At 44.5% G+C, this 131,702-nt stretch overlaps 3 protein-coding genes across 30 annotated transcripts; 2 read left to right on the forward strand and 1 right to left on the reverse strand.

Moving 5' to 3' along the window:
- Positions 1–1,732: 1,732 nt before the first annotated feature.
- Positions 1,733–72,302, forward strand: LOC106145940 (high mobility group protein HMGI-C-like). Of its 3 annotated transcripts, XM_065075261.1 has the most exons (8): positions 1,733–1,867; positions 2,617–2,720; positions 7,725–7,864; positions 60,581–60,792; positions 61,353–61,439; positions 61,900–61,947; positions 66,441–66,531; positions 69,576–72,302. In XM_065075261.1, exons 4-8 carry the CDS (start codon positions 60,703–60,705, stop codon positions 69,659–69,661), a joined length of 402 nt encoding a protein of 133 aa, XP_064931333.1. In that variant the 5' UTR covers positions 1,733–1,867; positions 2,617–2,720; positions 7,725–7,864; positions 60,581–60,702; the 3' UTR covers positions 69,662–72,302. The 3 variants fall into 3 exon arrangements, with proteins under 3 accessions (XP_064931333.1, XP_021156684.1, XP_064931332.1); XM_021301009.2 differs by lacking the exons at positions 1,733–1,867; positions 2,617–2,720; positions 7,725–7,864 and adding an exon at positions 54,878–55,021; XM_065075260.1 differs by lacking the exons at positions 1,733–1,867; positions 2,617–2,720; positions 7,725–7,864; positions 60,581–60,792 and adding an exon at positions 61,067–61,234.
- C10H3orf18 (chromosome 10 C3orf18 homolog) lies at positions 70,520–84,151 on the reverse strand. Of its 10 annotated transcripts, none has more exons than XM_065075257.1 (6): positions 84,011–84,151; positions 80,009–80,403; positions 78,631–78,656; positions 76,879–77,008; positions 75,899–75,938; positions 73,235–74,919 (listed from the first exon to the last, which is right to left on the reverse strand). In XM_065075257.1, exons 2-5 carry the CDS (start codon positions 80,291–80,293, stop codon positions 75,930–75,932), a joined length of 450 nt encoding a protein of 149 aa, XP_064931329.1. In that variant the 5' UTR covers positions 80,294–80,403; positions 84,011–84,151; the 3' UTR covers positions 73,235–74,919; positions 75,899–75,929. The 10 variants fall into 10 exon arrangements, with proteins under 10 accessions (XP_064931325.1, XP_064931329.1, XP_064931328.1 ...); XM_065075256.1 differs by having other exon boundaries at positions 73,235–74,974; XM_065075255.1 differs by having other exon boundaries at positions 73,235–75,798.
- HEMK1 (HemK methyltransferase family member 1) lies at positions 84,021–113,349 on the forward strand. Of its 17 annotated transcripts, none has more exons than XM_065075230.1 (13): positions 84,162–84,300; positions 85,005–85,075; positions 87,073–87,519; positions 88,004–88,095; positions 90,496–90,589; positions 102,098–102,250; positions 104,255–104,319; positions 104,591–104,659; positions 107,788–107,837; positions 109,184–109,289; positions 110,273–110,368; positions 112,098–112,211; positions 112,570–113,349. In XM_065075230.1, exons 3-13 carry the CDS (start codon positions 87,259–87,261, stop codon positions 112,604–112,606), a joined length of 1,137 nt encoding a protein of 378 aa, XP_064931302.1. In that variant the 5' UTR covers positions 84,162–84,300; positions 85,005–85,075; positions 87,073–87,258; the 3' UTR covers positions 112,607–113,349. The 17 variants fall into 17 exon arrangements, with proteins under 17 accessions (XP_064931297.1, XP_064931298.1, XP_064931299.1 ...); XM_065075231.1 differs by having other exon boundaries at positions 84,169–84,293; XM_065075229.1 differs by having other exon boundaries at positions 84,244–84,418.
- Positions 113,350–131,702: the final 18,353 nt, after the last annotated feature.

Consider the following 131,702-nt stretch of genomic DNA (forward strand, 5'->3'; position numbering starts at 1 on the left):
TATATTGCCAGTTGCCTCATTCCAGAGCATGCAGTTGTCTTTTCTGTCCAGGTCTCTTTTGCAAACTCTCACTAATCAAGATTCAGCAACGTAACATACCAAGCCCTGGTAGACTTGGTCAAGGGCTTGCTGCTTCAGAATTGGTCAGAAAGGTGAGAAAGGAGGGAAATTTCCATTGGGAAATTATAATAGGAATTTTCAGCAAGAAAAATAACAACAAAAAATAAATATTTTGCTTGAAAACTGAGAAAGGACCAGGTAAGCACTTTGCACGTAGGAATGGGTATATTGCAATTTGGACTGTTCCTGGGTCCTGTGCACTCCTCAGCTCTGTCCATAAGACAGTGACAGACTTGTAAATGGTAGATCTGGGCTCGGTGGAAGCCCAGAAGAACCCTAATCCAGCATGATGGTCCACATGCAGCAGTAGGTCACAACATCCTTCTCCCCAGCACCTGTAGATCAGCAAGTCACAGCAACTAGGACAGTGACATATTGGTACCATGACTGAGGGCAGTGATCATATGAAAGGTGGTAACATGGCAACTGAATTGGGCTCAAGAGGGTGGCATGTCTGGAAATTATGGTGCAGAGAGAATATGCTTTGGCAGGGCACAAAGTCTTTTCACAGAAACATTTCATCCCTCGGGGTAAAAGATTTGATCACATCTCAGTTGGTGCCAACCTGACATAGAAGAAAAATTATACATTACAAAATGCTAAAAGACAGCTAAAGGGAAAGAGTCAGAAGAGGGGATACACAAACAAAAATAAATCAGAATCACCGTAGACAAAAGAGACTGAAAGGAGAGTGAAAATACAGAAGAACTTCTGGAAAGTAAAGATTTTAGAAAGAAACAAATACTGTAGAAAAAAGGTGAGGAAATAAAAAGCCAAGACATAAAGCCAGGCAGCGTGGTCAGTGTCCTCTATATCAATTTTTAGTGCTCCTTTTCAGCTGCCCTAGGAACAGTTCATAAACCACAGCATTTATTATAGGGGTGGTGTCACACACTGCAAACCTATTTTGCGAATGTTACCACTGGGGGATCGCATGTTGAACTGGCCTCCATTGCAGCTGACAGGCTCAATAAATTCAAAAAGATCAAGAAGAACGCAGGTGACAGAATGTATTTGGAATGTGTGTGTTCTTCTCTCTTTTTGTTCCACAAAGAAAGGAATGTGAATCCCCCATGCTACCAATCACTACATTTTTATTGTAAGCCTTGTAAAATCCAATGTTAAAGCCTAAACTCTCAGGTCATGCAATCATGTGAGTCTCTGCTTTCATTTTTTAAAATGTCAGTTTCTAACCTGTCTACCTGTGGAGAAAAACTTGGAAGCACAAACATGTACAAACTCAAAGACAACTAATTATTGATTTATTTTTTTTTAATGTCTTGTTGCTGGGATTCATGATTTTGAATTTCCAGAATACAGACAGTGGGCACAATGGCTTTCTTGTAGTCAGCACCAAGGCAGATGTGAAGTTTTTGCCATATTCCTTCAATTTAGATATCTGGTAACCCAGTGAACTGCCTTCTGAAAAACCTGTAGGTCTTGATGCGAGCTATACAGCCTTGATCAAGCTTTAATCTGTAGTGAGTGCCTCATAGAGTTGAGCAAGTACAACTGAAGTCTACAAAGCTTAGCCAGCTTTTATTACATGCAGATACATTTCTCCTATTTAATATTTATCACATTTATCTGTTCCTTTTATTTAATGTGGCAGATTTCTTGGAGTGAGCATCCATTACATGCCATCAAAACTGGATACAGCTCCACGGTGCTAAGAAGAACCACGATGTCAAGGATTCTGGACTGAAAAAGCCGTATTGGGATTCCATTCAAGAATTCATTTCATGATGTAAGAGAGAAGGAGCAGCAATTCTGTACATCAGAAAAAGGGAATGCAGGCAGCTGGATCATAGATTTCACGAAAAAGAGTAGCGAGAGAGAATTTCTGGTGTGTTCCCAGGTGCTGCAGCCACCCTTGATGACAGTGTAGACATAGTAAAATGCATTATTTGAAAAAAAGAGGAGAACTCATATCAGAAAGAGCTGGTTGCTTTGAACAAGGCCACTAAAGCATAGTTAAGGTTCTCTGTTAGCCATCCTCTCCGCAGATACCAGGTAGCCCTGTTGGCTCATGACAAAGAGCAGTGGAAATGGGAATTCACTGAGAGTTCTGAGGCCTCAGTCTCCCCTTTGGAGTTACCTCCAGCTCCTGTATTTCTGCCTTGCTGCAGGAATTTGCTGGTTGGTTCTCCAGTACTGTGCTACAGCTTGTCTCCAGCTGTGCACTAGGAATACAAATCACGCCAGTGCTGCAGCAGGGCAGGATAGATGGGAGTACTCGGTTTCCTAAGGCTCCTCTGGGCACTTGTGCTGATCCTCTGCTCCAGCCTTAGGAGAAGCTTCCCTCTGCAGCGCAGCTGCTGAAGCCCTAGTGCTGCTGCCTTCGGGGCTGTGACGCAGAGCTATAGGCAGCAAAACCCGTACACAACCTAGTCTGTGTGGAGCATGCAGCATGTAAGCCATACATGGTTTCTGTTCGTGGAGAAGGAGGAAACTGAGGTTGCATTTCTTCTGTCAATGTGCCTTTCCCATTTACAGTGGAAGTACCATGGAAAATGTAGAAGGACAGACAAGCGGAGGCTGAAAGGTTGAGTTGTTTACAGTCAAACCTTGGGAAGAAGCAGTTTCAAATACTTATTCAGGTATGTGTCATCCACATAAGGACCCAATTTGTTTGCAGGCTCTGGTAGCCAAAGAACTTATATTGAAGAGGGCTGCAGAGTTAGCCATCTGAGCTGACAGAAGTCCAGATGCCCAGATTTAGCAGACAGGAGGAGTGTGTGTACGTCCCCACATCTGCTTGTGTGTTCGTGCTTGCCAGTTCAGACAGCAAGCCAGCTGACCAGATGTTCCATCTTATAACACCCTCCTCGTTCTTGTTAAATTGGTTTAAATTTTTCTGCTTTCTTCTCTTTTCACCCTCCTGGTTGTGTGATCACCTCCTTCCTGGCTGTAGTGCAGGCTGATGCCATTCAGTGCTTGGGCAATGGAGATCACTGGCTTGAGGTTGGAGAGGGGGCAGTGGCTGCTGGCTGGCAATCTCAGCCTCAGCCCCCCTGTGACAGCTCTTTGTGGGCCCTGACAGTGCCAGTGTGGGCCTCATGGCCTGGGGAACAACATCTGTCAGGAATATTTTGGACTAGAAGAATTTGTTATCAGTGAAGGGACAGTGCCAGTTGTGGAGGTGGGCTGTAATGGGGAGAGGGAACAAGGTTTATAAATGAGAAAAAGACCTAAATCAACAGGTTTGAATGGTCAGATTCTGCCTTGTAGGATGAACTGATGCTAGACATTCCTAGACTCAGCAACTTAATTATTTTTCTGGCAAGGGAGAAGTCAGAGGCGGTAAAAAAAACCTAAAAGCAAACAAAGAACCAAACAAACAAATGTAGAAAACAAAAAACCAACATACATTTCTAATGTGCTGGCCTTGACATGTGAAGCAGTCAGATTTAGGATTTCCCAGCTGGTTACCTATTGCCTGGTCATCCCTAGTGCTGGATTTAGTGTTCTTGTCTCCTCTGCATAAGCAGAAACTGAAACATAAACTCTCCATAGATTTATTCTTCAAAATCTGTCACAGGACAGTTGAAGGGAGTGAAAGAAAAGCAGTGTTGTCAACCTAGTAAGAAGAACTAGGCAGCAAGGAGTCTGGGTTTATTAGCATTTCTGCCACTGACTCACTGCATGGTTTGGTATGGTTTTGTCTTTTGCTTCTTCACAGCACTCTTGTAAATATGGTGGGTGTATGTAAATAACCCTGATTTGCTTGGATGGAAGCCATGCAAGAAAGCAACTTAAAAGAGCATAACATGATACTGCAGAGCCTTAGCTGAAGAGCTGGGAAGACATGGCTTCCCTAGAGCCGCTATTAGATATTTTTGTTTGTCTTTGGCACGGCAGCTTCAAGCCCTGACATACTGCTGTCCCTCCTGTGGCTGGCTCCCGCTGTGCTGCAAAGGGAATGGGAGAAGCGCACCCCCTGAATGGGGCAGAGTCCTGCAGAGCAAGCAGCCGTTCCCAACTGAGGGGCAGTGCAAAGAGAGACACACTGCTAGAGGCCACTTCTCTTGAAAGGGAATCTGACAGGATGAAGGTGATACAGTAAAAGGTCCCTTTGTGTTGCTGACTCTCAAACTTTTTCTGGATCCCCTAATTATAGAGTTCTCCCTCTCCCAAAGTGAGGTTGCGATTGTGAAATTCATCTTTATTTTAAAAATATAATTACATTTCTAGTACCTCTATTGCAGAAAAAAAATGGAAATGTAAATCCCAGGTTTTTGGTTTTGTTTTGGTTTTAAAGAAGGAGAAAAGAAGAATCACAACTTTTAAAAAGAAAATACTTTCTGATTTTTGGTACCTTACTCATGACTCTGGAAGGCCTGAGACTGGCATTACTAAGTGGGTTAGTACTACCAGCATCCCAGATTATTAAAGATAGAAACAGAAAACTAATTAGGAGTTCATTTTGTTTTTTTCTCTAATGTTCCACTCAGCTGGTCGGAGTGATACCAGCCTGTTTAATTTCCTTTCCTCCTGCTTGTCAGTTCCACTGTCTGTTTTTCATATTGGTAGCAGAAAGCTCCTGGGTTCATGACATATTTCAGGGAGGGAAGTCCTCTGTCAATATCCAGTGATTCTCCACCTTAGTTTAAGTAAAGTGAATAGGATATACAGGTATATTTCTTGCTGATGGTTCCAAATTTATAAAGCTTACATTTTTGCAGGTGTGTAAACATTTATAGGGGACTGATTGTCCTTGAGATGCAGGTAGCCAGTTGGGGCTGTTCTCTACAGCTGCTATATTAATTATTAATTATCCCGGTCTCTTTGTTACTCTATCTTGCTCTTACCTTTCCTTAGACATGCTTTCTCTTTCTTGTGTCTTCCCTGCAATGTTGTCTAGCCCTGCCCTTTTTCCCCTGGATGCCTCCTCCCCTGCAGTTGTGGCTTTACACTGAATTGCGCGTACCCCTTTCTGCTTGCTGTGTTTCCATCTTTGCTCTTCTGCTCTACTCCTCTGCTGTACCTCTCAAATTTTCTCTCTTTCTTTGTCTCCTGCTGCCTCATTCTTCTATCTCCCGAGGTCTGCTTTCCCAAGAGAAGCTAAGTCGAATTGATCTGCCATTTAATTACCTGATGTGTTCATTGCCTGTGCCTGCTGTTTGCAAATAGGCCTGCCTGCAAAGTCCCTGGGGAAGGTGAGGTTGTGTGGCGATGGGGGAGGCGGATAGATGGGCTGGCAGCAGCTCAACCAGAAGGCAGCTTCCTCAGAAACAAAACACCTGCCAGTAGCACCTGTGCTCGTAAATGTTTGCTGCCATCCTTGGTTGGGTCCCAACACTCGGAGAATGAACATGTCTATTCCATGGCATCAAACCAAGGCAGCTTTCTGGCATGTGTGAAAGCTTTTAACCAGCACTTATACTGAGCACGCTATGCTCAGGTGAAGAAATGCAAGCCAAGAGGCACACACCTCTGCGATTAAGGATACAGGTGTACTGTCAGTCCTTCTTTCAGCCCAGTAGTTTCTGCTCTGATGGGCCATGTCACTGCTCCTCCCCATGGGATGGATGGGTCACACAGAGGTGTGGATGAGGGAGGGCCGTGACTTTATCTTGTTCTGAAACCTTTGCAGAATTTCAAAGGACTTGGTCAGAATACCTAGCTCCAACCCTTATGGCTCCATCTTCCCTAACAGGCACCAGAAAGTTATTGACTTGTCCAAGGTCATTGCAATGATTTCTAGTTCCAGTTAATATGAAATCCATGTCTTCTGTTTCTAGACTGCAGATTCAGTCTTCTTTTCCCAAAGGGATTTAAAGAGGGACTATGGTATGAATAGTAGCAGAGCTATTTAAGGGATGTCTTTGCAGAAACTCTGCCTGTGAATTGAGCTGGTTTGGATTTAACATCACTGAGTTGATTAGAGAATATTAAAAGATTAAACACCAAGACAATTGGTTTTTCCAGATAGGCATAACTAAGGATTTTTGCGCTGAGCATGGCAGAGATGTCATTCCCTTTCCCCATATTTGTGCATATTTACCTAACTTGTTTGTTACAGAAGGAAGATTGTGAGCTCCATCCCTCTGCGAACAACCCAGGGGCTTCGCTTCACCTCCGTGTAACAGCTGGATGAAAGCCCTAGGCTCTGAAAGCCATGCCAATTAATAGGCATTTTCTCCTCTCTTTAAACACCCCATGTGACATAAGCTTTCAGCAGCAAAGCATTCCTGGCAAGAGCAGGCCATTCGCTAACATCAGTCAGACCGAGTTTTGCTGCTTTCCCAACCACTGTCCACGCTGACCCTTGCTGCTAGCAGAACAACACAAATTGCTGTTAAGGGAATAGAAACGGATTACAGCATGTGTATGGGAGAGAGTATTACGTCTGCTTCGTCTGATCAGACATAAGGAATATAGGAACAAGTTAAAACTGAATACTAATACCTAAGAAACACAGAGCAAAGCTGAATTAGCCATAGCGAGAGCTGGCCAGTTGTCTTCATTGCTTTTGTGAAGCAATTTCATTATTTTCTCTGCAGCATCTAGCTAATGGCATTGCAGACGTACTCAATTAATATGGGTAAGGACTCTTCTGGTGGGCAGGGCTGCACACACAAATTCATATCCTTGCATTGTTTCTGCTGGATTTTAGGTGCATGTATTCAACAGAAGAAATACTATCTGTCTGTTTTTTACTATCTCCCTTTCTCAGGCTCCCTTTCTGTCCTTAAAGGCCTTGAGCTTTCTCTGTTTTATTCCTCTGTTCTCTTTCTCTCAGCATTCATTAAGTCAGCAAGCTCTTTGAGAAAGAAGCTGTTTTTTTCATTCTGCATGTGAAGTGTGGCCGTGGTCCTGTCTGGATCCTGGAACTGCTGCTGATCATCTGTAACTGTGCGTGTTCTGTGCAACAGGGAGCACGAGGTGGCTGTGTGGGGATGGTCTTGTGAGCTGTGCCCATGCGGGACACCAGTCAGGTTGTATGCTTGGTGCTGGGCAAAGGCTGAGGATCCTTTTCATTTTTCTCCTTATACTGAGGATTACATTAGAAACAAAGTGTGTGGCGTAGACAAAGGCTTACTTAGGAGATGCAACTTGGGGAAGATTCTTAGGCTGCAGGTGGAACAGAGCTATGACTGCTTCTTCCTAATAGCTGGGGCAGCAGAATGGCTACGGATGTCCATCAGTACAGAGCTGGCCAGCTCTGTCCTCCTAGCCCTTCTTGCTTCTGACTTTGAGCTTTATGCACAGAATATTTGTCAGTTCAGTAAAGCACCTTGATTCAAAAGAGCATTTAAGCTTGTACCTCGGTCTTGCTGAAATCAATGGAATTTAAACACATGCTTAACCTTAATCATACTCTTGAGTATTTTTTCTGAACTGGGCCTTTTATGAGGGTATGAGTCCCTGGGAACTTGTATGAGTTTTGCCTTCTTGCATGCTGCTCTTCATATACTATTGATGGAACAATCTGTTACTCATTAATGCTGCAGATTAAGCCATTTTGCCCGAATCTGTTTTTTCAGCAGATATTTTAACTGCTCGTCTTCTATGATATATTTATTTGATTTCCTGTGCCTAGTTAAAATACAATAGCAAATCTAGATTAGGTTTAATAACTATTTATTCTGTCTCCTCAGGCACACATTGACTGCAGGAGGTGGCATGAACTCAGTGTTGGCATTAAGCTACAGCAGCGATGGCGATCCTACAAAATGGAAAACAGAGGCAGAGAATGAGAAGTCTCCAGTTGCAAATTGTCGTCACGTAGATGTGAAAGGTATGAATCACTTTCACTGGAGTTTCAAGGAGAGATTCCACAGAAATGTGTCAGGAAAGTTCAGGGCCCTTTCAGCTGGTAAATGGACTATTCTTTGTGTCTTTCTGGAGGAGAAGGAGTACAGTCTCATGATTGAGGGAATTAGTTTATCACTGAGAACGCTGAATGGGAGCTCCTGCCACTTTGCTCTGTGTCTTAAGATATTCAAAATTCCGGTGTTTTGAGCTATGATTTGGATTTCTGGCAGCACAACACATGAATTAGATAACTTATTCTTCCCAATAAAATTAGATAATTTTGTGCTGTTTCACCAACCTGTTCTTGTGTGACTTAGGTGATGAGTCTGTGTGTCTGGGACAGGTTTAATGCCTACCCACCCACAGGTTCCTCTTAAGCTGTCATTCTACACTGTCATTTTATCAGAGTTCCCACCTGAGATTGTGACTGCAGTGGTGTGCACTTAGCCTGACTTTCAGCTTGAACTGCTTCCAGCATTGCTGCTTTCCTGGACTTTTAATGATAATTTACAGGTGATCTCACAAATGTTAGAGGACACTAAAACGGGACTGTATGAGCTGCTTGCCCTGGTTGATTATGTTTAACCTTAAGGGAACCTGTCTGTGACAAACTTGCTTTTGCAGTGGGGGAGGGATGCTTTACCAAAGACGAGAGCTTTTCCCATGCTGTCAGCTCCCAAACAACTGAAGATCTATACTTAACACTGCAGAGAGAAGAGGGAGGGTATTTCCTTTGGCCTGGTTATGTTGCCAGTTGAACAAACCCAAAAATCATGTCTTTGGGTGGCCCACCAAATCCTCAGTATGTAAAATCTAGAAGCAATAATTTGCTAAGATGTTTTCCTGAAGGTCATATAGTTATCAAAGTGGAAGTATCACTGGGAGAGACAGTTGTAATTGTACATGAAGGTGGTCTGATTAATTAAATCTAAAAGAGTCTTCCAATCTAAAAAGCAATAGTAGTCCTTCTTAGATGGACTGCATGATTTTGTATGCCCTGTAATGATTCTGCTGGATAATTTACACATTCTCTGAGGATTGGCCTATCTGATTTGGAGGACTTTACACTGGGGGCAGGAGGGGAATTACCTCAGCTGCAGAATGGAGCTGTGCTCTAGTGCTCTGCTGCTGTACTGGGTTGTTCTGTGAGCAGCCAGCTCTGCTTGCCCCGCAGGAGCTCTGGGGTGCCAGTGGGCTGAAGCTCAGAGACGAGACAGCTAACACTGGTTTCTTTGAGAAGTATCTGGAACATGTGGCGTTGTTTCCGTTTCTGAGTTGCTTATTAACAAGGATAAAAATCTACTATTTCTTTTTGATCTTTTCCTTCACAGATAGCTTGAAACACCCTTTTCCAAGTACTTTCCAAGGAACTTGCCCTTTTTCTCTCTGAAGAAGCTCTTACTCTGATTACCTGTTGTAATGGAGGCTCTGTATGGGACTGCCTTAAAAAACCACTCAACAGTTTCAGAAATCACAGCTCTCTGGAGATAGTACTAGCTGCTGGTTTCTGTTAGAGTGTAGTTCAAAGCAACTGATTTGGTGTGTACAGTGGCACCTGAGTGGAGCCCAAGTTTTGTCGGAGGCTCTTTCATGTGGTACATTTCCCTGCTGCTTAGAACTCATGGAGAAACTTTGCTTCAGGCCGTTACCAAAGCATCTTACTACAGCCCTCATGATTCTGCTCCTCACTTTTACCATAAAATATTGAGTTTTAAGCAATGCAACATTTACTCAGCTGTAGGCTTTGTCTTAGATGTGAACCTGAATGAAATTAGGTACAGTGGGATCAGCTACTGGGGGTTTGGGCTATAAAGAAGCTGAATGTAGTTATATATATGGTTTATAACCTCTAAAGCAATCCTTACCTTTTCACTGTAACCAGGAAATCTGTGATCTGACAAAAGAGACTGATTTCTGACTCAGTTTCCAGATCTAAGAGGTTCTGGACGAGTAACCAGACCTTTTATAGGTATTCATGCAAGTAGTTCACATGAGACTAATTACAATTGGTTGTTTTGTTCCAAAGTGGGAAGGATTGAATCTGCTTGATGTCACTGGAAACTTTCTGTATTGCAGTATTAACTTAATTCTATTTGACTTTACATTGAATACAACTATTTGGTGACTTCTTTCATTTCTAACACCCATTTCAATGGGAAGATGTGGCCCTACACAACCGCTTAAGTAGCAGTCACAGATATATAATGTTGTCCCAAGTTACAACTCCTACAAAGCTAATTTTGTGCTAGTACAACCAGTAAATCCACCTGACTTCCCATTGTTGCTGAAGATCTTATTTAGGCTCAAACTTAATGTTTCTGCTCCCCCAGTGACCTTTTGCTAACCGGTGTCTTTAGCTATTTAAAGAAAATATTCCAGAGTTCTCATTTTTACAGAATTTTAGTGCCTGGGAAGTATGCCAGATGGACAGACATAGAAATGAGAGTCCTCTTGGGCTTTTTTGAACAGGTACAGCATAAGCAAACTACCATACAGTCCTGTGCTCCACACTTTACCAGTTTGCCTCAGTCCTGAACCAGATGGATCCCTACTGAGAGGAGAAGACACTGTAGCCCTCCTGGTCAATCTGAAATGCTAGCCTGACTGCCCAAAAATTTGGAAATATGAGCTGATTGCCTGTTTCTTTAGTGGTGCAGGTGGCTATCCAGCAGAAGGTGGACTAACACCATCAACCAATTTCAGATAATAAAAGTCCATCACACCTTTAGTCCAACACTGATCTCTGTCAGCTTAATATCAGGCACATAAATGCAAAGACTTTATATCACAGTCCTCTGAGATTTGCCTCATAGGCTTTTACAGACCTCCCTAATTGTCTTTTGCTATCTTGGAAATCTGTATTTCTACTAATTAGCTGACTATTGGAAAACATGGCTGGACACTGCTATTGGCAGAATTAGGCTGGCTCTCACCAATTTGTCATTGTCCTGCATGGCCCTAGAGATGGCAATTTGCTCTTGCCTGCTTATATGGTAGCAAGACGCTGAGGAACTTACAGCTCATCTTTGATATACTTAGAAAGGAGTGTGAAGATGATGCAGTGTTGTCTCTCACTCCCCCTTATTTTATGTAGAATTAGAGCCCACGAATGTGAGGAAAAATAGCCATGACTGCAGTTAAGGCATTGTGCAAGTTTTCCTCCCACAGCTACGCTGCTGCAACTCAGTCTAGTTATTTTTTTTTTCCAAACGTGGGTTCCCACAGTTTGTGCTAAAGCCCCTTTTCCAAACTGGTTTTCGAACATCTTCCAGATTCTGACATGTAGCAGCACCTGAGGTGTGCTCTCACAGGAGCTCAGTCCAGCTCAGTCCAGGTCAGTACTCATCTTTGTTAATGTACCTCTGCACCTCCTCATTCCTAGACCTGGATCTTTGCTGAAAGATAGTTATAATCCTAGCAGAGCGTGTAACAACAACTCTGTTTTCTTGAGCCAGGGTGGTAGATTGAACTAATCAGCCCGGTTTATACTTGTTATGAAGGCAGGAGGGAAATAGAACAGGCAGCCTTTGCTCTCAGAGTCTTACTAATGACTGACCTGTTACTGTCCTTTGGTCCTTTCTCTCTGCCTGCTTGGGAAGCCATCCTGCAGACACTTTACCTGCAGGAGGAGACCACAGAGAGGTAATCTGACTAGAGTCACCTTGTGTGCTTCTGAAAGTGAGTCTGAAAGCAATCGCAAGGATTTCAAAGCTCCTTACTGAAGCGACCTTGTTGCACATTAAGATGTACCAAAAGAGACAGGCTAAAGCAATAATGTGGTTACAGGTATCACATTGCTCTTTGTCTAGCCAGGCCTTGTACTTCTTCTTTGTTAACTACTATAACCAGATAAAACACAAGGACCTCTGTAAAAGGAAGTCACTGTAGCAGACAAGATGACTTATGAGGGACGGACAGTTTCAGTGGTGTTATAAAAGATACACTTTTTTGCATTGTTCTGAAGTGAAAACATGAAAGCTGCAACATAATTCTTCTGGTTTGATAAAACTGCAGGCATGGTGACAGCTGCATGTAATAATGATTATTTAACACCTTGTTAGTCCTCAGAGACCCATGCAGAATTAAAGTTGTGTTTTACCAAGTGATGCACACACAGGCCGTGACGTGAACAACTTACAAGACAATAGTTGTAGCACTAGTAATGGCTTTAAATGTTAAGGGAATTGTGTATCTCTGTTTAGGTATATATTAAGTATCTATCACTGTGGCATTTCTGGAATTGCAGTCTGTGTTAATCAGGAGGCCATTGTTATGCAGCTACAAATCACAGGCACAAGTAAGCAACCTTTCACTCAGCTTTGCTTCCAGCTTAGTTTCCTGTATTTACCAAGGTTTACGCTCTGCCTGAAACCACACAGACATACAGAGGTATCTAGCACAGAATCACAAGCAGAAACCAAATGTGTCATTTCAATATCTAAGGACTACCTTTTCCTAAGCAGCAAGCAGAGAGATTGAGAGAGCAAGCAGCAGAAGGGAGAGAGAGATGAAAGGATGGTAAAGGGAAAAAACTAAGGAGGGGTACCAGTTGAAAGAGAATAGATAATCACATAGAGGAAGAAGCCAAACAGAAACATGAATGTTTAAGTGAGGCAGGGAGAGAAGGATGGATGAAGAAAGATTAGAAGGTTAAAAATGGGAATGAAAAATTTCTAAAGGTAAAATTGAAATAGAAAAGCATACAACAAAAGGAGAGTTTCATTAAAAAGAAAGAATGGAATTATTGCAAGGCAGGCACAGGAATGAGCATCTGCTCTAAAGAAAGCCCGTGACTGGAACATTGCGAAGAGAACAATGAGATGACCCATGGCCAACAATTTGCACTGGTTCTCATTAATGCTGGGATGTTAATGGCTACCTTTCCCAAATCTCCTCTTTCCTGGAGTACCTTTTCTTTTTGAAATGCTCAACATCAAATACAAAATTGAGGCAGTTTCACCAAGAGGGACTACATCCCTGCTGTGTTGAGCTTTCAGGTTGAGCTGGCTGTTCCAGTCAAGTCCAAGTCTTTATCAGTCAACACCAGGATCTTCCTTTAATGTATGTTACCTGCTCTCTTATTATTGTTGTTATTATTACTACCACCACTTTATTCTAGAGTTTATTCAGATGTTGATCATGGTCAAATTCAACCGTAATAATCATTGTCAAAAAATCTTCAAGTAGTAATAAGCAAAGGAAATAATGTTACTCCTCAGTCCAACCAAAAAAATATTTGAAAAATGTACGTTTCATCAGGGAACTTCAATTTAATGAAGCTGTACCTACAAGCTTTTGAATCAGCCGAGGAGGCAAGATGGACATGAAGCATTTCGCTAAAGCTGAGCTTTATCTGGAAGAGTTTGTTGTTGACATCATCGCACTGTGAGACAGCCATGCAGTCTGATGGATACAGGCAAAAAGTAATTTGGGGCTGTATCCCTGGAGAATGATCACCTCTAACATCACAGTGCTCTCCAGTAGATTGTTGAGGCATTAGGGGAAGAGTGCCTCCCGCACACTTACGCCTCTACAGCTGTGGGTTTGTTTTTCTGGCAAGAGCTGATCTTCTCTACACCCACGACTTGGTAAGATCAGTCAGTGTTGTACGGCTGCAGTCCATGAACAGAAGGATCAGCTGTTTACAGTGTCAGCAGATGTAGAGCCCTGAACGTACAAAAATATGTCCGTGCATGTATTTTAGAAGAAATGTGCTCTCTTGGAGTATGTGTTGTCTGTGTCTCTTGAACTTTAATTTTTTTGCCGCTGTATTTTCTAGCTAAGTCTTCATGGTTGTTAGGCCTCTGCACTTTTCAGTTCTTGTTGTTCCCCCCAACACAGCTAAACAAGGCCTCAGGTTCAGTTTTCCAAATCAGGCTCCACAGACTTGACTAGACAGATCTCCACAGGGAACAAAGTCACATAGAGTTCTGTGACAAAACCCATTGATCTGACAGGGACTGAGATAAATCTGCCTCAAAACGTTAAAGCAATAGAAATGCGGATCCGCAATGCAAGATTTCAGCGACAAAAACAGGGAGCTGACAGGGACTCAGACAAATCCATCCATGCTGAGTGACTATGCATCCGTTCCACACACAGCTGCCTGCTTAAAGAGATAGTGATGAGAGATCCCCACACAGCATCTAACACGGCATCGGCATTTGTTAGGAGATTAGTGTCGGCAGGGAGAAATACCCAATTAAAGAGGTATTACGCTGCCATTGGCGGATTGGGAGCAAGTAGCAATAATCATGCCAGCCACTGCCACAATAACGGTGCTGTGATGGAAAAAAATGGAAAGCAAAAGAATTCAAAGAAGAAAGAGAAAGCAGAGCACATTCATGGGTTTGGACCTGTGGCAATGGAATAGCTCAAAAGAAGATAACCAGCTCAGACTCCAATTTAAAAATGTATGGGGCCAGGACAAAAAGCAGTCTACAGAGCAAAATGGCAACTGCGTCATTCACGGTCCACAGGGTCCAGCTAGAAGAGGTGCAGCAGAAGCAGCGACTGCGGAGCGGTAGGAGCTGGTGCTCAGTGTGGGCTACCGGTGCATTTACACTGCACTTTGCACAGGCTGCCTAGGACCCAATAGCATCAAAGCATGAGAAATGCCTTCCTGGAGCAAACTGATGGTCCAGCTGGTCAAATGTTCTGTCTCCCACACGTGGAAATGATGTGCTCTTCTGGGGGAGCCTGTAAGCCTTGGCATGTTCAGCTGTTTTCCCACAGTGTTCCAAAGTGTTGGATCAGGGGTGCCAGAGGATACATCCCTGCCTGGTTTTCAATATCTGCTTGTGGATCTGTTTTTGAAACTGCGTAGTAACTTTTGAACCTGATGGTAGCACATACCTCCTTTGAAGGCTGGCTGGTGACTTACATTTAAAAAATAAAAAGAAGGGCGAATTAAGAAGGGGACCTGCGACTAGAGTAGTGGCCTCATGCTTGCAAAACTCCAGCTCCATTCCCTGCTGTGTTGTAGACAAGGTGCTGGGGGTGAGGCTTTTAGATGCTTAAAGATGACAATTTTCAGAAACAAACAGTATCTAATTCCCATTGAAATCAATCAAAATGAAATGGACTCCTCAGGGCTTTTCAGTTCAGTGATTTGAATTGTGGTTGTGCCTTTCATGTGTTTGAAAAGTGTATCAGTCAACTCTGCATCCATAGGTTTCTTAAGGACCTTTAAAACTTGCCTTTAGTCTCTGTGTCCTATCTTCCAAGAGGATTAGAGCTGTCCCTCTCAGGGAGGTGTGATAAGGAGAAACATGTTAGAGACCATGAAGGGTTCATCTGCTAAGGGGAAGGAAGGACATGTGAGGTCCTGAACCATCTAACGAAGACAGAGGACAGTCAGAGGTTCACATTTGCCAGAGGCACTCAGCTGAAGATGAGCTGGTGAAATGGGCAACTGACCTTTCCACACATTCCCAGAAAAGCCTTGATCACACAACAGCATAATCGTGGTTGGAAGGGAAAGGAGGTGTGGAGGTGACCATTGAAATGTAGCCCCAAGGATGCTGCTGACAACTCTCTTTCTCTCTCTGTTTCTGTCTGTGTTTGAGTTTGAAATGTGCCAGCTATGTTGAATCCATCAAATGGCCACTGTCTGATGTGGGGTCAGCTGTTTCAACATGCTTCCCAGCTAAATGGAATGCATGAGTGCTGTGTGGTCTTGACAAACTTCGGCATGGCCTGCATCAGCTTCTGTGCTAGTGGTGGCTTTTCTCAGGCTTCTGAGGTGGAGTGGAAGCTGATGGCAGAAGGCTGCCTTGTTAGTCAAGGTGCTGACTCCACATCCTCCAATGATAAAGCAACAGATGTTGCAAAAATTGTCACTAACTAGAAAATACTTGTTGGCATGTGCTTGCTGTGGAACCTGTCAGGGAAATGCTGCCTGTGTGGTGCTAGCAGAAGCTGCTCTTGGATTTCCCTCTGACTGCCCTTACCAGAGGCACAGGGATTTATCTTGCTTGCTTTCTCACTTCTGTTCTATCTGCTAACCATTCTAACTGCCCGTCTGGTTTCAGGTTGTTCATCAGTTTTCTTGCTTGGGAATGTGAAACAACAAAAGCACTTCATGTGCTGAAGTAGTTTTTCTGGAAGGGATAAAACACGGCTGCAGCCAGGTATGCTTTTTACAGCTTGGAGCTCAGCACCCTGATGTTGTTACTGTAAGCACCAGCCTTTCAGATGTGGTGCACACGATGGCAACATGAGAATGGCTTTGATGTAGTGATTTGCCTTTTAGGGAGCGTACAGTATCACATAACTCACAGACCAGAACACTCTTACAGGATGAGTGTTACACTTCTGGCTTGCCAGATGCTAGCTGAGTCTGGGCCAAGCTGCTGAACGAGCCATAGTTTTTCACTTTTGTCTTCCTGGCAGATTTTGGTGCTAACTGTTTTAAGCAACGTGGTGGGTGACCTTAGACTCAGATAGATCTAATGACAGTGTAGAAATGCAATTGATGCACGTGTGACTGAGAGGTAGTGACATAATGTCAGAAAGGGACCTTCTGCTAATACTAACTACAGGTGATTCTCCCTTTGGCTTAGAGGGTCTGGGAGTCTGTTTTAGTATCTAAAGAATGCGTATGTGACTTAACTATTAATAGTATCCACCTCTAGTACATTTCCTTACAGTGTCATTTAATGCTTAAAAGAGCAATCCCATCACGGAGTCATTCTGCTGCTGCAGCCCATCAAATAAAATGACTGTGGATTCAGAGAATTAATATAATGGGTGAGCAACGCTCAGGGAAGCTCATGTGCCGAGAGCAAGTTGTAAGACCAAGCACGTGCTGCAACTGCGTGATGCATTGCTTATGCACAAGGAGCCTCCTCAGAGCCTGCTTTACCCCACAGCTGTCCCGGGGAGGGATGTGCTGCTTTACCCCGTGCTCTTCCCTGCTGGCCCTTTACAAGCAGCACTGCAAGGAAGCTGGAGCCCTTCAGCAGCTGTTTGGCAAGTGGCTTCTTTTGCTTTGTGCTCTCTCTCGCTCATAGGCCATTTTAGCTGCTTGGACACTCTCCTCTACTTGCTCTTTAAAAAACGGTGCTTTGTTTGTTTGGTGGTTTTTGGTTTGTATTGGGGTTTTTTTTATTTGTATCAGAAATAATATACAACAAAAAATAGGACACAGAGACCAAAGTTCTGAAGTTCCCCAGCCTGTAGGCTCCTGGTTTGTGGTCATGTGTAGTCTGTTAAGGGGGGTAGTGGGCTGATCTGCTTTAATTTAACATGTTTCCTGGGATTATTTATAGGAGTCTAAATAGTATCACAAGTGTTATTTTGACAGTGCATCTGCCCCTTACCCAGGTTAAAGTGAAAAAACTTCTCATAACATCCTAATACTTGCTATGTTTATAACGTTCTTTATAAATTAAGAGTGTTTTTTGCAGTTGTACCATCTTTGTCTCACATCACCAAGCTTCTTAATTTGTGATAAATGGCACCTGTGAAAAGATTATAAAATAACTACATTTTACAGTGTCAGGCACCCCAGCAGCCAAAAGCTCTAAGTTGTAGCCTTAACTGTCCCACAAGTGTGTTTCGTCTTCTACTCACTGGCTGAACTGTGGAGGTGCCAGGACAGTTTCAGCTATAAGAGGTGTTGAGTGTCTTGAAAGGGCTATGAGGTTCTAGAGCTGTGTAAAGCATCACTATTATTGCTGGTTTTATAGATAAGTAAAAGCATGTTTGCAGCAAACAACAACAAAAAAGTATTTCCCAGCTTTGAATGTGATGTATAGAAAGTGCTCTGTTGTTCAGCTGTTATGGTACCTCATAACGGTGAAATATAGGGTGTTCCTCCGGTTGTATTACAGCTGTGAAACGTGTCTCCTGAAATATTAGGCATGGCAACCAGCTTGGATGTAAGTAATAAGCATGTGCATAGTTGGCATTTTAGAAGCACAGGAAGGCCATTTGTTCAAGCACCATCTTGAGCCTTCACTTCCCAAGAGTAACTGTTTTGTTCTCTCTGGGTGCTCTGGAAACGCTTGCTATTTAATTTAGCTGTGAACAGGTTTCCTTTGCTCTGCTTCGGACTATTTTCTTAAGAGAGGTTAAGCTGTACTTGAGGTAGCAATGTGCCCTGAGAACAAAAAGCTGTTTATTGAGGGCTTCATAGCAATACTAATCTGGAGCAGGTGTTTGCATCAAAACATTGTAAGCTAGGTCTCCTAAAATCAACATACCCACTTAAAATCTCTGATACTTACAAACATATATATTTATAGAAACCACAGAAGTATATATATTTAGTTTTTTGAGCATAATAGGCATACACACTCTGGTTTGGTCTGGGTTTTTTTATTATTTGCTCTTTAATGCAGTGTTCTCAAAATTTAACTTTTAAAACTTTATTTTAAAAATTAAGTTGCTGTTTGATTATGCAATCCACACACTGGAGCTTTAGTGAAAGGCTCAGATATGATTAGGTCTGTGATAAAATAGTTGAGATTTGACAATGCCGTTTTAGGGGATTCGCTTGGATTGTTTTCTCATGCTCCTTTCCTCTCTAGTGAATTTATTCTAAGTGCAATGGGTGCACAGTTTGTTAGACTAATGTCACTAGTTTAGCTGTTCCCCTAAAAATAAACACACGGAGAAACATATTCATCTGACCGGCAGACTGTTTGTCGGAGGGAGGGAGCAGCCCTTTGAGGACAGCGGATGAGCTGCGTTGGTTTAATGGGGTTGGGTTTTGCTAAGAGTCTGGAGGCTGCTGTCAGAAGTAGTGTCCTCTCTCCTGTGCTCCAGAGGGATGGGGTTTTATGCTTCTTTCAACGGACAAAGGAAACCCTTCTTGCCTCATTACAGATGGGTCTTGATATCAAGGACCTACAGCAAGAAAAGGCATGAGCACCCAAGTGAGAAGACGCTTTTTTCATTCCAATTGTGAGACCTACAGTACTCAGGAATGTGAGTTAATTGCAGAGTGGCCAAGAAATAAAGCAAATATGGAAATGTATAGTACCATGCAGTCTGTAGTCTTCTCACTTCTTCCACCGCTTTCCCTCACTTCCAAGCACTGATGACAGCAAAGCACTTTTCTTTGCTTGCCTGTACTGTCAAACCTTCCATATCCCAAACCCTGCGTGTACAAAGCAGCACCCTGCTGGAGTCGGTGAAAAGCATCAGTGCACACAGTCACAGGGGATCCTCAGCAACATGTCCACTGAAAGCTCTGTTATGCTGGATGAAGAGACAAAAGTAGAAACTCAGGGGCGGAAAAGCATTGGATTTATTTTAGTATTGTGATACTGGTATGGCTGTCAGTGTTTTCTTGGAATTTGTACACATTAGAAAATGTGATCTTTATTAAGTTTTTATTGATCTTGTCTCAGTGACAGTGATCAATAGGATTTTTATCCCAAAATGTCAGATCTGCTAACAAACCTGAACGTTTCCCTTTCCATGCTACTGTTCCTCTAGTCCTTGGAGAGGATTGATATCAGAAGAAACTGAAGCTGAGGGTGGATGGTCTTGAGGACCACATCACCACCATATGCAGCTCCATTAACCCAATCGAGTACCTTTATTATTACCTCTTATTGTGGCAGTATTTTGTATCTGCTAAGTGAGGGACAGCTGTGTTAGATTTTTTTGTATGGATGACAGGAGTTTCTCATTTCAAATAATTTAGTGCCTAATGAGCAGTGCATGGGGATAGTATCAAACTACATACAAAGACTAGTAGGACTACACTGCTTGGAGACCGATGTATATTATAGCTTTTAGAGGAGTATATGTAAATGCTGTGTTTATTTCAGAAGGACTCTGCTGGATTTCATCTCTGGGGCTGGGAGGCGATTACTTTTTAATCACTACTCAAACAGAAGTTGATGCAACAGCAATACATCATCTGCATCCTAGTGCTGGCCCCTACCAATGTGTGTGTTGAAATGTAGTCTCTACTGGTCTATCCCTTAGTGTTAAAGCTTAGAGAAGCTGCAGTTCAGCAGTGGGTTTTAGCTCAAAGCAGATTATTCATCAGAACTGAAAGTCATGTTTTCCTATCACTTGCCAAAACTGGAAAAACATACTGTTTGTAAAGTTCAAACTCAGAGCTGTATGGTATTTAGCTGACTACCTTATTTTTGCAGCTCAAGGTAAACTGAGGTACCCAAATATATTTGTGGGCTGTCTTAAACACCCACTGGAGAGGAAAAATAAACATAGTGTGCATTACTGCTTTGCCTGTGAGTCTCTGAGCAGCCAGAGGTCTTGAAGTTAAATTGCTATTAAAGCTGAATGCTGCTAAGGGTTAGGGTGGTTCTGGAGTGACTGATTCTCCAGATACCAGGTGGGGTACCAAGAAAGGGAAACCAGCTGTTATAAAATGAAATGATATCCCTCCAATTTCCCTCTTGGGTCAGGAAAAAAAAACTTCCAGGAACAAGAGAATTTGGGATTCTTTTGCCTCTGAAACAGAGAGAATTGCTGGTGTACAGTTTGAGAGAACCAATCAATAAGTAAAATGATTGACGATGAAACTGGATGCTTTTGCCTTTGCTCATCAGAAAATGGGCATGTTCTGTGGCTCCGTTTGCCCACTGCTGACACAGTTTTTGCTGTCTACCAGCAAGCTGGTGGTGTTGGATGGTATTAATATGTTGACAGGGTAATACATATTTCCACGTCCTGCAGCCACACCGGGCTGGGTGCCTCTTCAGTACAGCCTACTGTTTTATTGCTCTTTTGCCTGTGGGTCTTAGTGAGCAATCTTGAGGTGCTGAGGTTGGAATTAACAGTCTGCATCAGTGGCTGTGTCCTCAGCAGTGGTTTTATCACTATCTGATCATGAACTGATGTTTCCTAGTAGGTTCGCACATGCTGGTGTAGATTCTCCATGAATGATTATATTAAGTGGGTATCCCCCAAAGGATGAATGTGTGTTGTTTACCTGTAGGTGAGTAAAACTACGTTGCTAATTTCACGCAGAAGTGTTTACTTTAGGTACATCTTCTGAGACTGAAGAGGCAACACTGGAAATATTTGTGTAATAATTACTCATGGAAGGCCAGTATCTGAACATGTCGGAAATTAATTTGGTGGAATGTGTATGTGATTAGTCTGGATGCTGATGCTATCTTGATGAGTACTTTCCTTCGCTTTTACTGATTCTTTTTCATGTGAAATATACAACAACAACAACTGTAATGTTGAGTTAATGAAGGCAGGGTTTTATTTTTTTTGGAGGACATATATATAATTGCAAGGAAATAAAACATCTGTGCATTGTATATTACATATCTGTATCTGTCCTTAATTGTTACAGTTATTCCCTTTGGATTTTCATAACTGGAGACTGTGAAGTGTTATTGAATCTTTATTGCTTCTAAGATCCTGGATTGATATTTGGAAATAGTGGGCTATATAATGTCACTGATCTGATTTTACTTTCTGTGCATTGCAGCTTTAAATTTCTAAAAAGTCAAGGCAGCATCTTAAAATAAGTAGGTGCAGACTCCACTTCCTGCAGCCTTTGCTTTTGTTCTTTCTTATTTTTAGTCTAAAATAAGTCATTCAGAGTAAAAGCCTATTTTTGTTCTTTGTGGGTGGAAAAAGCTTACTTCCCTCGGTTCTCCTACTGTGCACATCACCGTGATATACGTACGCCCAGTGTTAGTATCTGGGAGATACCAGATAAAGCCTTCAGTTACTTTGATCTACTAGTCATGTGTTAAAAGTAGGAATAAAATTCGTCTTTAAAACATGGAGATTTTGAGGTATTTGCAGCATTGTGCTTTCCATCCCTCAGTGTTTTGTAAATGTGGGAAACTAATGTGAAGGGATCACTGGAACCATGGCATGAAGAAGGCCACCCTTGCTGGAAAATGGAGCTTTTGTAACACACGGACATGAAACACACGGGCTCAGGGGAAGGTGTTCTGTGGCAGCTGAGGGGGCAAGTGGAATTTCTAGAGACCATGGAGGAGATATTTAAATTACGGAAATAGATAATAGAGCTTATGAGGTCATTTCTTCCTTTCCCTCTGCTCCCCAAGGCACGATTTTTAATACTTAAACCATTTTTGACAGATGACTCTTTAGCCTGTTCAGAAAAATTCAAATGATGGAGACTCCACAACTTCCTAAGGCAATCTATTCCAGCGCTCAGCTGTCCTAACCATTATTCACGTTTAATTTGTGGAGGACACAAAGGCTGACATCGCTTCCATACTAAAAGGAAGGGAAATTTAGAAAATACAGGATCTCTAATTACACTGGGCTGGTTACTCTGGGATGTGGAAGGTGCCTTCTTCCCAGCACACTGTGCTTTGTGCCATAGGTTGGGCCTCTGGACGAAAGCAGCTGCTAAATCACCATTTCCAGAGCTGCTTATGAGCCTGAAGATGCAGAAACTGCCCCCTCCTGGGCTGTGAGACCAGAGCATGGGTGACAACACATCCCTTGTTCTCCCAGGAATTTTGTATGGCTAGAACTTAGAAATTTCATCAGTTTTTCTGGGATTTCTGGACATGGGCAGGACGTACAACAGATAAACATGAGACACCTACAGGAGGGTGGGACAGCAGCATCTGAAGAGCAACTGCAGCTGCAGGGATATTTGGCACCCACTTGTGATGTATGCAGAGAGGGAAGGGAGAAAAAGACAGGAAGGATTAGAATAATATGCTAGAAGGGCTGAGGGATATTAAAAACATTCACATAAGGAAGAGAGGCAAAGATGCATAGGAAGGGATTTAGAGCACTAGTAGCTATATGCTGTTGTCAAAGTGGAAATGCAGAAGCTTCCGTACAATTTGTGTTTGTGTCAGTTCCCTCTGCAGAAGCGCTGCCATGTGAACTGGAAGCGCTGATGCGGTAAGCTGTCACGCAGGACATATTTCATCCATGAGTTATAATTCACGTTACATTTGTGTAAGAGTCTCAAAAAGCAGTCCAATATGATGCTTCTGGACCAGCAGCTGATAGTTTGGTGTGCAGGGCAGAAACTATTTTGCGACATACCTTATCCACACTCTGCGCTGCCACCGAACAAACTGGAAGAGGAGTGACATGGTTTTTTTTCCAGTGAAATGTGTTCTGAGACGAAAACCTGTGGGCCCAGGAGGGTGTGCTGTTAGGGCTGCACCATCACAATTGCTGCTGAGGGATGGTCAGAGATGCTGGCACAGTTTGGATGAAAAAGCACCAGCCACGCTGCCTTGCTGTTACGATAGCTGGATGTTTCAAAGATCAGTTAGGTGTCTTTGGTGGACAATGGCCACCTCGATTTATTCAGATTCTGGGCTAGAGCAAATACCTGGTCTTGTGTTATTTAGCAAGCTATTACTGGAGATTTGGAGTGTGAAGCAGACAAAGCCACCTGACACCCGGGCTGTGTGTGCTGGCCGTGATTTCTCCCTAGGTGCACACGGTGTAGCTGAGGTGCTCCCACTGTTGTGCTTGGTGTGTATCTTGAAACATCCTTTCTTACATGGCCAGAGAGCTCTCCCTAGCCAGTATCTTGTTTCTCGTGTTGGAGGAATAGCGTATATGGCCATCCATACCTTCTGCCCCCTTGGAGCTCGTGCAAGGTAGATATTGAACTGAGAGCCACTCCGAGCTGCGTGACAGCACCCTCTCTGACAGGTAGCTATTTTTGCTAATGGTTTCCTGGCATCTTGCACTAGCAATCCATTCTCAGCACTCAAAACTTTATTGTCAAAATTTTAACTGATGACTGTTAAATTTTACTGTTGCATTTGCTTTGGATCTGCTGCAAATGAAATCTGACTTCCTCAACTGGTCTTCACATTGCCATCTGCTGGAAGGGACCCGAGAGTGCTACCTCAGCCAACCCCTGGATCAGGTAGCTTTCCCTGAGCTCTCTTTGTGGCTGAAGCAGATAAGATCTTCCCTCAGCTCTCGTCCTGTCAGGTATTTCAGTGCATCAGTAATATTTTAATTAAAATGGCAAAGTGGAGTAAATCTAACAGATATTCCTAGGTTATACAAATACCTTAGAGCTGAGCATATTTTAGGTACAAAAGAGTTAACTGCACATGGTTTCATGCTTGTGTCGAAAAAGAATGACACCTTTTTCTTTATCAGCCATTTTGGTGCTGCCTTTTTTTAATCATTTCAGGCTTTGAACTCCTGCTCTGAAAGGGAGTCTGTCTCTTCATCTTCAGCAGCTGCCAGGTCTGGAGGCCTAATCAATGCAGGTTATTGATAGCAAATCAATTAACACAGACAAAAGATCAAAATTAAGGAGCTTTCACTAAATTAATAAGTGATTCCAAGTCTTTTAACAGACTGCCTCAGATAAGGGCAGCTCAGTCTTCTGGGACAGCAGCTCCCAGTCCTGTGTTTCCAAAGACAATCAGCTGGAGATAGAGAGCTCTGCTTTTACATTTTTTTCCCCATTTAAATAACTGGTTTTGTTCAATAGGAAGTGCTTAAAATCTGAGTCTGGAAAGGCTGCTAGGAAGCAGGTCCTAACTGAAAAGAGCAGATTCATCTGCATAAGGATTTCATGGTCTTGCTCAGCTGGTTCAGGGAGGACCAGTTATTTCAAAAGCCAGATTTATATAAGATACCAGCGAACGCCAGAGTTAAGGTTTGCTTCAATAGCAGATATATCTGAAATTGGACTAGCAATGTCCTTGGAAACAACTAGATGAAGGAGAGCCTGGAATAATTTGAAGCTCCTGACAGACCCAGCCCTTCTGTCCTGTGGTGTGCCCTCCTGGAAGAAGGAGGGCCAGGCTCAATCCAAACTCCCCGCAGTTGGTTTCCCTGCCCTTTTCCCTACCAGGAAAGGTCAGACAAGATGCCTGATGCTCCTGGTACAGCCAGAATCCCTGGCCCATGGCTGTCAGCCTGTCGTTAGGGGCTGGGTGGAGACCTGAAGGCTGGCAGCTCCTGCCAGTTACTGCAGCTTTTCCACTTTCTTTTCTGCTTTGATCAAGGGAAACCCACCACCAGTGACTTGCAGGAAGAGAGCATCTCTGGTGGTTCCTGTGCCTGTAGTGCTGCCTGCCATGCCCTCCTAGGTTCCGGCTTAACAAGAAGGGCCACTCTTTGAAGTGCCAGAAACTCTCCTGCTGTGACAGTAATTAACAGGGGTGGAGATGGAACTGGGAAGTAGATTACAAGAGTGCAAATACAGCGTGTAGCTCACGGAAGATGAAGAATGGTTCAGGTCACTCCATGATAGCACCACCCTTCTCAGTGCGGTGCCCTCCCTGTTTGTGCCTAACCGGGTGACACTGGGTCCAGGTGCCAGTGGCGCCTGGTGCTGGCTGCTGTCCCCAGGGGGGTGCCCTGTGCTCCCCCAGCACTGGGCTCTGTGGCTGACCTGTTTGCTGGCACCTGCCAAGGGACCACGAGAAAGAGTCCTGTGGCCTGGCCTTGTTTATGCACTTGATCCTGTGATGCCAGGGAAAATTTTGTGCTCATTTCCTATAGGTTTTGATTGTAAGGCTAATTGCAAGCCATTTGGTGTTAAAGAATAGTATTTTAAATGCTGTAAGAAAGATTCCTCATGACTAAAATGGCTTCAGCTTCTAAAACTTCTGACTAGAAGCTTATGCCAGAGGTGCTAATATTTAGATGAATGTAGAGAGGTCTACAAGTGTAGCCCTTGTCATTGCTGATAGCAGAACTTTGCCTTAATTCCAAGTTTATTGGGTCAAATTTCATGTAATAGAAGGATCTCTTCTTTGTGCTACGCTGTCTACTGATCTCTGCCTACCTGGCTCTTGCCACCCATTGCCTGTTCTATTGCTGACATTGACTTAAAACACCAACACAGCTGATGTTTGTCAATCTAATTGCATGGTGATGATCTGCTCCTGCCAAGAGTTACGAAGCTGGACACATGGCATGGAGGCCAATGGACGTTATAGTCGGCATTGCAGCCCAAAGCTTGGGTTGCACCTGAGGGAAGGACTAGTTAACTTATCACCCCGAGTTGGATGGATGAGTTGTAATAATGCAAAAGTGTTCCTCTGAGGGTACAGTGCTGCTGTTTTTTCTTTCTGTGTCTGTTGGGAGTGATTATCATTGCTGTACTGCATCTTGCTTACTTCAGGCAGGGTTTGCAGCCTTTGGATGTGCTCTGCTTTGCCTTTCTACCACCGCTTTCAGTTTCCTCCTACAGACGCCTGCGCTGACTGTGGTTCTCTGCAGCCACATGTCTCAGTAACTGCTTAACCTAGAAATCCATTGCTAAAAAGATCTGGCATCATAACACCCTGGAAAAGACTCCTCTCTCCTCCTTCCCCCTCCCTGGTCCTGCTCTTTTCTTTACCCAGGATATATGAAAAGCTGTAACTACCAAATCAAAATCTGTTTGATTTTTGTATTCCCTTGATAACCAGGCAGCTGATCTCTATCACCCAGCTAAGGCTTATCTGCTGCCTCCAGCCTCCTTGCTGAAGCAATTGGCTCCTGCGGGGACAGCGCTGGGTTATAAAGTGAGGCTGATATCATGGTCAGGGCCTTTTGCTTCTAGCTGTGACCATTGTTGGTGAGATGTTCCCAAGCAAGTGGCTTGGTTTTCTGGGAGGACTAGGAATAAGAACCAGGCCTCTGGGATTTACAGGTTCAAAGAGATATTTTTAATCCCTATCTGTTTTTTCTTTAAATTGTGAAGTGGTGTCAGGGAACATACGGGGTCAACAGCACAGGCTAGAGCCTTGGCAATGGGTTGTTGTTTTTGCTTTAGCTCATAAAGTTCCCAGGTGAGAGCTTGGCCTTGTTAGGCACATGCTGACCCACATGTGTGGTGTTTGTTTCAGTCTGTTCCAAAAACAGTTCTAGCAGAAGGGAAAAAAGACAACTGCTGTACTTAGTATATTACTTAACTAATTTCTAACAGTAGTTGTAATTTTTCTGTAACTTTTAAATGAGCTTACCAGGAAGGAGAACATTCCCACCCCACCCCTTCCGGCTCAGTCATGTCCTAACTGTAGTGATTCAGCTATTTGGAGTCACTGGTAGAGGCTGCACACATGTTCACACCTTTTAATAACCCAAATGGGAGATGAGGAAACGGGGACTGCCACAGACACAACTGGGCTGGTATTATTTACGTGTTTCAGCTGTCATGTGTAATTAGGTTTCTGTTACTCTAAGTGGGCACTAGCTTGAGGTGAGAGGGAATAGAGTTAAACCAAATTGCCTTTCTTCCCTGGAACTGAGCAGCACATGCAGCTTTTTTGGCAGTTTGATTCAAGATTGATTGGCAGTATGGATGATACGGCATTTTGCTGTTCCAAGGAGAAGGGTAATGCAGGGAACTTCTTGCAATGAGCGGTGCAGCTGATCAGACCCAGCCAAGTGACACAGATCAGTTGCAAGAAGTATGAAAAAATCAAAAAATGAGATAGTAAACACTCATACATAAATAGTACTTCTCCAGAGTCTAGATGGGTAGATTATTTTATATTCTTCAGACTGCATAACTGCAGGTGGTCAAGATTCCAAAGCTCAGCTCAGAGGGCAAATGACCATGTGCACTGTTACACTTACTGCACAGTGAAGTGCCTTTCTTTAAAGCACCACAATGGAGAGCTACTACCTTCACAGTGATTTAAGGCAAAATGTTCTATTCTGCATTACAGTTGAATTAAAAGGGTGTGTATAATGTGTTGCCACAGCCCGGCAGACATACGGTAATTTGCTAAGCCAAGGAAACTTCACTGTTTGCAATCACATGGCCATGGCATGTTTCTCCTCTATATGAATTAAAGCGACTTGTTCACAGCTGCATAAACACAGGAGTTTTTAAAAGGCTTTTAAAAATATGTGTGCTTGTATTTGTCTGCATGTGTCAGACCTCGACGCCCAAATGCGGGAAGTGGATGTGCAGACGCATTGGCTTCACATCCACAAAGCAACCTGTGCCTATTCCAATGTCATGTACACACTAGGAAGGTGCCTTGGATATGTGCTCTTTACCAAGGGGTTTCTGCAGCAGAAGTATGATCATAGGCCAGTATTTCCTGGCATTCATTCCTGGCTGATACTGCTGATTGGCAAAGTGTTATGGCAGTGACAATGAGAATATTTTTCCTGTAAGAAATGTCATGTGCATACCCATTTCATGCTGTCACCCAGTGCCTTCTAGGTCTAATGTAGAGACCACTCAAAATCCAGAGAGCACCATGTGATATCACAGTTTTGCAGGGTTTATAAGGGGCAGAGCCTTCTGTGTTACAGCTGTGACTGAGGTTTTCCTTTATACTTTTCCCTTCACACCTGACACAGGTGTCCTTGTATTCATCACCCAAAAGCTTGTGGAGAGCTGGGACAGCCTTGTGGCCCTGACTGCAATGAAAGGTCTGAAGTTCCACCTGTGTTTGGAGTGAACATGCATAGTTCAGCTACCAGAGGCACATCCTTGCTGGCTGTTTGCTTTCACATTAGAAATAACAACAATAAGCTCTCCTGAGACTTTGTTCTGTAGGTGTTTCCTGGTGGGCAAAGGGTCAGCTGGTGGTAGGAGTGCCAGCTGTCTCATGGGATGGCCTGTTTCTGCAAAGTGCAGTATGACTCCACATCTGGAGAAGTTACAAATCATTGTGTTATTCTGCTCCTGGCAAGAGAAAACAAGGTCTAACAAGTGTGTTACAGAACTCAGATACATCCCACTATCATTTTCTTTCTGTTGTGCATACCCCAGTGTTGTCTTCCCATAAAGGCAATGAACTGAGGTCTTCAAAAGGCAGTAAAATGACTTCAGGATTGTCGGAATTTCTGTAGCGTGGCAGCAAGCCATTGTATAGCAGTCGACAGAAGTAAAACTATTTGTCTTTACAGTATGGCAGCATAATACTATCTCAAACCAAAATGCAAGCTCTCATCAAACAGCTATGTTGGATCGGAGCTGGGAGGGGAAAGGATGGCACTGACAGTGGCAGAGCTAAGGGAGACTGACTTTGCTGGGCTGCTGCCTGGTAGAGCCCTGCCCACAGAAGGTGCAGTCTTGGCAATGACTGTTTAGTACACAGCAGGGCATTAGTTTATATCTAGTGTAATTTGAAGGTAGTCAGGATGTAAAAAGCTCTCAAGAGCCATGATAGTGAGCAACTGGCACTGCTGCCAGCATTGACAGAAGCACAGATTTGAGCGGGACCTGAGAACAGACAACTGCGCTTTAAAATCTGTGCTTGACACAGAAAACAAAGCGTTTGCCACCACTGTCCTATTGGGTCAGGTAAGAATTCTTCAGGAAAAGCCAAAAGCAGGTGACTGCTACCGTCCAGCTGCTGGACACCAGTGCTGTCCATAACGGAAGCAGTTCCAATTTTTGTTTAGTGGATCTCAAATTTGCTTGCAGGAAAATCAAATAAACAAAATCCCTTCCTCACCCCTTGCAGTGAGTGATTCCACATACATCTGTCAAGTAATGAGTTTAGCGAGGGATTGGGCTGGGCTTCCATAGAGTTTTTGCTTTTTAGGCCATGAAGAGTGTTGCTGAAATGTTGAGTGCTAAAGGCTCTGATTTTGTTTTCTAGGAGAGAGTGTGGCAGGGGACAGTTTTCTCTGTTCGCTGTTAACAACAGGGGAGGAACCTGTTTGCAGGTGGGTGAGAGATGGTACCGGTGCAATTAAAAAAAAAATAACAAAAGCATGGCCAGAATTGCCCCCTCCATATGAATATTTTACAGTGCTTTGAGATAAGAAAGAACACAGGTACTCTTATGGCTTTGAGACAGAAGGAACTCCCTATTATAAACCCTGCTTTTCTGTGCACTAATGCTTTTACAAATACCACTTTCTTCCTCTTCCTACTCCTTGGAGAAACAGCGTCCCTTTATTTCTTGCAAAATATACATATGCACACAACTCTTTTCACCAAGCGCACAATCTCTCCTTCCCCTTACTAAATTGAAATTAAAAATTTCAGCCTGACTTCCCAGAAAAGGTGGTGATGCTCTGTGTAAGGTTGTTTATTCTATCTCATGGCTTATTATCATCACTCACTCCAATTTTCTCCTGTCTCAAAGTGGTTGTTAAAGGAACCATCACACACTCACCATCCCTAGTTAGCAAAAAAACTCAAGTCTCTGTGTGTAGCAGCACAGGCTTTGCTAAGACCTAAATGTAGAAGGATCCAGTTGTGTGTATAGACTCCACTCCTGACAGAAAGAGAGGCAAGCTAAAGCCTGAGAGGTGAAATTCTCTTTCTGATCTGGATGAGAACATCAAGAACACTACTCACTGTTTTATTTTCATGCTGTAGGTGTGCTCTTTCCTGCCTCCTCCAGTAGGATGACATACTCAGATGGTTTCCTAGATAGAAGCTTATTCTCTGTGTGTACGTGTGTAAATATGATATCATCCTTCCAGTGTTTAAGAAATAAAAAAAGAAGTTACCCTCTAGTAGCAATGCTGGATTCGAGAGTGCATGAATGAAGCTCTGTAGAGCCTGGTGAAATAAAACCGCCCTCTCTGCAGGGGGGAAAAACTGAGTAACAAGGATGAGGTGACTTGACTAAGACAATGTGAGACAGATGCAGTAACAGGAATTGGGAATTTTGTACTTAAGTCTTCGGCTTTCTGACAAGATCAGGTGTCTGTCTTCAACAAACTGGAAGCATACGAGTTGTGGCTTTGTCTTTAGGAAGAAGAGATTAAATCCAAGTGGGTTATTTCAGTTTGGTCTGAAAGGCTCAGTGGCAGGTGCGAACTTTCTGCTTCCTGTCATCCAGCTCTTAATTGCAGTTTCTTTGCTGTTTGGTGTAGCATTCTGAATTGCAATGACGTTATGCTACAGCTAGACCATATAAACATTGCACTGCTGCTGCCTGGTGCCAAATTCTTCTTTCAGGATGGCTCTGTCACAGTGCAAACTACTAAGCATGACCGAGTGTAGGGTTGACTGCAAATGTTTGGGAACTTGGTGTAGCTGGAGGTGTGATATGACCTGACGCTGCATGCAGAATGGGTAACTTTAGGCATGTGTCACTGTTGCCCTTTTTCCTGCCAAACATGCAATGTTGTGAGCATTTTTTAAGGAGACAGGAAGTTGTATTTCTTTCCCTTCCCTCGCTTTCCCCAGGTAAACAGAAGGATTGTAATGTGGGTTAATATTTGCAGTACAGCCTATCTTGCTAGGTCAGTTCCTCTCTGATGGAAGAGGTTAACGAGGAAGAGCAGAAGTAGGCATATTTAATTGATGATATGGGGACTTTTGGAAAGAGAAGTAAGGGAGAAGGAAACAAGCTGTTCTTAGAGTACTCTGCTACAAGGCTTGTGCAGTTACCATCACTGCCCAATGCGAGTGCTCACTCTGGAGATGTTTGCTGCCTTGTGTTCTCCAAGAAAACAGGAACGATCCAAAGAACAGAAGTCACTGTGCTTAGGAATTGCTTGAGGTGCAGATGCCACAAGATCGAAAAGTTGTGTTTGTTTTTTTTCTGTTCCTCACTTGCTCTGCACTCTGTGTTGCTCGGTGGGACAGCTTTTCTGGTGGCTGGAAAACGGTATGCTGGCTTCTTGCTAATATTGACAGCAAGGTGTCTTGAAGCACAGGGCTACTAAAGGTCAGTGCCCCACTAGTATCTGTCCTTGCTGGCTGCTCAGGATCCTTCGGTGTTTCTAATCTGGAGTACCATAGTGCAACTGGGCTGATCTCTACATGAAATAGGCTTTAGCAGTGATGCAGCTCATTTTACAGGAAAGGGAGGCACCATAATCAGCAGCAGGAGTCCTGACTCTTTGCCCTGCTCCAGTGGAAGCTGGTGGCATTTGCTGTGCCTTCAGGAGAGCTTTGGACTGGCTGGCCCCAAGCATCTGTCAGGATGTTGCTGTAGCCTTAGGCATGTGGCACAAAGGAGCGGGCAGAAAAACTGTGATAAAATGAGTGAGAGGAAAGTGGTAAGAATGGGGATTGAATCCAGCTCTGTATTCTACAGGGGAAAATTAACATTTCTTTTAAGCCAGGAGATGGCAGAGCCTGGCTGCACAGAGATAAGCGTGTACAGCAGCTGCCCAGTGGGATTTTACAGGTTGACAGTGTTTAGCATGCTGCATTTAACAGTTTCATAGCCAACTTTTCTCCGTGACATGACACGAGGTGAAAAAGCTACAACAGGAAGGCGAGGTGCATGTGCTGAATCCTACAAGAAATGCTTTCTCCACTCTGTGTCCTAATGTATGCCTGGATGAAAGAAGAGGTGAAGCAAGCATGTGTGAAGGACAGGTAGCTTGTATCGCCTCTGTCCAGTGAAGTGACAAGGGGTTTAATGAGGGCACGCTGACAACAGACTGGCTGTGCTGTCTGTGTGGGCAGATCGGTGCTGTCATGAGTTAGCTGCTTAGAGTTTGTATGTATTAATGGGGCCACCTCTGAGGAGGTGAACGTGCCCTGTTGTTTGCAGTGGTGAAATCAGCTTGCACATTCCTGCCATCTTGGCTATCTGTTGCCACACGTTAAATTGGAATGCTGGAATGGTTTGGCTTAAAGCGAACTTCATCTTCTTGGGAGTAAAGGTAAGCGTTGTTCTCAGTGGTCTTTGTAACACCTGGAAGCAAGGCTTTTGTCTTGATATACTTGTGATGCTTCTGAACTTCTGCACAGAGATGGGAATGAGGAGCCAGAGGGTGACTGGAGAAAAACTTTTTTTTCCCTTCTCTGAGTGTGACCTCTTGAGGGCAAGAAAGGGTGTTTCTGGGTTTAAAAAAATCATAGCTTGCTTGGAAAGTCTAGGTAGCCATTGATAACTGGGCCTACATGAGTACTTGAGCTCAGCCTATTGCTTGGTGTGGGCCACTTGTGTTCACAGTACCTTAGCTCAAGTTGGTTTCCTCTTGCTGCATCCAAACGTGGTGAACTTGGGCTCACGGGTTTTCCTATGTACCTTGGGTTCTACTTGCAAGAGGCCCTTGTAGCTCTCAGACCCCACCTAGCTTACTTCATTGTGCTGACTTTATTTTCTCGGTGGGATACTGAGATGGGTCATTTTGGTGCAACAGCCAGATCTGCTGAAATTCTTTTGGAGGACCAGTGTGAGCAGGCTGGAGCCAGGCCAGTGTTGGTCATGACCAACAGGATTAAAGTTGGTTTAAGCCCTGTTCCACCCCTACTTCCCCATCTCACTTTCTAATTTTGGCTTGAAAGATGAGGACAGCTGAGCTGATGGGGGAAGAGAGGCTCTATCTGGTAAGAGAACACTAGAAATTTGACTCAGTGTAACTAGCAATGAAAGGCTGCCGAGTCTGTGAAAGGTGTCTACTAACACATCCTAGGTAAAGCTACTGGGGAAGGAAGGTACTGTGCTATTTAAGCTGAAGGGAAATGCCAGCATAAGAAGACTGTATAACCTAGTCCTCAACAAACTGAGACTGCAAATGAGAAGAGTGCTTCCAGCCATCAGAGTGCAATTGTGAAGCATTCCCCCTATGGGAACAGTGGAGACAAAAACTAATTGTCTAGGATGTTGCTGATGAATTACAGGGCATGAATACCACTAATAGCACGGGCTGGACTTGGAAACACAGAAGATCCCTTCCAAGCCAGATCCTACTTCATTTTCCATGCTAAGCCCCCAGTCCTGTGAAAAGCATTGAGAAATAAGCTTCATTTCTACATGCAGGTTCTTCACCAAGGAGTGGGGAGAGAGCATGTCTTAAGGAATGGCCAAGAATTTAGCATGGAAGGTTTGAAGAGAAAAAGGTGTATAATGTCAAGCTGTAGTTTAAACTTGTTCTATCACCACTGGCTTGCTCTAAGTTACAAGATGGGGAACTGTCTGCTCTAAGCACAAATAAGTATGTTTTGCGTGTACTTTTTTTTTACAGAAATGCAAGGCAATATTGACAATCTGAAGTTAGTCTGGGCAGAGGAAATGAACCATCAAATCTCAGCAGAGAGGAGGAAGACTACAAAGCTGGCTGCTGAGAGCAGTACAAGGTCCCTCTTGAATATCAGTGGAAAATGATGATGAGATATTTTCGTAGGGTGGATATACCCTACACAAAACAAAATAGATACATGGTTCACAGTGAAACACTGGCAGGAATACCTAGGTATCAGGAAATCATCTTCATATCTTCTGGGATTTTCCTAAATTAAATGGCTGATGGTTTAGAAAATTGACATGAGTTATTTCAGGGATGTATCCCCCAAGTTCTTACTGCCATGCTGTTAGGAGAATGTCCTTATTTTCTGCAATTAAACAAAGATACGTAACTGTTTAACATTCTGTGACTGAAGCCAGTAGCTGTATTAAATTACTGTGTGTGCAGAGACAGATACCATCCATAGGAATGGAGTTGGCCCATATAGGATAATTAAGAGAAATGGAGTAACTTATTGCCTCCACTAGATTAGCAGCCAAACTGTTTGAGAAAGGAAAAGACAAAAAGGCAAATTAGGCTTTAACATTTTTAATAGCAGTACTTTTTCTCATCATCTATTCCATCTCAGCTCTTCTGACTCTTAAATTATTGTGGCCAGTCTTTACATGTAAAAATGCCTTTTATGGTCAACAACTTTGGTCTTTAACAACAGGTGCTGTGTAAAATGGACCTGTCAGACTGGTGCTCTCTGGTACAGTTGTTAGTGCTGAAGATGTTGCATTGTGTTTCTGTAGTTAACAGGCAGTCTGGATGGTTCCCTGAGTCAAAGACTCACCCTGTGTTGTTGCTCATTGCCTCTCTGTATAGCTAAAACCAGATTTCAGCAAAATTTAGTAGTGTTCTTCCATCGTTGGGCCTGCCTGCCTACATGATCACCAATAATCAGCTGCACAGTAGCAGCTTGTTTTCTGCTATATGGCTTGTTGGATATGATATATGAAGTATGAAGAATAGTGTGAGATGTTTTTCTTAAGCTACGTTAAGCCCACTGTGCTGACAGCAGCAAAAGAGAACTTGTTTTGACAAGGAGTTGAGCTGATGTGACACAAAAGCCAAACGCAGGAAAGATGAGGATCTCTATCAGACCCTGGTGATTTTTTTCTTTTGTGGGTCATTTTTACAAGCCTTTCCCCAGCACTCTTCTGGATTTCCCAGGTTTATTTTCTAAGCTGTCACCTTCTCCACAGTGTGAAAGGGACTTTGGGGTTTTTTTTCCCCATTGGTCTTTGTTGCTTCCAGCACAAAGACTCAAGGTTTGAGACTTATGGATCATTACAGTATTGGTAGCATTGCATCTTTATGTGGTTGTGAAATGTCATCATGAGTTGTTTCTTCCAAGGTGACTGATGCAGTTGGACAGGAGGAAGACAGCGTCATGTCTCATGATGTTCCTTCTGCACCACGGGGCATATGTGAGGAGTTAGGACCCCAACACAGATGGCTTTAGCCTCTAATAACTGTCTTCTCTCAGGCTAGCATGGGAATTCAAATCACCTTCGGGGTGTGGATCAGACAGGACTTTCTTTTACTGTAACTATCAAGGGGCAATTGCTACCCAAACAGGTCATTGAACCAGCTCGTTCTGCCACAGTCTGAAAGATGGATTGCTTTGTGTCTGGCGTTTATTCATGCTGAGATGGGTATGAATAAATCCTGTGCTCCAGTGTGGGTCCCATTCTCCATCTCCCACAATGTTGCATGAAGGTTTTGCACTACTCTGAAGGTTGAAAAGATTTGAGGTTACCAGAACTGGGGTGCTGAAGGTTAATGGACCCTAAGAGTCTGTGACAAATACAATTAAAGCTTTTCTGTTAATCACCTATACTGAGGGATCTTACTGATTCAGAAGTTCTCTCTGAACCTGCCCAAGTTGTCCTGCTGCAGGAGGGTGCATACGTTCAGGTATCTTCCCAGCATGATGCCAGGTGGCAGCCTTGGTCTACACCAGTAATCAGGGTTGCAGAGTCAATTGCAAAGATGGCTTGTTCTGTAGTTTAGATCTAGTGAGTTCATTTGGGCCAGGATTTCATCCTGTCACTGGATTTTCTTTTATTTTTTTATTGTCTGTGGATATTTTCAGCTGGTTTCTGGATGGTGGGCTTGCTGCTGTTGTGAAGCAGAGAAACCACAGTGGCATGTGGGAGCTGATCTTAACAACAAGGAACCACTCCAATGTTGTCCTGTAGGTGGCGGTGACTTGAAAAACTGCTCACTTGTAGAAGTGTGCTACCAGAAGTTGTTCTCCGCCAGTACTTATTGTTCAGTTTTCACCATTCACCAACATGCAGTAACTAAAAATCAGTCTTCCCTGATGCCATGAGATTTGGATGACAGTCCAGTTCCCAATGGCCAGGTAACAAATGGAGTTATATCAGTGACTGGGAACCCTTCCCCAGGGCTGCATGAGCCATGGAGACATTTTTCCCTGTCAGGCCACCCTGCCCGTTTTGCAGTGAGGTGAGCTAGAAAAGCGCCTTCATCTGTTGTATCTCTTCTCAAACTGCTGGTCCTCAAACAAAATACTGAGTAAAATATGTGTTGGTAAAGCATTCTGGGACTGTAAGCTGGAAGCAATATCAAAGTTCATTAGAAGAGTTGAGGAAACTCTTTGACCCGAATTCCAAGCCTCTTTCCACTTCTACTGAAAGTGGCTGCACAGCTCCCACTGACCACACCGGTGCAGGACAGAGCCAAGAAATGCAGCACTTATTGTGCTTCCTTGCCCATGGCAGTGTCAACATCTGTCACCAACTGTGATCAATATGCAGGAGAAATCATTAATAAGTTATATAATGTGTTATTATAACATCCAGCTGTTTAGTTTTTGCCTTTGTGTGTCCCTGTAGTTTGTGTTGAGCCAGAGACAGAAGAACAGAGTGCATGCAGCAGTCCAGGGTCAGTGCCAACACCTTGTAGAGGGAAAATGTCACCAGGGCAGGTGGGAGCTGGAGAGAAGCTGAAGCCTTGGGGAACAAGGAGCAGGGTGGGTGCAGGATGGCTGCAGAGAGTTAAAGGGCTGTGGCAGTTATGGTGGGATGTGGCTTAAATGGCAGAAAGAAATACAGCCAGAGGCCCAGCTCATGCAAATGGACCAAGCTCATAGGTGTTAGTGATTTACAGCAAATGAGATGTAGTGTGCTGCAGTGGGAGCACAGTCTGAATGCTACCCGGTGCTCCTCTTGGGAACCTCAGAAGATACCACTGTTGCAAGTGAAGGACTGAAGTAAGGAAGAGTGTCAAATAGCCCTCAGAACAGTGAGTCTTACTGCTGGTGTAAGAGCCAGCCTCCTGCTCAAACAATTTCTATGTGTGTGTACTTCATTCAGTTGGAGCTGGTCTACTATTTATCATTTTGTACTACTCACTATGCAGTGATTTTTTTTTTTAATAAAAATTTTGCCAGAACCATATGTTAGGGTGTAGGAAGTGTAGGTACTCTTATCTACTTCTCTTCATCTCTAGCTAAAATAGCAGTGGAAGATAAATGTTTCTGACGTATGCAGGAGCTTAGGGGTCAGCATTGCTCTTTTATGCAAGGGTGGGACTGAGGGCCATGGCAATATTGCTCTGGGCTTTGCATGAGCACATGGATGAAAGGATGAGCCTGGATGAAAGAAAACATCTTCAGTAAAATAGAGATCACACTAGCAACCACTTCTGAATGTGAGAGGAGCAGCTAATATTGTCATAATTGCTAAAGTCACAGTGACATCTTCTCTGAAGCTGAAGATGTACTGAGAGATGTGTTGGGCAACAAAGATAATGGATCTGAATCATCTGAAGTGGCAGATTTGTTGAATAGACCTCTAGAGGTGTTTGAGGAACTGGATCTGCTCCATAGTTTTCTAAAGGACTATTGTACCCATCTGGTGTTGTCCTGCATGGTGTGTGGTTTATATGAGTATCAAAGACTTATTTCTAACTCGTGCTTCCCACTGTGGCAAGGGAGAGTATGAGATCTAGAGCATTGGGTCTCCCTGTCAAATCCTTGTGTGTGGTTCGGTGAAGGACCTCAAATCCAGGCTAGAAATGGATTGTTCCTCCTTTGTGGTTATAATAAGCCTCCTATCAGTGGCCAGCATAGCCCTATGTTCCATAGTTGCTGCAATATCACACACAGGCCCAATGCACCACCCAGCCCAAAGCCGGGTGATAAGATAGGATGTTCTCAGCCTTGCTTTTAAAGAGACTTTTGCCCTTGTCAGAATCACTCTAATCTCCCCAGGCATTCTCAAATGGCACCTGTGTGCAAGAATGCAGGTGCTGAGTTGCATCTCCAGTCTTGCTGTGAGCTACGAGCTGCACACCAGAGTTCGACACTGCAATAATAGATTTCTTTTGTCAGATGAAATTAATCTTGGATTATCTGCTTCACCAATCCAAATACAGGCTTCTACATTAGCATCCACTTTCCTTAGGCTTGAATCTTTCAGGAAACGGATGCAAATTGGAAAACCTGCGTAAGTTAACTGAGGTTGTAAATCCAAGCTACATCACACGTGAGCCCAGGAGGTAGAAAAAAGCTTTCAAATCACGTCCCACAAATTGAGAGTGAGCACTGCACTCCCATACCTCTTATCAAAGCCATGGTGAGAAATGGGCTTGCTAATACAGTGCCCTGGTGCTTGAAGCAACCACTCCCATTTAAGGAACAAAAAATGCTGCATCTACCTCCAGCCAGTAGAATCCAGATTAACTTCTGCCCTCAGAATTAACACACCAAAACTTTGTAATGAGTCACTGGGGGCTGCACTCAACAGATGTGACACAAGCTGGCTGTGTCAAGAACTCCATGGTGACTCACAGGAGCACTTTGCTCTGTCTCTCCTTCTCCCTTCCTGCAATGTTTGGGTTTTAGTTTTGGCTGGTAGGTGATTTGGAGGGGAAAATGTGTGAGAGAGCACATAGTGAGGGGCATCAACACTGCACGTAGTAGTGCAGAAGTCCATGAACTAACAAAGAGCCATTTAGAACTGGAAACAGGATTTCCAAGGTGAAATATTTTTGGACTACTCAGATGTAGGAGGCTTTGGCATAGCTTTTTGGGTAAAACTGAGATATTCTATCCTTTGTTGTGCATTGTGGATGTTAACTCGTTTGTCTTTGCACTGCATCATTGCTGCATGTCAGACATACCCAAACTGAGATTTCATTTCCAGAAACACCCGTGTTTTCCTGATATGTTTGGGGGTTTTTTTTTGGTAGGGTTTTTTTCCCCTTTTTGCAGTTCAGACTAAACCCTTCCAACTGAAGCCATAGCAACTTTGGAATTGTAGTCCAAGCATGATTTAAAAACACACTGGGAGTGGAAATACAATTAAGGTACTTTAACTGCCTTTACTCAACCCTGCAGCAATGCAAAGGCAAACAATTTGTTTTTAAAGGTTATTGTAATCTACAACTTTAAACTCAAGCGTGCCTTAACCATTACTGAATGGTTATTGAAGTTTACCTTCATCACAGTCATAAACAACACTAAGTAAAATGTACTTTCTACATTTTTATTATACAAATAGCACATTAACAGTTGTCATTGTGGCTATTTTGCAAAAGACTGAGGCAAGTATTAGCAGGTGAAACAATGTCAAATCTCAGCTGACACTATTAAATACTGATAGTCATACCATACACAGGTATGATGCTCCTTACCTTTTTTGGTTTCATCTGAAGAGGGAAAATCATTGTATTGTAAGCTATATTTCAATACAAACTGCATGTTTCAGTCTGGTCCTGCAGTCACCCACTCATGTGCTTCGCTTGGTATTCCTGGGCACTACTCACACATTATTGTGTGACTGCCATTTATGATTTTCTAAACAAGGGCCAGACCTTTCTTCTCAAAGCTTCACTTTCCTTACATTTTGAAGCACTGGGATGAAGGGCAAAAGAAAGGTCTCTGCCAGGTGTGCAGCAGGACTGGTTTGCTTGGACCACACGAAGCTGTGCTCAGGGTAACTGCTGCCAGTCTGTCCTCGCCTCCTCTTCCACCATTTTGCTAATATGATTTGTTAGCTTGTATGGGTCCACACAGAGAAGAATCTACTCCTTGAGCTGATTTATCTTAAGTAAATGGAGAGCTTGGAGTGCACTTCATTCAATTTTTTGGAGATCTTTCAAGACAAAGAAAAACCTGCTATCTTTCTCAAAGGACAAGGTTTTTAATTCTTGGTTGAGTAAAGTGCAATTCTTCATAACGCCTGAAGGCTTTTATCTCTATGTCTTTGCTATTATATATCTTCCTGTGAGCTGCACGATGAGGATTTCAAAACCTGCCACTGTTGGTCTTGACTGTTGTGTGTGGTGTGAGGAAAACTGAGCCAGTCATGCACTTGGAAATGTTCCACCTTTGTAGGAAGGGAAGGACAGAATCTGATGTGGATCTGTGCTGCTGCAAACTCTTCTGGCTGAGCTTGCGATCCAGTTGTACACCTGCAGCTCAGCTGTGCTGGGCAAGGGGGTTCATTACACATTACCCTGCTTATCATGTGCACTGATTTGTTAGTGCCTGAGCTGCCATAATCTGACACTTCATTTGGAAAGCATTCACTGTCCTCTCCTGACAGCATTCTGTGATACGTATTTTTTTACGGCTGGTATAATCTGAAAATCAAGTACTTTTGGCAGTTCTTGCAGCTCCACATAGCATAGTGTATTCATCAGAGCAACTGCCATTTGCCTTTAATCTGTCCAGATCCAATTATTCTAAGTATCCTCAGGTGAAGCATTAGAGACCATGTGTCCTTCCCTTTTAAAAAAGGGAACTCTTTATTTTATCTGCCATGGCTGGAGGTGGGAGCTCTGTTCCTGGTCGTCCACTGGCATATGATACGACTAGTACTTCTTTGTGTCTCGATTCTCTCATACGTGCAGTAACACTGCACCACTTTTCCATTTATAATGTAGTTGAAAGTCTACAATGTGCTTTATGTGACCAGGAGAGACTTGTACATCTGGCTGCTTTCATTTGTTCAGTCCAGTTTCATCAGAGAACAAAAGTTTCTTCGGCATTATCTTTCTTTTGAAAGTAAAGGCAGTGAAACTGGAGTCTTCTCTAGCAGGTATGGTCTGGGCTGGGACAGTTAATCAAAGTGGTGAAAACAAGGAAAAAAAAAATCAGTTGTTTGTTAGCTCAGTGTTTCTCAAATGTTTCATGTTGGCAACACTATTTGAAGTGACAATAATAAAGTCTAAACTCTCCCCTCTGCTTTCTGTGGAAGTGCACAGAGGTACTGGTGGTAATGGTGTTTTGCCAGTATAATTGCTTTATATGTGTGTTTTAAGAGGCTGGCAAAGAGCTCTTGTCTGTAAAGGGTTGGGGTGTGCAAGGAATGCAGGAACGAGATTTCTTTTGCCTGAGATTATAGCTGCATGTTCAGCATCTATCTAATGCTCTTTTCCTCCCCAGACTGTGTTTCTTGACCTCCTTGAAGGATTTTGATCCACCAGTAGAAAACCCCAATCTATTACTCAGCTGTAACTGCCTGTGGAAATACACTGGACAAAAACCTGATTGCCAGCACCTCTGAAATCCTAGGTCAGGCTGAATGAGAGAAAGCTCTCCCTCTCTGGTGGGTTAATACATTGCCTCAGTTTCCCAACTGCTCCTCTCACCTGGCTGCCATCTCTCGTGCTTTGCAGTGCTCAGCTGTTTGCAGGTACAGGACACAGCGCCTGTTTCTCAAGCAGCACACGCTGTCCCAGCAGTTGTTCCACTCCTGTTGAAGACTGAATGGACCAGGGGTTGCTCTAAAACAAATCTGACATTGGCACATGTGCATGCTGTAGGGAAGACCACCAGAAGACTCAGCTCTTCAGTGTCTTGCTCTGCATGTGGATGTGTCTGCCATAGCAGAGGTGGCATTTTACAGCAGTTGTGGTTTTGCATCAGTCAAAATGTACAAGAGCAAGATGCCTAACCTAACTAATCCTGTCTCCTGAGCTCTGCATTGGCGCTGGGTCAGTGATGCCAGTTAGAAAATACTGGTACTTCTCTGCAGAGACAGAGCAATGTCTGCAGACAGAGCCACAAACTGGAGGGTTTGTTATGGATGTCCCCACCAAGAGTTGCAGCCGTATTCAGGTGATAGAGGTTTTCTCCACTCAGTAATTTCTGAGCTAACAGAAGTTAATACTTTAGGGGCTATTTGGTGATATTTAGCAAAGAAGTTTGTGGTCTCAGCTATAAACCAAATAGGGCATTTACCCCCTCCCAGTAATAGCTACCACAGTTGGCAGTAGTTGTCCCCTCAGTCACTGCTAGTCACCTCTCAGCCTGGGAGCTGAATTGCACCCATGGAGACACAACGACCTCCTTCCTTGAGACGTGTCTGCTGGCTCAACCTGGGATCTCAGCAGCAGCATCATACATAGTAGTGCTTGGGCTATGGCTCTTCTGGTGCCAGCAGAGCTCCTGGCCAAACACCCTTCACCTGCCTTAGGTTGTCAGGACATCTCTAAAGAGGAAGAGCCCGTGGCTTTGTCTGCCTGACAGCTGTGTAAAGGAGTTGGAAGAACCAAGCAGCTGCTTGAGATGCCACCACCTCTGTGAGGAGACCCAGTAAGTCCTGGGCATGCTCAGCAGCCCAGTACATGTGGGCACAGGGCTGGCTGGGGGAGGCAGCCACTCACCCAGAACAGAAAAGGCCCATTAAGAGTTAATGCCTGCAATTAGAAATGAACTGCAAGAGTTGGAGGTTTCAGAAAGATGACAGTGGGTGTGAAACACTGTAACATTCCCATTAATTCGAAATGTCTCCTCTCTGGCCAGAAAGAAGTGCCCAGATTTTTTAGTCAATATTAATTTTACACTTGGCACCACAGGAAAGTGTGAACTGCTGAGTTCACAAAGGGTCCATCTAATAAACAGACAATAGAAAATCAGAAAAGTGAAGATTGAGTTCACTTGCCCAGGTGATGAGAGTATAATAACCATGAGGGCTGTGGAGGGCAATGGAAAATTCAGAGCTGTAACGAGGAGCCGCAGCAAGAGCCCAAGCCGTGGCTCTCTGGGTACAAGCAGGAGCAGCCGGAGGAGAAGGTGGGATGGTGCAGTGTTGTGCGGGAGGGAGGAGGTCTTGGATCTGGAATGAGACACAGATGAGGAGGAGGATATCACGTCACAGGTGTGCTACAGCAATGGAAGGCCAGATAAGAAAAGCCAATTGTTCCTCTGCAAATGAATCCCAAGCATGATCTCCATCTGATTTCCTTTAGAAGGGAGTTAGAAATTTTAGATGGGCTCCCACATGTGTGCCTGCTGCCAGCGAGGTCCACTCTGCCCCTGCCTGTTCAACCACCTCTCTGGCTGGACTACTTCAAGTGAGGCATTCCTGTCTCCTGGTGGCCTGCAGAACACCAGGCATCAGGCTTTCCAGGCTGCGGTGATTAGTTTAGAAAATACTGCAGGAGTAAGGGATGAACTCGATTTCAAAGAGCCAGATGCTACTTGCTTCCTAGTAAACCCGGAAGAAGGTCATTTGGAACAGGAGATAATTATAAGAAAAAGAAATTGCTTTGAGGGACACATTTGCCTGCTTTCCTCAACTTTCAAGCAGTCTGCAAAACAGTCAGCAAAGTCTACAAAACTAAGCTGCTTTTATTCGATCTTGTTGCTTGCACAAGACTTTGCAAAACCAGAACTACTTAATTTAAACCCTGTATCACAACCAATCCATGGGCACTTCAAACTTATATGTGTCCTTGTGCTTCATCTCTTGGCCTCCCTTTTCTTCTTGGGATAGCAGGGTCCAAAGCTGGATAACAGACCAAAGACTCTGTTTCCTGCTTTGGCTGAGACAATATTTCAAAACAGAGATATGTTTCAAAATAATTGATTTTGTTTTGTTTTGTTTTTCCCCTGCAGAATTGTGATTTTTAGTTCCCTTCCATTTTCTTCTCAATGAACATCTTTTATATCTGTCTAATTGGAATTCTACTTTGATTGAAATGGCACTGCTGCTGTCAAACTTCAAAGCGTGTTTCTCAAACCCCAAGCCATTGAAATCCCTGAGAAACTTAGCACCTGGCTAAGGAGTACATCTTGGGGAGCCCAGATACTATATGTTCATTTCTGTAACATTGTTAGTGGTTTTGATCTGGCCATTAAAGAAGCCAGGTGAAAGAGTAAGAAGATGCCTATCTCTGCATTGTCTGTCTGTGACAAGTTACCAGTGGATGCTGCATCTGATTAGCTGTAATACAGGACTGATTTCTGGATAGAAAGTCACTGATTTTGTTTAAGACCAGAAGAGGGAAAAGAAGCCTAACCTTCTCAGCAGAAGAAACAGTTGTGATCCTGGCAATGAGATGAAAAAAAAATGAAATGCAGGGTGTGTAAAGTCCATGGTAAAGAGAAAATGAAAGCCCTGGTGAAAAAACAGAGACAACCAAGTGTGGTTACACAAAGGAATGAGGGGACATATGGAGTGTGTGTGTCAGAGAGGAGAAATGAGGCCAATAGAGTCCTTTGGGAAAATTAAGAAATCCCAGAGCCTCTGGTGTGAAAAAAGGAAGGAAAGATTTGCAAAGAATTCTGAAAACACAATGGGAATGAGGATAGGCATGGAAGATGGAGAAAGCTTACAGGGACATGGAAGTAGAGTAGCTGAATGCAGAGACCTCCTGCAGAATCACAGAGTGGTTGGGATTGGAAGGGACCTCTGGAGATCATCCAGTCCAACCCACCTGCTAAAGCAGGTTCACCAGAGCAGATTGCACAGGAATGTGTCCAGGTGGGTTTTGAATGTATCCAGAGGAGGAGACATCCCCTTCTCTCAGGGGTGGCATCACACCAAATGTTGAAGACCTGCTGCTGGGCAAAGCCAGCAGCCTGTGTGAATACTGTGGACAGGTGGCAGAGTAAATTGTTGGGCCCAGGTCTCTGGACTATCTTATGTGACATTGCAGCTTCTTAGGTCTGTTCCTTTTCAAGCCCCCAGAAGTTTTCTAGACAACAATCCAAGATGAAAAAAACAAAAAACAAACCAAAACAACCCTCATGCACTCTGGAGGTTTTACTTGGGGTTTCAGTCAAGCTGTAGATATTCTAATCGCAGCATCTTTTGGCACCCAAATCTGCAGCACTCATTGGCACAACGAAAAAGCAACATCTGTTTTGAAGTGTGATGCCTATTGTGCATCCCTTTGCAGATGCCCTGCAGTTGGTGTGTCCCCTTCCCCTGCTGCTTGTTCCCTGTGCAACCCAGGAGACTCATCCTGGAACTCCCAGGGTGTGAAACACAGACCTGGACCTCGAGCAGCTTTATGCTCCCAGGGGTCGGTACAGCTGGAGTGCCAGCTGTTTTGTTGTTGTCTACCAGCAGGAAATCCCACTCACAGGAGTGGAGCGTGGCACAGTGAGACTACTTATTTTTTTCACCTTCTTTCACATCCTGTTTATGAAAAGTCTGCTTAAAAGTAACCAGCTGTCTTTGTGCCATTTGACTATGGTGGTAGCTGTACTGATAGTGGCTATATCTGGGGGTGATAGAGGGATAAGGAAGGCAAGTGAAGTTGTGTTGTCATCACAAATTCTGCCCCAACTGTCTTGGTATGCAAGCAGAAGTCTTCCCATCTGCATTTCTACTGTGAAGCGACACCTCTTCTTTCAGCCCTTCATAATGTGAAAGCTTCACAAACACAACCTCTGTCAGCTTTTCTTTTTGCAAATGTGGCCCCTTTGCCAGTTTGTCATAGCACCTCAGTGTGGTGGTTGGCAAAAATGACACCAGGGCCCCGCTATCTGATGTGACTTTGATCAGGCTGGAAGGGTTAACCTGAGCGTTATCGCCTGTTCCAAGAAAACCACCCACTTAATAAAAAGCTTTATTTGGCAAAATGGATGGACAATTAAACTACTTGAAAATTTATCCCTTTTGAGGCTGCAACTGCTCTGTGATGGTGGGAGCATGAGACCTTGGTATGGATTGGTGCTGGGGAAATGTCATGTAGTTTCACTGTCACTTCTTGAGTGGAGCGATATTGATACACCTGTAATGAGGTCCACCCCCCTACTAGGAGATGAGAGAGGGGTTTGTGTAGAACGACGTGTATGGTGCTTTATATCCATCTCTCACTAGACCTTCTTGCATTCTGAACTTTTTCACTCAGCTGCTTGGTGAAGATGCTGATAGCATCTACTTGCTCCCCTACTCTGTTAAAGAACATAAAAATGTTGGCAAAACAGATGTGTGGTTTGGATGCAGAATCCAGCATTTGAGCAGCCTGGAATGCTAACAGATTGCCAGGACTGGAAGGTTTCACCTGAGGTCTGAGGAACTCAAGGATGAAATAGGTGTATTACCAACGGCAGGGTGTAACATTTCTCCTAAAAATTTCTTGGCACCTGAAGCATGGAGGATGGGTAGATGTGACATCAATCTTTAAATAAAGGTTTTGGGAGGATCCAGGAAACTGAAGGCTTGTAGGTCTGGTGTCTGCAGTATGTAAACTATCATAGTAAAAGCTATAATGGAAAAAAAATATATTTAACAATGAGATAAATACAATTAGTTTTGCAAAAGTCAGTGTGATTTCTGTAAAGGCAAGAGGTTTGTCTTTGAAAAGTATGTGTTATAGATAAGAGTGAAACCTTTCTGTAGGACTTTTGGCAAAGTTCTTTTACAAAATACCTCATTGGGAACCTGAGCAGGCATTGCCCAGGAGAAAAGATCCTGAGATGCATAAATAATTGGCAAAGAGATAGGAAACAAGGTAAGAGAAAACGAGAAAAAAGTTGTCCCAATGGCAGGGTGTTGCCAGGGGAGTTTCATGGGCCAGTGCTGGAATCTGTAATGTTGATCATATTCAAGAATGACCATTGAAAATGGGGAGAACAGGGAGATTTCAAACTTTCCTGATAAAATTAAGTTATTCAAACAGCAAAAATGACAGTCAACAGTGAAGTATTGTTGAAAAACCATATAAGAATCAATGGCTGGCTAGTAGAATGGTGGATGAAATTTCATGTGAATAAATGTGAAATGAGGCATGCAGAGAAAACCAGTGGTTGCCATGCATATGAAATTATGGGCTTTGACCATACCACTCTGAAGCAAGACCTTGGTGTTATGTTAGTTAGCTCTGTGAAAGCATCGGGTCAAGCTTAGCAGAAAGGCAAATGAAATGCTAGAAGTTAAAGGAATAAAGAACAAATCAGAAAACACTATTGTACTGTTCTGGGTGGGGTGTGTGTGTTTTGGTTTTTTGTGTGTTTGGTTTTGGTTTTTAATTAAAGAAAGCCTCATGTGCTCTCATCTTGAATACAACATGTAGTGCTGTTTTCTTCATCCTCAAGGAGTATACTAGATATGGGAAAATTTCAATAATGGCTTTTCTACTATATTGAATGAGAAATCATCTTCAGCTTGGAAGGAGACATGCCTGGGAAGTATGGCAAAGACAGAAGGGCATGGATAGGGACTGTTTATTGTCTTCCCCATGCAAGAACAAGCATTTTCCAAAGAAAACATTGGCCTGAACTGTCATGAATGTTCTTACCCCTTATTTTCTAGGCTGTTTGGTGGTGGGTTTTTCGGTGGTTGTTGTTTTTTGTTGTTGTTGTGTTTTGCTTGTTGTTTTGTTTTGTTTTTTTCTCATGTACGATGGAATTGCCCTGCCTAAGAAATACTGCTCTCCTACCTGAGTTTCTGTCGTGAAAAGGGAAGACAAAGTTCCCCTTGGTCAAATCCTGTGGGATTCACTATTCTGGCCCAGCCTCTAAATAGTGGTTTGGCTGTGGAGGGAGATTTCTCACCCAGATGAATCGCTGTCACTGGTATTTATGCCATACATGTGTGATAATCCTTTTGAACTCTGTAGGCATCTGGGATTCTTCTGCTTGGGTAACTGGCAGCAAGCCTAGCTCATCTGAACTGGCAGCTGCAAAGGTGGAGACTCATCAGAGATAGCTGGGAACAGATAGGACCCTTTTTGGGGATCTCTCTTCCCTTTGTATTTTGAAGGTACTGCGTGCTTTATTGCCATGTTTCACCATTACTTAGACTCAGCTTTGCCATCTCTTGTCATCATGTCACAAGACCTTTCATAGTGTGAAGGTGGAGGGAGGAAGGAGCGGTGCTCAAGGGACACTTCTGAGCAGTGTTCTGGCTGGAGGTGTTCAGCTGTTGTCTGTCTTACTGGAGGCTAATGACACCTCGCTTGCTATCTGCAAATCCTATAAAATCAATCTATGGCTTAAAGAACCTGAGGAAAGCGTTGAGGTGGACAGATATTTTATCATCAGCAGACCAGCTCCTCACCTGCTGTAGCACATGGGCTCTGTCCAAAGATCATCTAGAAGACTGAGCAAGACTTTTCACATCGTGTAGCCTAATTCTCTTTTACGTGCATCATTACAGACATCAGCTCTGATACCTTATCTCTGTGCAAGGTGTGGGCAATATTTAGGTCACAAAGATTAAGGCTTGTGTTTGCCCCTGGACATTTAGCACTTAGGGAGAAAAATCAACACTTATCAGGAAAACCTGTGTGAATGGCTCTTACCCAACTCATTCCTACTTCCCTATCACCTCCCATTACCTAGTCCTGTTTCTCTGCCACGCTCCTGTCAACACACAATTGTTCTCACCTTGAATAAATCAATGTGTGAAGTGCATCTAGATGAGGTGTTTTGGTGGATGTGTGTTTGCTTGAGAGTCCTTGAGGCTTTTCCTCTGGGATAGCCATGGAGAATAAATGATTTTCCAGAGCTTAGAGTGGTGCTACCAGAGTTGTGGGAAACAGAAGTGGCATGAAGTACCCGAGACCTCAAAATGGTGAAGCAGAATGTTGAAGTGCAAGGGAGTGAAGTGTAAGTGAAGTGTGCAGAGAAGAGCGTGGCAGGAAACAACAACAAAAATCCTAATAATAGATTTAGCAGCAATTTTAAAATAGAATTTTTCCCACTGTTTGATTTCTAACAACTTCAACAACAGCTAATATTTGTGCTTGTCAAAGCAGGTGTTTGACTATCTCTACTGGTTCCAAGTTGCATGTGTTTCAGTTACTGGTGGTTTCTGAAAACCCTGCCTGCTCAGTGGCATTTATGCTCATAGGTATCTCGGTAATGGGGAGAAAAACCTGCAGCTTTACCTCTGGGAAATGTATGGGGAGAGTGCCACTCCGTGGTGACACAGAAAATGTCATCCTTTTCACGGAGGGTTTAGAAGAGTGTCTCCTTGAAGTTAATGGTGACATTCCTGATTTCTCCCCAGGATTTGGGTTGGACTTGGTAAAGGAGCAGGAGCAACACTTCAGGCATTTATATTTTCCTAATATTATTATTTTTCCTTCCCTTCTCTCTCCTGATAGCCTTTCAAGAAAGGTAAGGCAAAATGTGTTCTTGTCCGGTCATGTGTTAACATCGTGTCTTTCCTCAAGGGATAGTGAAATATAGGGGTAAGAACAGGACACATACAGATAATATACTGTGCCCTGCAACTTTCTGCAAACAATCTGTCGCAAGTTGCCTCAGGCATGGACAACGCAACTTGCTTTGTCTGTTCAGGGACTTGGGGCTGTGCTTTCTCATACCTGTGCCAGTGATGACAGGGCAGTACTGTGATCATTCTGTAGTATTTAGAGGTATATGTGAGCTTCCCTCTTTTGCTTTTCCTTACAGTCTTTTAGGAATTAAAAGGATTCAAGTATCTTGAAGCTGCACACATTGCAAAATTGGGGAAGGGAGCATAGTGTGAGCTGCCGTTTTTGCTGCTTTAGCGTGAATCTATTTGACATAGTATCTGGGGGACACCTCTGATTCTCTTGCTGGGACACACCAGCCTTTGGTCTACCTGACAACTTTCTACAGGAACATTGGAAGAAGGACACAGTCACTACAGGAGCCATCCTGCGATGTGTGTTGCAGTCTTCAGAATGGCCCTGTTCAGATGGGAAGAGACAGATTTGTATTTTTTATGCTGCATCTCTCTTACAGAAATTCAGACCTTCTGACTGGGATGCTAGTAAAATCCTCTTGCCAGCAAAGTGTCTTTAGGAAGCTGCAAGTATCTGTTCCTGAGGAGCTGCTGCATTTCCTTTAAACACTCCATCTTAATGTGGTGCTGCTGTGCTGCTCCTTTGGATGGATAGTTGAAGGCCTGAGCTGTCTCCCACAGCCACATACATCTTTCTGCATATGTACACTTATCCCCTAGTATGTGGGATGCTGCTTGCTACACCTGCCAACCTGTGCTCCCCTCCCATGGGCTTCCTGCACTACTTCTTAGGGGGCAGTCCTGTGACAGCAACTGCTCCCCATGGGTCCCTCTGCTGATGCTCTTGGTTGCCTCTGGTCACAGATGAGAATTATCCAGCCTTTCTTTCTCATTGGGATCTAGTCCTCATTCATACACAGCTATCTGCTGGTAGAAGGTTCATTTTGTGTTACAAAAGTCCTTCAAGGCCATCTCCAGGGCATTGTTCGCAATGTCTCCATGTGGCTTTCTTGAGCAAGGTGTGAGCTCTTTCTAATTCTATCTGCACCTTCCTTGCCTGCAGCAAAGCTGTTCCCTCTTCACTTCTCATTCTCAGTTGTCTTGCCTTCCTCGTCTGCACATTGTCAGGAACAGTAACAGTCTCCTGCTATAAAGGTAGAAAAAGGTCAGCCTTCTTACCCATTGACAGTGTTTATGGGCTTGTTTTACCAGGATTCATCTTTCTCATTGCAAGAGCCAAATTCTACCACCCCTGGTAATGAATTGGTAGCAATTTGGGCCTGAAATAGTGAAATACCTCTTAGATTCCCCCATGTGAATCACAAGCTTTGTAGCTATAGGACCAGATGGATTCCAGACTCCAAGGTAACATCCAGCTGGTTCAGGAGACTTTGCAGTCATGGAGAACAAGTAGAAATTAGTTCTAGTCCCTATGAGTCAGCTATTCTGGCCTTTGATAGATTCAGTTCTGCCTGAACTTAACCACAACCTAGTTAGAAGCTTTATGTCATAGAAAAGAGCTTGGAGGCAGCCTAAGAAGTTGCCAAACATTCTTCATTTCCAGGCAGAGCTTTATTGCCATCCTAGTACGTGTCTCTGACCCATTTTTAGCTTCCTTGTGAGCAGAGGCTCCACAAACTCATGGCTTATTTCAGTGTTTTGCTATCCTGACAATTAATGAAGTAATTAGACTTTCCTTAACGTTCAGCCTAATTTTTCCCTTCCACATTTAAACCGACTCTTTATCCTTTCCACACATTGTTACTTTCCTAGACACCACAGTATTTATTTGAAAGCCATTGTCATGTCCTTTCTGTTCTCCTGTCTCTAGGTGTAACAAGCCAGTTCCTCAGTCTTTCCTCACAGGCCATGTTTTCTGTGCCTCTGACTTTTAGAGGCCTTCCAGCAAGTCCACAGCTTTCTCAAAGTGAGATTTTTGTAACCCTGCATTATCTAGAGAATTTGAATTGCTGTTGAGCATAATATGAAAGAATTGAGAAATATAATATTATGGGGCATACTTCCCTTACAATGACAAAGTAGAGCATGGCAAATCTTTTTCTTTATCTTGTGGAAATCACACCTCAGCCTAATCTCCAGTTAAAATATTCATTAATACAGTCTGAATAATAAGCATGTATAGAACAATTGCCATGAAACTGGCTTTTATTCCACTTATGAGATACAGGTTTGTGCATGAGAGGTTCTGACAAGAAGGGGATAGCAGTGAATGGAGCTCTTTATATACACCTGTCTAACAGAAAGGGATTATACACAAATGAATACAGTTGGTGTTAGCCTACATATATCGCGCTATACCACAGTGACCAGTCTGGTTTCTGGAAGAGTGAAGATAAGGAATAGGAATGCAGGCAGAGATTTGCACTGCATTGTGGTAAAGTCTGCATGTTTCCTAAAGGAAACTAGTAACTATCTTGCGTAGGGCAAGTCTTGCTGCAAACACACAAAACCCTCTCAGGACATAAATATCTTACTAAGTCACTCAAGAGTGGAAACCCAACTAATTTGATTTAAAAAAAAGAAAAAAGTCTAAGGACAGGGAATTTGAAGGACTCCTGTCCTCTAGATTTGGCTGCTGCTGTTTTTGTGCTTGGTCCAGCTCATGGGACCTCCAAAAGAGGCTCATGAGACCTCCAAAAGAGAAATTCTATCAGAAGGTGCAGTTGTGAGCAGGCTTCAGCCCTTGGTCAGAAACTTTTCTCCTCCACAGTGGCTTCTCCGCGGTGCTGTGGGGACAGAAGCAGGACAGACACTGTCCTGTCCGCCCCTGGCTGCCAGCACGCCGGTCTCTGCTTAGCACAGCGCTCTGCTGCTTTCATGTAGACTGGAAACAGCTCCAATCTCTGGCCTGCAGAGCTCGCCTCTTGGCATGGAGGCTGCCCCGGGGGAGAAGTCCTGGGAATCTGCATGCAGGGGTAGAGGGAACAGGGACCAGAGCTGGCAACTGCTTACCTGGATACTGATATCTAAGATACCGATCTTAATTCCTCTGCCTTGCAAAATACACAACTACTATCACACCTTAGAATGGCAATGGTCACATTGGCTAATTTGTGTTTGTAAAGCAGTTAAATGGTGTGGTAAGGACCACACTTGTAAAGTCTGGGGAAACATAATTTTACCTTCTGTAAAAGGGTTGCTCATGGCAGTGAAGAAGTAGCCAAAAGGGTAAAAAGAAGCAGCAATGTGTAACTGGACGGAAGGGACAGCTTGTGAAAGGACTGGGAAAGCTGTTAAAAAATCATTTTGTGTTCTAAAAGGGCTCCTATGGTCCTTGACTGTTAAACCACAGGAGTGGAAAAGAGGAATTAATTTTACCTTTGGTTTAATGGGGGTCAAGGCAGCCACTGAAGTGGGGCATGCTGCTTTGGTGCCCCTCTTCTTAAAGGTTTTAATATTTGAAGATGAGGAGAGAGGCACAAAATGTGTTATGTGTCGGGTTTTTTTGTTTGTGTTGTTGGTTTTCAGTTTTGTTTGTGTTTTTTTTTTTTTTACAAAAGAAATCTTTACAGTGTGAGACTTTAGGAGCTCAGTCTATTTAATATTTGAGAAGAACAGTGTAAGTGGACTTGATAACAGTGTAGAAGTGCTGAGCAGGGGATGTAGGGAATAGGTAGACTGGGTGCTTATCAGAGAAAAGTACAATAAGAACCAGCACCTGCAATCTGAAAGCACACAAATCAAATTGTAAATTAGGCACCCTTTTTAATGGGGGTTGACCACTGGAACGTGTGTCCGAGAGTAGTGGTATATTCTTCATCACATGATGTGTTTAAATCAAGAACATATGATTTTTCTGGGGCTGATGCTTCAGTCAAGTATAGAAGGGATCAGTCCAAGGATAATGGTGAAATGACAGTCGTTTATATACAGAATGATTGAATAATTTCTCTTGGCCTTAAATTCTAATGAAATTATGGAGTGTGGATATGAAATTAAAGACGCTATCCTGCAGTATATGCTGAATAAGGATTAAATAGGTCTCCATGTGCCAATTTTATATCTGACATTTCCTAACTGAAATTTGAATTTCTACAATATTAATATGTTCTTTAGCACTTGTGGACAGCCAACCATCTCTGCTTTAGTGCCGTAGAATCCAGTTTAATATTGCAAATATTCCTTAGCAGGAACATTAAATGCAGATTTCTTCATTTCATACAAAGCATAACACTTCAGGTTCTCACCCAGTCATTGTGATTACAATATGTTTGTACAGCATGCATGCAACTTTTCTCTAATGATATTTTTAAATATATATATTTTTCATTTAAAAAATGAGAAACATTTGTGTAGCTCCACATGATACAGTAGTCTGTATGCAGGAGGATTTTTTTGTGGATTAGCTAGATATATTTAAGCTTTTAGATTCATAGATAATAATTTTCAGATACTTGAATCCATATGCTATTTTGATTTTTGGATTAGACATCATTGCATGGGTAATCAAAGGCTTTTCTTAACATTACGTGTTGGTTTTGTTTTATTAGTGGTTAGAGCTCCAAGTATAGTCTTTAACCACTTTGCCTAAGATCTGTGGATCTCTTCCCAAAGAAAATATTGTCTAAATAAGCAAGATGTTACCTGTTCAGTGTGTTATTCCCACTTCACATGTGGGAAAATGAATACAAAGAAAAGGTGACTTACCTGAGCTCGCGGAGGAAGCACATGGCAGCCCCTAGAACTCAACACCTTTCCAGACCCCCACGTACATCTTTAACCTGGAGATCATCTTTTCTGTGTTAATAAGGTCAAGACCAATAGTTTCCAGGCTGCAGTAAGTGGTTTACGTGTGTCACTGACACTTCAGAAACTAGTAAGGAACTCAAGTGATTACAAGTCTTTAATATGGATGGCTCTGAGGAGAGACAAGAAGAAAACAAACAAACAAAGTAGTCTTCAATTTATTCAATTGTACTGTCACTGAAAGCAATTTCCTATTTGACATAAAGAAGAGTCTTAGACTTTGTCTCTAAAATAGTGTAATGGGTTTTACACAGGTACAGGTTGGGATATTTTAATTCACTGGTTATGCTAATGGCAATGTGCCTAAAAATGGCAATATACACATGTTAAATACATGAACTCAGTCACATGAAAAGACTGCATTCTCCTTTACAAAATACTTCTGGGGACTTTTACTGGCTCTAATATTCACAAAATTAACATAGAATACCTAACTTAGAGCCATGCAACAACTCCTTTCTAAAAATGTTTATGATCAACTGAAGTCAGCTTCCCATTGTTATTTGTGGCTTATGGCAGATGCCCCAAGCACATTTTACACTCAGATTAACAACCACTGTGTCATCACAAACCTTCCTTGGGCTACCCATTTGGGGATTTTTGTTTTGTGTTGATTTTTCTTTTATAAAATAAGGTCAGCATGATTCTTTGTGGCATTAGTAAAGAGGGAAGTCCGTGAAATTATCTATTCCCTTTATTCAGGTCATTCATTTCACATTTGGAAGCTGGCCCCATTTTCAGTCAGCAGGGCAGCGGTACAAGCTGCCTGGCGTGAGTGGTCTGGTTGGGGATTTTTCTTGTTTTTGGTTGTTGCCAGTTTAGAGTGAGATTCCAGATGGCTTGAGGTGAACTGGGTTTCACTTGTTGTCACTGCTCAGGGCTGCCATCAGAAGGAGATCGCTGGCAGCGCTCATGCTGCTTTCCAAATCACTAACTGGGAGCGTAATAAATAGCGTTCAGCTCATTGTAAAGCTCCTGAAATGAATGTGTGCAGAGACCTGGGGTAGCTGCTTCCCTCCAGCTGCTGGAGACCTCTGTCTTTCCGTCCTGCCTTCATTGCCAGCTCTGCTGGGGCCAACTTCTGCCCAACTTCTCACCAGGTAACCTTATTCCTTTCCTATGCATTTGCACTCCTGTGTTTGAAATACATATGCAGAGCTCATCTCTAAGACGCTGGGGTTTATTAATGCACAGGGACTAATAAATTGCATCTCGGTAACTGAGAGAGACTGTTTGGAAGTAGGTTAAGGGACAAAACTTGCTGCTTTGTAAGTCTGTGTTTCAGGTGCCGGAACGCCTGTCCTCAGCAGCAACCGCAGAGGGACGTTCCCTGGTTTTGCGCTGGTGGACAGTGTGTTGCAGATGTCAGTAGCTGGGCTGAACACGATAGTCATTGCACAGAGGAGCGAGGCTTGATGCTATCTGAAATAAGAGATGACTGTGATTTTTAATTTTTAGTAACCGCAGATTTCTCTTTTTATTCCCCTGGAAATACTGTTGTTTTTTCTCCACTGATTTAACTCTGTGGTGCCTGGGGAGATTGCTTGTTGGTGAAAGTGTCTGGACAAAAGTTTTAAGCAAAGTTCTCTGTCTTCGAGCAAGTTCCCTGAGGGAGATTCTTAACAGGCTCTTACTGTGTAATGCCAGGGGGGTCTACAATGCGTGCAGAGGCATTGTCACTGATTGGCTTGATACTTTTTGGGGAAGTGCAAGAAGGGTGTCTAAGGTGGCCTTAAGACTCCGGGTCTTGAGTTTGGTCCGTGAGTTTCCTTGCACGGAAGACAGTGAGCTGGGCCCTGTGTCCCCTCCCTGCTCTGCTCTGGGAGTGAGTGAGAAGTGCTGTGCGGTTCAGCGTCCTGCTGCAGCTCTGGGTAGCCCCAGCTCACACAGAAACACTGCTGTCGGCCAGGGTCCCCGTGCAGGGAGCTCCAGATTACAGCTTTGGGGCCAAACTGGTCCCATGAGCCTTCAGCTTCTTGTGGGAGGAGGATGAGGGTGTGTTTTGCTGCTCAGCAGGATGTGGCTCATCCTGGGCTGTATTTCTTCAGTTGTTTCGCTCCTTTCTGCTCCCCAACACAACAACATAGAGGAGGCTGCTAGTGCAGTCTCTTAATGCCTTGCTATGTTCTCTTCTGCTGGGGGTTCTTGGTGTTACTGCACAAATAGGAATGATTTAATCCTCGGTCACTCCACCCCAGATTGAGGGCAAGTGTTAATTCTTCCAGTGTTATTCCATAATCTTAGAGAAAATGTGAAGCGCAGAAAAATTAGATGACCTGCCCAAGCTCAGAGTCAGGAGCAGATTCCAGATCTCTCTTCCTCTCTGGTCTTGGTATCCAGCAGTGTTCTCACATCTTCCCTGGGATGGTTACCTCCCTCCCTGCTTTGCCTGCTCTGACCATGGGAAGCCTGGGGCCTTGGCAGGGCGAGAACCTGATGACACTAGGGCAGGATTGAGTTTGAGCCCTTCACTGTGGAACTGTGTGGCAACCTTAAGGGCAAGTCCTGCATGTACAGAAATGAATAGCACCTCAGCGCAGCTAGGACTGTGTACATGGCCTGACTCATTCCGCAGGCAGGTGCAAAACCTCACTTTTCTGAGGAAGGCATGGGTGTATTTTAGGCTAGATACAGCAGAGCCATGGTAGCAGTTCTGTAAGTAGTTGTGCTATGGATTAGGATAAGCAAGGTGCCTCTCAGAGTAGTAACTGGCTTGGGTATCTGGAGGGAGGAAGAAGCCGTTAGGTGCTGCATCAAGTATAGATTCATCCAAGAAAGCGCTCTTACATTGTCTTCATGTTGTGCTGAGCTGGGTGCTCAGGATCTGGGAAACAGGAAACAGACTGGTCATGTCCACATCATTGCTTGAAACTCAGTAATTGACAACCCTTTACCCATGTATCTGTGCATGTGTCTAATGTAAAAAAGGCTTCTGGCGGTGTTTGTTTCTTAGTAGACAGGCCTTCGTTAGGGTTACACAGAGAAATCTGTAACAAAGTCAGAAGTGTAATTCTGTAGATAGAGCAATGGAAGTTCCTAGTCAGGCCTTGACCTGGTTCCTAGCACTGATGTGAAGCATGGAAGCCCATATGGTTCCTGTATTTATTTTGTTCTCTGTAAGCTTAAATAGTTTCTATCTTTTGAACTGGATATTTTATCAGTCAGGATATGCTGGAGGTGGTGGAATAGCTTGCTGGTTGAATAAGTTTGGGAGCTCATCCTATTAACGTTACATAGGAACTGAATTTTTCCCTCTGAACTGTTGCTTAACCCATGCTTCTCAGATAAGTTAGTCAAGCTGTCCTTGCTGAAAATAGTTTCGAGAGTAAGAATCCTTATCATATTCAGAAGTCTTGAGTTCAGATTGGAAAGTGTGTAAATACAACCAAAATGATCAGGAGATACGATCACTTCCCAAGAAACTGGAACACACTGGCAAGATGGGGGAAATCTCAGATTAATGTGTATATCTGGTAGAGTGGGCTTAAAAATGGAGGAGAAAGAAATATTACTGCTGAAGTACTCTGCAATAAAAAATGACAATAAATTGCCCATTAAAAAAACTACAGGCAAGGAAGTAGGCAGCTTTTAGGCAGGAGACCAAAGAAGGCTTAGACTTAGCCACTCAAAGTAGTTAGGGAATACCACTTGTTATTTATGGTTTTCAGATGGGATTTATGAGACTGTGGCAGTTACCTGCTGTTGCCACAAGCTTGATTTAGTAGCCCATAAGTTCCTCATTTCACAGATATATTCAGGCAGAAAAGGCTCATGTGCCAGTGTGTTACTACTGCTGCTCTTTCCCAAGGAAGATACTCCAGTGCTTGGCTATCCTGCTTTTTTGGTAGAACAGTCCATGGGGAACTGCAACAAGCTGTGGTATTTCTTGATCTGCTGTGAGATCTGAAAAGACATGAGCGTTTGATTTCTTGGAAGGTGAAAGTAATTTCTCATAATGTGAGTGCAGACCATTATTGCTACAGTTATTGGAATTGAAAGGTTTTTCTCTGCATGGCCTTAGTCCCCTTCTTTACATGTTCTGACTATCAAAATCCTTTATCCTCCTCCGCTTGATGCAGTGCTTGGGCCAAATTCTTCCCTCCCTCTTTTACTAGAGGGACTGAAGTGACCACATTGATGTTGGTGAAGTTACCCTGGGTTTATTCTGTCATATGTAACAGCAGAACAATGGCCCTGTGCTGCTAAGTGGGAGTTGTGCTTTGTGGATATTTTCACAGCTTTGTGGATATTTTTTCCTATTATTATAGAGACAGTGGCAGAGTTAAGGCTATAATGAAGGGTCTCTCATAATCACACTCCTATTATGCTTTGAAAAAGGCTTTGTGAGCTTTGTATTTTGTATGTGGGCACTGCTGCTAGACAATCATTTTCTGGCAGCATTTGCTGTGAATCATGCACACAGTTTGGGGGTTTTAGTATGATGTCTCGAGCATCTCTGTCATATTGTATTTCTCCCAAGGACATAACCTAAAATTTAACCTCCCTGAGGAAACAAATGGGAAGGGGTTCTGCCATTTAATTTACCTGCCCAAGTCAGCAGGGTGGGTAAATTAAATGGCCCCAGGCTTTCTCTGTAGTCTGTGGAAATGGAAATGGCCCTCAAGAACGCTATTCAATACCCTGTGTTAGGCTACAACTACATTGCCTCGAGGAGGACCTTTTCTCTCCTGAGAACTTGGTATGGTAGAAGAACTGGCTTTGTACAACTTAACACCTAAATCAGGTACAAAGTGTTAGACTGAGAATCCCTTGTCCTCTCCCAGGTGCCTGGGAATACTTTTGTGACATGAGGTGCTTTGCTTTGGGTGATGTCTCTGCAACATAAAGGTCTGAATGCTGAAATGTGTATTCACATATCTGCATATTTTGCAAAGTTCTGTGTATGACTGACATAAAGGTTGTCTAAGGCAAACGAACATTTGGGTAGGTTCTTTAGGCCTTGTGCCCTTGTGGACAGCGTGCAGGAGTGGAATTCAGTCCTGCTGGTTCCACTCCCAGCAGCGAGTGCAGTGACCCTGGAAAGCATACTCATTTTTTGGCGTACAATGGCAGTCAATATTGGTTTGGGTTTTTATATACATAAAAGGAAAGCTATTGTTGAGAAATTTGAAGTTGAATTGCAGTGGGTGGTTTTGCTTTGTATGCATCTTACATAGAGTCATGTAAAGCTTACAAAAGCCCTAAGGACTGATGCTTGTATAGCTTTGCTTGTGTATTTTTCTTTTCATACCAGGCTTCAAGAAGCGTGTGCCTTTGGTGGTTGATGGGAAGTTGGAAGAGAGATTTACAAAGACACTGCCCTCTCTTCTCTCCTGGTAGTGTCTGCAGGTTTATCTGCAGTCCTGTCTGCAGAAAGCTGTGAAATGTCTGTGAAAGACATTGTAGAGTGTATCAGTCTTGCAAGATTTAGAAAATAATCGTTGTGCAAGAACTGACTTTCTTTGCATCTGGGGAAAGATGAATTCTGTACACTGTGGTTGCTCCCACTTGAATAATGTGCCAAATTTGGATTTAATGCAGGTTTCAGTTACAGTGAACTCATGGGAGAGGTTGTGTCAATAAGAGCAATGGCTTCAGTGTCTGTTGTCACTGCATACATTTTGTTAGAATATGGAGTGAAGGCTGGAAGTTTCCTTGCTGTATCTGCCAGTGATATTTTCAGATTCTGCATGTCCAGCCTGAGGTGTTCAAGCAGATAGTACAACCTGAGATTGGAAAATGAAAATACTTAATTCTGTGTTCCTATAAGCACAGTCTTACCCGGATATAACTACATCATTGACAATAGCTGCCATACCCCAAAATTCATCCTGTTCCTTATGCTTCAGCACTACCATGGGAAAACGTGCACATATGATACTTTTCAAGGGCATGTTTATGTGTTTAGAGTTCCTCCTGAACTCTTTTCCACATATTGACATTAGGACCTGAGTTCCAAGAGGCACGGAATCAGTGCTTTCAAATTACTGTGACCCATAGGCAGAAGCTGTATTGTCAAAACAGTGTGGTGACTTCTTTTGTCCTGTAGGAAATAGCAGCCTCTTGCAGGACCAGGGGCTAAGTGCTCTGAAATGGGTCAGGCCATCTCTCTGGACAGTGTCTATCTGGTCAGTGGTGAGGAACAAACTCTTGAGGTGCAGCTCCAGAGCCAAATTCACTTCTTAAAGAGTTTGTACCCTGATACTTGCTCTCCCAAGCATCCTGATGTAAGGCTCTCCTGATGTGGATTTGAGTCACAGGGTTAGCTTTGGTATCTGATGATAGAGGAGCTCCAACTGAACCTTTACCCTTGAATGGGGCATTTATAACTCACCACCACTTTGTCTCTGACCTCCTTCCTCCTCAGACAAAGGAAGTCTACAAAGAGGGGAGTTCAGAGAGTTGAAGACATTGTCAGTTCAGATGAAACTGGCCAATAAGGGCAGAAAGGTAGATGCTGGTACCAATGTACTCTGGCACCTGGGGCCATCAGTTCCTTTGGCCAAAAGCCTCAAAGCTGAGGAGTGGGCCATGTAAGAGAATGGTTCATTAAAGTTTATAAAACATGGTTGTGCTTCTAAAGGTCTGTTGTGTCCCAAGCTTTTCTAGCTGATTAAAAAAACCAGCAAGCTGTCACACCTGATTCTATCTCATTTCAGCCTTGAAGGTAGAGAAGAATTGGTAACAAGACTGGGACAAAAAGAAGATATAAGTTTTCTTTCCCAGTCCATGGAAAAATAACCTGTTGGATTATCATCTGGAAACTGTGGAAAGTGCCAACATGAGCAACGAGAGGCCAGTGAACCCTGGGTCATCTACACTGACCAAGGACTTGAAGAGAAAGAGGGGAAGGCCAAAGAAGCAGCCACAGGTGAGGGCACGTCATCCTGATGGTGCATTAGCCTGGTAGGATTTGCAGGCAGCCCCAGGAAGTTGCTCGCTAACAAAGAGCAAGGAAAGCTGAAGTGTTCTGTGATAAATATTATTGCTTTTCAGAAAAGCATTAGCATGTGCACCCTGGGGCATCTCAGCCACTGGCGTCAGAGGTGACTGTAATGTGGCAGGCCATACTGGTCAGGCCAGGACACGCCAGATCCCTGTTCTAGTCTGGAGACTTTCAGGTGGCACCACCCTGTTTCTGTACCAGTAGTTAGGAAAAGCACAGATGGCCAAGGCCATTCCCTCCCCATTCCAGACACTATGGGCAGAGTCCTGGGAGCTTATTTGTTCCCCCAGCCTAAAAGATAAAGGGGTAGGGGCATTGCTGGCCATCTTTGAATGCACTTCACAGCTGGAAAAGCAGAGACAACCAGGTATTTATTGGTCTGGGTGCTATTATTGGTGTAAGACAGTCTAAGACAGGTTAGAATGAGAAGCTGTAAGTTGTTCCAGGGATCATCCTGCTTAAATTATTTCCTCCTTTTATCCCAGGAGGAGGTTGTGGGACCATTGCCAGTGAAGAAACCACGAGGAAGGCCAAAAGGAAGCAAGAAAGTGACAACTGTATCTGGGCAAATGGTAAGAGTAAATGGCTTATATTCTCTTATAGGGGAGAGAAGCTGGCTGTCCTTTCTTGAAGCATTGCTAAAGGGACAAGCAGGGAGGTTTCTCTTAGCTTGAAGATAGACAGTGAAAACTGCTTCTAATTTGGCTCAGCTTCAACTGCCACTGTTGAACAAACCAGTTATTGTGGTCCTAGTCCTCACCTCCAAGCCTTCTTGTGCTGCCACTGCTGGTTCAGCAGCTTCTTTCTAGTGTTTCTCTTCCACCATTGCCAATAAATAACAACTAGCATAGCTCGGCAGGCATTTCCTCCTTAACCGTCTTCTGTCCTCAGCTTTCACCTTTTCTGCTACTTGTTTCTCAAGAACTTTATACAGAGGTCACCTTGGCCAAGTTCAATGTATTAGTCACAGTCCCCAGGAACTACAAGAGCTGAAAATATTGTGGGTTTTTTTTCCATTTGTTTGCAATAAAGGTAGAAACTTCTGTTGGAAAAAGGCCAAGAGGGAGGCCCCGCAAGTGGGTGAGTACAGTGTTTAGTCCTCTTCTCCTGTCACAGATCCTGGGGAATTTTCAGTTGTGTTTGATCTTCTCAGGCTCTCTGTCTGCAATGGCATTCTTTCAGCGTAGGTGGCCTGGAAATCCAACACATTGGGGAAGCTCTGACTGCCTTTCCCGTCTCCCCTAAGATTCAGCCCCTGAAGAACTCTAAGGGCCCAGGAGAACTGCTGTGCTTCATTCAAGAGATATCAGTCTTCCGCAGCACTTCCCAGGCTTGGAATGTCAGACCAGAGATTACATTCTTTCTCGGGCAGGGGGTTTGTTTTCCTAGGAGTCTTGAAATACTGAAATTATTGCTTAGTGTGTCAGTTGGTCACAAAAGAAGAAACTTAAGCAAAAAGAGAAATTTAGTGAATGATAAAACTTTGTATCCTGCCAGCAGGAGGCTTTTCTATGCAGTAGACAAAGGATTAGTAGAATCAGTTTTTAGAAGATAAAACATTTCAGGTGTGAAAAACAAACAAACAAAACAAAAGCAACAACAAAAAAAACCCACCCAAAACAAAACCAAACTATGAAAGCTTTTAATCAATAAAGATATTCAGTCTTGTGAGCAATTAATGGCATGTTATCTATCATTAGGAGTGATTAAAAAATAATGGCCACAAGCCATTATTTGATAAGTATTTGTTACCACAAAAAATTCTAGACCAAACTGAAGCTGTGCACTTGCTGCAGGAATCCATAGGTTTGGTCTACAGCTGTGGTGCCGCAGGAGCACTTAGGATGGAAAGAGACTGTTTGGTGCAGCAGAAACAGAGGGATAGAGCAGTTTTTGAGGGCTTCACAGGAGGCTTGGAAGGAAATCTTCACCAGGGAGGAGGTACCAGGATGTGGGAGAGATAAGGAGACTTGTCTGACATGGCAGTGACCTTGGCATACAAGTATTTCTTGGATAGTGATGGATGGAATCTGTCTGCCAATCCAGTGCAGAACTGAATCTCCTAGACAAGAGGTCTACCCCATAAACCAGTTGCTGTTTCTTCTTTGAAATCCAGATGAGAAGGTCACAGTCTAGTTCAGCACATAGCTTTTGTTAAAAGCTCATTGCTTTTTTCTAAGCCCATTTGTATTACATTTTTACATATGCTGTGTAAGGAAATCTGGTATGTTACCAGAGCTTAAAGCAATCAGAGACCAAAAATCTTACCCAGTGAGTTCTGCTGGTGCCATCCATGGGCTGACAAATCTCAAAGTGAAGCAGGAGGACGTAGAAGGACACAATAAAGAACAGTGTTCTCCCTTTCAGTAGTGGTAGGGTGTCATGGCCAGGTTGCTGTGAAAAGCCTGAAGTACAATTCAGGGAAAAAGAAACATCTCAGGACTGTAAAGCAGAAAAAAGAAAAAAAAATGAAGTTGTGTTTGGTTTTTTGAAAGAGGAAGAAATGGGATGAGGGAAACAAATACAAAGCAGCAGCAAATTAGGAAAGTAGATGCTCTTTTGTGAAATAGATGCAATCAAGCAAGAGAAATGACTTGAACATGTATAGCTCAGAGATATATACTAGAGCTATATGTGTTGGAGAGATATCAGAAAGGGTTAAGGACGCACAGCCAGTCCTAGGTCTTGATTCCCTTTCAAGGGCAGAGGGGGTCAGGAGGAGCTCAGATTCTGTGGGGAAGATGTTTTCCTGCCCGAAGACCCTATAAATAGGGATACATGGGTTGCTCCCTGAACCAGGTGAGGAGCGCAGTCCTGTTCAGGCAGAGTGTCCAGGACAAAAGGGACTGTGAGAAGGGAGCATTGTTATCTGAAAACAGAGCTCAGTGTTGCTGAGCTGGACTGAAAATGCCAGGGTGATAGCACTGAGTGTGAGATGCAGCATCAGCCTGAAACTAAGGCTGGGGACAGGGAGGGACCCGTACCTCCAGAAAACGTACACCTGACTCCCCTGATAACATGAATCGAAGATTACTTTATACAAACGAAGTGAGAGATAGTATAGGTGTTCCCTGAAGGCTCATGGTTGGAGGTTTCTCCCTACTCTGAGGATTTATCCTGGATGAGAGAGTTTCTGTCTCCTCCGTGGAAGGGCTGGGTGGTGACAGCGTGCTCTCTAGATGTGGCTGAGGCTGTTTGAGCTCTGGAAGTTACAAGTCGTATCGCAACAGATCAGACAGACCCCAGAGGCAAACAGATGGAAGTTTCAGGGAGCTCAGAAGATGGTTGTTTAAAGTTATTCTCAAGTTACAACCCAGTTTAGAAAGCAGTAGCCGGGAGAGGAGTACTTGTGCTAGAAAGAAGCACTGAGATCAGAGCAACATCACAGGTTGTGCTCTCAGCTGGCGAAGCAGGGTCAGGGACTGGCACCCAGATGGTTGCAGGAGGGCTGGCAGACCATCTGAGCTCTGTGACAGTCCTTCCTTGGGGGCAGAGAAAGGCAGGGCTTTGCAGGCAGCTTTGAAGCAGGCTGGATATTGCTGAATTTGAGATGGGGTAAGAGGGATGTTCATCAGCAGGTGCACTTTGACCTGGCTGTGTGTGTGAGGGGTGTCAGAGATTGAGAAGAGGGGGAAGGAGGCTAAGCCGCCACACTGTCCTGGACAGTGTTACAAACAGATGTGTCCTGTCTGCGCAGCCATGAACTGCAGTGGGTAGGTGCAACTGCAGAGGCCGAAGGACTCCAGAGGAGCTGGCAGGCAGTTTCCGGCACTAGTTTATACGTTCTTAATCTAATCTGAAATAGGCAGGTTTAACCCTTGGGAGTGCTACAGTGCCTTTCTGCTCCCTGCCAGGTAAGGGAAGGAGCAGGTAGTGAAATTCTGTGGGAGCAATAGACTTGCTCCCAGCTTCTGCTGTTGCTGTGATGCAGTCTGACTGCAACACAGAAACCTTGGCTGTGAAACACTGTTTTTGTAGGGTTCAGGAAAGCCAAGAAAAGGTGAAGTGTGTACTATATAAAGCTGAGAATCCTATGCAGGAAAAGTCTGAGAGGGGGGTTCAGAGCAAGGGGCAGTTTATAGAACACCTGCTGGTAGGGCTGTCTTGTGGTTAAACTGACAGTAACAGTGGCAGAGGAGATGGCTTCAGCTTTGTAGCTGTTCTGTGTGCCTGGCACAGCTGCCGAGAGAGAACCTCTCCCTGCCCCTCCGGGACCGGCTCTGGTGGTGAAAAGGGAGATGGGGGCAGCCAAGCAGTCTTAAGAATGTGCTCCCCAGCGTTTTGCAGGGCACAGACACCCATATGTGCACTGTCAAAAGCTAACATCTGAAATAAAGCTAGCTGGAATAGAGCTTAGCATAGAAAAACTATTATTTGTTGGTAGAAGTGCAATTTCAAAAAAATTTTTCTATGGAAATACTTATTTTTCTGTAATGATAATCTGATTCAAACACTTCCTGATAAGTTCATTTGGCACTTTATTCTTCCTTGAGACCTTTATGCCACACAGGAGAAGGGAGACAACAGTTTGGAGCATCCTGATAACTCCCAGAATCTACTAATAGTGTTATTGAATGTCTGGTATCCCTCAGCTGTGCATGTTCCTACGCTTCTTTTCATTTTTTTAGAGTTATAGAATAATTTAGGTTGGAAGGGCCCACTGGAGATTCTTTAGTTCAAACTACTGCTCAAAGCAGCTCTAATTGGATCAGGTTGCTCAGGGATTTGCCCAGTCTATAAACACCTATAGCATGCTAGAAATAATTTATAGCCATCTTTCATCTATAACAGGCTGCAAATGAGGTCGGAAAAGACTCTTCTCCTCTGTAACAGATTGTAGGAGCTGCAGTTCTAGGATTAGGCTTGGCCTTTTGTGGTTAAATTAATTGAGTTGTGTGCCAGAGCTGTACGGTAAGGTGTGCATTGCTATAAACAATGAGCTACAGAGTAATTGGGGGGCGGGGGGGAAGACAAACTTTGCTACATGCTGATTTATTGAAGTTAAAACTTTTTGTACACTGTCTCCTTTTTTTTTTTTCCCCCTTTTTAATGTTTCAAAACTTGTCATTTTCACTTTAGTTAGTGAAGCATTATGATGTTTCAGTTAAAAATCTGTTGTAACAGCTGAGGAGTTTTTGGGGTGCAAAACCAAAGCAGAAGACAAAGAACAGCCATTTGGTTTTTAATTTTCAATGGACAAAATGTTTAGTTATATATCCTGAAATATAGAAAGTATTCTCAAGGATGAAAAAAATTTCCCACCGCTGCATAATGGGGAGATTTTTTTCCAAGTGTGGGGCTGCATGTCTCATAGGACTGGTAATACAGTGGTTTATTATGGATTCTGACGACCACGCAGAGACACTTGTGAATGTGTCTGGATGCCATGTGCACTTGCTCTTGCATAGGGTTAGATATAGGAAGTGCTGGCAAGTGGGCATGCTTTCAGGGCTTCACAGTCTTATTTAAATAACACTGATAAAGGCTTTTTGCTTTATGTATTTGCAATGTTGTCTCTCGATACCTAATTTTATGTGGGGGGGGTGGTTTGGTTTTGGTGTTTCTCTTCATAGCCTCAACTAATGGTCCAAGAAGAAGCATCTCAGGAAGAAAATCCTCAGGGAAGCAGCGACTTGAATTTGAACTCGGCACCAGCCACACAAGGTTTGAAATTAGATAATTATAATTACACGAGACTAAACTGTGCAGTCATGCTCCTGGCAAAACATCCCCAAAGCTCTAGCACTGGCTGCAATCATTCTAGTAAATCCTACAAACAGAGGAGAGTCTGGAAGGCTTCCAGGCACTTTACAGCAGGAGGGTAGCACATTCCTTCCGTCTAATTCAGTTGTGACTAGTTCAGCAGAAATAGAGGCAGAAAAGAGGGATGCAAAGGGAACCTGTACCATTGTCTTTCCAGAGGTCGTGTGTCTGAGGTGCTGGTCCCTGTTATAGGTATGGCTGGTGAAATTGTCTACCTGTGTTACATAGAAAGTGAAAATAATCTATTATGAATGTCTTACCTTACTTGGGGAAAAAAAAAGTCGAAGATCCCTTGACATTTGGGATCTCCTAGTATTCTGGATTACCCCCAGCATGCCTCCATGACAGTCTTGCCCTCTCCGTCCTGGCTCGCGCTCTAAGGCCGTGTTCTCTGTTGGTGCCTGGCACACGAGCGGAGACGTTAGTGCATGAGCAGTGCACAGAGTGACAGCACTGGCAAGTTTCTGTATGGGGCTGCAAAGTTATCTAAGCTTCTCTGAGGTGAGATGCCAGATAACTGTTATCACTGTTGTAGGAACGTACAGATGCACCACCCAGAGCCCCAGCCTCACTACAACCCTAGGAAAGTGCAAATCCAAGTCCAGCCTATACCATTCAGGGGTGTTTCTCAGGTAGATGCCAGGAAAACTTGCATGCAGCGGAGTCCTACCTTCATTGGTCATCTCAGGAAGCTATTCATTAAATGTTTTCCCTTGAGTGGGAGGGGAAGGGAGCCAGCAACCCAGGAGAAGGCAGATGTTGCCTTGTTTTGCCATGTGGCCAGCACAGCTTCTCCCTCATCCCACTGCCGTTAGTGCTGTTGAGCATGGTGTTTGAAGCAAGCTAACTGACACCGGGCAGCCAAACCCACCCTCACGTTCTTAGAAAGTCCCTGGAAACGCTGCATGATAAAGCACCAGAGTAGTTAACCTCAGTTGCTCGACTCAGTTTCCTCCCAGGCTCCTGCTCCCGTATCGCTTCCTGCCACCGAGCTGGGCGATGGCATCAGCAGAGCCGCAGGCTGGCGGGTGACGAGCTCACCTCCGGCCCTGTCACCGCCTTTTTGTAGGACTCTGAAGCATCACCCAAAACCACAGCCAACGTGGGTAGTTTCTTCTTCCTTTAAGTCTGAGTGGGCCCGAGGGCAGTGATATGAGGAATATGTTTCCCGCCTGTTGCATCAACCAGAAGCAGATGCGAGGGGACGAGCGGATGCTGCGGTCGGTGGGAGGCAGCAGCGCAGCGCCTGGGACTGCAGCGCAAACCGCTCCGTGTCTGCACGCTCTGCCGGGGTGGAGAGAGGAGATTTACCGTTGGGGAAGCTGTGTGCTTGTGTATGAAAAACAAGCAACAACAACACAACACACACAAAACAGTCACTTGAAAATCGGTGGGGATAAGCATATACAGTATAAAACTTGGCAGTCCTCTGGAAAATTTCATATCAGTTGTTGTTTGCTCAGGAGCTTGAAACTGGGTGGTATCCTGTCTTAGAAACTTCTGACTGAAAAGGCAAAGGGGAAACTTACTATTCTGACTTACAGGAAACTATAGATCCTGTGGCTTTTTTGCAAGCAACATGCAGCTGTAGCAGCTTTCAAACAGGTAGTTACTGGATGAGCCCATTCTATGGGTCTGCATTTAACTTAGATATTATATGCCTGCAAGCTTTTGTGCTACTCTTGGAGGAGGCTGCTGCTCTGAGATTTGTTAGCAGGAGTCTCCAATCACATAATAATCTTCTGCTGTAGGCATAGCTACAGCTTTTGGTCATTGTGGGGTTCATAGGTTTGGATTTTCCTTCCAGGTGAGGATTTTTGAGTTGCTGTGCTAGAGAGCTCGCATGGGACGATACATGCGCTTGCTGACCCCACCGTGCAGCTCTGAGTGGGAAAGAAATCTGCCCTGGGCTTCACGTCTGCAAAATTAAGAAAGAATTGCTGAAGTAAACAATGACTGACTCTCTGCATTTCAGTCCGTCTGTTATGGGGAAAATCAAGAAATCAGAACCGAACTAGAAATACGCAAGAGTTACAAGCCTGCCATGGGGCAGAGAGCTGCTTTGGTGCTAGCTGGTGTTTTCCCACAGACTTTGTAGCCAGGGATCCACATCTGATTTTCCCGAGGCCCTGGTTTTGGGTGACTCTGGGTTATCCAAGAGCAGGCAGGGGTTTGTTATTTATTCAGGCTTTATTGTGTTGCTACCTGCAGATGCTGCCAATCACAACTGAATTTTTTTGTTTGTTTGTTTTCTGTTTTTCTGGGCCAAAAAGTATTTGTCTTCTCTTATGACAAAATTTCCAAGACGCAGTCCAAAGCCAGAACCAGTGTTGGGGTCTCGTTCCTTCCTGTCCATCTTTCCTCCCCTGCATTCTTCTCAGTACAGTGAGAGATGGAGCAGCGGTGAGCTCCTTTGTCTCCCTTTGTCCCCTCTGCTGCCCCAGCAGTCACCTGAGCTTTCCTGAAACCAAGGAGTTTACTGCAGATCAGAGCAAGTCTGTGTAGCCAGAAACATTCCCCACTCTGAGATAATTTGCAGACCTTCTGTGCATCTGCTTTCCTGAAGCTTAGGACATTGAGTAAAGCACTTCAGGTACTTTGTGTCTCACGAGGATCAGGGGTTGCAGTTGGTGATAGGTAACTGCTCACAGCAGAGGTTGATCGTGTGTGTGTAGCAGATGCCAGAAAATGTCACACAGGCTGTTGCTTCTGGGCTCCCAACAGCCTCAGGCTGAGTCCTGCTGCCAGGGAAGCCGTTTGTGTCAGGCTTTAGCCTGGAGCTGGTACACGAGCAATGGGAATGTGCTGTGAAGATCTTTGGTGGTTTGGAACTGGATCCTTGCCGCTTTTAACCTTGCACTGACCCTGCAATGGCACATTTGGGCAGCTGTGCTCCTGGACTTCAAGCTCTAACCCTCTCTCTCTCTCATCATCTTTCCCTTTAGGCATCGCTGGAAAAGACGGTTCCAGGTCCAGCAAAACTACTGGTCTTAGTAGATGTCTGGGTAACATCCCTGCTGCAGCACAGTAGTATCCCACCTGTTCATGTCTTGCTGAAGCCAGAGGACTGGATAGCAAACAGGATTTTTAATGTCATATTTCAAATTATTTTTTTGTTGATAATTTTGGCCATGCTTTCTCTCCTGTTGTCTGCTGGCTTACCCCGAACATCCAACAGGGACTCAGGGGAAGAAATGTCAAATACCTTGACGGGGAGATGCCTTTCACAGTTAGTAGTTTATCTTTTGTGAGCATATTAATCTTTCTTAAATGTTTAGATAACGTGGTGCCTTGCACTGCCACAAACAGCAGTAGTTCAACAGAAAAGTGTTGACTCAGTAATGCAGATACTGTAAAGGAAATCTACTTACACAGCTAATTGCTGAACTTGTATACCATACCCACTCTGGTAGATTGATGAAGCAGTCCCAAGTGTCAACTTTTGATCAGTTGCCCACAGGGATTGCATCTGAAATATGATCTTTGAGTCCTTTCTTTACTATATCAGAAAGGAAGAGCTTCATGACATTTCCAGCTCTCCTAAAGCTGTTGCGCCAGTGCTCAGTAAACTTGGATGCTCTATAGGAAAGTCAGCAGCCTGATGCCTTGAGGATTGATTCTGAATTTTTTATCCCAACATTACTAGCTCAGGGACCATTTCTATAACGAGCTTTTGGCCTGGTGGCAGGCACTCCCCTTGAATTTGGTAGCAGCTCTGAGTGCACGATGTTTACAAGCTTAGTCACAGCCATTGGATTTCAGCACTTCAAAGGAATGTCTGCAAAGAACCAGTTACACAAAGGTTGCTTCCCTGCAGAGCCTTGAGATTCAATTTTGTATCTTCAGTCCATAATGTGTGTATGTGGGGTCCTCTAGTGTTGCAGCTATGCAAATAAAAGCTTGCTGATACAGTTCAGTTTTGGGAGACAGCAGGGCTGAGATTGTTGCTGGCTGCTCTCAGTCTCACATTGTATGTAGATTTGTGCTTTCAGTGCCAGAGCTGATCTTGCTAAATTCCTCAGAATTTAGGGTATTTCAAATATCCAGTTGCAAACAGTGAAATCCTGATGTTATTTTCCATCTCATCAATGCGCTGCCTGCCTATAAAGAGACGAAGTGGGTATTTAAATTATCTTTGACAAGATGTAAAATTGGCTAGCTTTACAGTGTTAAATATTTAAACAGAACATAAGTGGCTTTAAATTTATGGCAGTGCATAGCAGAAACCCATGAAATGGCAGTATATATTGAGCCTATTTATTATCCTTTCATCAGAGGTTTGTTCCCTTAGCACGTGTTTATTTAACACGAGAAAATGTATGCAGAATTAAGTTGGTGGGTTTTTTTCCTTCTAGATCATTTTGTCCACCCACACAGTTGAGCAGTGATTGGAGTCCTAGTCCTGTTAATTCTGTGTGTTGTCTGGTTTGACATAACAGTAGTTTCTTGTGTATGAATGTGAGCAGTCTCAGCACAAAACTGCATCACAGTAACCTTTGTGCCTCTGCTACCACACAGCAGAGAAACCAAGGATTAAATGGATTAGATCACAGGAACCGACCTTAATCTTACGCTGTAGGATGAGTCGTGCTGCCGGATATGGGAAGAGTCTGACCCTGTTCTCCTGCTGTGTGGATAAATCCAGGTGTGACAGGCATGCACATCTGTAAAAGCTGATGGTCACGTGAAGATCCAGTGGGATTTCCTCTGAATTCAGGTTAGGGAGCTGCTCTCCTTCAGGGGACACGCAAGTTCAGCTGCAGTTCATGTCTACATTCAAAGGCCACTCCAGGGGCAGACAAAGGTATTTTACTAACTTCCTGTACCTGATTTTCAGGTGAATTGGCAGGTTTTGTACCCTGCTTGCGAGGCTCTATTACCTATTTAGTTAACCCCTGTTACCTGAGAGCAACAGTTGTTACAGTGTGAGACTGGAGCTTCAGCTTCTCCTGAATGGTTTAGGAATTGGATCTGTAAGAGGCTCAAGCTTTTCTTCTGACATCAACCAGACCTTTCTCAGCTGCGGACATGGAATAGGGAGGGAAACTGCCTTAGCTAGATAGTAAATCCATTTGCTTTAGGTCAGCAGTATTCCTCTGGGACGTGCATACAAAGTACTCAAAAAAGAAATCTCATCTTTGCTACCTCTTAATACTCTATTGGGGAGCCACAGTAGAAGACATGTCTCCATAAAAATGTGTTTGAGAAGAATAAACAGAATTCCACACTATTAGGAGCTACACTATTAGGAGTGCAGTTGAAACCCCTGTCCGTAACTTCAGCTCCATTTTTATGCAGACTTGGAATGAAAGTCAAAGCACAGGCAGAATTCCAGCTGTCTTCAGAGAGCTAAGATCTCATGCTGGACTACTTGGGGTTTTATTTTTGAAATTATAAACACTTTTTATTTCCCATATAGTTAGTTACCTTTTCTGTGTAGCCAAATCCTACCTCAAAGCAAATGCATTTCAAGTGTTTTTAAGCTCAGCCAGTTTTGGTCTGACTCAGTTGAAAATGTCATTACAGTTGGATCAAAATACAGGAGATGAAGGTGGTTTGTTATCTAGCAAAGTTTGGAAGATTCTTATAAATGGTTTTGGTGAAGGCATGAAGAGTGTGGGCAACTTGCAAATTATAGCCTTGGAGCTTGTTTTTAATAAAGGTATAAAAGGTAGCACCTCAGGCTTCTGCTTTGTCTCCTCCATGTGCAACAACCTCAGCACACATGCAGGTCACCAAAGGTGAGTTTCTCTTCATCTGATTTAGAGGTTTAAGGATTATAAACCAAGATTTGGTTACTGAGGAGCACCCACAGATGTATGTGAAAACAAGAGCATGAGGAATCACACATGGAGGAAAATGGGCCCTTCAACCCAGAAGTTGGTACCTAATTCCATCTTCTTTATCTTGCAGTACCTCATAAATGGCTTGATTGGGACACAGGCAAATTCTGCTTTGTGTGTACATCCAGAAGTCTCCACAGCTGAGTCTGTTTATGCCACACATTGTTCTGTGTGCCATACAACTATTTAGCTTTTCATACAATCAATTCTGTCCCTGTGCATAGCCTTTTCAGTCATATGACAGCTTTCCTAAGTAATCCCAAGTTTGGGGTCTGTGGGCCAGAAGATGAGGCAGAAAGCAAATCTGAAATAACGCCAATATCACTATGGAGCTACTGATGCTGCTGCTTGCAATGTTCACCCCAGTGTGGGCAGGTTATCATGTATGGAGCTGCCTGTGGGCTGATGAACCCCTAGTTTGTCCATGAACTCAGCTGGTGCAAGGATAATATGGCAAACAGACAAGCTGGAATTCGTCTTTCTGCACTCTGGATGCCCAGGATCTGCTTGCCTGGAAGCTCCTGCTGTCCCGACTTGTCCACCAAGCAGCTCCTGAAGAGGTCTGAGTTTCTGTGCTGTGCAGCACTAAACCTTGACCCCTGCAGAGCTTGTCCTTCCAAGATTTACATGCTTACTTCAGTCTTTTAAAGAGAAGGGGAATTCACTGCACACCAAATACCAAGAGGTAGTGAGGATACACTCCAGCAGCTTTCAGTGGAAAATGTGAATGATTGGGGAGGGAGAAAGAAAATCACACTAGATTTCATGTAAATAGTTTAATTATATTTCAATGCTTAAAACACAGAAACACTTGAATTAAATTACATCATAATGCTTCTGCTAAATTGTACATATAGAACTGTGAGAGGAGGTGCTTTAGAGCTAAAAGAATACTCCAGTACAAGCCCAGCAAATACCCGTAACATTCTTTTAGTCTTATTATCCACACTTCTTTAATCTAAGGGCAGTCATCACAGGACAAAGCCTACCAGTACAGGAAGAATGGTTAAAGAGAATTCCTCTGTAGGTGTGTTTGTTATACAAAATACATCTCAGCATTAACGTGGAACAAGGTGCATGTTTTTGCACCTGAGCTGGCAGCTGCCCAGGCAGCACGTGGAGTTGGGTAAAGAGCACAAAGTAGGCTGCTGGTTTGAGGAAACAGCTCAGCTTACACTTGCCTTTTATTGAGTTTAAAACAGCAAATGAAGTTCCAGTCCTAAGAGTTCTAAGGGAAACGTGATTTCAGACAGCCAGGCACCCCTGCAGCTGCTTGCATCCTTGCCCTGCTGCAGAGTGTGGGAGTGTGATAGGCAGGGACGTGCTAGCTGTGGAGGGTGAAATCCAACGCTTCTGTGGCTGCCCTCAGCACTTGGAGGAGATGGTAAGTGTGCATGTGTGTGCAGGGGGGGGTAATGTATTTGCTTCTCAGTTTTGTAGGCATAATCTCTGGGAAGACCCATGGATAGTGTCCAAATCCTGACGACCTCAGCCAGATTGCATTGAGCTTTTGTACCCACACACCTTCTTTCCAAAGTATCCCTGGAGTGCAAACACCAGCAGCCTGGGAGTGCCTCCTGCCCCATCTCCTGGGTATGGAGGTTGGGCAGTTTTCCACAGGTGATGACACTCCTAGCCCTAATACATTCCCAGAACTCCCTGATTTTAAAAAGAAAGAGGGATACTGAAAAATTAAAGTAACTTAGCCCTGCAAAACTGCCACAAGGGAAGCTGTATCGGTGAAGTAAATAGGGCTAGTAAGAAACTCTGCACCGCACATGCCCAGAAAAGAGTCTGCGTTTAATAAATATGGGGCAGGGGGGGAATCACAGTGGGGAAGAAAAATAAATAGGAGAAAAAACCTAACTGGCAGGTCCAAACTTTCAACAAAACTCATGGTACCTGAATTGCTACTCAGTGAAACGTCTCCTTGTATAAAGCCAACCTTTAGATCTGCATTCAGATTTCAGCTTGCCCTGATCCCCTTTTAACTAGTGCTGTGGGTGGAATACAATCTGACTGACAAATGCACGTACTGCAAAAAAAATCAGGAGGTGATCAGTGCATGGCTCAGCACCAATGCTTGCGTGCAGGCTCTGCTGCTGGCCCCTGGCTGCTGTGCTGGCCTGTGGCACTCGGGGCTGGTGGCCACCAGAAGGGTCTGCAGAGGACAGCCCCCCGCTGCACTGCAGCACACCAAGGTGGCCCGGGACCCCTTCACCCGCTCTCCCTCCTGCAGCCCTGAAGGACACACAGGCAGACAGACGCTTCAGGGTTCAGTGCTTGTGCCCTTTTGTAACACAAACCAATGGGGTGACCAGCCAGGCTCAGTGGATCAGCCACGCTTGTGGGAAGTCACTGGTTTGTTGGCTTCATCCTCCCCAGTCTCAGCACGATCCCAGAGCAGGGGCAGGTATTGTTCATGCATTGATGGCATTGGCAACGTCTGTGAACACAAGACAGCTGGGTCTCTGGAGGGCTCCTTGACTTGTCAGCAGAATCTGCATTGAAGCAGTGAAAGATGAGACCCAGCAAGGTTGCCGTTGCTCAGGTGTGTGTACATGGGCAGAGACTGCACAGTATTGTAACCAGATTCTGCCCCTTATTGAGGGGAGGCTGACTGAGTAATGTGGCATTAACAAGGTCGTGACAGAAAAATACAACAGGCCAGAGAGCAAGTCAGCAAATCCACACCAGTTTAAAATTCCCCCATCACTGGATTACTGCGCCTCACCCTGAATGTGTACAAGGCAGCATGAAAAGACTTGAAACCTTAAGAAGGCCTGGAAACATACCATAGACTGAACTTTGATTGTTTGAGACTCCCCCTCTTATTTCTTTAAACTTATGTACTTTCCAGGCAGAGGTATCTGTGAATTATTAATAGCAAGCTCTGCAGGGATCTGAGGTATCCTGCTGGCCAGTCCCTATGAAGGATGGATGTGCCTTTACTGTGCTAAGTTTAACTCTGGCCTTGTCCTTTACTACCCAAAGGGCAATCCTCTGTGTGCATTAATATATCTGATGTGTTCCCAGTATGTGCTGCACAGAGAACAAGATCCTTTGCTTTTATGCAACAGTATTTCTTGCTGTCCCAAACCAGTATATGGAATATGTTGACTATCTTTCATATTCCAACACATGCATCTCCCGTGTGCTCTTCAGCAGGTAAGGAAGCACGTCTCCACATAAATATTTTACAATTACAGTTGTATTAATTATCTCTTCTTTCCCTTTCTGCCCACACCAAGTTTGCTAAAGATTATCTGAAAGTGTAACACGTGTGAAAACTGAGGATTGCTTGGAAGAACAGCTGTTCCTGGAACTGGAAAACCAAGGGAAGACACAGAGCAGATGGAGAGGAATTCAAGAAAGGGAAGATGTCTACTCTAAGAAGAGGCTGCATCATTGGCAAAGAGACGTACCTGTTCCAACCATCGCTGCTGGCTCTGTCTTTCAGAAAGGCTTTTTGTGTGTGATGGTGGTGGCAAAGGAAACAGAAAACACTGTGAAACTGCCTGCAAATGATGGTGAAAAGCCCTTTTTTCCTATATCTCCCAGCTCTTGGTACACTGAGGAAGGAGCTGATAGCCTCTTGTCAGAGACCCATCTGGACCATTAAACAAAAACAACTGGCCAAGCTCTTTCCTAACTCACAGCTCTATCAATTCAGTGGTCTCCAAGGACCTGACCATTTCTCAGCATGCTGCGTGCCTTTGAACACTCAGAAGCGGTCAAAGCAAAGCTTCTCCCGCTCTCCCAAAATTCAAATGGAATAGTCCCGTCCCTGTTCTGTTTCTGAGCCATGCCTGCTCTGTGCCCAGCAAGGCTGGCCTGGAGGCGCTGACAAGATCAGATGTGCCATGCCACAACCATGTGCAGGATTTCTGCCTACATTCTTAAGGGCTTGCAGCACGGTTAATTGGTATGATTAGAGGCTTTTTCCATCAGCAAGGCCTTGTTCCCCACTTGTATCCTTTGGCAAAGCAGGAACACCTTAAAACTTGGTGGAAATTATTTGCCTTTCAGGGGCAGGGAGCTTCAGTGCCTCGTGGCCATTGAAGGCCCCTCTCCCAGAAAATGGTATTCATTCTGCTGCTCCCTTGTGGTGCTCTGGGTGGTAAACTCTAGTAAACTCACCCTTAATTACTGAAATTGCCTTTTTTTCTTGTTGGGTAGAGCCAGGTGCCTCCCCAGCCTCTTCATCCCAGTTGCCTGATTCTTCAATCCATCCTAAGCACTCCAAAATACTTAAGCCCCCTACCTCCAAGGCTAGCAGAGATAAGGAAAGTCCTCCTGAGGTCCTACATGGTTTCCTTCCCCTACAAAACCTCCTCGACTCTGTACAAGAGCAGTGCAAGTGCCAGTGGTTGTGGTAACAGGCTGGCTGGCCCCTGCTGCCTACCTTGCTCTGTGATGCCTGGGAAGATGCTGCATCTCGCCCGTGTTCCAGCAGCTCCTGCTCTAGTTCATCCTGCTCCTCGGTGGGATCAAAGTTGTACATGGGCATGAGCTGGTGCCGTAGCTTCTCCAACCTGCCCATGGGAGGGAAGGGAAAGGGTTGGTTGAAAAACTTAATAAATAGAAGGAAAGGCATTCAGGCTGCCTTCCCACCCCGCTGCTGAGGCCTTCTGCAGGCTGTTTCTCCTGCTGCACAGGGATTCAGCCTTCGTTGGCACTTGCTGGATAAGGTTCGTGTCATGTCCTGAGAGCATGAGGATAAGAACCTACTATGCACAGCTGGCAGAAGTGGAAGATACCCAGAGTGCATTTGCAGGGATTAATTGCCATCACTAATCCGTGTTGGCAGGCATTACACACAGAGGAATCAGGGATTTAAGTTCCTGCAGACCTTAAAAGATCAAGTTTTATGTGGTGAGACAAAAGAGAGGGTGGAGCATACTGGCTAGGCATTTTGCAAGTTCTCCCCTGTCCCTCTGCCCACAACAACCAGTCCTGCCATGTTGCACTATGCCTGCCAGCAGAAATCCACTTTGCGCTCCAGCAGCCTAAGAGTAGCACCTTAACTCTGGAGCTGAAGTACATAAGAATAAAGAGAAAATAACAAACAATAAATAGCAAAGGGATTGATTCTCATAGGAGGCTGATGCCTACGGACAGACTGTTCTTATTCTTTTATCATTGTTCCAAGTGACAGAGCTATAAAGTATTACCCTAAGGAGCCTCCCTGAATGCTGGGCAGCTCAGTGATGGAGGATGCATGGGCATGCTCCTGTGAGGACACCGAGTTCTGCCTTAGGCTGCAGCTGAGTTTTGGGGGGTATGGAAGAGAAACGTAAGCAGTTACTGGCAGTGTCACCACAAATATCTATTTTGGGAAGTGTTAGGACGACACACTCTCTCCCTGCCTCTGTATGGGTTTGCCAACACAACTACTATCGTCAGCAGTGCCACATTCACAGGCCAATCATTAGCTGCTCCTGTGGCAGTATCACATCTGGGCTTCAGAATCTGGCTTGGAAATTTTTCAGTGGGCAGCAGCACTTCTTGTAGGCCTGTGGCCAGGCCTGCCACAAGGAATCAGGCAGGGAGGAGGTACCACCTCTAATGGATCTTCAGGAGTGTCTGTGCTGTCAGAGGTGGAAGAATCAAGAAGTCTGTCTCCCTGCATGCTGCTCTCCTCTCTATTTTCAGCCATGAGCTTACCAAGGAAATTAAGACACTAAATCTCTGGGTAGAAAGCTGCATCTCTGTACTATGCTGCTGCCAGTTGCTGTGACTGCAGCTTTAGCTTGCAAGGCCAGTGTTATTGGCCTGGGCTGTTGGAAAACACAGGGATCTTGGACTGGCTGAAATGTGAGATCCAGATCTTTCATAAGAGAGATCCCAGCTTCTTTATACATTCATAACCCTTTCCTCTGTTTTAGTGTACCGGATAGCCTGAAGAGTTTGCAGGATACCAAACTTCCTCCTGCTCAACCATGTTTTCCTTTCCAAAGCTGCGGAAGAGCCTTCGAAGCTCTGGTGTTAGGTCGGCCAGTACCTGGAGTACAGTGTCCCCTGCCTCATGCACAGCTGATTCCCCATAGGCTTGTCCTCAGATAAGCCATCCCTTACACTCTCCCCATCTCCTTCCTAGCTCTGTTTAGATCTTGAAGCACTAAATTCCCTTCAGCAAACAACAGACGGTACTTACCTCTTCTTCTTTCTGATATACAGAACCTGAAGGAGAAAGAAAACCATCATTACAACAGTCCCACTAAGATGGGGAACAGCTGGGAAGAGAAATTTTGGGCCCAGGGTGCACAGAAAGGAGGGCTGTATCAAGTCTGGTGTCACCACACACTAAAGCAGGGGTAAGGGAGCAATGACAACCAAAAATCAAATTTCATATGCATCAGTGTGAGCTTGATAGCACTAAGTGCTTGAGTGGCCTGTTACTAGGTGTGTTAGTAGTAGTCAGAATATTGAGAGTATCATTATCAGATGTAGCTCAGCACACTTCTGGTGGCTGCAGGACGTATGTTGCAATTTAAGAGTGGATGAAGAACTTTTTGTTTGTGGTTTTCATCTGTAGACTTCCTACAGCACAGAACTGCTGTTACCCCCTCTCCGGTCTAAAGGGAAGAAACACAGGGCATGCTCAGTGACCTGCTCGTGTCAGTAATAGCGGCTGCACTGGGAGGAAAGTGAGGCTTTTGGCCTCCAGAGCCTTGTTCTGAGAACTACGGACACTGGATGTTGCTCTTGGGAACTTAAGGCTGTTCCCAGGTTCTCTTAGGGGCTTTTGGAAATACTCTTCTTTGGGCCTGCAATAAAATTTTGCGGTAGTCCCTTTCTGAAGACTACTTTGATGGTTCTATTAGTGAAGCTCTTCCCCAAACAAGGAATGGGAGCTTGCTGTTACCTTCTGTTCTCTGTTGACAGGTAAATGATCTGGTTATAGATCAAAAGAAGAACTGCAGCACTTGCAATGCCTATGTCAACCCCAGAACTGTGGTTTCTGAAAGCTTCTGCCTACAGCATTAATGGGAAGATTAGTTACACAGCAAATCCTCAAGGACCTTGCTCATACTCAGCAAGTAGAGCCTTGGAAGTGCAGTCCAGAATGAGTCTAGCTAGAATGGATTCAGGCTGCTTTAATTCAAAAAGGCATGTCCACAGGAGAGATTAACATGTTTTCAACAGTCTGCTTTAAAAGTTAATTTGGACAAACTTTCTTGTAGGGTCCCTGTGTTGACAAGGTTTAAATCAGTGCAGCTGTTTCAGTTACCAGGTCAGAATAGAATCTGCTTTGTGCTGTTTTAACTGAACTTCCTACAGCTATTAAATACTGATACTACGTATGGCTTTCTCTGGGCCTGCTGAGCATCCCACTCTGACCAGACCTCAGGGAAACTGCAGAAATATTGGAGCTCTAGATAAAAGAAGGGGATCTCAGCAGCTGTCAGTTCCCAGCAGTTCTGGGTGAGCCTTTAGTAGAATTTAAAGAAATTATTAAACCCAAATTAGTCCTAGAGCCCCTATGCCACCCACCACCCTCAACAAAGAAACATTTAGCAGGGCTCTCTTACCATAGCCACAGCCAATCCAATCACAGTGATGATCCCAAAGGACAGCAGCATCGTGCTCATGCTGGGTCCAGTGCTGGCCACATCTGGGATTTTGGTGCTGTTGAAACTGGTAGTCTCAGGACTTACGGTAGCTGTTTCTGGTACAGTCAAATCCAGAGTTGTCCCTAGGTCTGACTTAGCCATGGGGGAGGTGGTGCTGTGATACAAGTCATGCACAGAGGGTGAGCTGTAACTCATCCTGCTGCTCTCGGTAGCTCCTTTTACTGAGCTGTTGTCCTCACCCATCAGCTACAGAAGCAGAGAGCTGCCCTTCATATCGAGGACCCTCATGTGAGACCTGTCCTGTAGCATCATCACTGGTGGTTTTTCTTCGTAAGAACCACACTGGTTTCTGTCTAGGAAAGAATGAGAACAAATGAACAGAGCTCTTAGAGACAGGCACAACCTTTTCCAAAGCTTCCCGATTCACTAGTACAATTTTTGAGAGCAGTTCACAGATGCCCACTCAAAATAAGGAAAACATTTTTCAGGGGTACTGAACCCTTAAAGTCATGCCTGATCCACTTCAAGTCAGTGATACACTCTTCCCTTGCTGCCTCAGCTCTCCCTCCTTGCAGGCACTTGGCAGATCTATGTGGGGACACCCTCAGAAGCCCTGTCTTCCGTCTGCTCTAGGCTGAGCCAGGTGGCCTTAATCTGTCCCAGGTAAGACCGCATTTTCCTGCTTCTATCTCTTGCTTTTAATTTTTGGAAAGTTACATGGATCCCCTTAAATTTGTCTGTGGGAACACATCCAGTAAGATGGCACTCAGCTGTGAGGCATCTATATCTCAAAATGCTTTTTGTTGAATCCAAAGTAGAACTTCCCTGTTGTGATAGTCACTGGTGACTGGTCACTGCAGTCTCCATCACCCTGCTGTCCCCCATTCCACGTGCTCTGGAAAGGCACCTTCCTTAAAACAGTGGGTTGCATTGCTCCCCCATGTGCTACTAAAGACTGAGTATTTCTCAAGTTCTCCATGAAAGCACCCACTCGAGCTTAGTCATGCACTGCTAATTATCAATTTTAAAATGAGTCCAATTTTGGAGTTGTGAAATTTGATAGATCTATTCATGCTGAAAACATGAAAGGCTTTAATTGCTTCATGATTGCTTCATGCTTCTATTGTGCAAATGATCAGAAGTTGCAAAACACCATGGGATGATCCTAAGGGAAGTATTTGCACAACTTTGTTTAAAAAAACACCATATATACCATTAGTTCAGCAATTGCTTCCTGAAAATGCATCCATCTCTGGACCAGAGCAGTGCCAACCCCAAGAACTACTGTAGCAGTCCTCTGATAATTTCTCTACAGTTTAGCAGACATTACATCTCTGGACTGGAATGTAGTCAGGACGTAGGGGTTAATGAGCTCTGAATAGAAAAAGATGTGCCTGCAAAGAGAAATGAGCCATTGTTCTGCTCCACTCTGTTCTATTCTAGGCAAGATTATTGCACAGTCATTAAGCAGTGTGATTAACATCTGTCACTAACAACTGAAGCAGAGGAGTCACACCAGGCAAACAGCACCAGGCAGCCCTGTGGTCGGTGAGCAGCCACCTTGACTTCCACAGCACTTGTCCTGTGTCTCCCTGAGCAGGTAAATCTCTCACCACACACACAGGATCTGTTTCACAGCTCCCTGTGAACAGCAGGTGAGGCAGGGGTTGCTGGGGGATTTTGACATGCCTGGGAGGCTGTGGGAGCTGTCAAACTCCTATGAGTTTCTAGAGAACTGTGAAGATATCAGTTGTGGTCTGGTCCCACCTAACACCATGCTGGGACACAAGTTCATTGCAGCTGAAAGGGGCCGTGTCCTTCAGCGGCCATCAAACCACACACGTCTAGTTTAAACCACGTGGCACCTGGATTTCCCCAGCCATTACTGACCACAGTGGAGCGAGGTGTAGTGGACAGTTGGCCACAAAGATGGCAAATTTGAAATCACAGTGCCACAGCAGCAGCTATGGCCCAGCAGGGAAAGGGAAGAAATTGGTGAGTGGGTATTGGGTAGACCGAGCAGCTTCTCAGAGAGAATCATTGATCTGTGCTATTCAGGCAAACTACCTGACGGTAATTCACATTTTAAAAAAAGCCACCACCGAGGAAACAAAAAGTGGAAAAAGAACCTAAGTGAAAGGAGTGAAGCAGGCCCAAAGGCTTTGCAAAGTATGGCTCTAGATCCCAAACAGCTCTGTAATTTTGGAAACAAAATCAGTTAGGCCTTCATTTCAATGCAGTGTCAGTTTTGGAAAACTGGAACTTGGATGTACAGGCTGATACCAAGCCTTTGGGTAAGACCCCTTTTGTACGGACCACATAGGGCTGCTGTGCATTGCTCCTCTGAATAAAGTTAGGCTAGGTCAAAATTAGCCAGCTGAAAATCTGGTCCAGTGCAAAATGGGGCTCTTGTTCATGCTGTCAGGGTCCTGTCCAGGCTGAAGGATTCTCAAGCCCAGAGATGTAGCTCTAACAGTGGGCCTGTGGCTGAAAGGTTTCTGACATGGCTTAGACAATCAGTTCCAGGTTCAGATAAGGTAAGGGTGTTTCTGGTCCAAGTTGTAAAGGGCCAGATGGGGAGGTAGGGGCAAGTATGGCCCAGGGCCTATGGCTAATGGTTGAGTTGGGGGTAGATGATCTTTCCTATCATCTTCCTTTCCCAGTTGTCATTTTGGTGCTGGAAGTTTAATCTGCAGGCTGGGCACACTCCAGGTCTCTGATGGCTGCTCTACGGCCAAGAACAGCTACTACTGGCAGGTTTCAGCATAGTCCATGCACAAATAGAACAGAAGAGGAACCAGATCCTCAACTGCTGCAAGCTGGCATTCTTCCATTGCCTGCACCAACAGAGCTTCTCACAGAGCCAGGACCACTCTGTGCTGGGCTCTGCTGGGTCTGCCAATAAGGAGAACATATTTTTTTCTCTCCTAAACCAGCATTTCCAAACTGGTCTCTGATGGGCACTGTGGTGGTCAACACCTCTGAGATGCAGAACATCATGTCAGGCACTAGCTTGAGGCTGCTGGGTTTTCGGAGTCTTGGTTTTAATCTCTGTATGCTGCAGTTTCCTCTTGGGTAAGAGACAGCAATAGAGGTTTGTGTCACAGGGTCTCTGGATGAAGAAGGCAAATAATAACTAGTAATTTTTCTGCATTACTTCACCAAGATGAAGTCTCTGTAATAATTCAGCAAAGTGACATCGAGTTGCTGTTGGCTACAGGACGTTGCTTCCCAGTGTGTGAACTTGTGGCCTCCTCTCCCCCTGCTACAGGGCTGAGCAGGCTCCGGGGAGGAAGCCCCAGCCGCCCGTGCCCACTGTCCCGGAGCACCTCGCTTGTCCCCCTCCCGCCGTCAGAGAGGGGCCAGAGACCTGGCACAGGCGCGGGGACGCTCCCCAGCAACGTGTCCGCTCCTCCGACTACAGACTGATAGAAAACTAAAATCCAAGCAGTCGCCCTGGCCCCCAACCCATTCCGGGCTGTGCCACCCCAGGGGCCCTGTCCCTGCGGGAAGTCACTCGTTCCCCATCCCCCGGCGAAGTTTCCAAACGGGTAACGGGTTATACGGCGCCTCCCGCTCCGAAGCGCTCCCCAGGCGGGGCGGGACGAGCCCCGGGACTCGCGCCGGCTCCCGCCGCAGCGCTGCCTGCGCTCCGCGCCCGCCGCGCCGGCACCCGCAGCGCTGCGCCTGGCCCGGCCGCGGCTGGGCGGGCCTGGCCGGGGCAGGGATGGGGCCGGGCGCCGTGCGGGGTCGCCGCGCCCGCCCTTCCCCAGCGCCGAAAGGCCGCGGCGGCCCCGCCTGCGGCCGGACGGGGCGGCGCGGACGCTCCCGCGGCCCAGCCCGCCGTCGCCGCCGCCGCCGCGCCCCTCCCCGGAGGCCGCCGCGTTTCAGCGCTGCGCTTCCCCCGCCGGGACGGCCACTGCCCGCCGGCGCCCTCGGCCCGCCGGGGCTGGCACTTACTGAGCGCTCCCCGCTGAGGCGTCCGGTCCCCCGTGGCGGTTGGGCCGCCCGGGGCCCGCGCTCTCGGCCGCGGGGCCGCGCTGCCCGCGGGGGGCGGGCCGGGCCAGGCCGGGCCGATCCGATCCGCGCGCACCACAGCACGGCCGGCGGCCCCGCCCCGCTGCTCCGCGCCCCAGGCGATTGGCCGGCGCCCGCAAGGCTCGGCTCACGGTTGGTCAGTGCTCCTGTCGCTCATGCGCACGGCGGAGGCCGTCAGGTGGTGCGGCGGCTGTGGAGGCGCTCGGTGAGCGGTGAGAGCGCTTCGTCTGTGTGGTCGTTCCCATACGGCCGTTCCCCAAACCCCTCACCGCAGGCTGTGGTGCGGGAGGCGGCTGCTCCTCTAGCCCCTCCAACGGCGGCCTCCCTGAGGTGAGGCGTCGCTGTGCGGGCGCGCTCGATCGTCTCTGAGGGGCCGCCGGGGCCCGCGGCCGCCTGGGTGAAGGATCCCCCGTCAGCGCCGCGGTGCAGCCAGGCCGGGTGCCTGGCGTCGGTCAGCGCGTTTTGTGTGCAGGGAAGGCCCGGTGGCTGGAAGGAAAGCCGGGCTGCGGTCCTGAGGTTGATCCGTGGGGCCCGTTTACTGCCGGATAGCCGCCCGATCACAGATATGGGGCGTGAGTGGGCAACAACCTGGCTGGCGAGTGGGGACTAGTACCCCTTGCCTGGTCCGGCTAGCAGGGCTGTGTGAGGGACTGGTTAGGCTGACCGGTAACCCACAAGCAGAAAGGTATCGACTTGCACGGTGCAAACCCCAGTGCCTGGTCCGCGCTGTGAGTGACACAAGGAGTGTTGGGCAGGGGCCGAGAGTGGGACAGGCTGGGCCCTTCCATGGCCACCAGTGCGGGTGTTGGACTACAGTGAGTGGGTAACTGGGGGTTGAATGGACCAAACCACAGAACTATAGGTAAAAGAAGTCAGTTTTTATTGTTTGTTTGTTTGTTTGTTTTTGTGCAAACAGGTATTTGCACCAAGAAGTAACATACAGGGGTGCGAGTACGCAGCTGAGGAAAACATGCAGGCCGACTCAATGTGAGTGATAAAGCACGATTCAACTTTATTGCCTGAGATAGTGTGCATTTATACCAAATACCATAATTATGCATACTTGTCTCTATCTAATAGGCTAAGCACTAAAAGGTTGCATTTACTTACACCACCTACTTGGGTTTAGCTATCTATGCGCATCCCGCATTCTTCTGACTCTTATCTCTTCAAGGATATCCTGACCCTGCCTTAGTTAGTACTTTTCCGTTCCCCCCTTTCCCATGGCCTAATAGACAAGCTAACTAAGGCCTACTTATGTCAACTAAAATGGGCTCTGCTCGTACAGTTGCTTGGTGGACTCATGTCCATGCTCCTTGAGCCAATCCCTGACACAGGGGCTGTTCTTGGCAGGGACCTCACATCAGTAGCTGGTTTTATTTATTGATAATTACAGTAGTGGCAGCGTTGTATCAACCATTGCCAGATAAAGTTTTATCTGCCTCCCTAACAACAGTAATGGTTAATGTTTTATTCCTTTAGTGTTATTCTTGTGACAGTATCCCTAAAACAGGGCCTTGGAGTGGGGATGTGCTCCAATAAAGTCTGTTTGTCAGACTGCTTTTGCATAACACAAAGGCAAGTTTTCATAGAGGCTGCTTGTCACTGCTGGGGGTAATAACGAAAGGCATCCTTGGGCTCTTAGAACACCGACCCCTTTGCTGGGAGGTAGCAGGTAAGTCAGTCTTGAGACCTTTGCTGAGGGTATTCCCTCTGCTGTTTCCCTGGGCTCTGTTCGATTTGATTTTGCAAAGAAAGGCAATGGAGGCCTGACTCATCCCACAGTTTCCCAGTGCAGCAGCAAGAGCATGACAAGCCCCATGCTGCTGCCTGCGCAGGTGCCCCGTGCAGCAGGGGTCAGGGCTGTGGGCAGGGGTGCAGTGCCATCTGCCAGCCCCCGCAGGTCCCCCTGCATCAGCACTGCTACAGAGCAGAGAGCCATGCACCCTGGGTGCTGCCGGCTGCTCTGGAGAGGTATTTAGTTGTTTGTGTGGTGTTTTTCTGGAGGAGGAGAGGTTGTGGCCTCCCCGAGACAGTGATGAAAAGCAGCCATCAACAGAGGAATGGGAATGGGCACTCAGGGAAACCCACAGTGGCTCCAGGGACGGTGAGTCAGAAGGGAGTGAGGCACTTATTTCTGATGGATCACAGCAGGAAAGCAGGGTTGTTGTTCTGTTTGTCTCCATTAAAGCACAGTTCCAAGTGTGATATGCAGCAGCTGTTTCGTAAAGTTTCATCTCCTTTGTCTCCTGCAGTCATCTTGTTTGTTTTTCTTCCCGTTCTGTTTGACTCTGCCTGTTCTGTTCTAAGAGACTGACTTCCCTTGGGCAGGGTTTGTCTTTTCTGGCCTTTGCACCTTTGGATTGTTCCTCTTCCTTCTGGTTGTACTTTGTGAACTTTTCTCCTTCCCCTGCTCAGCCCTGGCTCTGCAGCCCTTTGTGTGACCTTTGGTGATGGTGACAAGTGTGGAAGACCCTTGACCCATAGAGTCAAGGCTCTTCTGTGAGCAAACCTGCTAACCTAGGACTAGTGGTTTATGAACAGAGAGGAATAAAAGAAATGATATAGGAGACACTGGAGGTCTTCTTGCAAGGAACCAGGGTGACCCACCCATGGGCTAGAGAGCTAAGGGCTAGAGCTGAAGGTCGGTGTGTCTGTGGCTTTCTGGGAGCAAGGACAGGCAGGAGTGTTGTGCCTGTGTGTAGGCACACTCACTCCTGCCCTGGGCATGGACTGGCCTCCTAGTAGCTCTGGCCTGTGGACATAAGCAGCTCTGCAAATAAATGGATTGCAGTGGCAGAGTTCGTTAGCTGTCATCTCACTGTTTTTGGTGGGGGGAGAATCCTTTGTTACTCTTAGGTTGTGAGTAATTGGTTTTGTACCTGTGGGCTGGGATTAGGGCAAGCAAGCTGAAGTCTCTCAGAGTGGAACCTGTGACTTGCAAGCCCAAGGGATTCAGGCTGTACTCTTGCCTCTTTTTCTAGACCAGAAGAGCTTCAAACCAGTGCCATTTTCATGCTGCCCTGAGGAGAATCAACTGACTGTGGTGATCTGGTGTTTAGCCACAGTGGCTTGTGGTAGCACCAAGCATCCTGTGAATCTCAGCACTGACAAGATCAGCTGATGGCAACGAGGAACACATGTAGAAGCCAGGAACTGGTTTTGCAACAATGAGATGCTTCACCCACCCACTGCTTAGGAGGTTGTTGGGTCTCTCAGCTCAGTCTGTGCCAGGGGGACTGAGTCAAAGTAAAGGTCCTATCTGCAGTCCCAAGTGGTCATCTCTGAGGCAGAGCTGCACTGCAAGACCTGGGCTGGTGACTGCCACTGATGCGGTCAACTACTGGCAGAAGGTGTTTGAGATAAATGGGATCCCTGAAGCACGAGAATCCAGTGAATATATTGTGTCTTTTGTCTTGGGAGCAAAAACAGTTAAGTAATAAGAAAGGAATAAGGTTTGTGTATGCCTCTCACTTTGTCATTATGGTTGAATCCCTTTCCTTTCTTTTTACCTTGTTTATAGGAGCTAGAACAGTTTTCCCTACCTTAGATGGCAGAGAGACTGAGACATAGTTTATTAATGACAGTAAAGTACCTGGGGTCTCTTACATGCCTGCTTTTGCAGGGTCTGAACTGTAACCCATGGTACATACACCCACACTATTCCCTGACTTGCCTAGTGGAATGACGCTTAACTTTACCTATTCTTTGGAGCCCTAAAAAGTAGCAGAACAGTTGTACAGGTTTGTTTTGAAATAAATATGCAGATAGCTTCTCCTAGTCATGTGCACTTGCCAACAGTCTCAGGCATATGCTTATCAGCATGCTGGGGCTCCTTGGAGGATGCCCTCAGGAGGGTGCAGAGGACACCCAGGTGGCACCAGAGAGCAGGTTTTAAAGTTACCTTGTCTTCAGTTTCAGAGCTTGAACTCCAAAAGCCTCTATACTCCACTTACGGCACTGCAGCAGGAGCAAATTCAGCAGCTGAGCAACAAACGACTAGAAAGGTAGGAGCATCCTCTTACAGTTGTTCCTTGGGAGGGTTTTTCTTCAGGCTTAATTCAGCCAGAAGAATGATAGCAGAGAGAAGGCAAGAAGACCATTAGCAACTGACATGTCAAGTAATCGTTCTGTGTTGGTCTCTAATGATGGCTCAAGTAATGGGTATTTGCTGTTGATGTCAGTCAGCAAATCACCTGTCTGTCCTGTCTGGGAACAGAGAGGGTGTAAGGGATGTTGCAGAGGAGCAGGAAGCTGGCAATACTGACTCTGAGTTGGGTACATTTTCATTAAGGCTTTCTGTGCTTACAAAATTCAGCCTTGGCCCCTTCTGTCTGGTCCAGCACTCTCTTCAGCTGCTGGTCCTATACTCATCTGTGGTGCTGCTGTGCTTTGTTTTCTAGGCTTTGCCTGTAGAGGGATTTCCCTGATGTTTAGACGTATCCATGGCTGCTGTAGCTGTGTTCTCTGTTTGACCTCCATTTGCTTGCTGTGTGTGAGAGGTTTTCTTAGTGCAAAAATTAAATGGGTTTAGTGTTAAATAGCTGCCTGGAATCAGACTGGGCCTGGGGAGCAGTGTGCGAGGAGAGGAAATATTTGGGAATGTGGATTGTTTAGAAGGGTGGGGGATGCCTGGGAACATGTTTGGACGTAGCATCCTCCTACTTGTTTACACAAATGTGGTTATGATGTGGATCCTCATTTTGCTGTGCAGATTAGTCCTGCCGTGATTTACACAGACTAGGATGTGGGGGTTTCTCAGGGAGTCAGTGTGTTAGCCATGCTTACAGTTTGTAGGGTCTGACTGTCTTCCCTTCAGTTGTTCTGCTACTCTTGAGTCTTGTGTTTGAAGCAGAAATGCAAAATTCCCAGAGCTGTCTGACTTGCAAGTTGCTCTGTCTTAATTGTTGTTAAGGTTGCAACAAATTTCTGCTGTTCTACATGAAGAAATGAGGTATGGTGCTTCACAGCAGCTGAAAACATGGCCCCAAAATTCACAGGATCATGGAATCATGGAGGTTGACAGGGATCTCTGGTAATCTAGTCTAACCCCACTGCTCAAAGCAGGATCAACTAGAACAAGATGCACAGAGCCATGCCCATTTGCTTTTTAATATATCCAAAGATATTATACAAACTTTCTTTTAAGTTGATACCTCTGAAAATAATCATGCTCTGTCTCCTTTACTCCATCTTATCAGACACATATGATTATTGATGAGATTTCCCTCCCCTGCTGCCCCCAGCCTGAGCCTTCCTTTCTCAGGGCTAAACTGTGCCAGTTCTGTCTCTCCTATGTTAGATGCTTCAATCCTTAATGGCCATTTATTGGACTTACTCCAGTATGTCCATGTCTCTCCTGTACTTGAAGCCCAGCACTCCAGATGTTTCCTACCAGTGCTGAAGAGAGGGGAAGGATCCACTCCCTCAACCCTCTGGCAGCCCAGGAAGCCATTGGCCACCTTTTCTGCAGGGACACATTGATGGTTCATGATCCATTTGTCCACACAGTCCCCAGTGCCTTTTCTGCAAGGCAGCTCTTCACCTGGGTGGCCCCAGGCTGTACTGGTGCATAGGGTTAATCTTCCTCAGTTGATAGGAATTCCTATTATCCTTGCTGAATTTCATTATGTTCCTGTCAGCCCATTTCTCCAGCCTCCTGAGGTCCCTCTGAAAGGCAGCAAACCCATCTGGTCTGTTAGTCATACTCCTTCCAATTTTCTGTCATCATCAGACATGCCAAGGGTGCTCTCTGTCCCTTCATCCAGATCACTCATGAAGACGTTGTGCTATATTGGCCCCAGGGGTGCTCCACTAGTGATCGGCCTTCAGGGACTCCCTGCTGTGGCCCTCCAAGCCTGCCAGTTCAGTCAGTTTTCAGTCCATCTCAATTATCTAGTCCATACTTCATCAATTTGTATATGAGGATGTTATGGGAGACAGAATGAAAACCCTTTGGAAAGTCTAGGTAAACAGTATTGATTACTCCCTCCTCATGCATTGACCTAGTTATTGTGTCATGGGTGACTATCAGGTTGATCGGGAGTGATTTTCCCTTCGTAAATCCATGCTGACTACTCCCAGTCACCTTCCTGTACTTCATATGTTTGGAAGCCATCTCCAGGACTATCGATTCCATCACTTTCCCTGGTATTGAGGTGAGGATGACTGTTTGTAGTTCCTTGGGTCCGGTGCTTGATAGCAAACTCTTTTGTGGAATGGAGCTCCTACAGCTCCCCTAGAGTGCACAGGCACATTGCACATGCAGTTAAGAGCTGTAGGGGTGTCTGAATGCCCACCCCCAGAAGGGTTATGTGGTTAGCAATGAGGTAAGCATCCTGTTGAAAGCTCTTGTCTGTTACGAAGTGTAGACCTGAAGTGTTCACACTTACTTTTGCCTGTCACAGAATGCCAGTGCAGTATGTGCTGGGTGAGTGGGACTTTCAGGACCTGACTCTGAAGATGAGACCTCCAGTATTTATTCCTCGGCCTGAAACAGAGGTATGAATGTGGGGAACGTGGCAGGGAGGGCTTGAATTTGTGCTTCTCAAGCTAGCGTATTGCTTGATTACACAGAGATCCATCTCCATTGATGGAAGGGCTTGGCTTTCTTATTTTTGCTGTAGTAATGACTTCTAGAAGTTCAAAACCTTTACTCTGATATACCAGCCTGGTGAGTTCATACTGTGATACAAGGACAAGAATCTCAAAGTTGTCCCAAGGTTGATAAGAAAATCCTGCAGTAGCAGAAAGCTACTACTAGAAAATGGTAATGGACTTCAGAGAGCTTGATTGTCCATGTTCAGGCTAAAAGAGCACAGGCTGGTAGGAAATGGCACTTACCACCTGTCTGATGGCTCCACAGTAGTTTCTGGATAAACAGTGGAACCTGAATGGTTGTTTCCTTAACAGCAGCAAAACACACACTGCAAACTGAATGGTAAGTTCTGAACTGGGCTGGAATTAAATATGAATGTCAGTCATAAGAATGTAAAGGACAGCCATACGTGTTCAAGTTAAAACTCCATTTTCATCTGTGTTCCTAATAAGGAAAAGTCTAAGAACTCCATGGGGACACTTTTCCCTGATAGTAGCCCGGCCTTCAGCTCATGGACATTCTAGCAAGGAAGGCTTTCTGTTTACTAGTCCTCAGGAGGTTTTAGGTTTTGTGAGGTTTGTTTGTTTGTTTTCTTTTGGAGATGGTCTCCACTTAGGAGTCCCAGAAGCTTAAAGCTGTTTTAGGCTAATAATAATTTCTTCAACTGTTTGCCTGCTGCTTGTTGACTGTTGTAACATGTTGGCGGCTGTCTGCTTAAATCTCTATAAGCAGGGGCCCATGCTGTAAAAAGTGAAAAGGCTTGTTCAGACATAATGTCCCTTACTGACAATGTTGGAAGAGATGCCAGGGACTGAGTAGGCCTTGGAAGATCACATCTACTTTTTCTGGGAAAGGGATAGCATTGGGAATGTATGAAGAAAGTAGCAGCTCACTAAAGAGAGGGTGCAGTCTATGGAATCCTTTGTCAACAGTATTTCTGCTCTGCTTGATTCAAGAGAGTATTTCCAACCTCTGACTCCCCATTAACTTGTGGATGCAATGTGAGCATTAAAACCAGGGAGACATTACATGTTCTGCAAGTCAAAATATCTGCTGGCAAGGCCTCCTCTGGTGCTGTGCTCCAGTTCTCTCCATGCAGTGCCAGGCTTCAAACAAGGGCCTGCTTTGTGGAATGGAAGATAGGCTGGCTAATGCCTGAGAACGTTGTTTATTGTGCCTACAGGCATGATTTTGGTAAAAGGATCTTAGCTGGCCCAAACCAAAATGCAGTGCTGTGTAACACACTGTATTTGAAACCACTTAGCATGCCCTGGTGCAAAAAAGTAACATAAATAATGCAAACCTTGTCTCTGTGGGAAAACTTTATTTGACGTGTCACGATACTTACTATGAAGGCACATTTTTGGCACATCTATTATGACAGGCCAGAAATGGATTATGAATGGAGCTGTGTTGGCAACTGAGGGTTTTCTTGTGATCTGATGCTGTGAAGGTTACTTGGACAGGAAGAACATGGGGACAAGATCCAGCTGTTCAGCAGCACCTGGCAGGACATTGCTTTAAGCTGCAAAATTTGCTTCCTAGTTATATTTATGTAGCTTCTGCAAATTCTCCTGCTTGTTGAGGAGCTGTCTCTATTGTACACTTTTTATTCTGTGATTACAACAGAAGGGTTCTGAATTTTACACCCAGATGCATTGGTAATGGCATGAAAGCAAAACACAGCAAGACATAAACCACCAGCATTGTTTCAGTCCTGGGGACAGAGTCGCATGCAAAGAGAGAAGCTCGGTTGTCTGCTTCAGTTTTACCCTGTGTGAGATTTGCCCCTTCATAGTCTATTTTGCTCTCTCTGGTAGCTGAGACTCTCCCATTTGCTCCCTCTGGGAGTATTTGTTTCAGCACATGTGACTTTGTTCTTCTTTTCTATGGGAATTTGGGTGGGGAGGGGACAGGCAGCCAAAATGAGGAAACTAGCAGGTCCTGTTTAAGCTCAGAGAGTGGGATAACAAAGCTGATTGCATTCAGTCTTAATTTCTTGGCACACAGGGCTGACAGATACCTCTGTGACCACGGACATATTGCATTGGAGGAGAGTTTTGTTAAGCAGGCCTTGGTCTCACCTTTTTCCAGTTACCTGGCCCTCTGTGAGTGAAGCTTTGGACTTGCTGCCACAAGCACTGAGTGGGTCTGCAAGGGCTTGCGGGATGCAGCGTCCTGTCCACTTTCCTCGTGTGGCCATCAGAGCCAGGCTGCTGCACTGGGGAGGTTCTTGGGGCAAATGAATTATCTTTGTTATGCAATTGTTATTTTAATGTTACAGAATCCCTCTCTCAGCATTTCGCAGTCACTGTATTAATGGAGAAGAAAGTCCTTTTCCCAAAATATGGCCTTCTAAAACTCAGGCTGTGTTACCATCGCAGCAGCCTTGTGGATCAGACAAAAAAATAGGAAGAAGAGAACTCAACCAATTGTGGATACGTAATTCCTTTGTTCGTACAAGCAAATATAAACTAAATGAAACTTCACCATGACTGCATTAAGGACAAGTTTGGTCCAGGACTTACCGAACGAAGAGTCTTGAGTATGTGGCTCTCCTGTCTTTTACCCCTGGAGGGCACTCCAGGCCTAGGCTCTTGGAGTTCCTGATAGTTCTATTTCCTTTCAGCTATTATTGGATTTCTGGCGTTTTCCGATCCCCTGCTCTCTCAGATGCTGTATTTTAAAGCAAATGATGGCTTATTTGTTCACTGTAAGCTAGAATAGTCTCCTTTTATCCCTTGCAACTATGGTGTGGGTAGAGTCAGGTTCTCAGACACCGAGTTTTTGCTTTTGCTGGAGGAAAGCTGCTGGAAGGAGAGCTCCAGTTCTGCCTGGGAGGATTTTCACAGTCCTGTCACCTCCTCTGACCCTCAGGCCACCCAGGAGTCCCCTGGTGACACCTGCTTGACCCATTTTGGTCTCAGATTCATCGTAATTTTTTTTTCTGTCTTGGCTTTGTTTTGGTGGCTATGCCATGAAAACAGTGCATTGTCCTGTAAAGGGCAAGGGGAGAAAAACACTGTAGGGTGAAGAATGTTTAGCCTGGGAGACATCTTAGAGAAAGGAATTCCAACTCTTTACCATGCTTAACATTTTTTTCTTTATAGTCGTTCAAGAAGTCGTGCAAGTCATGGCTGCAGTCTCCTGTGAGAGCAGGAGATCATACAAAAATGAGGAAAAAAGTTTAGTGGGCCAGACTGGATTGGTCTGTCTAGTTCAATATACTGTGTATGATCAGGGCTTGTAGTAGATAGTGGGGAAAAAATTACAAGCAAAAATATAGGTATGGAAGGGTCCCTCATTATTCTGACAGCAGTTAAGGGCTGTTCTTAGCCAAGCTGGATTTGGGGCCATCCTGCTTTGTAATCACTCATGGATCTGTCCTCTGTTAATTTGTTTAATCCTCTTTTGAGTTTGTCTGTGTCTAGCCTCCATGGCATCATCTGACAACGAATCTTTCTAAGTTTGTATTGTAAGTGGTAAAAGTATTTTCTTTGCTTCCAGTACTGCCTGCTTATTTAACAAGAAAGCCCTTATTTCTTACTGCGTAACACACAAGCCATGCATGTTCTCCATAAGATTCATAATTATTAGTCCTGTTGCTGTCTAATACATCATTTTTCAACTTACAGTTTTTAAGCTTTTAGCTTGTTTCTCATGATAGTTTTGTTGTTTTTTTTTTTTCCCATGATAACATGCTGAGCACACCAAAGCCATTGTCGTTCACTTGCATCTGTCAACTGAATGGCAGTCATTGTGCTGGGCTATTTTCCAAAGGCACTTTAGGCAAAAGTTTACTCAGAGAAACCTTTCATGAAATTTAACCTTACTTATAGCTAAACATAATCATTAATGTTTCAAGAAGGTCAAGCACACAGAGAAGGGAGGATTTTTGCTTCCCCACATGTACATGCAAATATACAGATTGCAGGGTGAGGCCTTTCATCAGTGCTCAATGTCAAAGCAGTGTACACATTTTCTGTTTTAATCAGTGCTAAAAGGGAGCTTTTGATGCAGAATTGCCTTTCATTTCCCTAATTTCATTGCGATAGATGGTTACTTTTTGGAAAGTTCAAAATGTCACCCTGTCTACTGGTGTTACAGCCACGGATCAGGAGTCAGGAGGTTGGGGTGGCTTTTTTGGTGGTTTTGCCTCTGACCAGTTGTCACTTCAAAGGAAGGCTGCTTCTCCTTTCTGCATCACTGGCTTTCCTGTCTGGGAAATGAAAATTATGGTGGCCTGTGTTGTACATAGCTTAATGTCCTTTCTTGAAATATATAGAGATTCCTATAAGGTATATTGAACATAAAGGGGAGACCTTCTAGCTCTCTACAACTACCTGAAAGGAGGTTGTAGCATGGAGGGTGTTGGCCTCTTCTCCCAAGTACTAAGTGATAGGACAAGAGGAAATGGCCTCAAGCTGTGCCAGGGGAGGTTTAGATTGGATATTAGGAAAATTTCTTCACAGAAAGGGTCGTCAGGCATTGGAACAGGCTGCCCAGGGCAGTGGTGGAGTCACCATCATGGGAGGGGTTTAAAAGGCATTTAGATGAGGTTCTTAAGGACATGGTTTAGTGCTAGAGTTAGGTTACGGTTGGACTCGATGATTCTCACGATCTCTTTCAACCGAAATGATTTTATGATCCTGTAAATGCAGTAGGGCATTATTTAATACATCAAAAATTAACTGCTCTCTGTCAAAATGTAGCTGTAAACAAATGTGCTAAAGTTGGAGCATTGCCGTTGTGGCCCTACATCAGATTTTGTATGTTTATATTTTATATTTTTAGGTAATATCAGTATGTTGGAGGAAATATTTTCTGAAAGTGGGCTGTGGCACACAGACTGGGGAATGGGAATTATGAAGGGAACCTGAATTGCCCTTTGAGCTAAGCACAGGTGTTTAATAGGATCATATATGCAGAAACAAATAGTGCAGCCTGTGCCTTGTGGGTGAGGGGTTTCCCCTGCCAGAAGTGCTTGGAGAAAAATTTGGGGCTCTTACAGACATTGGCTGAGCACAAGCACCCATTTCCAGTGGGCTGCCCAGCAGGCTAATGTGATCCTTGTGTGTTTCAACAGGAGCTTGCCAAGTACAAGTAGCAGGGAATAGTTGCAAAAATATTATGTCCTGTTATGTTACTGACTGGTTGAGAAAGAAGTGGAAAATCAGGTTTGGAGAAGAGCCAGTAGGTAGATTAACAGCTGGAAAAAAATCTGCCTTGTTGTAAAAGACTGTTTAGCTCATCAAAGACAAGCTTAGGTGTTAATAACCTGGCACAGAGCACAGAAATTAGATAATGTAGGTCTCCTTGGTTTCATAGACAAGTGTATAACAAGCACTATAAATGCAGGCCAGAAGACAAAATGCACATCTTTAACAGAGAGTATAATTGACTACTGAAAGAGCTTAACAGGAGTCTGTTGCTGGCTACTTTGAAATCAGAACAGGAGGTTTTTCCCAGGACAGATTTATTCTTGTTCATAAGGAAATGGAGGAAGAAACAGGATTGTTCCTGGCTAACTGGCCAAGATGAACTATGACAGTAGTTTCTCCTGGCTCCTATGCAAGAAGAAAAAGGCTGTGCAGAGCATTACTTCAAAGTTGGTGCTTTCCAGACAGACTCAAAAATGTAAATATAAAGCTAAAATCTGTGCTGAAGGCAGAAAGCAGCAGCTGTTATTTTAAGTCATGCACAAACCTGTTCCTCAGGTTAACTTATGTAGACCTTCCTAATACGTTCTCACAGATCTCTGTGTTGTTAATGCCTTTATTATGTTTGGCCCTAAAAGAACTCTATGAAGTCTTTAGCTTTTTAATCTCCCTTTTCTGATTGAAAGAGGGTCTCTATTTCTGTGAGTTTCAGCTGTGTAGCTTAGTTCATCAGCAGTTAGTGCAGGATTTGGGACTAGAACTGGAGAAAAACAAACTATAGAATGGCTGTAATAGGAGGGATGGAACCTGGGGGGATTCCCACATCAACAGGGGCAAAAGTCCATTTCCTACCCCTGGCTTCTTTCAGACATCCAAGTAACTGGAATTTCAGAGCTAGGAATTAGTGAGCCGCACCAGTGCGTCTCTCCAGATCTTGTATCTCGCAGTGATCAATACCAGTATCTTCAGAGAAAGAAAATGCCTTTCTTTTGGAGAGATGTTCCCTAGATAGAGGTCTGTGCTGGAGACCTGAGGTGCGTATGGCCATTTTACAGTGACGTTGATCCACTCTTCTCATCCCTCTTGGGGCTGGATATGTTTAGATATGACAACTGTGGTGGTTTCTCTTGGACATCTCTACGTACAGGTTGCAAAGGTTGCTGCCCTTTGGTGAAGTCATTTCTAGGTGCTGTCACAGCCTCTCCTCCAACAGATGCAACTGCTTGGCATATACCAACACGTCATGAGCTTCCGTTGTGTCACAGAGAAGCCAAACCCCTTCCTTATTAGATGTGCCTTTACCTGTTTGTCTGTCATTGCTTCTGCCTAAAGCCCCCTTTTCTTTCAGGATCAGTGGCTCCTTCTGAAGTTATTCTGGTGTTTTGCTTTTCTATATGTATATGGGGGAGTTTCATGGGCTTTGTGCAACATTTTCCTACTGTGGTGCCAGGCAGAAGAGGCAGGACACACGTGTCATGGCCTGCCTGCCCTCTGAGCACTGGGCTGGCTTGGTGGCCTTGCTTTGGGAAGCGGGCACGTGGCAGTGATCTTCTAGGGCCATTGCCGTGGAGTCAGGTTTCCAGCTTGGTTTCCTGGTGTTCTGTCACATGCTGTTTGGCAGCCAAGTGGACAAACAGGAGCAGGGGGTGATTTGGTTAATATCAGATCAGGCTCTATGGAAAGTCCTGGATTCTGAGAACTGAAGTTTCTGGAAAGCACACAAGTAAGTAAATCATTCCCAGGAAGTGTGCGTGAGCAGCAAGGTTAGCCAGGTTTTCATGTGTCTTTTGTTTTCCTTGTCCCGATTGCTAGCCTGGGAGGTTAGAGCCTCTTGCCACCCTGGCTTAAACCCCTGGAATCTTGTCTTCCCTGCCTTCCCCAGAGCATGTGGACCATGAAAAAAGGGTGCTTTTAGGGAACACGGTGTGAATTTGTGACCTCCACCCTTGCCTCTCTTATTCCTCCCCTCCTCGTTTTCTTTAGCCTTGTACTATTAACCGCAGAAGCATCACTATTGTTGGACTGTAGCACGCAATTGCCTTGCCTTTGGACTTACACACAGCTCTGTAGCCACCGTTGTGCAGTGAGAATCTCTACTGTTTCCTCCCGAGTGTTTAGGTGCTGAAAGCTGCCTGACCCTGCTGGTTGGAGCTGTGCAGCTGTGGAGCTTGTGGTTTGGGTGCTGGCAAACACTGTTCTTGCACTTTCTTTGTGCAGCTGCAGTTCCAAGAAATACAGTGAACTAGGGACCTGGCCGCAGGGAGGGGGAGGTAATACCCAGAACCTGTCAGAACATGAGTGTGTGCAGTGGGAGGGGGAGGGGGGCAGTTGGAGAACCGGAGTTGTGGGTGGAAGGGTGAGGTGAAGGCTCATGGGAAGCTGGAGGTGTCTACAAAGTTTTGCATTTATTTTGCTCAACATAGAAAATGAGGGGGAAAATAAACCAAATAAATGACAGCATGAATTTAGGGCAAATTTGGCAGTGAAGCAAGACTTCCTGGAATCGCAAGGTGAGAGCAGGCTGTGGGTGGCTTGGCTGAGAGACAAAAGCTTGAGAACCTCAGAGTGCTGGAAATCAAGTAGCATGGGAAGCAAATATTTGTGTCCCCTGTATGTGGAACTGCCAGTAACATATCTCTTCCAGTTCTTGCAAGCTCTTACTTTGCTAGTCAGGACCAGGGGATCTCCCTGTAGAGTTTTTAATTCACTTCTGGTAAAGACATAGATCGTCTAGATGTTCCCACTTTCTCCCCACTCTGTTTTGTGCTAAACAACAGAATTTAGGTCCCTGAAAACCCCTCGCTTGATGCCTGCATCACCTCTAGCCCAGTGCACTGTAAAAACCCTTCCACATACTTTGCTTTGCACCTGGCTTGCCACCCTCATGAATCGCCAGTTTTCAGAGGTGGCTGGTATCACATCCAGTTATTGCAGAATTACAAAATGTCTTATTCCAGTGCATTGTTTTGTGTTTACTTCTTGCTTTTAAAACATGCATAATTGCAAGTTTAATTCAACATCAAATAATCTGTACTAGTATTTTTTCCTAATTTGTCAGTTAGAATATAGCTTCTGTTTTGCTTGCCAGTCAAATTTATTTAATAAAATAATTTATTTTCATAGTTATTGAACTTTTTGATTGTAGTGAGATACTAATGTCTGGAAAAGGATGTAGTTTCTTTAGGTTGTCACATTATTTTTAGTATCTTTAAATTTTGAACTTTCATGATAAACATATAAGAGAACTAGACTTTGCCTCAGAAGTATATGAAATAACCAAGACAATAAGACGAAGGAGGCAGAAAGTAGGATACAAATCTAAGTAATACCAACATTCCTATTTTAATTTACATGTGGTAAAAACTGAAGTCAGTCATATTTAAACAGGAGCTTTGGCAAGCACTCTAAAATACTTCCACTGTAGAATGTGCAAGGGAGAAGGTCTGTTAAAAACTCCAAGCTTGAAGTTACTGGTGATCAACCTTAAGGAAGTTAATAAATGCTGTCAATCGTTCTACTGTGTGGAAGTTACACTGGATGTTGGTAATCAGTAACTTATGCTATTCTGTGATCAGCCATGGTAACAGATGGTACTTCTGAGTTAATGTAGAGATTTCCTGGAAATATTTTTAAGTGACCAGAAATGGCTGGTATTTCAAAGAGAGATTTAATGGCCAAGCAGAATTTTTTGTGTGGCTCTTCTTCTGTGGTCTTGGAATCATCAGCACCTGCTTCCCCAAACCAGCTGCGGTTACAATCTCTGGCTGTCTCCATTGCAAAAGTGTTTTCAAGCTGATTCATCTGGTGCTGTTAGCTGAAAGGCAAAAGCCATTTTCCCCACAAAAATGGGTAGCTAAGGTGCTTATTTTCCCTTTTGCTATCGAGCGCACAGTCTCCCACAGTCCTGTGGAAGCCTGTAAGAATGTTTTTCCCCATAATTGTCTAGGAAAGGAATCTTGGAGCAACAAAAAGGAATATGTGATTTTGGAGGCTGTTAACAAACTCCCCATAGAAGTGTAGTGTTAATACTGACATCGTAGCCAGGGCAGGGCATTGCAGTGTGGCTCCTCACTCCTGCTGAGCCTGGCTTAGGTATGAGTCACCGAAGTGAGTTTTGCAGTGAGACGCACCTCTGCGAGAGGCCGTTCGGAATAGTGCCTGCCAGCCTGCGGGCTGCTGCTCCATCCCTCCTGCGTTTTTGGGTACGAGCACAGTAGAGCTTGTTGCTGAGGAGCAAAACAACTGCAGAAGATGAGAGAGAAAACAATGAAAACATATGAAGGTGCTTGTTGCCTAAAAGTCCCTGAAGGCCTCAAAAGTCTGTGGCTGTGCAAAGGAGCCTAAAAAAAGTTGAGCCAGTGGCTCCCAAAAGGCTATTGTTGGCAGAACCAGGCTACTGGGAAAGCAGCAAAGCCTAACACAGCTGAGTTGAAAATGGCAAAGGCCTGGAAAAACTGATCTGAAGAAGTAGTAATGTTACTAGGCGAAACAGGGAGCATTTGTGTGTTCAAATCTTTCCTTTCGCTTGTGCTTTTGGGCTCTTTCAGCAGGAAGAATCAACAGGTGAAGGGTTCCATTAAAATGGAGCAGTTTGAAGCTGCCTGGCCTGTGCAAGACCAGGACAGTGTTCAAATACGCCTGTTTCTCCATCCCAGACTGTGAAGCAGTGCAAGCTTCACTTCTGTTCTTGAAGCACTGTGGGTGAGTGTTTGCATGCAGGGCCACAGCATATTAATATGTTTAAAAGCAGTTTGTATCTTGTGGGAAACCTCAGAAAATACTTTCTGACAAAACAGCCTGTGTCTCAGGTGCTTTGCTGCCAGGGATGTTCCGTTGAAGCCCATCTACACTAACGCTTAATTTTTTATACCTGTTTATATCCTCCCTCCCTACTTACTGTGGATACAAATTGGCCTAGCATGAAGGATGACCACCAACAACAAATATCTTAATTAGAAACTACAGCTTTGCACAAGTCATCTATTACACTGCACCCCAGTTAGTGATATATCCAAGGAAGGGCTTATGCCTTTATGTACAAGCATACCTAGTTTAGGCTCCTGAAAAAGGACACTGCTTTACTAAAGAGAAGCTGACCTGCCTGCCAGGACATGTTGCTTTTAAATATTCCTGCGTATGCCAAGAACATGCAAGATTCCTTGTAAAAGTGGAAGGCGGGTAATTTTCCTGGTAACGTCTTCCATTTTTACCTGTTGGCAAAATCAAGCCAATTATTCTTTGTAAATTGTGCTAAGCTTTCTGGATTTACAGGAGAGATGAGAGCAGACCTCTCAAGTGAAATAACCTAGCCGTTGTGGGAGCGGCTCAGGCATTAAGACCTCGTTCTGTACTGTTGTACCATGAAAGCACAAGGATTGCGGGGGGTTGTGAGCACTTGCTGAAGCTGCTGGTGCAGTCAAGGTGTTTATAAGGTTTCTGTCTTATAGTTTTCTCCAGTGAACAGCAAGGCAAGTTTGTGCTGCCGTCTGAGGGAGGCACGTGTGTTCTTTCTTTTGTAGTTAGTTACTCATTTTCACAAACCTTGTAACAGCATATTTTTGAGACCTTTCCTGCTGTGGTAGATTTTATATGAAATTGCAAAGGGATTTTAAAGAGAGGAGGTAGATGCATGAGAGGAGGCAGTGATAGCAGAGATGCATACAGGTCCCGGAGCATGGATGAAAATCTTTTCCATGTGACTTTATACCAACAAAATGTGGTTGAAGTCTGCACAGGGAGCTGCTCGTTTGGGTCGTTTAGTAACTCATTGCCATTGATTTTCATCTGCAGGTTGAATTGTTGGTCTAGACACTGTTAGGAGCTGTACCTCTGCCTCTAGATTACATACCACACTGAGAAAGTGTAGCAATCTTACATTTTGAAGCTTACAAATTCGGAAAGCTGGATTTTTTGAGTAAATAGAGTGATGTTGGAGAAGATAATGTGCTCCAGCTGTTTGGTTATTGTTTTTCCCCACAATGCTAGATTATTTCAGACGAGCCATGGGAAATTGTATCCTGAGGATTTGGTTACTAATTAAAGAACCCTGTGGGGAAGATGTAGCTGAAGTGACTTCTGGCATGTCAGTTCCATTGCTGCCATCTGTGTGTTAAAAATCAGCAATGAAAATACATTTTAATTGGGCTACAGGGTCAAGAAATTAAAACTCCTGTTCTCAGACCACAAAGGTGTGAGTCAAAACAGCACCCTTAGAATTCTCTCTTTTTTTTTTTTTTTTTTTTCTTTTGTTAGGATCTTGTCTCTTTAGTTGTGGAAGAGGAATCTTGGAAATGTGAGAAGAATTCAGACCTCCGCTTCCCAGTGTCTGTCCCTCATCCTGTGATCCTGGAGATTGGCTGTGGCTCTGGAGCAATTGCTCTGAGTCTGTTGTGCAAACTGCCACAGGTGAGCTTTTTCACATGCTTATGGTACAAGAGATATCTGTGCTACAGGACGATTGCATTTGAGTAGTCTTCACTGAGACTTCGCAGACAAACTTCTTTGCTTTGGTGGGACTTCAGCAGCTAAGGTCTCCAACAGCCAGGTTCTGTAAGCTCATGCTAGCTAGAAGAGGAATATTTAGGAAATGCTCTCCCCAGCTGTCTGCAGGAGTACTGGAGACACAGAATGGAAGAAGCAAATGTGCCTGTTCTTTGTCTATCACAGCTCACTATCAATCACCTGAGCTTGGTGGGTCTTGGTTTAAGCCAGTATCCTGGGCTGAGGACAAAAGGGACTGAGGCATGGGCACATACTCTGTTAGCTGAATTTATGGGGCAGTCATCTCTAAAAATCACCTCGCTGTGAATTGAAAAGATCTTGTCATTACTTGAGATCAGTATGGCATGCATATGTCACACTGCCATACCACTTTTTGGAAGTCTTTTGTTCCCTAATAACAACCCACACCTTTTGAACAGAGTGAGAAGAGCAGGAAGGGGACTGAGATATGTGCGACCCAAGCCCTTCTTGCCCTGATTATTGTGGCATGTAACATATGCCACAATACTGAGATACTGTTGGTAAGCAGAGATACTGTTGGTAAACAGAAAGAAAAATGCATCCAAATTCTGATTGCATGTGGTTAAGGGGAAAAAAATCCCCTTTCCTCAGAATTGCAGACCAGCTGGTTCCTTCTCGTGAGTGAGAATTACTATGGCCAACCCTTCCTCTTGTAGAAGATTTGGTGTGTAAGAATTAGAGGTGGATGCCTGAGTTCCTCCTCGCAGTGACCTAATAAGGTTAATACTTGAGTTTCATGACTTCAGAGTATAATTACTCTTAACTTCCTGAGCTGTACTTCATGCTCTTTTCCTTGCCTGTTAAGTTGAAGAGCTGCGTCAGCCTGTCCTTGTAACTGATAAGTCCTTTCCCAGCTGAGTCACACAAACTGCTGTGCCCAGAGAAATGAGGAGCCTTGACTGATTAGAGTTAGCCGTAGCCACACTGACAGCTAAGTGGAGTTTACACTCTGTGCAATCCTTTTAGGGTTTGAGGCAGAATTTGGCACTAGGGTATTGAGGAAATAACAGCAACTTTTCACTCCTGGATTCAGCTGTGTCCTTCACCTTAAGGGTCAGCATTATATGTGTGGGTGCTGGTGTCAGGCTGTGAAATTAATCCCCTTAGGAATGATAGCTGACACACCGTCATCTCCAAATGCAAAGTAGTTTCTTTGGCATGCTTTCTCTATGTAAATACTTACTAACATCTGTGTTTAAAAAACATTAAGCAAAGCAAAAACAAGTCAAGCCTTTGCCTGTGCTTTTCCCAAGGTGGAACGGAAGGTCAAACAAATTTTTAACTGTTTAGTACTACCTATTAATGTTATGCTGGAAGATTCTCAAATACCTGACACACAGTCAAGTGTGTACAGTCAATACATGCAGTGAATGGGGTGTAAGGCCTGCAGTGGAGTAACTGGGCAAAAGATGTCTGCATAACAGATGGAAAATGCCAGAACCTCTGTCCAAGTAGTTCTGTGGATGCTGGGAGTGATTCTGTCTCCATAAGAGAGGAGAAGCTTAGGACATTATCTTCCATTAACCTTTGTCTATCCCAGACTAGCCAGAGCATTAAGTCTCACACTACGAGGAGCTATGAACATATCAGGTGATGTGAGTCAGTGTGATTCCATTGTTGTCAGCTGAGTCGGTTTGGTCAGAAGCCTGTCTATTTTGGTAGGCTGCTGGCAGTGTTGCAGAATGCCTTCTGTCACGTTATTGGCTTTGCTAGAAGTGACTCATGATCCCATCAGTGCCCTGAGATGCATTCTTCATGAACTATTTCTTTTAGGAGCCAAGAGTGAATAGTGAATTGCCAGTTCTCATCTTGCATGTCACTTTTGGCAGCACATGTCTGCTCAGGAACCTTGATGTTGTAATACTTGATGTTTTTTTTCTGTCTCAGAGCCAGGTGATAGCTGTGGATAAAGAGAAGACTGCTGTGGATCTCACCAGGGAGAATGCACATAGGTACAAGCCCACGTATTACCCATTCTTTGTAAATTGTTGTCTGGGAAAGACTGAGAGTCCTCAGTATTTGGACATGTGGTTCATGTTTATTGCCACTGGAAACCAAGGATTGTTTTCCTAGGTTGAGCTCCTGAAATGTGTAAGAATTCAGAAAAAAATGCTTATATTTACCAGATTATTTTTTTCCTTTGACTTGTGAGTGCAAAGGACAGCTTTGCAAACACAGCAACCTAAATAAAACAATAGTACCTAAATGCTCTCTGTCTTTCAGAGTTTTCAAAGTGTTTCATGGTAACTACTCTTACCTGTGTCTGCAAACTTTGGAAACTCAAGGTAGCAGGTAACAAGAACGTTTATGTCACTTAGAAGGTTAAGAACAAGTACAGCCTGAATCTTTCTCTCTCTGGCTCCCTATGTCCTTCTAGCTGTGCTTGTTTCTGTCATTGCTCCTCTAGATATAACCTTGCACACTTGAATAGCACCTTCACTCTTTGCTAGTGTGGGGTCCCTCAGCATCCTCCTTGCAGCCTTGACTTTGGTGAGAATGGTGCTGCTGCGTTCCGTGCTGTTTGCACAACACCTGCACTGTGGCTGGATGTTCAGAGCTGCTGAATCATAGAATAGTTTGCGCTGGAAAGGACCTTTAACGATCATCTAGTCCAACTCCCTTGCAATTACTCAAGCTTGTAGTGCCTGCAGTCAGAACATGTCTGTACTGGGTTGACTTGGTCCTTCCTAGTGGCTCTGCTTCCTCAGTTAGTTATTCTCTATCCAGGTTATTCTGGTTTGTCACTAACATAGTGAGCACCAGAGCTAGAATCTCAGTATGCTTTTGAGTTCAGGATATTGGTCTCTGTAGACATTATAAGACGTGTAGAACTCTAGAATGTATTCATATCCTCAGAAATCGCTGGGCCGTAGGCATTTATCAGAGCAGTTACAGAAAGGATTCCTATTGCTACCTCTTATGGAGTCTAGTACAGCAGTGAGCTGTAAGTGGTGCTCATTAATTGACTTTTCTGTCCACAGGGCCCACATACCCTTTTTTTCCCAAGGTGCGGCCAGCGTTGGGTTTAGAGACAGGCTGCTTCTGTTGCTGGATGCGCTGAGCTGCATCTCTTCACTTGCATCCCAGTCCCAGCTCTTGTGTGAGTCTGAAGTGATGTGTAGAACAAGCCATTCCCAAACCTGTCACCTCACTAATACCCTTTGCCTCCTAGTCCAGTTATAGGGAGTGAAGAGCAGAGATTTCTGTCTGATGTTTGAGTGTCAAACCAAGCTCTGTTGTGATTTTTCATAGATATAATAAAGGATGGCTGCATCTTTGCCTCCTTGGTAGATTATTGCTCTAGCATCTGGGAGAAATCGTCTTGCTTATTAACATTACTTGCTGGCTTGAAGTGGCTGAGCAAGTATAAATGCTGTGCCAGAGAACCTCATATTTCTCCATGGATATTTTCATTGTGTCCTTTTGATCTTGTCCATGGCATGGTGCCCTGCAGTTCTTGCGAGGGAAGCCAGTAGGATAAGCCGTGTTACTGCCTGCCTGAAGCCAGCTTGGTTCCTGCCTTCTTTTCAGAGCTCCTTTATCACAGCTGTGTTCTCCAGGTGCTTAGGTGAGTCTTGCTCTCACTAAATCAATCCCCGTGCCAGATGGGCACATTGCAGAGTGCTGCAGGAATCGTTACCTTTCTCGATGCCTGTGTGTGCTGGCAGGGCAGTACCGTAGGCCCTCAACAAAGGCAAGCAGGACTTGGGTATAAGAACTTTGGCACAGTGTGCTCTGTGGACCCGCTCAGGTAGTCCTGAGGTGTTTGTTACACTGAGGAGCTGGAGGAAAACTCTGCTGCTGTGGTGGGTCTCTCATGGGAGGAGAGAACATGCTGGGAAGAGCTTTCAGTTTTGTTTTCTCCAGACATTGACTGCACTGAGGACAGGAGTTCGGGGGCAGCGCAGACGCTGCCACAACGCGCTGTTGGTGGTCTGGGAATGGCATCTCCTGTGGGAGCCTTGGAGTCTGTCTTCACCAGCAGATCTTGACCAGCCTTGTCTTTCTGACTTTGCAAAGTGCTTCTTATGACATTGCTTAGATGTCTTCACAAGCACATTGCAAGCCTGATGAGAAGGGAGGTATTTTGATGGGTGACTGTGTATCTGAGAAATTAGAGGCTCTGTTCCTTCCTTCCTTTCTCATACTGTCTGTTTCTTTGACCTCTCCTGTAATATCAGGCTGCCACCAAGCACAAAGGCTACTTTCAGACTGGCTTCTCTTCCTGTCCCAGGAGCATCAAGGGAGCTTGGCTCAGGATTCCTAAGATTTAAGGGGATCACTGTCTCAACTATTTGCCCTTGGCATGGAGCATGTTCTATAGCAAGCTGGGAACAAGGGATAGATCATGCTGGGCTGTGACAGCCTGGAGCGCCATATGCACCATGCAGGGGCAGTCTGGCAGTCTCACGGCCGTTCTACCTTGGATTAGTGCAGTGGGTCAGATGAGAATCTGGGCCAAGATTTCTCTCTGAGAAATACCAACATGTTTATAGACCTGTTTCTTATAATTGGAAATGAGCATACTTCCTTGCTCTCTTGCCGCAGTTAACAGAGAGGTGTTTGTGTCTTCTGGTACCTTCAGGGTTTCTGCTGGTGTGAGCACCCCACGGATGTCTGGCTGATGATAAATGGCGCTGACCGTAGCATGTGTTTCCCAATTAATGTGCACAGAGATGTCAGGGGCAAGAAACAGTTAGAAACTGGCATCTGAAAGACCCTACTGTGTATTTTAAAAATGTTATAGTATGCAGTCTGTGCATGGCTGTCCCTGGAAGAGTCCTTTTCCCTAGCTCTGTGTGTGGCACAGGGGTTCTGCTGCACTGCGTGTGCCTGCCTCCCAGTAGCATGCAGTAACATCACGTTACCTTAACACTGGCGTGTGAGGCGAGATCCAAAGATGCCCAGAAAATACACTTGGATGCCAGAACACTGTTAAGATCTAGATTACTAAAGAGGCTGGAGAAGGAATGTAGCAAATGAGCATGTTGTCTCCACTTAAAATAGCAGGTTTGTGTTTGAAGCGAGTGATTTTGTTGTGTGTGTTTGGTTTGCGTTTTTTTTCCCCGGGAACGTGAGCTCACCTGGAGGAGGCTTTGGAGACGTAGTTAATATGCAGCGAGGTGGAGGAATACTGCGGTATATATGGCAAGGGTTATAGGTTTGTGTGGACAGGAGCTGCACCCTGGAATCACTGTGGGTGCCTGGTGTGCTCTTTGCTTTGTATGTTGTTCATGGGGCAAAGAGCAGGTCCTCAACGTCCCTTGTGGCTTGACAGGAATCTGGTTGCTGTTGTTGGGGTACAATGTGTGTGTATCAGATAAGAGGTGCGATATTTAATCATCTGTTTATAGAATCTGTTGCTCATTAATCTACACAAACATGCCTCCTAATTTTTCTTCTCTCTGTTTTCTCTACAGGCTGCAACTCCAAGACAGGATCCACATCCTCCACCATGATGTTTCACACAGTAACTCTTTTCACTGTTATAATCCCCTTTGTCTTTCTCCCTTTTCACTTTGCTGGGGGACGTGAGCAAGAGAGACAACCAAGGGATCCCTTTGGGATGCAGGGGTCAGAGGGTGTTGAAGTCAGTAGAGAAAATGGTCAGTAAGAAGTGAGCCAGTGAAGCTTTACCCGTCAGAGATTTCCAGGCCAGATGATCAGCTGAGAGAAGTCCCTGACTGCATCAGATGTTGAATTGTTGTTGATTTTTAGGTGTCTAAAAGTTGTATGTGAGCTGGTAGTCCAGGTGCTTTCTGATGTTGCTGGGGAGAGGCAAATACATAGACAGGGTAATTCATTACATGCTGACTTGGATGCTTTAGATAAACATGTATGTGCCTGTCTCTCCATTGATGTTAAAAGGAGGCCAGATATTTAGCTTAGATTAAATGCCCAGCCTTATTCACCTGAAATTAGGTGAGCTGAACCAGGGAAGGATACCTGTTATCATCCCTAGACCCAGCTGAAACCAGTTTCATATGGCTCAATTGTTTTTTAGCCAGGAGCTCCAGCATGGTAGATTCATTATTGCATCTTTCTGATCCTGTGTTGTTTTTGACACTGTACTTTTGGGGTATGCCTGCACAGTCTTCCCTCTGCAAATCCAAGTTTGTGCTGTCCATGCTCCAAAGAGCAGTAAGCCAGCCAGCTCCAGTCCAAGAGCCATATAACTGTGTTGCATTGCACCTGCATGGGCAAGCTCTGTGCCAAGAGGATGGCCCAATGACGGGGCCACACTAACATAGTGACATGATGGCTGATGCAGGACCTGGTACGTGTCCGTCCAGACAGTAGCATAAGCGTAATGAGCTGAACCTTGTCTGCAGAAGATCAAACCATTAGATGGTTGATACTGCTGAGAGGGCCTGGCCCTTTTGCTCATTAGAGATCCTTCTGCAGCTCTGATAAGAGGGAGGACGTGCATCCTGCCAGCTAGTCTAAGCTTCCGCTTAGGTCTTTGTGTGCTCTTTCAAGTTCTGGTTGTTGCTTTAGATCCAGATGGGCGCAGAGTTCCAGAACATCAAGATCCTGTGCTTTGGAATATGTTCTGCAAAGTGGGGCTGTTGATACGAAAAAATGATACTTTGCCTATGCTTAGCTTTGTATCACTCTTGCATTCCAGAGGTGGGAGACTGAGCAGGCCGGGCTATCCCAAAAAGAAATGGGATAAAATTTTGTTAGAAAGAGGCAGAGCCAAACACACATGGGCATGTGTCTGGAGAGATGGTTTTCTGTATAGGATTTTAGCACTGAGCTTATAGGGAAGATTGCTATGATTGAAAGCTGGTTGTGTTTTGTTTTCTTTTCTAGGTTCTGCCAAGCAGCTGCTACTCTGGGGCCCCTTAGACTTCATAGTCAGTAACCCTCCATATGTCTTCCATGAAGACATGGCTTCCTTGGATGCAGAAATCCTCTGGTAATCAGACAAATAGATTTTTCATCTCCTGTTTCCTGAAGCAGGGTTTTCTGTCTGCTTCCTTATGTGACACACCATTGCACACAAACAATGCAAATACAGCATACATGTACATAGCGTAGGCATGTTTATATGGTATGTGATAACATAGTGTTACTTTGATACTGCTTACAGGTCTCAAATATCAAAGTATTTAAATATTTATAAAAATGGAAAAAAACACACACTTTGAAATTAACAAGTTTCTAATCCAAAACTGTTTCAGAACATTTTTCCTGTTAGACTTCTTTTATATACATATATAAGTGGTGTGAGTTTATGGAAGAAAGTACAAGTAATCTGAGCAGCTTTTTGTGATGGAAAATAAACTTGGGTGGAAATGCTACAATCATTCTCATCCCAGCACTTGTATTAAGCAAACAAACCCACACAAACATGAATAATCTCTTTTGGTATGTGGAACTACTTTGTACTGGTTCCTCCTCAGAATTGATTGTCATGTGTGTCAGGACAAAGTCCTGCACCCACCTCTGTGCAAGGCATGCACCAGAGCAGATTCTGGAAGCTGAGCCTTCTCCATCCTAATTCTCTCTGCTGGATTTAGAAGGCAGTGCGGCCTGGTTGAAGTAAAGCAAGTGGTCCCTTGCTGTACATCCAACTCTCTCCCTGTCCAGTTTGCACAGAGGGAGCAGATCCCCGTGCTGGAACTCTGTGACCCTGGCTGCGGTTGGCTTATAAATTTCAGGAAGAATTCAGGGGATGTTTTCTGTTTGTGCTCAACATGGAGTTTCTCAGCCTAGTGGTAGCTGCCTTGTTACTGTCCATATTTGATATTAAAGCTCTGAGTGCTGCCACCTGCTACAAGAGTACTGGAGTTTGGGTGGGTTGGGTGTAGCTGTCTCCATGAGTATGGGGCATTGCATCCTCAAGGGCATGGGTCAGGTCATACGAATTGCTGTTAATGTCTTATTCCCGCACTCCAGCTATGAGAACCTCGATGCACTGGATGGGGGAGATGATGGGATGCGAGTCATCAAAACAATTCTGGCTTTGGCTCCTTCTCTTCTGAAGGATTCTGGGTAGGCACTGTTATCTGTTTGAATCTCATGTCTTTTCTCCATACACTTCTATAACATGTTTTATTTTTATGCAGGAACGTACTATGGGAAAATGGTTGCAAAAATGTCCCCCCAACACATCTAAAAATAGCAGTTTAAAAAATGTCATGTGTATAAGCAAAATTAGCTTGAAATTGGTTAATAAAGTGATATGAGCCTTCCTTGACCAGTGGTGGTGTTTCATAGTCATTAGTGGAGAATCTTTAAAGGTTGAAGCAACAAAAGAACATGAAAGAGAACAACAGAGAAAGACAGAGAAAAAAAAAAAAGGAAGCTTTTAAAGCAGAATAATTGAAGGAGAAGCAATATATTGTTCTGTGAGAATGGATATAGATCTCTACTTCTCCCCCACCCTTTAATTAGGGGAAACTTGTTTATTGTGCCAGGATACAATGCTGAATATCCCAAGAGGAAGATGATCAGCCAGGGGTAGTTTCTAAATGTTAAATTTCTCCATGGTTAATACTCAAGATTGATTATTTCTGTTCTCTGTCATGTGGGATCCATTTTGTGCTTAAAGATCGACATGATTATACCCAAGAGTCTCTTGTGCCAGGGCATTCACATATCCCTTTGAAAATTCCTGGCATTTTACCAGCATAAGAAAGGTCATTGAAAATCTGCTCTTTTGAAATGAGGAACAGGAATGTTCCTCATGCTTCACGTGACCACAAGAGCAGAAGATGCTCTTTAGAACTTCCCAACAACAGAGATTGGTCCCATGGGTTGGTTGTTAGGGTTATTTTTTTTCCTTCCCTTTTTGTTTCTTTTATAAGGTGGAGCCCCTCTTGAGGAGTGGAAGTTTTTTAAGGTCAGGAATGAGATCCACACCCTTGTAGTTAGTTTGGTGAATTTATTCAGTGTGGGATGTTTTAGGAATTCTCAGGAGAGCATATGGTTGGGGCTTGGCCTCTGTTGTTTGCTTGTTAAACTTGTATCGTGCTGCGTTGTCACAGGCTGTAACCAGTTGCATCGTCTCCATGTGCCTGTAAGCCGGGCTGGTTCTGCCTTGTTGCAGCAGTGGAGGCTCAGAAATGGGCCGTTGTCACACAGCCTGGCTGCAGCAGATGGAAATAGCCCTGCAGTGTCCAGGCCTAGTCCTGCTCCCCTGAGGCTGTCTGATTAGTTCCCTTACCTCTGCACTCTGCTTTCTACACTCTTCTGTGTAGGTCTGAATGCTGGTGGTGTTTTCATAACTGATTTATGGAGGTATTTACTATGGGAAAATGTGTGTACTAACTTGTACTTTATGACTGTCACTACTGGGACTTAATGTCACCCTGCTTATGCAAAGAGGAATTTCACGCTGTCAGTCCATTTCATGCATTTGTATCATAAAACTGCATTCTGGCATTACATCTTTGGGGGCCTCAGAAAGACAGAGCTGGTGATATCTCTGCGTGGGGTTCAAAAGTGATCCTTAGATCTTGATACAGGGTTTAACTGCTCACACAGAGGAGTACCAATATCCCCCAGTATCAACTCTTTCTCCCTCTGAAGGAGACAGTTGGGATCTGCATGAACAGCAATGATCTGGTTTAGGATTGTTGGATTGCAGCGTGTTTGCTCATCTTCTCATTTTCTGCACTGATAGGAGTCACCCAGAAAGAAAGACCTTAATTTTTATAAGCTTAGCAACCTAGATGTGTGTACATCTTCCCACTTCTTACTCCTAAACATGTCCTTTCAGGAGTGTGTTTCTGGAAGTTGATCACAGACACCCAGATATGGTGGAAAACTGGCTACGGGCACACCCCAACTTACTACTTGTGCTTCGTGCCATTCACAAGGACTTCTGTGGCAAGTAAGTCTTTTTTTACCTTCAGAGTTTTGCTTCAGATGTGTGTCTGTGTCCTTAGTAGATTATGTCCCTGCACTCTAGTGTGTTGAATGAACTCAGCCAGAAAAAGTCCACAACTGAAGCCAATCTTTAACAAAATAGGGGCTTCCTTCAAGTATCTCAACCTTCATATATCCTGAAATAATCCTGACAAGTGTTTCCAAGTTGGAAATTCTTATGCAGATGAGCATTTCTGGTGGGGTGACTAGCTCTGGTGAGATTATCACCACTGGAAAATTGCTGCTTTTATATAATAGGATGGAGGTAGAGGCATGTTCTCCCTAGCAAGAATTTAAAGCTCTGGTCATTCTTTTTCCTACAGGCCTAGGTTTCTGCACATCCAAAAACAAAGCAGATGACAACAGTACCAGAAATATCTCTTCTTGCAGTATGCTTTTAGCTGGTGAGCCCTGCTGAACAGCTTGTTGAACACTCAACGTGGCAGAAGAAATCTTTACTTCTATCCCTAGTGCGTTGGACTCTCCATGCAGTGGTAGAGCCTCCAGTTCCTGATACAGACTTAATCCAGAGAGACAGAAGTTTGGCAGAGCATGTAGAAGTGTTTCAGCTTCTTCAGAGAACTACATACAAGTTTTTAGCTTGTTCTGCTAAAGTGACTCATTGATCTCAGGACCCAATATGGAAGAGTTCACAGCTCCAGATACCTCATTGCCGTGATGGCAGATTTCAAAGAAATACATTAAAAAAAACAACTTCTCAACATATAAGTTCAACCGTTTGACCTAGAAGGAATTTAGCTTTTTTTTTTTTTTTTTACCTTGAGACAAATTTATAGAGAATGTGACCAGATTGGGTGATAAATACAAGTTCTGTCTTATATTGACACATGGATTTGCAGGTATAATGGGACATAACTAACCTGCACATTTCAAATTCAGTTCTGCTCCAGGATCATGATGCTCCAGAATAGATCTCCAACAGCAACACTGCCTTTGTTTCCCAGTCCTGCTGAGTGAGATGTCATTGAAGGATCAGTGCATGTGTTACACCATATGAATCTACAGTACCCGATACTTTGTGGGTGCTGCCAGAAGCAATCAAAACACTGTAATAAAGATTGTGCTTCAGATCAGTGTCCTTATAAGAATTGTTGTGCAGTTAACTTCTCCAACATGCTAGCAGGCCTGAATAAACATCTGGCATCCTTACATTGCTTCTGATAGTACTAGAAATGCCTGACTTCCATGTAAGGCATTTAAATGCAAGACTTTACAAAGAAGGCAGAATCGCTACTCCGGTTTTGCAGATGGAGAAGTTGAAAAGCAGGAGCTGAAATGACTTGAACAAGATTTGACAGCAGACTAAGTTTGGAACAGGACCCAGACTCTTAACAGCTGTGGGAGTAGCTGAGGTCTGTTTCTTTGGGAGGGATGACTCAGAGTAGGGCTGCTTCTGCGAGAAGTCCCCAAAATGGACAGTCACCATCATGATATTATAAATAATGGAAGGATTAAATTCATGCTGCTTCTTGTTGTTGCTGTTGTTTCCAGTGTTGCAAGTTCCCTTCCTGACCATAGCTAGTGAAGGAAGGAAGGAAAGAAGGAAAGCAAAGCAAAGCAAAGCAAAGGATCTGGTGTACAAGTCTGAATGGAAGCACTTGCTGGGTTGGAGGAGGTGAGCACTCAGGAAGGGGTGGAGGTGTCTGGGCAGTGACAGACTCTGTTCAAGCTGAACTGGGAGCACACAGCCAGAACATGAGGTAGAAGCTGCATCAGCAAACTGCTGAGGGAGCTGGGTCTCTTTAGTTTGGAGAAGAGGAGACTAAGGGGGGACCTTATCAATGTTTATAAATATATAAATGTTTATATAAATAAATATATAAATTTATATAAATATATAAATGTTTATAAAAATATAAAAAATATATATGAGTGCCATGAGGATGGAGCCAGGCTCTTCTCGGTGGCAAACAATGGTAGGACAAGGGGTAATGGGATCAAGCTGGAACACAAGAGGTTCCGCTTAAATTTGAGAAAAAACTTCTTCTCAGTGAGGGTGACAGACACTGGAACAGGCTGCCCAGGGAGGTTGTGGAGTCTCCTTCTCTGGAGACATTCAAAACCTGCCTGGACATTGTTCCTGTGCAACCTCACCTAGGCGTTCCTGCTCCAGCAGGGGGATTGGACTAGATGATCTTTTGAGGTCCCTGCCAATCCCAAACATACTGTGATACTGTGTGATACTGTGATCTGTTTGGAAGGCTGCAGCAGATTCTGAGTGCTTTACATGAGCACTGATACATCTAGTCCCTTTCTCCTCTACCTCTCCTGCACTTACATTCCTCACTCTTTAACTCCTGAACATTTGCCCTGCTTTTCCACAGATACCTGAGCTGCTTTGGTGTACCAGTGCTCAGATCTCTAGATGGATCCTCTCTTCACCTTCTGGGCAGTTACAGCTCTGCTCACAGACTGGCTTTTTACCCTGTTGTACCACGCAGCCCTCAGTAGTTTGCCATGTCCTATACACCTGAAGTTGTGAGCCTCCCCTGGGCTTCAGTACGTGCCCTGGGTAAACACAGTAGAGGAAACCTAGGGAAGAAGAGAATTTTAAAAGTTTGGTTGAAGTGCACTTGATCCCAGGTCTGGAAATAAAGTTCCAGCAGAGCTGATCTCTGGCAGTTTTGCCTGTTAGGGCCCTGAGTACAAATTGTAGTCAAATAGGTGATGTTTTGTTTGTGTGTTGTTTTTTCTTTTCAAATAATAGTTTAGACTCTCTTTTAAAGTTCAGTTTGTCAGACTTATTTGTTTAAATTTAATTTTTAAACAGATTTCACAGATTTTCTCTGGGTGTTGGCAGTGTTTATGAAACAGAGCAACACACACAGCTTGGTTCTGCAAGATACTTTAAAAGCTGCGTAGTTTGCTGTTTTATGAGGGTGTTAAATAACATCACATGGCATTCTTCAATGGGTAGACTGGTTCCCTGCAGCAGACTGGAGTGAGCAGTCCCTCGGAGAGCACTGGTGGCTGGGCTGCAGAAAGCAGTGTGCCTTTTCTCAGAAGCATCAACCAATCAATCACTTGTCAGAGTGGGACACTTTCTCTGATAGACAAGCTTTTGGTCTAATCCAGTAGGACAGGTGTTGAAGTCCTCTATTTATAGCCAAAGTGATAATAAAAATGCTTGCATTTTTCTGGGTTTGTGTTGTGGAATGGTTATATGTCTCGGAAAAATCGCATGGTGCATTGACCTTCTCATAAAGACAAGAATGGAGAAAAATTGTTCTTCTTCCCAAGAGGCTGTATTTATTTGTCAGACTCACATCTGAGGAAATGTGCTGGTGCAGTACAACGTGTTCTTCAGTGCTTTACGCACATTGGCCCAGGCTGATTTTGGTGCAGATGCACCGCAAAGCTTTTTGGAGACGATGGTTTTAAGGAATGAGGCGCTCCCAGCACCCTTGCTGCAGCACTGGGCCATGTCTGTATTGTGTTCGCTGCCTGTGGGCGGGAGGCTCAGCTGATCCAGCCATACTCTGTGCACGTGAGCTCTCTGCAGTGGCATCGCTGCTCCCTGAAGCCACAGAAGGCTGATGCTTCAGTTGGCATTTTACATAATCCAGTATCTGGCATACATTTGATTTTCTGGTAACTTACTGGGTCTTTGGAACCGTATCAAAATGGTGATTGGTTTCCTGAAGTGATGCTTTCAGAGAGGGGCTTTGTTTTCATCCAGGACTCTGAAGAGTGTGCTTGTGTGTGCTGTGTTTTTGGAGAGTTACAAGTTGTGAGGTCTCTACTAGGATAACACCGGCCTTCCCTGAGGACGAGCTGCTGAAAGCTCAGGCTTTGGCAGAGCCCTGCAGATGGTGCTGTGGGCTCAGCTTAGCTGTGTCTGTGCTGGAGACCAGTCCTGGCTGAGGCTTCCTGCTCTGTGGGGACCATGGCAAGGTGCAGTGCCTCACGGGGAGAGCAGGGGTCAACAGAGGGCTTCAGTGTCAACGCGGCTGTGAAGGGGCTTTGACCTCCGTCCCTGCGCCAGTAAAAGAGCTTCTGTGTGGGGATCATGCAGGGGAGCTGGAAGGGGACCTCACAGCTGTGATACAGGACTAGGTTGGCACCTCATACTGTTAATGGAACCCTGAAGCCTGTATTAATCCATTATTTTGGACAGTCTCTAGTATCCCAGAGGACAGAGAGTATGATTCTTATTCTGGTGTAATTTCCACATAAGTACCCTGAAATGCAAGTACCACCTGTGTTTTCAGTCGCCCACCCAAGATGTGGGGTGAAAGGGACTTTATCCAGGACCTTAGAGAATCAAAGAAATGTGTTTGTCTTCACAGTGTTCTCAGCCAAGCCTGTGCTTTTGTAGAGATGAGACTCTTTTCCAGGTGAGGAACAGAGAGTGACTCCACCTGGGTGACACAGAGATCTCTGGGGACCCAGGTGACTGAATGGGTGTGGATTCCTGGCCAGCACTCAGTTCCCTGATGCAGGGCTATAGATCAAAATGGCCTGGAAGAGAGTTTGACAGTCATCTAGCCCCATTGCCCTGTCCAAGTAGGAATCAACTTGGCTTACATCATTCCTGACAGATGTTTGCCCAACCTGATTTAAAAGGCCTCCAAGGGCTTTCACATGCAATCTGTTCTGGTGCTTTGTTGTTCTTCCTGCTAGAAAGTTGTGCTTTGTACCTAGTCTTCCTTGCTGCCTTTAAAGCTGAGTACTTCTCCTGTCCTGAGGTGGAGAACAGCTAACTCTCTCCATAGAGCCGCTTTCATGTGGAAGTCTGTTCCTGTGTTTCCTCACAGTCTTATTTTCTGAGGAGAAGAACACTAACATGATGTTGTTCCTGTAGGCTGCTTGCACATCCTTCCCTCCCTGCCTGCAAGATGTAAAGGGGGCTGGGGTGCTGCAGGGTAGTGTGCTACACATGTGTGCCAGGTGATACTCATGCCTATGGTGGCTGGAAAAACAGCTGCTATAGCTCTTCTTATTACAGGAGAGGAGTCATTTCCCAAGCAGTGAAGACCAAACTAAAACTTGCAATAACATTTTGTTTGTCTGGGCAAGTTTTCAAAAGCTGTATTTAAGCTTTAATAAACTGTATTTCTACTCTGGGTTGCATACAGAGGGCCAAACATGCAGTGAGAGAAGGCTTCTCTCTCACAGTCATGATGATTATGAGATGCCAAGAGACACTTTATCCAGTTTCCAGCCTGTTTCCTCTTCCATAGATGTGTTGATATGCTTTAAGTGTCATAAGTTTTAGATGTTCCTTCCCATGGAGGGTCATGTCACAGTACTCTGTTTCGTCTGGCTGGCAGCTGCTTGCAAATCTCAGCATAGTCCCTCCAGTCCCCAGTGAATGCAGGAGACTATTTACATTCTCCCATCATGGCCAGAGCCTGCTCTGCTTTCAGCTCTTGAAATTGGGACAGGTAGCAGAAGTTACTGTAGCCTTCTGAAATGTGCCCCAGTTGCAGAATCAGACCCGTACCCAGCTTTCTCCTGCCTTGCAGTCAGCCACCTCCTTGTTGTGCCACATGGGCTTAGGCTGACATGCCCCAGTTTCAAAGTGTGCATCTGACACGATCCCAAGACTTACCCTCCGGCCTGGGGTAGTCCAGAAAGACCAAAGAATCAGCCAACTTTTATGAAATCATCTGCTTCTTGGTGACAGGCCAGAACACCCTTCTGCAGCACTTGCTTTTCTGATTTCCAGTGCTGCCAGTGCAAAACCAAATGACCTGGGGGTAAGCCAAACTACCAGTGCTAGTTTTTCTACAGCAAGTGCATCTCTTGGCCGTGATGAGAACATGACTCGCAGACAAAGCAGCCTGCTGCACAGTGCTGACAAAGTGCATCCTGTTCACAAAAGCAACTGGCACTTTTACAGTACATGAGCATCAAATATGTTGCTATTGCACACAGGTGGAGAGAAGTGCTGCCAGATGTGTGATCTTCATGGTTAGTCTCCTTTATGTGGTTGATGTCAGAACTGTAGCTTTGTTTAAGTGGCAGCTTCTAGCTGCTTCATCTTTTCCCATCACCAGCAAAGTTGAGTGATGACTCTGCTGTGTCTTGTGTGCTCATCCTAGCATTTTAGGCAGAGTGGGCATCAATGTGCCATTTCAGTTGCAGCTCCCCTGTCAGTGTTATGATGATAAGCATGGCTACGTGAGCAAGGTTACCGCAGGATCAAAGGCCTTGGAAGAACCACATGTGAACAAACTGCTGCCTGGGGAGGAAGAGGCCTTGTCTCCATTAAATATTTGCTCTGGGTTCAGCTTGCTTTGAAGGGCTACATAAGTAGTCTCAGGCTTCATCTTTTATCTTGTGACAGCCAGGATGTTCTGAGATCATCCTGTCCATGGCAGAGAGCATCAGGAGACATTGCAGGGATTCTCAGATCCCAGACTGGAATTTGCAGCATGGCAAAGAAGAGTTTGGCATCTAAATATCTGGGGACAAGAGTCATGGCAAGAAACAGAGGCACAGCAAAGGAAGAACCACGGTAGAGCCACAGGAAGAGCTCAAATGGTCTTCATGGCCGTTCTGGCAACCTAGCTCTAGCTGTACTTGTTTCTTCCTTTACTGGTTCTTTGAATCATGTCACCATCCCAGCTGTCACTTGGCAGGCTGATAGTGCCTCCAGAGTAGGAAGCAGTTATTTTTATTCCTTCTTGTTTGCATGAATAAAGAATGGGAGAGTGTGACCAGAGAAATGTTCAGTTTTGAGAGCCTCAATCTCAAGATGTGACATGAGGGTAGTTTTCACAGTTTGTGTTGTTGATACAGCCATTACTAATCACTGCAGGACCTGGATGTACACAAATGTCATATGTAGTGGAGGAGGAAGGGAGTGGTGAAGAAACCATTACATGAAATTCATCTAGGGAAAAAGAGTTCTTGAGAAAGGGTGTGTTAAAACAAAGCTGGGATTTTAGGACAGATGGCCTGTGCTGCCACATTCCTGCTTTGCTACTCTGAAATGATAAGTACAAGTGTGGGGCTGAGTCTCCATAAGGTACAAGTTGTATATAGGGGGCAAACTGTGCTTCAGAGAGCGAACTGAGACCCTTCTCCAGGGTGGATGGCTTTCTGGTGGACCACAGGTGATGGGCAAGCACCCGTGGACAGAGCACAGGCTCTGAGGAGACTGGTTGATGGAGAGCAGAGTGCTGCTCAGAGGGTGTCGCAAAGATGCCACTTGCCTGAGTTTCTGTACACGCCACTTGCACAGTCGGGTACAAGTGTACGGGAGGCAGAACTCTGCTTCTAGTGAGATGTTGTCAGCAGTTCTTACATGGGAGATTTTGATTTCTAGTTCGTGCTAGCTGCTGCTTGTAGTTTTAGCTCCTCACCTGCTGCTGCTTCCTTTCTTGATGTTTAGCTTGTCTCCTGTGTTTTGTATATGTGCTATAGCATGCGCACAGTGGGGTGTGCCCATCGCTTTGATAGCACAGTCCCTGGTGCAGTACCCAGCAATGCTGGTAGAACAGTGGCTTCTGCTGTCAAAGTGCTCATGTTTATCTGAAATATTCATCCAAGACTGTCTAGAATGTGAACACAGTTGCTTGCGTTGTTGCAAAAGGCTTGAATTATTACAAAATTCCTGGTCTGGCATTTGGGTTATGATTAATTACTTAGGTTTGCATAGTGCTTTGATGTTCCAGCTGTAAATCCAGACTAAGCTGTTACAACTCAGTTGACCTCAGAGGAGTCATCCCACTCACTCCACTTGGGTTGAAGTTGACTCACCTGGTGATATGTGGTATTTGTGTTCTGTGAAACAAGCATCCAGTCATTGATTTAAGCCTTTCCAGGGACTGGAGGCTGTTAAACTGATACACCTTTTCTCATTTTCCATGTTGTTCTGCCACTTATCTGGGTGTGACTTTCTCACCATCCCTTTTGACTTTGAGCTTGCTGCTTCTCTGGAGTCCTTCTCTGAACCTTTACAGTTTGTGGTGTGCTTGTATTGCTGAAGTGCTCAAAAGCTTTTCTCACAGGTTGCTCCATCTCTCTCTAAGCTTTCAGTACTCTCTCCCCCTGCCAATATTGTTGGCTTGCATGGATAAATTTCTTTATGCTAGATAAATTGGATTAAGCTTGTGACAGAAAATTCCTAATCTAAAAGGCAGTTTGGTCTTGCATTGTCCTTCGTGTGATTTTCCTGCTGATGGAGTTCGCTGGAGTGGGAGTCATGGTGCTGGCATGTGCTCTTTTTGCTTGAGAAGAGCAGATTAAGATCATACTTTGCTCAGACAAGGCTTCTTCATTTAATGTGTATGGGCAGTGGGCACTCAGGCTGAAAGTAGATTTTGTACTTTTAGCTTCAAGGTCAGTGAGTTTTTTGTCTCATTTGTGTCAGCAGACAGTAGCTCTTTGTTCAGCATCACGACTTTTTCCACCCCAGCAACATGCACACACACAAGATGCAGATCCAAACTGTGCAGTAGACTCCATGGCAGGTTCCGTAAGCCCAGCAAATGCATCATCTGTTCTGCTTCAGGGCTTGATTGTGTGCCCCACTGACAGCAGTAAAGCCAAGAGTATGGAGTTAGTTAGCTATTAATTTATTTGGCGTTTCCATCTGTCATTGCCTATGTGGGAAAGAAAAGGGGCATAAATACTTTGAGACTGAAAATTTTGTGTTTGGAGAAGTGGCCTTTGTAGCTTGTAAAAGCTGGATAATTTAATGAAATTAGTCAAGTATTAAATTAAGTATTTAATGTGATAATTAAGTAACTTTGTTACTTAGTAGGGCCAGGATTAACGCCAAGGTAAGTCATGAGCATGAAAATTAAAAGATGGATCCATCTGGAGGAGTGTCCTGTAGCCTATTGTCGGTGTCCTGATAACAAAATAACTGCGTGAAGTCCCATCATTGCAGCGGTTGGTGCTCTCTGCCCCCCTCCCCTGCTAAGGGAGAGTCTGGAAAAGCAAGAGGTGGCTGGGAGGCACCATCCACTGGTGACGGTGCCTTTCCCGGAGCACCCCCTGGAAGGCAAGGGTGTGCCTGCCGGGAGACATGGGCTAGCAGGTAGCAGCGTGCTTCCTGCACAGGAGCAGACACGTCTTCCTCTCGAGGCCTGACCTACTCCTTTTCTGCAGACCGTGGGCAGGAGAGGGAAGACAACCCCCCTTTTCCTTGCTTTTCCAATCTAGCAGGGACTTACTCCTCCAAAGCACTGCTCAGTGCTGGAGCGCTCTCACACCCAGCTGTGCCTGACCTCCCCTAACCTCACTGTTGTGCTGTGGATCCCTGCAGAACTCCCTCCGTCCTGATCCTCTTGGACTTTGGCCCTAGCAAAAAATCCTGCTCAGGCTTCTCAGAATTAATGCGCATTAGCCTAACTCAGAATTGCCGTTTCCTGGGAAGTTCTGATACTGTAAGGCTTGTTTGGGTTTTTTTCCCCCCTCTTTAATCAGAATTAAGTAATTTATTTTTCAAATTTCCTGTGAGGACACTGTGTCCCAGATTTTGGGGTTTAGAAATGTTTTCCTCTGGAACTGCTGATTATTTTTTTTTTAGTTATATCCATTTGAAGTTGTTGTACTGCTTATGCTGACTGCTGATTTGCTAAATAAAGACCAGTAGTAGGCCACAATATTTATATTGTATAACAAAACATGGTAGTTAGTTATCTCTTTTTTTTTTTTTTAATCGATAAGAACAGCTGCTGCTTAATATGACTGAAACATCTCATTCTCTAGAACAAGAAGTCCCTTGTTTGCAATGTAATGACAGTCTGGCACTGCCATTATAACACTCAGGAACGTCTTCATCTAGAAAAGCAGGTGACATTTCATTCTGTAGTAAGTAGCAATTCATCGTAATGATCTAAAAAATAATAGAATACTTCACTACTTCTGTCATGTTAGGGCAAGGCAATAACAATGCATGTAGGATAAAAACCTATGAGATAAAGTATGTACAATTTGGAAGTTCTGGAATAGAGCTTCTGAACTGCCAGAAACAAAGCTGTGCCAAGCAGCTTTGGCAGGAACTCTTCTCAAAATAAATGCTCTCTCAAAGCAAATTAAAAAGAAAAAGATCTGTTCTTAGAAGAAGTTCTTCCCAAGAGGATGTTTGGGTGGTGCTTCTCTACCAGCTGTCTTTCTGTCCCAGCAAAGGCTCTCTTTGTTATGCTCCTTAGCATCATAAATAGAGAAGACCTAGACTAGGACTTGAACCTGAATCTCCATACTGAAAGTCCTAAAAATTCCTTCATTGCACAAGCTGCCCTTTTCTGGCTCCTGTGCTGCTTTTGCACTACTTGTACTATATCACGTTAGGTGTGAAATAATTCTCCTTATCCAGAGGCAGGCACATGGTGTTCAAATGGCAAAAGGACGGCATGCTCTCGCTGCCGGGCCTCTGCCACGGAGACCTCCCCCCATGCGGAGGAAATGGCAAACGCTTCTCTTTTTCAAGATGCTGCCCAAACACACAACATAAATGTGTTCCAAAAAACCCATGGATGGCCTGAGTATGGAAGGCGTCATGCATGGCGGGGATGCCACAGGATTAATAGAACCAAAGTTTCCTCTCCTGTCAGGCTTTGCATTGCAAGTTGATGACTGGGGTTGGGACTTTGCTGCTTTCCTGGGGGAAGGTATTTCTCTGGTTACCTTTCAGCAGTCATCGCTGCAGACACTGGTGGGAAGTGACAGTTTGGGGAACCAAATTCCAGTGTGGCTCAAAGCACAGGTGAAGAGTTTATCTGTTTTAAATTAAATCCATGCAGCTATTACACCATATAGTTAAAAGAAAACAAACCTCTACAGTAGAAACAGTTTGCTGTGTTTTAAGCAAACATTCAATTTGGAAATAGCATCCTCAGTGGAGGAGCAGGACTGTAGTGGGGTTTGTAAGTAGGATATTTTCATTGAAGTTGGGACACAACTGGCATCAATAAGATGTTTTAAGATGTGAAGTATCCCAGCAGAGAAGTGTGTGTCAGCAGTGTGCTGCAAAACAGGCCTGGCCTTAGTGAAACATAGCTGCCATATTTGCCCCACTAGAGTGAGTAAAGACTTTCTTTTTCTTAATAGTATCAGTGAGAGAAACTCTTACCTAACAGGCAGAGCTCAGCATTCCAGAAGTCAGAAATAAAAATGCTGACAGCTTTGTTGCAAGTCCAGCGATAAGAAGATGAGTGACAGTTTTGGGGTTTCTATAAAACAAGCAGATGTCATGAACTGATTTATCCTGTGCAGCCTTAAGGCTGTTATTACCACAAGGATCTGGGAGCAGTGCATGAGTAAAGAAAGGGTCTGCGGGCAGTCTCTGGAACTGTGCCACTAAAATAGCACTGGGCAAGTTCCCATGGGTGTGCTCCTCTGAATTTTATTTCCACAAGACAACAGATGTCCCCACTTGCCCCAGTTCACAGAATTAGATTGAGGGTTGGAAGACAGAAGAATTCTTTATTCCCTAGGCTAAGATCTGGGTTTAGCTGCGGCCAAATTGATTCATTATGCAAGTCTGAAAATGCCTTTACTTGTTCCTAAACGATCTGTTGTATGCCATTTTTGCCCTGTGTGGTTTTACACTGAAAGTGGATCTTTGAAAGGCCAAGAAAAAGGCTGTAATCTTGGAGACATCAAAGCTGCATGAGTGACACTAGGAGGTACAGGGAAACCCCATTGTAATGAAGTCAGCAGGAATTTTGCCCGTGAGCAGGGAACTGGTGATTCATTAGCAGGGAAGCCTGAGGAGAACTGGCCTGTGTTAAGAAACAGATGTTCCTGTTGTTCATGGCATCAGGGAAAGTTCAGGGGATGTATCTGGCCATTCTGAAGGGGTTGTTTGGCTGCATTTTAGAACTCACAGAGTCCAGGTAAGGACTATGTACTTCTGAGTAGGACAGAGGTCTTAGATTTGAGTGCCTAAGAGAGCTTTGTCCTGTCACCACTGACTGAGCCATAGAAGATCCAGAGTTGAAAGCCAGTGCTGATCAGAAGAGTCTTTCAACAAGGGAAGGAGGCCCAGGAGGCATGGGACTGGGGGCATCGTCTGTGAGAGTTTGTTTAAGAACAGAGACTTCACCAAACAGACTAAGTTTAGACCCTTTTCACAGCATCTTTTAGAACCAAAACTTGTTTTAAAGTTGAGGAGCAGGGCAGCACGACTGGCACCTGCAGCGAGTGAGGGAGAGCCCCATGGAAGCACGGGCAGCATGGGACTGAGTGCAGACACCAGCCATGCATATCTTCGTCCAGTGTGGGGTGATGTGCATGAGGTGCTGGGGGAGTGCAGGGAACGAGCTGAGTGCTGAGGAGGCTGCTGGAGGCAGCAGAGGAACTTAGACAGGGACAGGAACATATGGTGGAGAAGTGAGGGCTGATATGGTTGTAGAATAGTTTCAGGGAGACAGTCCTGCTACAAATAGGGAGTTTTAAAACCAAGATGCAAGAGTGTGCCAAGAACACTGTGTACGGTTCTGTCAGAACAATGTACTCGCACAGGAGCAGGTGCAGAACGGGGCTGGGAGGATGAGTAAGGGACAGAAAGCTTATCGGATGAGAGAAAACAAAAAGAGATGAGTTTGTTTTGCCTAGCAAAACAAAGACTGGGAGAGGAATGTGATGTCTCTCTGTAAACACTTCATTGCAAAGTAAATACTACAGGGGAAGAAAAGGTCTTTGTAATAAAGATCAATGCTGGCACAAGGACAAATTGGTACAAATTTGCTATTAATAAACTTAGCCTGGAAATTAGATTTTCGACCTCTAGAGGAGTGAGATTCTGGAGCAGTCTCTCAAAGGGAGAAATGGAAACCAAAGAAGCTTTGTAAAGAAGCCTGAGGAGCCTGCAGTAGCAAAGGGAGAGTAAATGAAATCTCTGACGCCGTCTCGTTTTACTTTATGCATGTTGATGCTATGGACAGCCTGACCCAACAGTATAGACAGGAGGACAAGCGGTAGTAGAAGGTGGAAGCAGCAGTCAGCATCCATAATTAGGAATCGATGGCCAAGTTACCAGTCAGCTGTGGGAGATAGGGAGTTTCAGGGTAGCTGAGCTGTGCGGATATCCAGCTTTGACTGTATCTAGTGTTTAAGAACAGAGACTTCACCAAATTGGATAAGTTTGGAGCCTTTCACAGCATCTTTTAGCACCAAAACTTGCACAGTAGAACTCTGCTAAATCTTCCCTCTCTGTTTCCCCGTTACTGTCATTTTCTGCTCCCTTCTGGCACAGATCTACATTGTGGCAGTAGTAGAGTAGCTTTGTCTCTGTGTGCTCAATTCCTCACTCATAAAAGATTAGGATTTGTTTTAGGACTTATTTTGATAATGGCTCCAGTTTTGTTGGAGGCTTCCCAAGAGAGCCTTTTGGCACAAGATTGTAAAAGGAAGGTTAGCAAAGTTTAGCAGAGCTGCCTTTGTCAGAGGAGGTGCTAGTACCCTTCTGCAAACTAGCTCATTGGTTTGCAACAAGCTTGAAATTGCATCAGTACATTTTTAGATTAAGAGAAAATGAAGTCATTTATTTAAAGTGTTTTGAAAATTGCAGTGTTATTCGCAGATTAGAACTGAGGAGCACTCACCTATAGGACAAGCTGAACTTTTCAGGGTAGAAAATGAGAGGAAAATTTACAAATAGATGAGCAAAAAACCAAACAGTTAAAACAAGAACCTCAGCCCTTAATGGCAGTACACAGAAAGGTATTCCTGGAAATGGCAGTTCTTTGGAACTGGGAGGAAGAACGCAAGGAGCAAGCAATAAATAGGAATGCATCTAGACAGAAACATGAGGAATGAAAGAAGGGATAGCAGGACATGCAGAGCAAGTATCTTTTTTCAGCTCCTAATCAGGTATGAGCGTTCAGGGCAAAGAGGGAGTTTACTTCCCATTCCTTCTGGCTACAGACCTGGAGAGCATCAGAGATATATGAGAGAAAGCTGGAGGAGCATAATTGCCCACCTGAAGAGAAAGAAAAAAATCTGTGGCTGCTTTGAATTTTGCCACAATACCCATGGTGTGGCTCTGCTGAGTATTGTTTTCCTGTGCAGCATTTTTCTCTTGCTAACAGACTTGACTTATTTGTCCCCTAGCATGATCCTGACTTGGCAGTACAACTAAGCAGACTGTAGGAAAGCTGCCATTAATCGATGGAGTCAATACATTGGAGGAATAAAGTGAATATAAAAATTGCATTTCCCAGAGGAGGCTCTTACCCGATGATGTGAGAAGGCACAGGTCTTTCAGAAGTGGCCAGCTGGTCTTGCCTCCAACTCATTAAAGCATTCTGTCCTCGCGTTTTCAAGTGACCATGGGAGCAGCAGAGAATGTTGAAGGGGAGAGAGGAAACAATGAGGGACTGACACTAGTGTAATCTAATATTTAGCAAGGACAAGAAGCCTGGTCCTCTGCAGCCCAGCTTGATGCCTGTAGTCCTTATGCAGAGGCTTGATATCTTAACTTACTCCTTTCCACTGTCTTTGGACCATTTGGCCTACTCATGGTGAAGTTATTATTCTGTACACATGCTGATTTGGTACCTTGGTTTATTGTCTGCTTTTGGTGCATAGAAATGGTGTGATTAAAGCCAGGTCTCAGGGATGCAGGACCTACAGTTGCGATTGACTTTGGGAGATGTTTCTCCCCATTTGACCTGACAGGCCAATGGAGGCAGGATTGGATCCTGGTGTTACCTATGATAAATGAAGACAAAAAATTGCTCAAAACTGTATTCTAACATATCCTGCCTGGAAATGAGCACAATTTTACCCTTATTCTTTCCAGCAGTGTCTTTCAGTGTTACAAAAAAAATAGTAATTTGGTGGTCAGAAAAAGTTACTAGTAGACTGGCATAATTTACTAAGACTGTTTCACCAGATAAAGGTTATAAAATTTAAATGATCTGAATTTGTTAGTGGAATAATTCCTACAGCATTACCTCACTCTCCTGAATATTTGGGGTGTTAAGTATTGCAGATGTTGTGGTAAGTATGAATTTCTGTCTGGTTTCTAGAAGTTAAAAGCTGTGGTTGGATTCTGTGAGACCTAGATTGTAGTCTGCAGAAAAAAAAAGGATTTTCTTTCACTTTAATTTTTCTGCAGTATCTGAAAAATGAAGCTGGAGACTTAGTATTCTGTAGAGAGAAAAAACTTTGTCCTCAGTTATCCAAACAATGCCTGTTTCGATATGACAAGAATATCTCTTTTCCAAGCTGTCTCAGTATGTTTGCCTGAGCAACACAGGGCATTTGGAAGCACGCTGCCTACGTGCTGAGTAGCTCACAGTCTTCTCTCTTGGCAAACAGAAGAGGCGAATACAACAAAAGCTGCTCACAAAGAAGTTGAAAGCATCAAGAAACTCTAACTAAGAAGATTCTATCTCCTTCTGAGATATTCCACAAATTCCTTTGTATTTTCTGTCAATTTAACATGGAGGCTAGTCTATATAGGGGATAATCAAAACAGATTTCTGTGTTTCTTTCCATTTGTTTTCCTTTTTTCCTCTGCCACTCCATTCTTTCTCTTCTTTCCCTCACAGCTTAAGTGAAACCCAATAAGGTGCTTGGCAAGTGTTGTACTGTTTTCATTCCTTTTCTTTGTAACTTAATTAATGTAAGAAACTTTTGAACATTGAGGAGCTATTTTTTATTACATTAGTTCCAACAAAACAGCAATAACAGAAACAAAGGGCTCAAATCTAATTTGCCTTCCCGTTTTGTTATTGCCTACTCCAAACCAGAATAGTGGACTTAATTGCAATGGATGTAAAAGAGGACTGAAGGAATCCTGAAAAATGAGTAGTTGTAAACTTGAAGTTTTGCTCTGAATGCATGCTCAGTTTTCAAACTTTCGTTTTTGCAAGGTGAGTTTGTGTGTTCCTGACTTGGCTGTGGACATTCCAGAATGGCAGTGCCCTCAGAATAATGGAAATGTTTGAGAAATGTTTAGAAAATATTTGCTGTATCTTTTTCCTTTGTGTCGCTGCCACCTCTCCTGCTTGCTGCCTGTACAAGCCAGCTGCAAAATCATATCAAACCTAGTTTATGCAGCCACAAGGGCTTCCCGACAGACTTGAGAGGTTGTGAAGGCAAACAGTGGGTGTCAAACCCCACCCTCGATGGAAAAGCCAGCATCCATGGAGCAACCCAAGCAGACTTCTTGAAGAAGAAAAAGATGCTGAATGGTATTTGCTAGTTAGCAGAGAGAGCTTGGTTGAAAGACATCTCGAGGCATTTTTTCAGATTGGGTCTTTTTTTAGCACACATGCAGTCCTGCTTATCCTGTCCGAATGACACACTCAGCACTTCCCTGAAGCTGAGTTTCATTCTTTCCGCTTGTGCCAGTGGTGAGGTTCATTGTTGAGAGGTTCTTGAACCTGTTCACCTCTTGTCGCACTAGCTTCAGTTTGACAATAAGTAATGAAGGGTGGAGTACGTGGATCACAAAGAGTGTGTTTGTAAATTTAGATTAAAGAAACTGTTTGAGTTCGGAGTGCGTTGCACAAGACGTATTGAAAAACCCAGCCACAGTTTCCCTGTGATGTGAATGCTCCTGTTCATGCTTGTCAAGATTTTTCCGTTAAAAGGATAAAATCCCTGCACTGAATAATGAAAGATCTTTATCCTAGAAGTGACATTCCGCACTTGTGGCTCACTTAGGATGTCAGTGCAACTCTGATGGAAAAGACGCCCCAGCTCCTGTCCTGTCCTCCTACCAGCCATTCCTGCCTCCGTGCTTTGCCTGGCAGCTTGGGTCAGTCTTTGCACCGGGGCAGCTGAGATGGTTTCTCACTGCCATGAAGGAAAAGGTTAAGAACTAAACTGAGCTCTGCCATCATCTGTAAGGCATTAGGAGCCTGGTGCTGCTTCTGCTTTGCAGAATTCCAACACCTGATGGACTGGACCCTGCCTGCTTCTCTGAAAGACAAGCCAGCTATGGGAGATTTATACCCTTTTGTAGGTCGGATGGGGAGCGTGATGCAACGGGACACATCACATCCCTGTGGCTTGGTTCAGATTCAAGTGGTGTGAGCCTGTTCTTGAAATATGTAAATTATAACCAGTGCCACAGCATTGTGTTTTGTACTGCTTTATTTAGAAATACCTGATGAGGCAAATCTTGGTCATTTTGGATGTGGAAAGCCTCCTGTGCTCAGTTCAATCACTGCTTGTGATCTCATTGTGAGGATGCAGGAGATGAAAGAAGGAGCAGATGGTGTTAGAAGATGGATTAATAAAATGAGGAAGAAGGCTGCAGGCAGTTGGGATTACCCTTGTCTTTCCCTTTTCCTGGCCAGGCGTGCGCTTCTACAGTCTTTGTAATACAGAGCTCAGTGCCTCGTTGAGAAGTGATGTCTGACTGCTGAGTGGATGTGGTTTTTAATGTCCATTTCTCCGTCTAGGATTATGGATGACGAAACTTCTTTTTAACATCTGAATGCAAGGGAGTCTGGGTTCTGCCCTGTCTGCTGCCCAAGGTTAGATTTCAATGTAGCTGAACAGTCTGGGGTGAGGAGGAGGAAAGGATGTTGGTGTGATGCTGAGGTCAGTGTACCAGGCAGAAGTGCCAGACCCTGGAGGGGAAATGGACTTGAGGAAGTGATCTAACATTGTGTAATGCTCTGAGAAAAACCTAGGCAAGTGAGGAACTACACTGGCCTCGGTGTTGTGCCTTTGGATCCAGCTCTTCTGTGCTGCTATTGACCAGGAGGAGCAATGCTAAACAGTCCCTGCAGGTGACGAGACATTTGCCTTACATTTCCCTGGGCAGGGTAAGGGATATCATATAGATACAGGGTATCATCTAGTGAAAGTTAAGTTTAACTGCAAATATCATGGCATGTCACAGTGATACTAGTTTGAGGTGCTCCTCTTCTAACCTGTCACTATGAAGGTGTAGTGCTTCTCTTTTTAGCCACTTTTCTGGAGTGCCTAAACCCTCACCATGCTTGAGCTATTCACAATGATACCTGTTGGAAATATCTGAAGTGCAACTGTGCAGACTGACCTGTTACACAACCTCAGTCTACAACACCTGCAATTTTCCACCTTAAATCCTAACACTGCTGGGAGGGTTAATGGTGGTGTGACTCATGACTTGCCTGTTCCCTGCCCAGCTCTGATAAAATCTCTGCCAAGAGGGTTTGAAGGATCACTTGCTCTGATCATACCAGCTCGTGTGGGTGCTTGTCTCCAAACTCTGCTGGCAGACGTTTGAAGATCTGAAGTTGACAGCACATGGGCTCTTCAGTGGCTTTAACAGAAGGATATCTAAGAGCTCTATTTATGTTGTAGCATACTGTGTCATAGATTGAGGAGCATAAATTATTTTTTTCTCTTGGTCTTTCTGAAATGACAGCAGAAACAATTACCAGATTATTTGAAAATATTATTTGAAATATTATTTGAAAATAATCTGATTATTGATCTGTTGGGTTCTGCCACTGCTCTGTGCTGAGCTCGGTCCATGTGTGGGATGGATGACCTCTGTGAAGTACTGAAGTGATTGGATTGGTAACTGGGGACACCTGTGTTGAATGGCCTTGCCCTTCATGCAGGTGTTACTGAGAACCAGGCAGGTGCAAGGTGTAAATCAGAAAGGAGTGTGTCTTCTACAGAGAGTACGTGGAGCAGCTTGGGGATGAATCTGGTTTGCAGTAGTGCTTCTTTATATTTCTCTGGCAGAGTAAAGGTGTTTCAGAGTAGTTATGAATTAACTTTTATCCGTTTGACCTCCTTTCCTCACTGACAGAGTAGTGGGCAGGCACTGTGACATGAGGACAAAGCAAATTGATCAGTTCTGGTCAGCATGATGGTGGTGATGAGGCTGCAACAGTGTGCTGGCAAAATGCTGCTGTATTAACTTTGTGTTTGTTTGTTCCAAATGCCAGCACTACTTGTTCCTATGCAAGAAAGGAAGGATTAAGTGGAGAAATGTGCTTAATATTAATTTTCAGTGTTGCAGTTAATTGCCGAGTTCTCTGAAAAGTGAACATATTTCCTTTTACAGTATTCTCCCTCTCTGTTAAATTAAGCATATGTGAAAGCACTGACTCCCCAGGATGACTGTCTCACTGTTTCATGTGTACTAAAAAGAAAAGAAATCCAGCCTTACTTGTGTGCCTGAAAGACGAGGCTTAAATATAGTTCTTACTTCTTTCTTCAGGTAGGACAGTCAGGTCACCCTGATAGCCTTTGAAAACTGAATTTGTTGGGTTTTGAGGTATGTAAAAACATAAAAGGTTTTATGTGGATCTGCACAAGAAATGGAAAAATAACTCTGGTCCGTAAAAATGCCAGGAGAGAAAATTATTTTTCACAGAATTTGAAACATTTGGTTTTATTTATCATTAAGGCAAAGTTGGGATTATTTTTTTTTTACTTGAATTGTTTCCATATTATTGCTAATTTGTGGTTTGAACAACACATTGTGCATTATATTTAACCGTAAGATGGTTATTACAGCTTAGATCACTCAGAGCTCTGCTTATCTGTGTTATTTGTGCCTCAGCCT

The sequence above is a fragment of the Columba livia genome, chromosome 10, assembly GCF_036013475.1.
Source record: "Columba livia isolate bColLiv1 breed racing homer chromosome 10, bColLiv1.pat.W.v2, whole genome shotgun sequence".
Taxonomy (NCBI): Eukaryota; Metazoa; Chordata; class Aves; order Columbiformes; family Columbidae; genus Columba; species Columba livia.

Bases quoted from the DNA above. Each gene is read 5' to 3' on its own strand.
- LOC106145940 (XM_065075260.1), top strand. From the start codon at position 61,087: ATGGCCAAGGCCATTCCCTCCCCATTCCAGACACTATGGGCAGAGTCC. The intron at 61,948-66,440 runs GTGAGTACAGTG...TTCTCTTCATAG, and splicing joins GAGGGAGGCCCCGCAAGTGG to CCTCAACTAATGGTCCAAGA. The intron at 66,532-69,575 runs GTTTGAAATTAG...CTTTCCCTTTAG, and splicing joins CTCGGCACCAGCCACACAAG to GCATCGCTGGAAAAGACGGT.
- C10H3orf18 (XM_065075248.1), bottom strand. From the start codon at position 80,293: ATGGGTGAGGACAACAGCTCAGTAAAAGGAGCTACCGAGAGCAGCAGG. The intron at 78,657-80,008 runs GTAAGAGAGCCC...TTTCTCCTTCAG, and splicing joins TTGGATTGGCTGTGGCTATG to GTTCTGTATATCAGAAAGAA. The intron at 77,009-78,630 runs GTAAGTACCGTC...TCCCATGGGCAG, and splicing joins TATATCAGAAAGAAGAAGAG to GTTGGAGAAGCTACGGCACC.
- HEMK1 (XM_065075230.1), top strand. From the start codon at position 87,259: ATGAGATGCTTCACCCACCCACTGCTTAGGAGGTTGTTGGGTCTCTCA. The intron at 104,660-107,787 runs GTAACAAGAACG...TTTTCTCTACAG, and splicing joins TTGGAAACTCAAGGTAGCAG to GCTGCAACTCCAAGACAGGA. The intron at 107,838-109,183 runs GTAACTCTTTTC...TTTCTTTTCTAG, and splicing joins CCACCATGATGTTTCACACA to GTTCTGCCAAGCAGCTGCTA.